Genomic DNA, 144,179 nt, shown 5'->3' with positions numbered 1-144,179 from the left:
ATTGTCCAAAATGCAAAATCAGCTTATAAAGTTGAAAATTAACGCGGTAAAAAAACCCACAGCATCGGAGTTCAAACGATTCACTAATTTCACCCCAGTACTGCGGTGAAAAATTGTAGTAATACAATGGGGTTTCTATTACACGGCCATGCGAAAAAGATCATAGGACTACTCCACTAGATACTACGCACCACCTACAAAGAGTATACCGAAGCAAACAAAATGTATGCGACCCTTCTGGAATTCCTTTGTAACTAACGTGGATTTGTCGAACAAGGCAGTGTTGTGGAAGCCATCGAAAGAGGAATACACACTATCCTGGACAACACCCAAGCGATCGGTAACCATGTTTACACGTGGATAGAGACAACGAAGTCCGGCAAAAAGATTCGCACAAGCTGTATAACAAAGACGTTTGCAACTTCGAAGCTGGAGAAGTCCAAGAACCGATTGACTGTCCAAACGAGCATCTCCGCAAAACCTTTCTCCACCCAGACGGACAACAAAGAGGCTGTACTCGCATAGAAGCTTCCCAATACGCCTGCCGAGACGGCGATATGTCCAACAGAGCAGAAAACATTTTGCAAGAGGTATTGGAGCTGGTTTCTCCGACAGGTGATGACCTATTTGTAGTACAGCCACCAGCAACGCAGAAAAGATAGACTGCTGTTTGGTCCAAGCCGAACGTCCACAGCAAACAATCTTCATCGCGTGGTATGCACAATCAATGACGAGCCGCATATCTAGAGTACACATTCATCCAACCAGAACTGACACAGCATCCTGGAAAAAAAACATCAATTAGGCCATGGGAGACTTTGGTTTTCGAGGGTTCCAATATACCGCGCGGATATCCAATCGGTGAAAGGAGATACAGTAGAACTAGGCCCACTCCGATGCACGTCAAAGGCGAGGACCTATTTGTAGTACAGTGCTAGCTGCGAACAGGAAGCCAACTGCTCTACATCTGTCAGGCATGTTTCCTGATGTATTTGTTCCAGCAACTGCACCCATCAAATGGCAGTGGAGACAGAACACATCAAATGGCAGTGGATAAGACGGATAGAATTGTCACACTGTCGTTTACACCAGACACATACATTTACAACAGTGGAGTTTCCAAAATGAGGCTACTGCTATTTAACACCAGCGCGCAAGGTGGTTTATTGGGGATTATCCATAAAATACGTAATAAAAATCCTTTCCATTGTTTTTACATTGACGAAGAACTTTGTGTGAATTGATAAACACAACATGAAACCGTATGGCCAGCAGCATCAGGGGTGTGCACATTGTATCGCAAAGGAGTCTAGACTAAAATTAAGTGATAGAATTGAGCACATAAGCACATTTTATCAGCATCTGGGAGCAAATGATACCCACCGTGTTATGTTTCTACAATGTTTTCTAATGTGTCTCCATTTACCATTACAATTTTTACGAAGTTTATGACTAAGTAAATTCAGAAGTAAAATACAAGATGGTGGAAAAGCCAATCTAGATAGCAAAAGGGGTTAAACATGTTTAAAGCAGGAATAATATCAAGCACTGAAATTTTTTATTATAGTTCAAGGAAACAGATGTTTTCGTTTTTGTCGTGGGTCAGCCGTCGCTACACCCGTCGCTATGCGTATATGCATGTGGGTTTAAAAATCCCGTGCGTTTCGTGGTTATAGTGAGTGACAGCGTTAATGAGTTGAACACTGCCAGTTGATTAGACATCTTGTTGAGGGACAAAGAAGTCCTGACAGAGTACCAGCCAGGGGGGTAAAAGGTATTATTCAGAAATAGCTTCCGTCATCAGGAAGACATTTCTACAGACGTCTTAGCATTCACGTTATATTTATCGGTGAATGTGTGGTGAAGGGATTTTTCATTGTTTTTTGTTTCAGTTTGCATTAAATGATCAGAGATAATTCTTTTGACTTTTCGGTTATTTTATACATGGGGAATAAGAACTGCCTCACTTCCATATGGTAGCAGAGCGTGGCTTCAAGCTGTAAGTCCATTAACCAAGCGGTAAGTCAATTAATCAAGCGGTAAGTCAATTAACCAAGCGGTATGTCAATTAATTGGTCATGTCTTACATACAGGAGAAAGGCTCTGTAAAGAATGGCAAGTTAAAACCCCCAAGAATCGAACAGGTCTCAAAACTTGAGAATATTTTGAAACTAAAAATAAAAGCCAATGCAAAGTCAGCCTTCACCAAAGCTAAAAACAAGTTGTACAGTCTAGAATCACCAAATCAACCATCTGGTACAGACATAAGAGATGGCATGAATAAAGTGAACAAAAGTCAGGCGAAAGCAATTAATGTTATGACAAAACTCACTTTAGCTTATGCAAAGACTCAATAGCACGCAAATGTTACTAAAACGGAACAAGAGATTACTCATCTTGAAGATGACGCTAACACTGTAATTGAACAGGCACGAGCTCACTTAGAAAAAAGCGCAGATGCAACGTCTACGCCAAGAAGGGGACTTTCTAGATTGTTAAACCTGATCAACTATCTGCAGGAGGTGAACCAAGCGTTCACAACAAAGCCACAAATAAACATTGTGTTCAAAACAAACCATAGGAAAACACACCTTGTTATGAAGCTGAGTCGCACAGGAGCTGAGTTTCTATCCCAGTATTTTCTGGCGATGTGAAATCTTACGAAAGTTGGAATGCTGCGGGTTTTTTGCATAGACACGACCAAGCACCATCGACTGCTGAACACAAGCTATTGAAACTGAGGCAATATCTGACTGGGGACGCTTTGAAAGCATTTCAAGGTTTGGGACCTAGTGCTGTGGCCTATGATACTGTGTTAGAACGACTAGATATTAAGTATGGTGGTATAAGGCGTCAAGCAGCGTTACGGTAAGAGGATGTGGCAAATCTGAAGCCTATTCGCCCAGACTCTGTCGGAGATGTTTGATAAACAACCAATTATGGTGGTCTGGACCTATGTTTGTGCTATTACCAGAATCTGAATGGCCATCAAGCAAAATATTGTCGCTTGACATGTTACAGGATGACAAGGAAGAAAAAACAGTAAAAAGCATGTTGTTCTAGTTCAATACAGAAACCTGATCTTGAACCTTCGAAATTCCCCAGCTGGAGAAAACACACACGCATCAATGCGTGGGTATACAGAACAGATAACTGTTCAAATTCAGGTCAATACAGAATAAATGGTGAACTTACAGCAGAAGAAATAGAGCAGCCTGAACACAGAATCATTGCCCATGCACATCAGGAGTCATTTTCAGTAGAATATGCTGCTCTGCAATCAGGAAAGACGCCGCCTTCCAGTTCTAAACTCCTTTCACTCCAGCCACGACTAAATGAACATGGAGTCATGAGAATGAGAGTTCGCCTTGGTGATGTTGAATGTTTGCCTCATGGAACAGGATTTCTCACAATTCTCCCTCGCAAAAGTTGGGTGACAAACAGTATCACGAAGGTAAACATGTTCTGGGACAAACCAAACGTTGGCTGCAGTGTCGGGTTTATACTGGATTTTTTCATACTGGATGAGAAGCTATACGAGAATGGGAGAAGGAATATGCTAGATGTCATAGGACCAAAGCAAGACCTGCATGTCCATTGATGGCGCCGTTACCGAAAATGAGACTGCAAAAGTCATTCCGTGCATTCAGCCACACGGGAGCGGATTACGCTGGACCATTTATCACAATACAAGGCAGAGAAAAGGCACGTCAAAAACGTTATTTGTGTCTATTTACATATTTAACTACACGAGCCGTCCACTTGGAGATCGCATACAGCTTGGACACAAGTGCATTTCTAAAATCTTTGTACAGAATGGTAAGTCGACGAGGTCTACCACAAGAGGTAATATCGGACAACGCAACCAACTTTGTTGGTGCCGTTAAAGAAGTCAAGGAACTTTTTCACAAGCTGGATCAGGATGCTGTTAAACCTAAAAGATGAGTGAAATGGCTTTTCAACCCTCCGTACTCGCTGCGCTATTCGAGATATTCGAGACGGCTAAACGTGCCATCTTTGCTATCCAGGGGAGTGGCGATGTCACAGACGAGGAGCTGGAAACTGCATTTAATGGAGCTGAGTCGCTGACCAACTCGCATTCTCTCACCTATCAGTCGACTCATCCCCAAGATTCTTTTGACACCGAACCACTTCTGCACGGCCAGATCGGAGGGCTATTTGCTCTAGAATCCGCAGACACTACATATTACCATCCACGAAAGTGTATTCAAGAACTGATGAGACACTTTCGGAAGCGCTGGATGAAGGAATGGCTCTCATGTTTGAACCCAAGACGGAAATGGAGAACTCCCAGCAGAGATCTGTGTGCACTCCATGAAGACAGTGGCACCTTGGCAGGATTGTGAAGACATATGCAGGATGAAATGGACATGTCCGCGTGGTGGATGTACGAATGGGACAATACCAGGTCAGCAAACAAGATTTGTCCACTGGAGTGGTCACCTGACAATTGATACAGATTTGTGACTTCAGATACATCGGATACAGCAACTTGGATTCTGCGACACGAATTTTTTTTTTATTCTGTAACATCGGATTGCGACACAGATTCTGTGGATTCTGTGACATCAAGGTTGACACTGAACTGTGAACTTAGTTTTGAACTGTGACTGTGAAATGTTACATGAACTGTTTGTGGCATTTTATAACTTGTCATAAACATTTGTGGGATATTCGAGGATTGGTGGATTATGTTCATCTCATCTTGTAAGTATGGAAAGTATTCAATTTCAGGTTATTGTAGATAGTCGAGGAATTAACATTGTGTTGGAATTAATCACACTTGGCCATTTATCACAGTGCAAGGCAGAGGTTGAAATGGCACGTCAAAACGTTATTTGTGTCTATTCACATGTTTAACTACACGAGCCGTCCACTTGGAGATGGCATACAGCTTCGACACAAATGTGTTTCTAATAGGGGTTTGTGCGGAGGGGGAGGATGATACTCCGTGATGGGTGGGGAACTCGGGTGATGAAATCTAAAACACAAACCATGGCTTATAAAACCCTAAACAAAATAGTAAACGTCATCTTGAAAATGACCTTGTTGACGACGACCTCAGACTGTCCAAACCAATTGATTACTGGCCGCGATTTATTGTCATGGAGACAAATGATTTGACCTCATTAAAACTTAACCATTTTGCTGTGTCTAAGGGTATCCAAGGCATTGCCAGCGATGTGAAGAACATTAGAAGATTGCGTTCTGGTGCACTGTTGATTGAGTGTGCCAAAAGATAGCAAACCCTTTGAACACCAAAACTTTTGTTGGTATTTCTGTTACCGTCTCAGCTCACAAGGCCCTCAATACGAGCAAGGGAACTGTTAGCGATCGTGAGCGATTGCTGTCTAACATGTCGGAACAAGATATCGGTCTCCGAGTTGAAGGATCAGGGTATACTTTATGTTAAACGTTTCTCAACCTGTAGAAATGGCACAACCATTCGAACTAACACCCATCTGGTTTCCTTTTCTCTACCTAATGCAGCAAAATCACTGAAGGCAGGTTCTTGTAACCTCAGTGTTGAGACATACATTCCTAATCCTCTTAGATGTTTCAAAAGTCAAAAGTTTGTGCACGGTGTAAATACTTCCACATTTTCTGTTGTGTGTGCTCACTGCAGTGAAAAGACACACACCACAGAAGATTGTGACAGTAAAGTCAATAAAAGTACTAACACCCATCATTCTCAAAAGACTGTCCTGTTTGGAAAGAGCAAATGGCTATCCACAGAGTAACATTTACACACAATGTTGGTTTTGCAGACGCAAAGAAACTGTTTCAAAACAAACACGAAGCTATGCTTCCATGGCCAGAACGTCAGCAGCCACCTCTACAGTCACCAAATTATCTGTAAGTTGTCAGACCAACTTGACATGGATGACAACAGATACTCCTCAACTTATCTCACCGGCCATATCTACTCAAAGAGCAGAACCACGTCCCAGTACATCCCAAATCCAAGCACAGGCATCCTCTGACCATGGCCCATCTTCTCAGTCAACAGTGAAGTCTCAACAAATTTCTAACACCAAAGATAAAAAGCCAGATTCCCCGAAAAGGCTCAGTGGCTGAACCCCAACAGGATCAGAAAAAAAAAATTCAGTTGTGTAACAGATATGGATCTCTTGAGGATATGGACGTGTCTCAATACGTCCGTTCTAGGACACACAGTTTGTGTGACAGCCGTGTCTGCATCGCCTGTGACGTGCACGTGCATCATGCTACCCTCGAGGATCACAAAAAGCAGTATGGACCAAGTGAATTTGTGGGTATTTAAGGTGGTGCCAACTGGGTATATTTTTTCATAATCATTGAACATGGCACGGAGACGATTGTCGTTGGAGATCAGAAATCCGATTATTGGCATGCATTCGGTCAGTAATGTCCTTTAAGGCGATAGGACGAAATCTGGGCTATCATTACACTGTTGCTAGCCGCTTAGTCGGGAAGCATGCACAGACCGGAAGCGCAGTGGACCGTCCAAGGTCGGGACGACCTCCTGTCACAACACCACGAGAAGACAAGCACCTGTTGTGACTTGTTCGACGAGAACCCTTCAGTACAAGTCCTCAGTTGAAAAGAATGTGGTTACCAAACCGACCAATCAGCACCAGGACAGTTCGAAACTGTCTCAAAGCAGCAGGGTCAAAGGCCAGAAGAGTCGTTAAGCGTCCCTTGTTAAGAGACCACCATAAACGTGATCGTTGGGCATGGTGTTTGGCCAGACGTAACTGGAATCTGAGGACCTGGAGGAAGATTTATTGAAAGTCGATTTTTACTTCACGTTACTGATGGACGTACACGTGTTTGGAGACAGAAGAACACTGCCTATACCCCAGGAACATTCAGCCGACTGTAACGTATGGAGGTGGCTCTGTTATGGTGTGGGGTTACCTGTCCCATGATTGTAAGCTGGGTTTGGTCACCATCAGGGGCGACGTAACTGGAGCTCAGTACATCTGCGACGTTCTGCAGCCAGTTGTTGTTCCACATTTTGACAACCATCCACTTGCTACTCGTCCTCAATTCATGGACGACAACGCCAGACCTCACCGATCACATGACGTATTGGCTTTCTTGAGGGCCAATGCAGTGACAACTCTACTCTGGCTAGCACTAAGCCTAGACCTGAACCCTTTGGAGCATGTGTGGGACATTATAGGGCGACGAATCCAGGCACGGAACCCCCAAGTACAGAATTTACTCCAGTTGGAAGCAGCTCTGCACGACGAGTGGAGGTCATTGACCCGAGAACAGATCAGACGCCTGACTGGAGGCAGGAGACGTAGGGTGGAGAGTGTCATCCGGGTACGTGGCGGCTCCACCCGGTACTGATCATTCATTCCGTAAGACATACCCTAGTGTCTTCTGGGAACATTTTTAAGTGACAATGACAATGTTGACGTCTTTTCTGTGACCTGTATCCCCATACTTTGGAGAGCTTTGTTCCATGGTAAAAGCAGTACTCGGAATAACATGATGTAGTCTTTATTAAATAACAATCACAGCTAGCCATTGTTATGTTTTCGTCTTACCAGATGATTGTTCTTGCAGATGACATCAGCATTTTCGGGGATTTCATGGCCATTGTGGATAATAAGTGCTTTTCTCATTCGACAATGTGAAAATATCAGAGGGTGCTTAACTTTTTTCTTTGTGTATATTATTCAGTGGAATGTGGAGGATTAAGGACTAATTTGAATGAATTGCAGCTTTTAATCCGGGATTTTACAACGTCGGCAATCTGTCTACAGGAAACATTTTAAACCACACAGATACTCTTGACCTCCGTCATTTCAACACATATCATTATTTTTCACCTCCAGGTGATAGGGCAAGTGGAGGATCATCAATCTTGGCACGGCAAAATGTTATACATAGCTCAATAGCGCTTAAAACAAATCTCCAAGCCGCTGCAGTGCGACTTACTTTACAAGTTGCATTTACACTTTGTTCATTGTATATTCCACCTTCATCCACTGTGTAGTTACCTGATCTACAAGCTCTTTACAATCAGTGACCTAAACCCTGTATAATCATGGGCGATCTAAATGGCCACAACCCACCCTGGGGTGGTACTACTACGAACTTAAAAGATAAAGAACTGGAGGATTTTATTTCAAATAATGATCTTTGTAATAGCCAAATGGCTTGTTTCTTTAATGTTTTATTTGTGTCATTGCACAAATTTCATTTGGAATTGTTTTGAATTTTGGCCTTGGCACTACTATTGATCTGTAACTTTTTGGATTGTGAATTATAATATGATCTTTGCCTAGAGTCTTTTGCCAGAAGGCGATGTCTCATGGTCCAGTCTGGTGGATTAGTTATACATAATTCTTCCGCTAGAGTATATTATCTGAGTATCCTTGGTGCTGCAAGTCGGAGACCCACTTGCGTTTAGCATTGTCCTTGTGATACTCCGTGGTGGGTGGGGAGCTCAGATGATGAAATCTAACTTACCAAACATGCTTACGAAACCCCTCCAAAAAAGAGCAAGCGTCCACTTAATATTGACCCTGTTGATACTGACCACAGACTGTCTGCATTGATTGAGTATTGGCCACATTTCGTTGTGATAAAGCTGAACCCCTTTGCTGTATCCAAGGGTATTCAAGGTATTGCTAGGAATGTGAAAAACATTAGACGCTTACGTTCGGATGCGCTGCTAGTTGAATGCGGAAAAAGGCAACAATCATCCAACCTGATGAACGGTCACGGTCTCTCCGCACAAAACCTTGAACACCAGTAAAGGTATAATACCGTTAGAGATCGGGATCAATTGTTTGCTCATACGTCGGACCTAGATATAGCATCAGAAATGAAGGATCAAGGTGTGCTCTATGTTAAGCGCTTTTCAACTCGGAGAAACAACTAAACCATCAAAACAAATACGTATCTGTTTACTTTTTTGTCTCCAAATGCACCCAAATCAGTGAAGGCAGGTTACTGTAACATTCAAGTTGATACCTACATCCCCAACCCGCTGAGGTGTTTTAAATGCCAAAACTATGGACACGGTGTAAATACTTGCACATTGTATGTTGTGTGTGCTCACTGTGGTGAGAAAACACAGACAACAGAAGACTGTGACAGTGATTTTAAAAAATGGACCAACTGCTCAGGCGACCATTCTTCATTTTCTAAACAGTGTCCTATTTGGAAAGAGCAAATGGAGATCAACAAAATAAAGTTTACCCAAAATATCACTTTTTCTGAGGCAAAAAAACCCAACAAACTGGTAAAAAGATCTGATCTTCCAGAAAGTTATGCTACAGTAGCAAAGGCATCATCTAAGTCTAGCTCTACAATAACAACATCAACCACAGGCAGCCAAACCACTTTGACTTGGGTAAATTGCGACTCTCCACGGCTTTTGTACCCTGCTATATCATCCCAGACTGAGGAATCACTTCCTAGTACATCAAAGTCTTCTTCTTATCACAAATCATCATCATCTCAGTCTCTCTCAAAGTCTCAATCGACAGCTGATAGTCAACAAACTGTGAAAAGTAAACCTAAGCCTAAGCCTGGTGCTTCAAAACAACAAAGTGGCAGAGCGCCAAAAGGGTCACAAAACAGAATTCAGTTGTTTAACAAATATGGGTCTCTCGAGGCCATGGACGTTTCTGAAAACGTCCTTTCTAGGACACATAGCTTGTCGCCCTCCAAAAGAGTGCGGGGTAGATCCCCAATAAATCCCCCCAAAAGGTAGTTTATTTCAATGATATTGTACAGTGGAACTGCAGAGGACTGAGGACTATTTACATGAATTACAGCTATTAGTCCAAGATTTTACACCTTCAGCGATATGTCTCCAAGAGATATATTTAAAACAAACAGATACATTTGACCTTCGTCATTTTAATGCATATCATTGTTTTTCACCTCCGGGTGATAGGGGCACTGGTGGATCATCCATTCTAGTCCGAGAAAACGTTATTCAAAGCCCTGTTTCACTTATCATTAATATGCAGGCTATTGCAATGAGAATTACTTTACATGTAGCGCTTACACTGTGCTCTCTTTACATTTACAAAATTGATCTTCAAGCTCTATATGACCAACTCCCGAAGCCTTCTATTATAATGGAAGATTTAAATGCACACAAAACACTCTGGGATAGTGTAGCTACAAATGCTAAAGGTAAATTGTTAGGGGACTTTTGTTCTGACAATGATTTATGTATTTACAATGATGGTTCCAGCACATATTTACACCCTGGTACAGGGACCTTTTCTGCTCTCGACTTGTCACTCACAAATTCAGAACTGCTCAATGAATTTGAATGGTCAGTCCACGATGACCTCTGTGGAAGTGACCATTTCCCTACTTTATTAAAAGCTGTAACTCCATCTGATGTGCCTCCATCCTAATTGGGCTTTATATGAAACACTGTGTGCTGAAAAACTTAAACCTGAACGTTTTATTGACGTTCCTGATGCTATTAAATGCTTTTCCGATGAATTGAATTCCATAGCTGATGAGTGTATACCAAATTCCTCTGCAGTTCCACATATTCGAAAACCTTGGTTTAACGATGACAGCAAGCTAGGAAGGCGAGGACAAAAGCAGAACATTATTTCCGTCGCCATCCTATGGTGCATAATTTGAATAAATTTAAAATTTTAAATGCTAAAGCACGGCGTACTTTTAAACAGAACAAACGACAATCTTGGCAAAATTATGCATCCAAAATAAATTCTCGGACACCCTCTAACTTCCTCTTCTAACTATGTACCTTAATTCCAGCAGTATCAAAAACAACAAGAAAAGAAAACTATTAATTTCAACTCAGATAATGGGGAAGATTATAATGAAACTTTTTCTATTCATGAGCTCCATACTGCTCTTGATCAAGCTCATGATACTGCTACAGGAGCGGATAACATACATTATCAACTCCTGAAGCATTTACCAGAATCGTGGCTAGAAACACTTCTAAATATTTTGATATTTGGACATTGGATAACTTTCCTCGCTCATGGCGTGACGCCATAGTAATACCAATACCTAAACCTGGACGTGATCATACGGACTCGTCCAATTATCGACCATGGAACGCATGATAAATAATCGACTTGTTTGGTACTTGGAAACTTATAACCTCATCACAGATATACAATGTGGTTTCCGTAAAAACAGAAGTACAGTCGATCACCTCGTGTGTTTGGAATCATTTGTGAAATAGCCAACTTTTTAAATAACAGACAATTTCAAGTCCACGTGGGTTCTACCCTGTCTGATCATTACAATCAGGGTCAGGGTGTTCCACAAGGCAGTATTTTGTCTGTCACACTTTTTAGTATAAAGATAAATAGTTTATCGAAAGTTTTAAACGATTCAATTGATGGATCGTTATTTGTGGATGATTTTAATATTTCTTGTCGCGGTAAAAATATGCATACCATTGAACGGCAATTGCAGTTGTGTTTAAACAAAATAAACAAATGGTGTCTTGAAAACGGCTTTAAAGGACAAGCTATGATAGAGACCCTTATTGGCCCACAACATGTCATGATTATCAAAATCTTACAACATGACAATTTTAGCACAAAAGGGCTAAATTAATTGTTGAAGTTACCTCCAGTTGCTTTTTAATGTTTTTAGTGTTGTTATTTTTCCTCTTTGAAGACCTCATATTTTACAATGTCTTCTAGAAACCTACATTTTCTAATTTTCAGAGTGATAGAAAGGTGTGAGCAAAAGCATGACAATCCCAATTCTTTCACCACATATGAAGAGAGTAAATTAGAATGCACATCTAAAATATTGTGGTGGGTCACGCTTTTTCTCACATAAAAAAGTACATTTTTAGGTTTATGAAATTTCCCCATACAGCATATCAAAAAATAAACATTGACATAAAATAACAACTATCCATCACATTTACACATCTGTGCCAATCATACATTATATTTTGAATAGTTTTGTGCTCTAGAATAGACATGTCGAACATCTTTATTACAATTTTCAGTATCATAAGGCACTCGCAAGGCTGATTTATGTGAGGTAAACATTGATTTTGGTTGTTGGTTTCTGCTAGAAAAGTAAGAAGATGTCTGAAGATTTTCAAAATATGAGCACTGTAACGGCGAGAACCTTTGTTATTGTTATTATGTCAGAAACTGATCATAGCTGTTCTATCATCTGTTTATCAAACACCTTAAGCTTGTCACTTGTCACTGTCAAAATAACGCTGTCATTCAATAGGATCGCCATGCATGAACATTAGTCCAGGGGAGAACCTCAAAAGGGGCCTAGAAATAAGATTTCGTAGCCTCCCCAGTACTGATTTGGTTTGACACTATTTCCTGTTAGTATGATGTCTTGGGCTCACGAAAAGGCCTGTAATACTCTCAGATTGTGGAATCAATTTTTTTTCACAGGCCATTTTAGGTGGTGGGAGTCTGTGAGCATTTTCATGACATTTGGTTTGCTGCCGGACAACACCTCAAAGTTAATGATGGATAGTTTTACTACTATCAATCTGATCACTTTCATTTTGACTCTTGTGTATTGCTAAAGGATGTAGAATTTGTTTGACATATTTTTGGTTTTGAAAATAATCAAAATGGCCGCCATTTTGGCCGCCATCTTGAATTGTCGAGTGTTGCCTTCTCAGCAGTTAAATTTACATAAAAATTTACACCGAATGTGTCCATGTACATCCAGTGTTGATACTTTTGATGTTTTTGACACTTGTCTCTTCTAGTGGTGGCTTGGGCACATAACAAGTAATTTTGTATGGTCATGTGGTGGTAATATAATGTCTTACAGCTTATTCTTTGAGACGGGGATTTTAGCGATTCTCCGACTTTTCATGGAAATGTGTGGTGGTGATTTATTTACTGAAAGTTTACATTATTTTTGTAACTTTTTGTTTCCTGTATACTTCTAGAGTGTTATATGGAAATATTTCATATTACCCAGAATTCAAAATAGCTGCCAAGATGGCCGCCATTGCAGTTTTACTACTGATACAGCAGAGGACTAAGTTTGTAAACGAGTAAGTATGTAAACAAACAATTCATTTGATGACAAATGTTTAATACAGTATCGGAAAAAACTGAATTTCAATGACATGGTTGACAAGTTGACCATCATAAATGCTCCAACCATGACCACCTGGTGAAGGAATCTTCATGATAGTTAACTCGCTCAATGACACGTTTTAGACTGTTGGATGTTGGTGGGAGTTTTTGTCAATACTTCATCTACAAGCATCATTATTATGTGTTAGATACATAGCATTAGAAACCTGTCCACAAGATGTAAAGACTGTTTCGTGAACATTAAGATTGTGACCCATTTGTTGTGTTGAGCTTCTCAACCCTGGGCTTTACAGATTTTTGGGGAATCAATGTAGAAGAGGAGATTTTCAGTTTCAGGTTCAATCGATGTAAAGGTGACTAAAAGTTGGTCTTGGAAGAGTTCAGCTGACTGCATATGATATTAATGCTTTTGCTTTGTTCAACATGCAATAAGCTGTGAATTATATCCCTTGGAACAGCAACTCCACTTGCAATGTCCATCAATCCTGATTAGCACATTGACATTTCTGGTGTTCCTTTCACAATGGCTCATTCAGATGGAACATCAAGAAAAAACATCAAATGTGGTTTGTAAGAGGAACTTTAAACGGGAGTGTATGGTCCTTCATTGCATGCTGGCAGATCGCGCAGTATTTTCACTTGAACCCTCACCTCCCTTATGTTACGTTACAAGTTATGTCATGCAAACTCCTTTTGGTCATGATACAAATACATATTTAACTACTAGTAGAAAGTAGTTTTGATTTTCTAACTTTATGAAAACAAACCATAATCTCATTAATTCAAATGGACTTTAGTCCGTGACTTCACGATTCTCAAAAATGACGGCGTCCTGTCTGAGAATGAGTGCTATTTCAGTTTGTTTTCACCGACTTACAAAATCAAAATTACTTTCTACTGGTAGTAAAATATGTATTTTATTGATGGACAATAGGATTTTGCGTGTCATTTCTTATAACATTACAATTTCACTCTTGGAAGCGAGGTGGAGGGCAATATAATATTACTAGCAATATTAATGTCACTTCGACCCCTAACTTGCTTCTGTGGAAGAAGTCGTTAAGTTACAAGTTGTGTCATGCATAATCCTTTTGGCCATTATTCAAATACACATTTAACTACTGGTAAACAGTAGTTTTGATTTTCTAACTTGATAAAAACAAACCATTATCTCAATAATTCTAACGGTCTTTTAGCCCGTGACTTCACCATTTTCAAAAATGGCGGTGCCCTGTATGAAGATAAATGCTATTTAAGTTTCTTTTCACCGACTTACAAAATCAAAATTACCTTTCACTGGTAGTAAAATATGTATTTTATTGATCGACATTAGGATTTTACATGACATTTCTTATAACATTACAATTTCACTCTTGGACTCGAGGCGGGGACCGATATAATTACTGGTATTACTTATGATAATATCGGCACTTCGACCACAACATCGCGTCCGAGGAAGAAAGCGTTATATTCATGCAAAATCCTTTTGGTCAGCAAGCAGTATTTATTTTAGAAACTCGATGAAACTTGAACTCCATTTTCTATCCTGGAAGCGTGGTAGGGGGCGAAGCATCCGATTTAGTATATACCACAGGCTTCCACAATGCTCGCTTTCGCACACACAACCACCCAGTTTAAGAACAAACTACGGGGTCCGATGGAAATCTGAGCATAGTGACACCATCACCCGACCCCAAGGAGCAATTGACGGCAACACAACAATTCGGCATGTCTCTGGTGACATCGAGAAATCAGCAAAATGAAGAGCTTGCTACACATTTTATATACATTTAATTGGAAATCGTTCCTTCTATGACGCCACTTCCGGTTCTCTGGCGACAGTGTTACATAACCGTGTCTGTGGTTTCGTTTGCATGCGAAAGAGAAGCAGAAGGCAGTTTAGCAACTTGGTATTAGTTAACCACAAGTTGTTGTTGCTTTTTTAAAAAACGGTGTTCCGTTTATGACTAACCAGAAGTCTTCCATATGCAGTGATAAAAGAGTACCAAAAATTGAGTTTAGTTGTTCTTTAAACCAATCTACATCCGAGAGAAATGTGATTCCCAATGCTTATGCATGACTCATTTCTTTCAGACGCAGGAACCCTGGCACATTCTGGATTTGGTGTTGAGTCCCACTAAACCCTTCCACTTGGACATTAGTACGCTGGCCTTACGAGGGACCGATGGGATGAGCTTTTGTCTCATGGTGGCTCCATAGTACGTCCGCTCTCCGCGTAGCCCCCTGCCGACTGTACATGGAGTAGGTTCGGTGCTGGGGTCTGATTGTACAGTCAGGATGGTTGTTACAGCAACCCAGCTAGTTTAGGGTTGGCACACTCTGTGGCCCCAGTCTTTTCAGCATCCTCAGTGGGCCCAATACTGACTGCACTTGACTGGTAGATTTAGGTGGTAGTGTAGATAGGGCCCCTTCGTGCATGCCCTGTACGATGCTATCTATAGATGGCATAACTTAGTGTTAACCCACCATTCCGTCTTTCAGTAGGTAGTTCGAGGCAAAGCAAGTCCCAGATCGTCACTTTGAGAGTCAGTGTACTGGTCGACTGCGCGGCCACCTGCTGGTAAAGTATTTCAATATCCCTAATTCGATTTCCCATATGGGAATGACATGTGAAGCATATATTTGTTGTTTCTCACTGTGATATAGCTGATATATTGCCAAAAGCGGTGTAAAATGTACACTCACGCAGTCATAATCTGTGTGGGAAGCATAAATTATGTAAAGTGTTCTTTGCCTAGTTTAGTAGAACCGTCGCTTACACAAGCAACTGTTTCTTTCAAACAATCTTTTGAAGAAAACATAAAATGCAATGCATCCTTGTTTACCATGACGTCTACTGCAAAGTTCCAACTTGAGTTTCATGTTCACGTGTAGACATATAACTTCCATTGGTAAACACAGTAAGTATCAATGATGTAAAATATATTCACTTTACTATTAGGAACGTTGATACCATCATCCTGGGGACAGAATTGGACCCTGAAGTCCCCCAGAGGCAGGACGACTGCCAAGAAGATATTCCATGGACAGAAATGGATCAAGGACTCTTCTGGCGCAGGACAGCGGCCACAATGCCAGACTACCAGGAAGGCAAGTTCTCCAAACTATCTTCTGAAGACAACATACAATATGTTCTTGTTGACAAAGACATCATGAGCAAGTTACAACTTGTGTTTCAGGTTACAGCGTTTTTCTCACGAAAAAGCATATACATTGTTTACAATGACGTCTACTGTAAAGTCACAACTTGAGTTTCATGTTTGAGCTGTTTTCTCGTGAAGGCATATATTTTGCATTAATACACACAGTACCAATGATGTAAAATATCTTTACCTTTGTTATCAGGAGCGTGGATGCCATCGTCGTGGGGGCGGAAATGGACACTGAAGTCCTCCAGAGGCAGGACGACTGCCAAGAAGACATTCCATGGATAGAAGAGTCTTCTGTAACGGGGTGTGGATGTTTTACTGTTCGTACATTTTGTGAGAATGAACTATGCGTGTCTACTACTGTAAACCCTCCAGCAGAATAGGTAGTGTTGCATACGTTGAGGGAACACTGGTTTTACGTGTCGGGCTTCAGTTACCTTTGGTCTAGTTCAAATCTCAAATTTGAACAAGGTCAATTTAGACACGCATTCTGCGGCAACAATGCTAGTGTTCGAGGATTTGGTACTGTTCCATGTTAGGATTGATGACATTAAAAAACGTAATCCACCCAGCTGGTCGAATTGTACTTGTTTGCTTTGTTGTTTTGTTTTTGAAAGTTGTGAGCTCGAGAAGAACGGTTTTTGTCCATGGAAATCGGATGTGCCCTACTATATCGCCGTGTAGGAGTGCTTGTTTTTGCCATACACTACCACACACTGCCAACACAGAAACACATCATGAAACAAGTCCAACAAAAATGCATCACTACACGGGCGTATTATAATATCAACAAACCAGAACTTACAATACAAAAGCCTATGAACATTACCGGATCGCACACAATTTCAGTTCAATGTATCTACCAAACAATCCAGTGATGAGACAAGACATTAAATGAAAAGCTCCCACCAACATCCAGCAGTCTAGAATATCACATTGAGCAAGTAAACTACCAAGTGCATGTTTGGAAGCAGTATCTGCAGCCAATCATATTCCTTCACCAGATGACCATGGTTTGGAGCATTTGTGATGGCCATCTTATCCCTTTTCTGGTGTTCTGATGTCAAGAGATTCTGCTCCCCGTTGAGTGGTTGAACTGCCAGCAGAGAGATCTATGTCAATGCAGATGAACTGATTTATTGTGCACAGAGACATGTTTTGTTGTATGACAGGTGATTGTTGCCCGAACAGCTTTGCCTTGTAGATGACTCCAGTTCTGACATGATGTAACATATGATATGAAAGAAAGTGAAGATGAGAGTTAATTGTAAGCTTCTGAATGTATCAAAAGTGATTAAGAGTCATCTGACAGACCACTTTGAATAGCTACAACAAGAGCTTAGACGCAGTTATCTACCGTGAAGCATAGTTTTCTAATACTTTGGATATTGTTATTTCATCAAATATTTTAGAAAGGTGAAGCGTTTATTAACCATATGAGTGAAATTTGGGTTTTGTTTCTATACTGTGTTAAACATGTGACAAGAAATGAATTATTTGTTTACATATCAGTACAAACATAGTCCTCTGCTATGTATAAGTAGTAAAACTACAATGGCGGCCATTTGAATTCTGGAATATGAAATATTTCCATATAACATGCTGTCACTCTAGAAGTAAATAGGAAAGAAAAACAGCTGGTTCTAGTTACAAGAATGATTTAAACTTTCAATAAATAAATCACCACCACACATTTCCATGAAAAGTCGTAGAAAAATCCCCCGTGTCAAAGAATAAGCTGTAAGACATTATATTACCACGACATGGCCATACAAAATTACTTGTTTTGTGCCCAAGCCACCACTAGAAGAGACAAGTGTCAAAAACATCAAAAGTATCAACACTGGATGTAAATTTAACTGCTGAGAAGGCAACACTCGACAATTCAAGATGGCGGCCAAAATCAGAAACCGAGATTGATGACTGTGTGAATGAAGAGTAATAGTGGATGTTTTGTATCTTTAAAGTGGATAAGTTGTGAGTAATTACTCTGTGACGTCTTTTGAATACTGACTTTAACACTTGCATGGTGTTAACATAAACCTGTGCCGACAATGTAATTTCACCTAAAATGGACTCCTTTGAGGTCAAGACCTGTGATTTTTAGTGCAACATGATTGCTATAGTTGCTATAGCTGGTTGTAAATATTGACTTGTAACACTTACTAGTTAAAATGAAGCTGTGCCCAAAATGTACTTTTACCCAAAAACCGGCCCCTGTGATTTTTAGTACAACATGATTGGTTATCATGCTTACATGTTGTAAAATTTGCCCATGGATTACATTTGCAAAGAATGTTGTGTTGAGTTTGGGGACACAATTTGGGCAGTTAACAATGTTTTGCAACCCCAACTGGGCCCCTTGCGGTTAAAACATTGTGATTGATATTGACAAATTTTTCAGCATGAGTACCTATTGTAAAACTGCTGTAATTTGTATGTAAATAAAATGACAGTTGTCATTATGGCACACTCATATTTCAGACTTCTTGTCATTTTTCATTGGAACTGATAGAACCCATTTCGGACCCCTCTGCAGTGAAATTACACCTCAGATCATACCAAATATGGTATTTTTATGCAAAGCTAACTTGTCTCTAAACAAATAACATGTTTTCAGCCAATTCTGTTGGTGGGCCAAAAACCACCCTTGTCATATCTTGTCCTTTTCTAAATTGAAGACTAATTGCATACATTTTGCCTTAAATACAAACCACGTAAAGACCCTGAACTATCTCTTGATGTCACTCCCATCAACGTTGTCAAGGAGGTCAAGTTCTTGGGATTAATGCTTGACTCACACTTAACATTTCTGCTACATATTAAATGGTGAGGTGATCAAGCTACCCTCCTCCATCTATATCGTTCCAAACTTGACTATGGCTCCATCGTTTATGGTGGGACCTTCAAGAGCAACCTAAAATTATTTGATTCTGTTCACCATCAGGGTCTCAGACTATGTCTTGGGTCCTTTAGAGCCTCTCCTTTTGACAGTCTCAGTCTCTTACACAACGCCTATAAAATTGCCTTTACAATTCATTACCAAATTATACTCCAATGAATCTAACCCTGCCTATAGCTGTGTTTTCAATCCCCTTTATGATGATCTATACAACAACAAATCTTCTCTTGTTCCGCCTCTAGGGCACAACCATTTATTTATTCTGCCGGCATTGCCCTGGAAAATATAGCTCCTTCCCATCTTCTTTCTTCTCCTACCTGACAAATAGCTAGGCCGCAGGTTAACCTAACATTAACCACATTTACAAAATCAGAAACTAACGAATTACAATATAAACAGGAATATAATCAATTAAAAAGTGCATATAGCAATTACAAATCCTTATTTACAGATGGGTCCAAGGAGGGTGGCGCAGTAGTTTGTGTCACTGTCATTGGATCCAGAACAATATCTTTAAGATTGCCATATAACAGCTCTATTTTCACAGCTGAAGCAAAATCCATATTAACAGCTCTTAAATCTATTCAAAGACACCCTAAACACAAACAATATATAATCTATTCAGACTCTCTTTCCTGTCTTCAGGCGATTAAAAATTCAGCATGTAAACATCCACTATTAATAGAAATTATTGAATTATTTAATGATTTTGCTACTGGCCAATACGACATCGCCTTTTGTTGGTTACCCACGTTGGTATTTCTGGGAACACAATGGCCGATCTGGCTGCTAAACAAATCTGTGACACCACTTCTTATTCCATACTCAGATCACAAAGCTGTCATCAGATTTTATATCCGTCATCTAATGCAGAAGAACTGAGATACCCAAGTGAGCATCAATAAATTACATGCCCTAAAACCGTATATTGGCTACACCCACTTGGGTTGTCAGTCCAGATTTGAAGAGGTCATTATACGACGATCATTTTTAGTATTGGTAGTTTAGATTAGTAACTGAGATTGTTAGTGTCTGTACCCTCAAAGGAGGTTGAAGTACAGTAAAATTATTGTTCTCCTGAAAGGGTATGTAAGTCCTAAAACATTCGATGTAAATTTAAATCTACCATGTTTTTCGTCGTAGTATTCATGCTATTTTAATCTTGGCTAGCATTTCGTACACTCTCCAGCGGCTGAAGGGATGATGTAAATCCGGCTGGGGTCCATGCAAGTAGCAAAGGTACTGTAAGTCCCCAAGGTGCCTAGTATGATGGTTTACCATCAGTTGTTGGCGATCTGTGGCCTGTATTTGTATTGTATTGTCCAAATAGTGATATCAGTTTTAAGTTTCCACACTACTTTCAATTCAAATTGTGATATTCTACTTGTTTTGTACTGTCAGTCGTTGACGGGTTTTATACATATAGTCCATTTCATTGTTAACTGTTCTCGTCACGATATGGCGGCAATATTGCCGAGGTGACGTGACGTTAAATGTTACCTCGCTGACTAGTCGTCCCATGACGATTTCCTCTCTCCAGACACCAACGAATGACGACAAAACACAACGTTTGCCTTTCATAGCCTTTCAGCTTACTTCCACCTGAAGTTTTCTTTGCATATTTTCTTTTTGACGTTTTGGCGAATATTTCCTCAAACGCTTCTTACAAAAGGGAAATGGTTAAAACTGCCGCGTTTTGGTGGTAAAGCTGTTTACAATAACACAAAAGAACACGTTTTGGAAAGAAATAGCATATTTGTATTGTTCTGCCGCAGCTACACGAGTCCAGTATTCTCAGAGTCACTTATACTTTTCTTTTCGTAGCTATTGGATAACTCATGTCCCCAAACTAAGCGATATGGGGAACCCCCCCCAAAAAAAACAAAAAACAAAACAAAACAAAAAAACCCCAAACAAACAAAAACTACAACTTATTTTAATAAAATTAAAGTGGTATTATCTCTGCTGCTATATATATTATAGCTAATATAGCTGCTGGACTCAAACTGATATCCACTATGGAATATTATATAATACACTGACCCAAAAAAGAAACGCATAGCTGAAATCTCATTTTTAAAGTAGATTTTTTCGGAAAATATGGAATGGAATGACAATTAATGTAAATATTAAGTGTTTTTATAGTCAATACAACCAAAACAGACAAACAAACACAACCTCTGGTGATTATTCGCCACACCACAGCACCTTGAAAACGCTTTGTATAATCTGCACGTGGGAAAATCTGAAAGCATTATGCACGTGCAAATGCAGGATCTCAATCTTGATTATGATGGCTATAAAAGGGGACAGGTCCTGTTGCGATTCATTCTTCGAATTTCTTTCTATGCGACGCGAAAAATGCCATGGTTAAATGAAGAAAACAGAAATAGAGCCATTGGACGTCTGGAAGCTGGGGAAAGTCAGTCATCAGTTGCCAGACGTCTGAATGTGAGGCAGAGCACGATTTCCCGTCTCTGGCAACGATACACGCAACACAACTCGACCAGAGACCGTCCAAGGAGTGGGAGACCAAGGGTGACAACTCCAGCACAAGACCGCTACATCCGGGTGCTTCATCTGCGTAATCGGGCCGTCACTGCTACGTATACCGCTGATCACGTTCCTGGGCTGCGTAGAGTCTCTCCACAAACCATCAGGAATCGCCTAAGAGAGCATGGAATTCGACCTATGCGACCTCATGCAGGACCTGTTCTGCATCCCCATCGCCGTCGTGCACGTCTTCAGTGGTGCAGGAACGTTCGGGCATGGAACCTCTTGAATTGGAGGAGGATCTGGTTCAGCGATGAGTCACGTTTTCTGCTGTACAGACATGATGGAAGGATGCGTGTTTACAGACGTCGAAATGAGAGATATGCTCGACAGTGCGTTCGTGAGGTCAACAGACACGGTGGTGGAGGTGTAATGATGTGGGGAGGCATATCTATGAACGGCAGGACACAGTTGGTGCATGTGCAAGGGAATCTCAATGCTGTACGCTACCGGGATGAAATTCTGAACCGTCATGTTGTTCCTACAATTGACGCTAGAAGGGAAATTTTCCAGCACGACAATGCAAGACCGCACACAGCACGCATTACCACGGATTTCCTTGCCAACAACAACATTACAGTTCTTCCATGGCCCTCAAAATCGCCGGATTTGAACCCAATTGAACATTTATGGGACCAATTGGGTAAACGGTTACGACGTCGACAGCCGCAGCCACAGACACGTCTACAGTTGGTGAATGCGTTGCGAGATGAGTGGAGAAGAATCCCACAAAGGCGGATACGACGTCTTATACAATCAATGCCCAGGCGATGCAGAGCAGTGATTGATGCCCGTGGTGGTCACACCAGATACTGACTTTCTCACTATGCCATGGAAAATAGAGACGCTTAATACCACTGTGAATGATTGTATATGTCTTGACACACATTTGTTAATACCCGTGTGAATTATCATTGCTCAAGTTCCATTACTTTTTGTGCAATTTAAGTTAATAAATCATCTCTCATAACATTGGATTTTCACCTATGCGTTTCTTTTTGGGGCCAGTGTACAATACTGGAGTATGGTCAACTTTATATGGGAACATACATACATACATACATACATACATACATACATACATACATACATACATACATACATACATACATACAGTACTAAAAACTAGATCATATAAATTAGAAGAGGGTGCAAAGTCAATTACAAAATCAAACGAATTCCTGTTTAAACATGGAAATGAATAAAGTAGCTCACGAAAGTGCCAAAGTGTATACATAGTCTTTACAAAGGTACGTGTCATGCTTTATATTGCATTGTTGGTGAACATCTGGAAATAAATACAGGAACACTTGCCCTTTCGAATATTCCCCTATTCATTTCCGTGAATATATGTTCAAACAAACGGGATTTTTTCTTGTGAAATGAACGTGAGCAGAATCTTTGCCTATATTCTCCGAGTCCTACTGGCGCAGACTACTCTACTCACAAAGCTCCGCGCGACTAGGAGAAATTAATTTCCTTCTTATTCAGCCTTCAAACGAAAGAAATTACATCGGAATCTTTGCCGATATCCTCCGAGTTAAGTCGGATATTTTACGTGCGTTTCGATTGTGTGAGTGTGTTGACTGAAGTCGCAAATGCATTCTGCCTATTCCTTGCTGTTCCTTATATTTTTTCCTAGAGAACATAAAATGTCTGTTGTGCTCTGGACCATGCAAGTGTTGTATCTCACTGCCAAAATTGCAACAGCTGATGCAACAGGTAAGATCAGTTAGGTCTCGTCAGTAAGGTGGAAACTAATTTGCTACTGGAACAATTAGGATCAATTAGGCACTGAGGATGTTTGTAAAAGTAAAGAGATTAGAAAATGAAGGATGTTTTATTTAGAAAACTAATTTCTGGAGTAGCTGAAAGAGGGAAATTCATCTCACATACTGGAAAAGAATGATGTTTTATTAGATAATTAATTTCCGGAGTAGATGAAAGACATTTAGCTTGTTATTCTGTTCTCTTTTTCACTCTACATAGGAGTTGATCAAATCAATTAAATCAATTCTTAACTATAAAGAAATTGGTCAACAAGTAATTCTTTTAATTGTAATTGCTGCTGAAAGGAAGTTAACGCAGCTACATGTATGATTTCCCATTTCATACATATGACAAATTGAAGTGAAACTAGCCTACATCAAGTCCTCCATGAACCCACCCATACTGTTTATATACTTTAACTTCTTTAAACAGCAAAGAATGTTGAATTTCAAATAATGTAAAGAGTCTGAGCTACTCTGCACATCTGTATTACTCAACAATCATTTATTTGAAGTCACAATCATGTGACATGATCTTGAATTGTACATATTAATGATTTGTGCACCTGAGTCTTTGAGCAAAAGCATTATTATCGTGACCTATTTCATGACGTTGGGAACACTTTCTCATGAAGAAAAGATTTAAAAAATCTAATTCAACTGTTGATAAGTACGAAAGTACGAAAGGTATATTTATCATATTAGTCAAATACAAATTTAACTTAAATAAGGTTATTTCTGATAAAAATACAAGTTAACACATTTCTGATGCCCACATAAACAGCGTAGGAGACGAAACCTCCAGCTATTTTAATCCATTTGTAAGATGCTATAATATCCTCTTACCTATTTTTCATATTTTCATTTTATCTAATCAGGAAATTATAATATGATTTGATGGTGGATATCGTTCGAAAGCTCTAATCATCAATAACAATACAATAACCTTATCAGAAGTATTTATTTCAATTTGGGTTTCTAATGACGCTTTTCGCCACAGTCAGCTGTAAATTTCATGACTGGTAAAAATCCTGCACGTAACCTGAGAAAGCCAATCATATTACAGTAATAGATACCGTCCTCATAAACGAAAACGTTTAGACAAAAGTTTTGGGTTTACATCTCTGAATTTTCGGTTATGCTTTGCAGAGAAATCAAATAATTAGTAGAACACAAATAAAACCTCCGAGAACAGAGTTACCATTACCGTGAGCAGGTGAATTAGCTTCTGCTTGTATTATCATCCCACTTACATCATTTAGAGGGAACGTCTTATATTTAACATAAATCTTCCTACTGCACCCAAGTAAATCGCAATGGCAACCGGCAACATGATGATGATGATGATGATGATGATGATGGTGGTGGTGGTGATGGTGATGATGATGATGATGATGATGATGATGATGATGATGATGAAGATATTTGCTCGACAAAGGAATTCGTTTTACAACAGTGAGGCATACAGCATAGTTAAAAACAAATTAAGCAAAGAAGCACGATGACCTTAAACACACAAATAAACGTGATGAAATGATTAACCAGCATATACTGTAGGAGACTAAAAAACATTATACATTTAAAATTGTGGCATGGTTTAACATCCATTTAAAAGTTTAATGCTAACACGTATAAAAGATGTTTTGGGCCTTTTTGTGCCGACTTGAGAGACGAGGAGTCTAAGTCCACATGCTAAAAGTTTGAAACAAGAATGTAAATCATGAGACGGGTCGAATGAAATCTTGTTCGCCGGCATTATCACACGGTCTCATACATATAACAAAAGGAGTCCAAATTCATGTCGAATATTTTTGAACAGGTGATGACAACATTTTGCAGTTTGTTTTTGTTTTGTATACATGTATGAGCGATCGAGGTGCTGTCGGGTACTTCCACTAACATGAAAGGGCATAATAACACCATTAAACACTTAAACAACATAATCTTGTCCCAACATACACACTTTCTCAAAAAGGACAAAAGTACTGCCCAGGTTCCTTGACCAGTGATGAAAAAGCAAGAGGACAACATCAAATACACAACAGGAATCCACATAAAGAATTGACTTAAGTTTAAACCAATTATTCAGGTTTGTCTGTAACGGGGATGGCTCAACAACGCAAGACCAAGGTCCGTTGAGGCTGTAGTTCTCGTTTATTTACTGTAATTTTGACTGTTAAATACAAATCTGAAACAATGTATATGAATATATAATGGTCCATCAAAATTACCTATTTTGTCACATTCAATGTATTGTACATTGTTCAGATAACAATTGCTGTACTACTACTGAACATATAAAAAGAACTCAAAATGAATGGACATACAAAAACTAATGGTTCAGTTACATAATCAGATGCGTAGAAGTGCAGTTGGCATCTTCCAAACACATTATGAAATATCAGCTTGTCTTACCATCTAAGAGACAACTGGCATCAAACTGACCACATGTTGTGAGGCACCAGCAATATACACCACCCTAAGGACCTAAAGCATGTATGCCTTAATTAGCATGGAAATGCTAATTCTCACCAGTAAAGTAAACGTACAATCTGTTTGGACTCACTCATTAATTTGAATCAATTGTAAGTGAAATTATTAACACCAACAATGTCAAAATATGCCGGGGCCAAATGCATAAATTCAGCTACAATAAATACTGAATGTACCTTTCAACAATTAAACTCATTTATGTAGTTTACTCCTTTTATATGAAATCAGTTATAACTAACCTGAATTAAAATAGTTTATTTTTCTATAACACTTTAGAGCATTGTATATTTTGTACTTGTTACATGTCTGAAACCGCGACATTTAAAGCTTGCAATAAGAGTTCTTAAGATTAGTGCTTGTGTTCATGGAGACGCGCCCGTTCTGCTCGGCTTTCAGAACATCGTTAACCTGCAAGCGTGATTTAGAAAAACTTCACACACTATATTTAAAGTCTGAAACTTGATTATGTCGAAAACAATATGCTCGCGTCCCTATGTATCTTCTAAACGCTTGTATTTTAGACATATTATCGCATATACCGTCATATCCCTTTCTTACAGGAACTATTTTACCATGGGAACACAATGCGTTGGGCATTCCGAGTACCTTGACAGTACCGCATACCGTTATACCGTTGCATTTTTTCAGCTGCAAACGCTACCGAGACAAATGTAGTTGATCTGATTAGATGGCATAGTGCTTAGTGCTTATTTTCTGTCCGTAATCATCAGATTTTATTTTATTTTATTTTATTTTGTTTTTTTGGTGGGGGAAGAGGGGGGTGTTGTTGTTTTTTGGTTTGTTTGTTTGGTCTTTCTTGTCTTCTGAAACTTCTATATTAGTACACTGTAAGTTGGCCGGTGTCATTATTGGTTAAAAATCCCTTATCCTGAAACTCGTCTATAGTAAGCCTTGTCATTAAGCGTTTATCTACTGTTATTATGTCAGAAGGCATGCCGTGAGGTCATGTATGGGGATGCCCACAGCTGAGAAGACAATAATCCGACCCTGGTTGGTGCCCGGCTGGTCTTCAGGGTATGAACGTGTATTCTTATGCCTATACATATCCATAACGTTTTATCATTTTACTGTTGAAATGGCAATCTGGATGTTGGGGAGTATACAGGAATACATCCAACACATATTGCATATAGTGTAGTTTTCAATGACTGCAGTTAAGCTTTATGTTTTCTTGTTTTAATGTAATCGTGAGTTTGACCACATGACGTGCGACATTCTTCATGAATGGCGACAGTCATTATGACTAGGTTACATCACAGCGGGTAGGCCACCAGCAGGACTGAGGTAAACCTGCGGGAGGATGTCACACACACGCAAACTTAAGCCCCTTGATTCAGGGAGAGTAGTCGCAGCGGGCACCATGACATGGCAGATGGACACCACCTACACATTCGGATATGACATGCAGATAAAAGATCTGCTGGTGTCTTGGACAGACCTAGCTGGATTACACGGAACGCCAACAGAAAGGCTGACCAATTGTAAGTATAATGTAGTGTGCGATCAACGTGTGAACAGACATACAACCAGTAGAAGCACTCGCGCACATATGTGTTTATACGCCATCGTCGTTGTGAACTGGAATCATATTTAGCGACTTCATTCACAATTGTGTCAATTTAATTTGACATGTCTACGATCAAGTATCTGTGTCACAGTGTCCACGACTGAATGCCAACACGACTGAATGCCATTGATACCTACAGATATCCCAGTCTTCTATGAATATATTATGTCCCAGTCACTATGAATACCTGTATGCAATTGAAACCTACAGATACCCAGGTCTCCCAGTCTCTCGTAATACTTGTACGTCACTACCGCCTACAGACAACCTGGTGTCCCGGTCTCTCGGAATACCTTGTTGCTGTACATTCTGTCTTCATTTATTCAGTATCACATTCTGATGTGATGTGGTGTAATGTGCGTTGTGACACAACGGTAGGATTAACTGTTCGCACATGTCTCTACACTGAAACGCATGTAGAAGTTGTAACAGTCATGTGTTTATGACCATCTACTTTCTAATGAAATTAGTAGTGATCGTGAAACGTCAACACGTTAATTAATGTAAGTAGAACGGACCAGGGATAAACTGTCTACTGGACCACTGTGCAGTTAAAGCTGTAATTTTAGCAGATAGCTGACACTTTTTCAGTATGTCGGGTTCAAACTCAAAGCACATATGTGTGTCATACATCATATACTGTCACATATCGACAACCGTCCGTCAGAGACCACTGAATTTCTATAAGAGCGAGTGAAGGCGGGCGACGCCCTTTGATGGTACACAGCTCTGTCGTGATTCGGCAATGTGAGGGGTAGGGCGTAGCCTCAGAACAGACCAACAAAAGGGCGGGTGGATTGCAGTACTACCCAAGGACGAATCAGTATCCCAGTACTACTTAGGGACTCCTGAGTATCCCAGGACTACCCAGGGACACCTGAGTATTCCTGTACTACCTAGGGACACCTAAGTATGCCAGAACTATCCGGGTTTAGTGCTACCCAGTGACCCACGGGTGTCCCGTTACTACCCAGGGACACATGAGTATCCCAGTACTAACTTGGAACACAAGGGTTTCCCACAACTACCAAGCAAGACATGTATATCCCACTACTACCCACTGACATCTGAGTATTTCAGTACTACCCATGGACACCTGCATATCCCAGTAGTACCCATGAACTCATGAATATGCCGGTTCTACCCATGCAGGGACACCTGAGTATCCCTGTACTACGCAAAAGGACACTTGCATATCCCAGTGCTACCAATGGACACTTGAATACTGACTGTGAACATGATCTGCTCGGGGATTGGGGATACTCCTGATAAATGAGCTGTTTGGGGACCAGTATTGATTGTACACATGATTTAGCCGGGAGTTAGGAATACGCCGGACAAATGAGCTGCTCGGGGACCAATACTGACTGTAAGCATGATCAGTTCAGTGACGTCAACTAACTTACTGATATAACTTTAAACTAGCCGATGACTTGGTACGTTAATTGGTAACGTACTTAAAGGCACGTCATGTACATATCCGCCAACCGTGATCTCTAAGACCGTAATTGTAAGCAAACTGTCTGTTAACGTGAATCCGTATATGTACCCAAGGTTAGTTTCTGTATACAGAAATGTACCCAAAAGAAAGTGTAAACACATAAACGCACCCAGTACCCTAAACAACAGCTAAAGGAGTCCATATTTCCCAACCCAAAACTGAAAATGGATCATGTTATGGTTACAGCTTTCATCTTATGTTATGGCTACAGGTTTCACCTGATGTTATTGTTACAGCTTTCATCTTATTTTATGGCTACTGGTTTCACCTGATGTTATTGTTACAGCTTTCATCTTATGTTATGGTTACAGGTTTCACCTGATGTTATTGCTACAGCTTTCATCTTCTGTTATGGCTACAGGTTTCACCTGGTGTTATTGCTACAGCTTTCATCTGATGTTTTGGCTTCAGTTTTCATCTGATGTTTTGGCTACAGCTAGCTTTCATCTCATTTCATTTCTCTCTCTCTCTCTCTCTCTCTCTCTCTCTTTCTCTCTCTCTCTCATGAGCACATTACTGTGAATGCAAGAATCGGCAAGAGTAATACTCAATTCACATTGTGGCTCAATATACAACCTAATTCGTCCCCCTACATGCGTATCTCTAAAAGCCGACTATAATTTTAAAAATACACATTTTATTGTTTGAAATGGGCGTATCCTACGGATGTGTACTAGACGCGTTCACCTGATCGCTATTATTGCTACAGCTTTCATCTGAAGTTATGGCTACAGCCTTCACCTGATGTTATGGCTACAGCTAGCTTTCATCTCATTTCATCTCTATCTCCCTCTCTCTCTCTCTCTCTCTCTCTCTCTCTCTCTCTCTCTCTCATGAGCACATTACTGTGAATACAAGGATCGGCTAGAGTAATATACAATGCACAGTGTGGCTCAATATACAACCCAATTCGCCCCCTTACATGCGTATCTCTAAAAGCCGACTATAATTTGAAAAATACACATTTTATTATTTGAAATGGGCGTATCCTACGGCTGTACACTAGACGCGTTGTTTGATGACAGGGTGTTACTAACACACACTATAAAACATACGTCTTAGGAGAATGCACTTCGAGTGATTCATATCCTATATTCGCTTCATCGAATTTCTGGGTCAACCTAACTATGTATGCTAGGTGTAGATGATACAGGGAGTACTTTCATGAATAGGTGCAGAGGAAATATAGCTCCCTTCATCACATATTCCATGGACAACAGCGACAGATATAGTATCGATACACGTTAACAGTCTATGTTTCATGACTCGAATTATTGTAACAATAACTTAAGATCATAATATTATCAGAACTTGTGTTTTCTGTTCCCTCGAAATACGCGAGCACAGGCGTGCTTAACAACGTGACGTCATACTGAAGTATTGCGAAGTATGAGCTAAAGCACAAACATTGTGACAATATAGAAAGTATCACCTTGTGGTTAGGTGTTGCCATATGTTAAATAAATTGTGTGTAGTTTCCACATAGCTTTCTAAAAAAATAACAGTTACATTGTTTGTTGGGAAACGTAGATATATACATCACAACATCATTCAAACATTTCAAACATAGAAGTTTTCAGAACCATTAACGGGAGAGGGACCATATACAGTAATCTCCATTTTCGTACCATTATTTCTAAAATAGAGTAGTTTCTTATTGAGAAACCAGGCAGCCCAGTTCACGAGTTTCGTGAATACTGGTTCTTTGTTCTGGCTTTGAGAAACTTGTATTCATTTACATTAATTCAAGTTTACAGCGAGCAGATGTGTTTAAAGCTCTAGGCGGGGGAACATACTCTCATTCATAGTGGGGCGATATTCGGTACAGTGCCAGCGTAGTACACAACCTTTGAAATGACTAACTGGGGACATCGAAATCAATCAGTCTATACTTTACCCTATAGTTCGCCTAGAATTTGATTTTGATAGTTTCCTTATGGCGTCAAATCCTTCGTGGTACCCCAAGTCCCCACCTGCAAGTTTTCCGACCTGTCTTACGCTGCCAAACGTAAAACAAAACAAAAATCACCATCATTATTCTTTTTCTGATTAACAATAAAATGCCCAGAATGTAATTGAATTAAAAAGGGTAAGCAGTTGGGGATGGGGGGATTTCTGAATGCGAAAGACGATATATTTGGAGCACGAATAATTAGACACGACACAATCTCACGTGATAGAGTAACTTTGGTGCACCCACTGATCTGCAAGATCCGAAAGAGTTACGACATTAATTCGTTTTGATTTTACGTATATCTATCACTAATTTTCGCTCTCGTACAGATTTTGAAGGGTTTGTTAAAATGACGGTGATACACATTATTTAGTTCAAAACACCTTTATTATTCACATGCCGCTCCAACACGTTTAACACGTCCCACGAGCAAACACGGTTCCTATTAGCTGAGGTAACACTTGTACTATTCAGGGCGGTAGGGACAAAATTTGTCGATATGTGTGAACATTTTTCACAGTTGCTCAGTTCATCTACCCATCATTTCATTTTCATAACATTGATAACAACGTATTTATTTTCACCAGCTTCAGAACAATCACGTGCGAATGCCTAACATGCACCAATGTCTAGAATAAATAATATAGGAAACAAATGTAGAGTTCACCGTTTCGTCACTGCCCGCCATTCACATGTGACGTCATTCATTATCATTTTGTTCAACATGTGGGGCTAGGCGGAGATCTAAAACTGGGACACTCTCCTTCACGACAAATGGCTAAAGGGTAATAACTATGAGTGACAAGTAAGTCTGTTACTTGGCTGTTTACTTAGTTTGTACATGTTTGACATTTTCATGTTACGATTGTTTCACGGATGTGAATACTTTTAGAGACTATGAAATATTATTTTGTTTGGTCCGTATAGAGTGCGGTGTAAGGAACTTGAGCAGCAGGCCGTCGGTGACGGTTTTATTTTTATGTGCATAGGGTTAGGCTACAATCCTAACTCAGGAACCCTTATGACTTTTATGGCTGATTCCTAACGCTGGAATATTGCTTAATTTTACATACTCTGCTAAGCCACAATGTGCCAGAATGATAATCAGCAGTATTGATGGGATATGACATTCAGCTATGCCCACAACACGGGATGTTTATCGTGAGTTCGCAAGACAGCTTGTGCTAAAAATAGAACGAGTAAATATTGGACTTCGTTTCGTATAGCCTTCCTGTGAACCCTTGTCCGTCCATGGAAATGGTTTCATTCTGGATGAAGATACATTGATATTATAGTATTTGTCATTGTTAGTGGTTATTGGTATTGAGTCTGATGGACAAATCCAGTTGTCAGATACGAATCTAAGTGAAATGTCGGCAGGACATGGTTATGATGGTATGTGTGTTATGAGTTATGGTTGGCCATCTGACATAATTAGTATGATATATAACCCAACATTGTGATGCGTGTATCTTCCTTAAGTTAGAAGAGGTTTATTCATGATGGGAAATTCTTATATGACCTGGAATGTTTCTATGTACACAGTTTGTGTTCACAGTTGCCATCCAGGAAGACATCCTTATTTAGCTTTATTATTGTCATGTGCTTGGGAGTTGCCACAATTTCTGACACTTGTAAACATTTTTTTTAGTTTCATAAGTTTTTTTTCAATTAGTTTTGCTTGAAAAACATGACTGCAAATTAGTTGCAAATATCGGCTGCCAATGAAATGTTTAGTCAACATCAAAGAGGCAAGAATTCTTTATTCATAGACAGTGTCTGCAAAAAAATACTAAAATAACATCTTTGTGATCAGATTTCCAAAGCAGAACAAAATTTGGGTGCATGGCCTAAAAGCTACTGGCAATGCTGTTCTTGGCAAATATTTTCACTGGCTGGTAAGTTGACCTGTTTGTTGTATTTATTAGTCTTGTGATTCCTAGGCATTAACTTGTCACACACCGAAGACTGGGGGTCAATTCCCCTGATGGGTAGAATGTATGAAGCTCATTTCTGGTGTCCACTGCCGTGATATTGTAGGAATATTGCTGAAAGGAGTGTAAAAGTGAACTCAGTCATTTAACCATAGAACTAATAGAACATGCTTGTCCACATTTCAATCAGAAGATCCATGGCATATATTTGTCAACATTTCCATTCATGAGAGATTAGTGAAGCAGTAGTGAAGAATCCTCGAGATTTGATTATTTCTTATAGTATTGTTTATTGCATGAAGAATGTATTCTATGATTGCAGTGTAACCTCTGTACGCTTAGTGTGTACATGGTTTTGTTTTATCTGTATTCATTGTTGTAAGACCAAAATGTTTGATCTTGCTTAAGTTCAAGGTCACATGCAACATAAAACACAACTTTGCAGATTTAGATACCTTTCGGTATGCACTTTGCGAAGCAAATCATCAAAAATATCAATTCAACCTATAAAGCTGAAAAAAACTGTGATAAAAAAGCCTGCGAAATCGGAGTTCAAAGGTTTCACTAATTTTCCCTCAGTGCAGGCGGTAGGTTCGCGGAGCTTGAAACAGAATGCCTGCCCAGAGTTTGGGGTTGTGAGCAGTGGTCTAAACTGGGTTGTGTACATAAACAAGTAAATAATCTACTTGTTACATATAAAAACCCATGTTGATTGTGATAAGCAGACTTTGTCTCAGAGAAAACTGAATGTCTGGTTTATTGACACTTATATGCCTGCCAGCTTGTCTGCTGATGACAATACACAATGCACAACTTCCATTACTGACCATTTGCAATTTGAAGTTAACACCTATCGGGTTTACAAGCCGTAAACAAAGAACCAGCTAAGAAAATGAGTGCACATCCACCTGCCCTGACTGGGTTCGGTATAGAGACTGTTTCGTTTCAAGTGAGGTAGACCTAAGTACAAAATATAATTTTGTTTATTTGTTTTTTCACAATCACTAATACATTTTGTATATCATGAACAAGTGATAACTGTGTTCTAATTATGTTTGACTTTTTGGTTGCATATGACCTTTAACAATGTAAAATATGTAACAAGCTTTTTATGCCAATCATCCTGTTTGTATACTATTAACCATCTGCTGTTGTCAGTCCTTTTCCTCACCATGGATGCCTATCAGTATCAAGTGAGGTTTAGTCCTAACATTTCATGTGGTACCAGTAAGGGTGACACGGTAAAGGTGACATGGTAAAGGTAACACTGTAAGGGGACACTGTAAGGGAGACACGGTAAAAGTGACACAGTAAGGGTGACACGGTAAAGGTGACGTGGTGAAGGTGACACGGTAAAGGTGACACGGTAAGGGTGACACAGTAAAGGTATTACAGGGAATATAATAATCAAAGCTGTTTGCAGCAGCATTTTCCAGATAAGGAAGTGACAGAATATTTTCTGATCATTAAACATGAAAAATGTTAATACCTAGTATTCTAGAAGACAGACAGTCTGAGTAAACTTAGTCTCAGTACTTTTCGTTACACTCCACTATTGAGTCTAACAAAACCTTATAGGATGTCGCGTCAGGTAACTTTTGTGATTGACCAGTCAGAACACAGCTTACCAAATGGCAAAAGTGGACATTCGCACATACCCTTTGAACTTTTTATCTTGAAAAAGTTTGTACCTGAATGATTCTGAATGCTATTTAGCTTATGCTCGCTTCCGGTGTGATGCACATGGCTTACATAGAACCATGATAACGGTGAGTAAACAGTCGCTGAAAATTGTGTTTTGGGCAATATTCAAGGATGTCATCTTGCGGAAATATTAGCTAATGGTAACCATGTCAACAGAAACCCCAAAGCGTATATACTGCAGGTCAAATAACTGTGTTATATGCAGATTTTTGTTTGTCGAGAGATCGGTGTCAGTGACCTGAATATTTTGAAAGTCCCTCCGATCCCTAAATAGTAGCCGCTGTCTGATTGGTGAATTTTATTTAACCGTCTGGCGTTTGATATGATGGTCATTGGTCGCTCAAAGGTTACCTGACGTGACCTTCTACTAGGTTTTGTTAGACTCAGTGGTGGAGTGTAATGAAATACACTGAGATAAGTTTACTTAGACTGAGAAGACAGTTACAGTCTGTGTGACTGGTCCTTGTCATTGACCCATGAAGATCTAGGGTAGAACAGGACACAAAAGGTGACTATGCTTCTTGTAGGAGGTGACTAATGAGATTGGATTGGTTGACATGTCATTGATTCCCAATTGTGCAGAGTGATGCTCAAGTTGTTATTGTTAATTATTGGATTGTCTGATCCAGACTCAATTCTTTACAGACCGCCACCATATAGCAGGAATATTGCTGAGTGTGGCCATAAAACTAAACTAACTCACTCATTGCCATTGTTCTAAATCATTGTCTATCTCGTTTCAGTTGGTAAAACATATACATACTTTCCACAGTCCTTGGGAAGTTCTGCTTGTGCTATTCAATCTTGTCTCATTTCAGAATTTACTATTTACTTTAGTTTTTGTTCAAAACATCTGTCAGAGTTAACTATAACAAACAATGAGACCTGCTTGGCACACTCAGCAAAATCAGCCAACAGCACTTATTTAGGTAAAACTTGCTGATATACTTGGCTTGACCTATCCTGTAGATGCAGTCAGCGATCTTGCTATTGGGTAAGAATCAGTTTTAGAAACAGTGCTCATACCTTTCATGTCTGTACATCATCGGTGACTATCACCTATCTTCAACACAGAAATCCAAGGTTAATTTGTGTCACTATGATATGGGTCAATAATGTCATTGTCAAGCATGGACTGAACCTCCTTCAAGGCTTCAAGCTTCATTGAATGGTGAGGATATAGTTATCAGGTTCAGTGCCTTTCATATCATGACAAATCAAGTCTGTACTACCACATACATCCAGAAGCATTTGTGCAGACTGTGATTACTCTTGAACCTTTCACTCCCATATCAAGTTTCTAACCTTAACAGCAGTGTTGGTAAAAAAGTCAGAATTATTTAACTGATGTTTGACATAATCAGCATTAATGGCAAAACTTCACTGTTTACAAAATAACATATCTCCTCACTCTTAAGATTAAAATCTGACATAATATCTCCCGGAGACAGAGGCAGTATGTTCAATACCAGTTACAGTGGCACTAAAGAAATAATTCAGTTTAGACAATGTGCCTGATTGTAGAGCTAATGATAAATGTACAAGCCACAGATGGGACTGAGATTTTATGCCAGTATTGACAACTTGCCGGATTAAACTGATGCTGGTTTTGACAGATTCCACAGTAGTAGGTACATTGACATTTCTTTCCTGATACAGCTTGTCCAATTCTGACTGCCTGGTCTTAGCAAAACAGTGTTACTGATCACTGTCATTCTTGTCAATAACATACAAGGGGTGTCCCAAACGTTTCCAGCCTCCTTAACTAATATGCCATCTATATGAATATTGTTGTACTTATTTTTCAATATGATCCCCCTTCATTTCAGTGCTCTTGTTCCACTGTTTCTCAAGCATATATAACCCATCTGAAAAACACTGTCATGTGACCCTGAAAACTCTCAACAGTGATGACCTCATCCATCTCAAATTTGCATCCCCGAGGATCGATTTGAGTTGAGGAAAGAGGAGGAAGTCAGAATGGACAAGATCTGGAGAATAGTCTGGGTGAAGGAGGATCTTGAAGCCATGTTTCTGAGCAACTTATCTGCAACTTGTCATGTGAACTGAAGCATTGACCTGGAGGAGCCATACACCTTGGTGAATGTTACCTCAACGCTTTTCTCTGATCTGATCTGATCATGCAACCTACACACTTAACGAGAGTAAATGCACCATTCATTGTGGAACCCTGGGCTAAACAGTCTATCATGTTTACCTCAGAGTCACAGAAAATGGAGGTCATGACTTTGGCACTGGAAGATGTTCATTTAAACTGTTAGCATGTTTGCGAAGTCACATGCTTCCATTGCATACTTTGACTTATTTTCTCTGGGTGATGAACCTAGGTTTCATCCTGAGCAACAGTATGATCCATCACAGCATGTTGATCTCTCCTATAGTCTTGGAGAAGCTGACGACAAACCATTACTGTCCAATGTTATGTTTTTTCGGATAACATTCTGAGCACCCAGTGGACAGACAACTTGTTCAAGTGCAGTGTTTATGGATTAGTCGTTCCACTGATGCTTTGCTAATGTCATGTGCAGGAACTAATTGTCTGACATTTACTCACCTGTTCTGCTTCGTATTGTTGAGAACAGCATCATTTTTGTCTATGGTTGTTGCATTACCATGACGACTTCACATGTATTTGTCATCTGTGCTGCTCCTGTCCCTTGTAAATTCAGCACACCACTATTTGATCATACTATGTAAAGGAGCACTGTCACCTCATTGTGACAGGTTTATGTCATACTATCATAAATTTGCTTTGGCATAAACTTTTTAAAGCTGTCCTGTGGGACAGAACCGAAACCCTGGCAAACAACCTGAAAGACTTTCAGCTTAGGAAACTCCAAGAGGCCATCCATCCACATCAAAAGACTCCTGCCATCAATCAACCATGACCAAGGTTATTTCATACCTCCTGCGTACTGTCAAAACTCATTAAAGATCCTCATTACTGACAATCCCCTGCTTATGCATACCACAGGCTTCACTAGTACCCCTTTTTGTATTTTGCAGGTTTTATTTGTTGCGCTCCTATCAAAGCTCATGGGTTGTTATTGTGTATGGCTTTCTATCCCAGTGAAACTGTACAAACATAATTATCCTCTAAATTGTATATGATTATATGCTCCCCTTTCTCATACTTTTCACCACTTACTTGATAACGGTGTTAGAACCTACACCGAAATGTCGCTTTCATAGCCAGCGTTCACGAATAGTGTCTGACCCTCTGACAAATCTGGCAGATTTGCCAATGGTCAGACAGAAGTCCCCAACCTGCTGGCCCCAGTGTCTGACTGAATATATTACAATGACTTTATCTGAAGTTGTTATTTGTGGCATGTGACACTTGTTCACTGTTTATAAATTTATGTTTATAATGTTTGTCATCATATAATGCTAATAATTTCAATGCCAATTATGAGAAATGTTAAATCTGAAATGTGTGTTCAATTTTATTCTGTGGGTCCTGTGAATTTTCAGTGGGTCAGACAGACATCTGAAACTTAAAGGATCCAATGTCCTGTTACTTTGAAACACCATTCGTAAACACTGCATAGCACTAATGAAGATGCTTATCCATATATTGTCATCTTTCCTTACTAATCCAACTTCTAAAAGAAGTTACCTAACATAGTGTCTGACTTCCTAAAAGTGATTAGCAGAAACATGTAAAATTATCACCAATACTGAAGTTGTCTCTGAAGATGTCCTTATCCCAATCCTTTCCTGTTTCAAATCAGTATGTCCTTTTCATATTCTTAACTAATGCTTAATCGATAATATCTCCCGGAGAGAAACTCAGGTTTGAAGCATTGCCATTGTAATCCACGTGGTTGCAAGATCAGTCATGGCTGGACCAGATTTTAGTTGACAGCTCTGTTCTTGGGGAGGCTTGTCACTGTGAGCACCCCATGAACCTTTGAAAGGGAAATCAACAGCATTAATATTCAGTGTTCCTTGTTAACAATATAGAAGCATCAATTATTGAATAAAACCATGTTACTCAAATAAAACCACTTTATTATTTGCTTTACATATTGTTATAACTTTTTATGTCATATGTGATTTTTTCTCGTGTTTTCTGATTTTCCTCTTGAAGATACACTCAAACTTCACTCAGAATCAGACAGTTTACTCAAGGACCCATGTCAGGTACATATTTTATTAGTTTCAGTCTCCATTAAGGGAATTAACTCCAAATGTATCTGAATCAGGTACCAGTCCAGAATTCCTACTTGTCCCAGCTCTTAACTTGAAGCCAGTCACCTAGAGACAGGTTCTACAAGTGTTTGTGCATGGCCAGCATGTAGTTAAGACTACGTATAGAATTATCCAGTTGCAGGTGCAAGCACAAGAAAAATAGGCCACTAACATAAAATGTTGTAGTTCTGAATAGGATTAGTATGTGTTTCAATTATTTGTATTTATTGAAGTCAAATTATTTTTCCTTATCCTGACTAGCATTATTTGCTTCTCTCTCCTTTCTGCCCAAGGTAGAGTGGAAACCACTGTTTCTCAGTTAAGTAAAAGAGTGAAAAAATCTCTCCGTAATACACCTTTCATAGGAAAGGATGCTTCTTCGACATCAGTGACCACTGGGTTCATGAACAGAGACCTGTATACCGGTATCTCAGTAGACTACTACTCTCTACGTTGGCAAAGACACAACAATATTCATGAAGATGCAATGATTGAAAATGAAGAATACAAGAATTACAGTAGGACGCTGGGGCCAGTTGGTTATAGACTTCCACCGGACCGTCAGTGAGTCTGCCAGATTTTTCAGAGGGTCAGACGCTTTTCATGAATAGTGTGAAGCTACCAGCAACAATGAGAACTAGGTTGAAGAACATTTTTTTCTTTGAAAATAGTCAACATTAACACCAGTTTACTGATATCCCTGAAAACTATCACAGTTTCTGTGGGGTAGGAGATCCTCCCAAGTAGAAGCAATGAGTGAAGTTGAAGAATAGAAGTGACTTTTCATGAAGCTGTCGACAGTTGTCTGGACTGTCATGAACCCATCTTGACTTGAAGACCACCACAACATGTTACGTAAGACAGCAGTGTGCAGCAATCAGCACATAGCCTCTGTCCTTCAGATAACTTCAGACCTAGCGTAACACCTATCAAAACATATTGCGTAGATGCAAGCTGGCACGCCTCTTTCCTGTAGATCATCATGGATCTACATACCTCCACACAGCTTCAGGATACAGCTTCAGCTTTAGCTGTTTGCATTGTAAATCTTCATACATTCATCTGTCTTTGCAGAACCCCATTTGCCACTGAAAGGTCAGCTTGTGAGTCGAACACAGATATTATGAGTGACAATTAGAATGGTGTAGATGCCTTCGAGACGATGATCTCATAAAAACAGAAGGATTAAATGTCAACATTAAGCTAAGATCCTTGCTTAACAGCAATGTGGCAAGGGTACATTTCAGATAATAGTGGAAATGGCATAAAGTCATCTAAACCGTTTCAGTCAACCAACTATTACACCATTTATCATAGAGGTCATCCTGATAGTGCACCGATGATCTCATACATTTAACAGGAAGTTGACTTGGGTACACCATTAGTTCTTGGGAACTTGGTAGATGGCAGTATTGTACAGTTTGTCTGTTATAACACATGGTTGGGTGGGGGGAGAACATTAAAATTTTCGTGTCTGTTAAGTTTGAAGTCTCTGAAGACTATTTAATGGACAGAATGCAGTACCCATGCAGAGACCTGATTTGCAGATCACAAATTCCCAGGGTTTTAATCATAGGGATTGTGAGGTAGCCTAGTGGTTAAACTCTTCGCTCGTCACACCGAAGACCCAGGTTTGATTTCCCACATGAGTACTAAGTGTGACATTTCTGGTGTCTCCCGCGGTGATATTACTGGAGTGTTGCCAAAATGTATTGTCAAACCACACTCACTCTCCAACTGAACTTCCACATCACAAAGAGACCAAACCAAAGGCCTTGTACCACAAAACGTGTTGTACCGTGGTACCGTATCTGTTCACTGTTTCTGTTACTATTTACACCATCAATGTCGTCATTATCTTCTCTTACAACTCGCTGTAGTATCATTTTTGTGCAGACTGGAATGTACTTCAGTTTGATGTTGTCCACAAACTGTCTACACATATCAGAAGTTGGAAAACTTGCTCCACTACACAGTATCATGGTTTTTGAATGGAACATTTGGAACATTCACAGATGAACAGTGTGTTGTTATTGGGGAAACTGATGGCAGTTGAAACAGCAGGCAAATGTAAATTAATTAATAATGAAAATATGTCAGCCACAGAAAAATTTTCCAGGGCTGGTCTGGTATTCAGATTGTTATGTTTTTTGGTAGGCATTTAAGTACGTATTTTGGGTGATTTTAACATGACATGGAATTCATTTACCAAATTCTCACATAATTTTCATTTATAAACATGCAACCTAATTTTCTATGTTCTAGTGGTAGTACATCTAAGTCATTTTCTATTTGTAGGGACAGGATGAAGAAAATCTTGTCTGGTAAACTGTTCATGTAACCAACAGCTAATATTTCTAAATTTCACTTGTCACTGATTTTTAGCCTGTATGTAGTGTCTGTAGGTTTAGATACTGTCGAATACTGTATTGTCACAGATACTCACACTCAAACGCGCACGCATATGCGTGCGTGCTCATACACACACAGACTTTGAAAGAAATTAGGTAACACTTGAAGGTAAAAGTGTTCCTTTATTCTTTTCCAGGTTATTCACAAGGTATCTGTATGACTGTGAGTGAAGTTCTTGAAAAAGGAAGACTTGTACTTTCTTTTGTTGCCATATTCGTTTCTATGGCTGGAATAATGCTGAGAGCAATGTAATATTCTGGTTGCTTTTGTAATGTATTTCCTCAACAGGTTTTTATGTTCTTGGTGTGTCAAAGTGTCAGTGAATGTATATCTTTTTTTGCTCTCTATGAGTGAAATACAGCAAATGTGATTAGACCTTTTAACTAACTCACTCTTTGACATGTTTCTACATTGTAACAATAAAAAGTTTCATTAATCTCTGTTGCAGAATCAGCACTGCAGTCTATATATGATGTATATGTGAGAAGCTCTATTTCGTATCGGTGGAAGTAACCATGTGTACAATGAAGTGAAAGAAGATGAAATCCAACAACAATTTCCGTGAGCAGGTGACCTTAGTGACGGGTTGGTTTAAGACTTGGAGTGAATGTGAGCAAACTGTGGCCCTTTACTCCTTGTTGAAGAAGCTGACACCGTCACAAGCCAAATTCCTGGTGCAGGTGCTTCAGCAATCTCTTGCAGAGTGTACAGAGGCCAAGCTGTTGCAGGAGAAGGCCAATGATCCAGGTAGTTAACTGGTACTCATGGTACTGATTTCAAAATAAGCAACGATTTTACAGTGTAGGATATACCTTTATTTTCCCCCGTTCGTGTAATGCGGTATAGTCAACTCTTCGTCCCTCCGTCTGTAATCATTTTGTTTCCGAAGCATAACTCAGAAACCGTTCACTATTTTTAGACCAAACTTGATAGATATAATAATTTGAACCAATGGTTGTGCCTTTTGCTATTTACAGATTTTTGGCATTTTTGTTTTTCCATTGAACATTTTGGTGTTAGTCTAATGGTGGGGTGGGGTGGGCTTTGTTTCTGGAGCAGAAACTTGGTAGATATTGCAGTCAGAACCTACAGCGGTGCCTTTTGCTATTTACAGCTATTTGTGATTTATCATTTTCTCGGTTTCCATGGAAACGTTTCGGACTTAATCTCAGAATGGAGGGATGGGCTTCATTTCAGGAGCACAACTCAAAAACTTCTAAATATCTTTCTGCAAAACTTGGCAGATATGTAGGGGAGAGCCTAAAGTGGTGCCTTTTGCTATTTACAGATTTTTGTGATTTATCATTTTCCCAAGTTTCCATGGAAACAATTCTGACTTAGTCTCAAACTGGAGGTATGGGCTTCATTTCCACAGCACAGCATAGTCGAAAACTATTCAATATCTTACAGCAAAACTTGGCAGATGTTTGAGGCAGACCACAAAGTGGTGCCTTTTGCTATTTACACTGTCTTGGCATTTGTATTTTTCCTGGTTTCTATTGAAACAATTCTGACTAAGTCAGAGGGATGGGCTTCGTTTCCACATCACAACTCGAAAACCATTTCATATCTTTAAACAGATCTTGTCAGATATGTGAGACAGATCTTGAAGTGGTGCCTTTTGCTGTTTACAAATATATGGCATTTAAAATTTTCATGACTTCCATGGAAACGATTCACACTTAATCTAAGAAAACATCAAGTAACTGTCAGATGATTTCCCGGGGGGATATGTCATCTTCTGATGACTCATGTTAAGTATCCTTTAAGTTCTTAATTATTCATTTTGTCCTCTGCATGCAGTTATTATTTTAAGTCTATATAAGTGATGACAGGCCCACAGTGACATCCTTTACAGGGAATCACATAGTCCTTGTATACAGAAAAATAAAAGTACTGGAAATAATGTGCTGATATGTTAACATTTCAGGGAAGGTATTCTTCTCCCAAGAAAAACAAAACCCGTCACCATGACAGACATTTTATTAAAAATGTTTAGCATGTGTCAGTAAAGTGGTGTTTCCCAAAAATGGAACACCAGGGATCAACTGGCTTTTTTGCACAGATAACAAAATAAATTTGTGAAAATTATCTCAGTCAGAGCATGTCCAGAGCAATATTTTCCACGAAAATCTAAATAGAAGGGGAGACAGTGTTTTCGTAGACTACTAAGTATGTAAGTATAGTGTTGAATCGATACACGACAATCGTATTGATGTATCATATCGTGCAGCTCTTGAATCGTGATAACTTGCGTATTGATTAATCGTCACAACTCTAATCCCTAATGTTACAAATGTAAGTCCTTGTGTTCCCCTCTGTGATTTTACTGGATATTTTTGGTGTTTCCATGGCAACAAGTTTGAATTTTAGCTGATATTGGTGGTAGTGCTCTCTTCTGGTGCAAAACTTTTAAACCATTGAATATTTCTTTACCAAACTTGGCACATAGATCGGTCTGGTGGTGAACTGATGCCTTTTGGTAGTTTTGAATTTCTGAATAAAATATTGTTTTAGTTTCCATGGCAACAAGTCTGGCTTCAACTGAGATTCGTAGTAGTGCTCCTTTCTGGAGTAGAACTTTAAAACATTTCAGTACTCTCCTTTGACTTCGCTATGTGCATGCTATATCATATTCATGAAGAGTATTTTGCCATTGTAGGGTATGTTGATGACTTTGTTACTTATTTTTGGTCCTGTTAATGATTTGTCAGCTAATGAAGTGTGCTTTCATTGTGTTTTTTCATTGCAGCTTTCATCAGCAAAGTGTGTTCGGAATCCAAGGAGAAAGCTATCGCCCACTTGCTCAAATATTTACCTCTTTTGCAGTCAGGCAATGCTGCTGCAAAAAAGGAATACTTACGGATCATTCCAGAGGTGCTCTCTCATGCCATTGAAAATGGAGTGAACATTGAGGAAAGTAGACAACTCCTGTCCTACTCCCTCATCCACCCTGCAATCAGTGGGGAGGAACGTCTACAGTTCCGGATGTGGTTGGGATATCTGGAGGAAAGGTTTACATACAGCATCAGTCCTGCACGTGGACCGAGTCAGTCCCCACCCCTGGCTGTGACAGACCAGTCCGTTACACTGGCCAATGGACCCAACAATGGTCAATGGAACACCTCAACCAATCAAGATATTACAAGCATTGTGAATGGTTCAGATAATGGGGATAATGCTAGTAACAATGGATTTATTGGGAATAGTTTCGGCAGCCATCAGTCATTACGAATCAGCAACAGTCATGTTGGAGTTGTGTCGTCACCCAACAATGGTCATACACCTCTCCATGCCACTTGCTCTGCACCGCCTAACTTCAGCACACCACCAGCTAGTAACCAGGGTGAGCAGAACATCATCACAATAATTCACTCAAAATTTGAAACTTCAAAACTAATTGTGGTAGCTATTCTTGACTGGCCACATACTAAATGTATCAAACAACAGTAAACACCATCACACTTACATACCATTGGTACACTAGGAATGGCCATAACAGCAAATGTGACAAGTTTGAAAAAATTGAAAACACATCTAAATAGTCACGTACAGCTTGCTGACTGTTTGGCTCTTCGGTTATATGTACCAGGCATCTGACTTTGGATCAAAAAGGTCAGTGATTCTAATCCAATCACAGGACTTACGACAGCTAATACGATACATGAAGTTGGTGACTTCTTTTTGGATTCATTATATTTGTTCTTTCTTTCATTGTGGAGTTGTTTATCATTAGGGCAACGAAACATATTTTTTGCAAAGAAACTACAGTATTCAGTTGAAAGTTTTTCTGATACATATGCTTTATTCTTTTTTTTTTAGATAGTTACTCAGTTTTATGAGTCAATATAGATTGTTTAAGAAATATAGTAATAAGGCATTAACAAAGTTTCTTGTTTCTATGTCACTGTTTTACCCCATTTGCAGGTAACAACAATCAGCACAACAATTTGCATGCGCCACTGCGCAGGACATATTCTGTTACTCCACCTGTGGGCGTTCCAAACCCAGAAAAAACTGTTACTGATTGGTTGCGCACCAATGACAACCACCTGTCTCGGGGCAACTCCAACAACTCTACCTGTGAACATGCTCCACTGTCTCCCCAGAGCAGCATCACATCCTCCGGCAGTGGCAGTGACACCCACCCTGACGATGGAGGTCCTCAACCAGTGAGGAACAGCTTTCTGGAAGATGGCAGTGGTATGCGAGGTGCGTCACATGATATGCACATAATACAGATGATGCTGTGGTTTAATATAGCTAACAGTCATGAATAATGTCAATTTTCAGTAAATATTACAGAAGTAATTTTGAAGCAAAAGAGTTAAGAGTCTGAGAAAAAGTTACCTTATGTGACTTGAGACAAGAAAAGCCTTTGAAAATTGGATATTGGAGGCACCTGAGTAAATTAAGAAGTTTAGTGAGCAGTGTTCATGCCTGCAACCCACTGGCCCTATTGTCTAACTGTATATTTAACATTCAGTGACTTTGACAGTATATGACGCGTGACACTTGGTTGTTGTTTATAAATTTTACATTAGGTGATAATTTCAATGCACATCATAAGAAAGGTTAAATTGGAAGTGTGTGTTTAATTTCTATTCTATGGTTCCTGTGAATTTTCAGTGGGTCAGACAGACATCTGAACTTACATCATACAATGTCCAGTTATTTTGAATCACTATTCATGAACACTGAATGAGAAGGACAGGAGGGGATAGGGGAGTGAAGCTGATTTCTATTAGTGAGGAGTTATTTTTCCCTATCCTGACTCATGCATGTTTCCTTGTCTTCCTCTTTTCTCTGAAGTTTTAGTGGAACTCTTGAAATCCCATGAAGTTTACTTCTTAAAAAGAGGACATAGAATCATACTCACCCACAAGTCCCCTCCCTTTCCTCCATATTTTGGTACCAATTTTAGTCACATGACTGGCCATATTTGTCACACTCTCCTTCAGCCAACAGGAAGGTTATGTGAGTGACTGCTCTTTTCTCTTGTTTAGTTTGGACTTTTATCTAAATTTTGCTGCATGTGGTTTTCGGTCTGTATAATTCATTGTATGATTTGTGTATAATTTACGTATTTTATACGTTACAACTTGTAATCATGTGTCATGTGCTTCGTTTCCGGAGCAGAACTCAAAAACTGTCCAGTATTTTTCTGCAAAACTTGGTAGATATACCAGTCAGAAGCTGCAATGGTGCCTTTTGCTAGTTACAGTTTTTTGTCATTTCTTAGTTTCTCGGTTTCCATGGAAACGATTCAGACTTTGTATCAAAAGTGAGAGGTGTGTTTTGTTTCCGGAGCAGAACTCAAAAACTTCTAAATATCTTTCAGCAAAACTTGGTAGATATGTGTGGCAGACCCCAGAGTGGTGCCTTTTACTATTTACAGGTTTTTGTGATTTATCCTTTTCTTGGTTTCCATGGAAACATTTTGGACTTAGTCTCAAAATGGAGGTATGGGCTTTGTTTCCGGAGCAGAACTCAAAAACTTGGTAGATATATGTGGCAGACCCCAAAGTGGTGCCGTTGGCTATTTCCTTTTTTTTGTTGTATTATTTTCTCGGTTCCATGAACAGGTTGCTGACTTCGTTTCCGGAGCACAGCTCGAAAACCATTTCATATCTTTCAAAAGATCTTGGCAGATATACGAGACAGATCTTGAAATGGTGACTTTGTCTGATTACAGATATATGGCATTTATACTTTTCATGAATTCCATGGAAACAATTCTGACTTGGTCTAAGAACACAATAAGTAACTGTTGGATGATTTGTCCTTTCAAATATGTGGGGACCGGGGGGATATGTCATCTTCTGATGACTCTTGTTTACATTTTGATGGAAATTTGTTTGAGTTGTAGATACCGTTTTTCAGTGTCTGATTACTCCAATTACATCCGTCTTGCACTACAATCTGTGCTTCTAACGTCTGCTGTGATCTTTGTTGTCATTTTTATCCCCCCGGCATGTAATGCGGGGGTATATAGTTGACGCCTCGTCTGTCTGTCAGTCTGTCTGTCATCATTTTGTTTCTGGAGCATAACTCAGAAACCGTTCAATATTTTTAGACCAAACTTGGTAGATGTAATAATCTGAACCTATGGTTTTGCCATTTTGCTATTTACAGAGTTTTGGCATTTTTATTTTTTTTGTTTTTCCATGGAACAGTTTGGTGTTAGTCTAATGGTGGGGTGGGCTTTGTTTCCGGAGCAGAACTCAAAAACCATTCAATATTTTTGTGCAGAACTTGGTAGATATGTGTAGCAGACCCCAAAGTGGTGCCTTTTGCTATTTACATTTTTTATGTGATTTATAATTTTCTGAGTTTCCGTGGAAACGTTTTGGACTTACTCTCAAAAGTGAGAGGTGTGTGGGCGGTCAATCAGTTTCGGGCCAGTGGTCACAGAACGAAACGCGCCTGCACATCAGTGTGCTAGAACTGGGAGCAGTCCGATTAGTGTTCCAACACTTTCGGGAGATGGTGTGTGTCTGTGTGGTGCGTCTAGAAATGGACAACCAGAGCAGATGCGCTCTCTCGACATGTCCTGGCCTTGCACGAGTGGATGCTGCATCGGGAGATCTCCCGGCTGTTCGGGTTTTTCCAGCTGGATCTGTTTGCCTCAGGGGAAACGAACCTGATTTCGGTGATTTGCTCTCGGATACCGAATCTGAGAGCCATCGCCCAGGACGCTTTACAACTCGATTGAACGGACAGGGTATTGTGGGCGTTCCTGGGCGTATTATCTCAAAGCTGGTGTCCAGTAATTCTCAGGTTTCTGGCTCTGCCTCCTGTCCTGTTACCCTTTCGACGGGACTTACTATCCCAGAATCCCAGGATTCAGTGGTTGGCTTGGCCACTGTCAGGAATCGCCTCCAAGCGAGCGGAATTCCTGCACCAGTTGCAAACACAATTCTGGCAAACGTTCAGTATGAGGATAGATGGGCCTGTTACTCGCGCTGGTGTGTCGACAGGCGGATTCTTGATCCCTTTTCTTCAACTTTCGTTGAAGTATTGGAATTTTTAGTCTCGGTTAGAGACCGGTTTAGCTGCGTCTACTACCCGAGGCTATTCCACGGCTATTTCAGCATTTCTTATTCCTGTCGACGGTGCTCTCTTTGGGCAGCATCCTCTTGTGCAGCGCTTTCTAGCAGGTGTGGATGGGATCCGTCTGACTGTCCGGCGGATTAGTCCCCCGTGGGACTTGTCAGTCGTTCTTCACTGGCTGTCCGGTCCTCTTTTTCACGAGCTGTTGTCTCTTTCTCTCCAGCTGTTAACATGGAAGGCTGGCAGGCGGGTCAGCGGATCCAGCTCTGACTGTCTTTCTCAAAGACAGGGTCAGTATTAGACTGACGAATCTTACCGTCCTAAGATCGAGCTACCTACCTACATGCAGCCTCCCTGGTCCGGTACCTTTCTTCGATGTGCTCACATCTTAGATATCCGTAAAACTCTCAGAGCTTACATCAAACGAACTGCTGATACCCAGAAGGATAAACAGTTGTTCTGCTGTTCTGGAGGATGGAGAGCTGGTTTGCTTGTTCGCAATAGGTGGCTTGTCTCTGCCATTTGTATGACTTACATTCATGGTGCGGCCAACCACCTCCCCACATTCTGTCTGACTAGTTCAGCATGAAAAGGGAGGTATGAGGTACACGGCAAGAGTTACCTGCTCTTGGCTGTTGTGGGCCCAAGAAGGGGCCCTATAGGGGTGGTCTCACAAGACAAAAACAAGTTTTTTGTTTTGTAAAATATTTATTGAAGTATTGTTACAACTGTCGTAGTCATTTTAAAATGGACATTTAAATGCCTTATATGTACCCCAAGGAGGACATTCTTCAAATAATTCATAACCTCTACAGGTTGGTATAAATATTTGTTTGTCACTCTTAGACGGACAAGGTAAGGCAGTATCCATCAGTCATGTCGGGTAAGAAAAGGATTGCGCTAAGAACTGAATGCTGATTACTACAACTGGTATTTGTAATTCTAGTGAGATGTCGGGCTCAGGAGCATGACTTTGTTTTGGTGACGGACGCTGCATCGACTAAGAAGAGATCTACATCGAGGGAATCATTTGTATCACGGAGGAAGCGATCTAAAACGTCTTCATCGCTGAAGAAGACCTCATCATCATCTACGATGAAGGCTTGTTCCTTCACACAGGATATTGTGTGCCAGGTGAAGTGGAAATGATGTGGTTTTATGAACCTCCTATACTTCTGCCAGAAGAACCTGTCACCAACAGATCGCAACCTGCCACAAAGGGAAGAGCAACATTTACACAACATAAAAGTCACCGGATGATTTACCTTCGGCACAGACATCTTCAAAGAAGGATGGCAGCTCAGCCAATACAGTGCACCTACATCATACGTCAAAGGAGGCATCAGTATTCTCAGAAGAATACTGACCTTCATGAAGATCAAGATCTAAGCAGGATTTTGAACCCAGCCACTTCATGGAACAGTTAAAGCAACGCATGATGTCCTTAATGGATCAATGCTTCTTGGAAGAGAGCTGACACGAGGATACCTGCAGGAACTGCCTTCGTGCATGAAGACGCGTCTTATTCTCAAACCCACGTTGAATGTTGGAGAGGACATGCACAAATGTTTACGCTTTCATAGATCATCCCTATTGTAAACCTCAGCGTCATGGATACATTCATGAATGTCGGCTCAACAGTAGTTCTCCAAGGAGGAGATTCCCCTTTCAACATCACAGTAGAAAGGGTTTTGCAGAAGATCTCCTTGTCATCAATGACAATATTATGTATCATCTTCACCATCTGCTTTGGAAACACGCACACTTGCTCACTTGCTCACAGGTACCCTGTGGTCGCTGCAGGAAGATTTTCTAACACAGGGATCTTTGCGCAGACATAGGAACCCTTCGCTGAATGCATGCAAAGATTACCAACTTGAAGATTCACGCAGGAAAGATTAGTGACGAAGTGAAGTGCATGTAGAAGATGAATGTAATGAATTATGTGCTGAGGGTTCTCGTTTGGAGGATTCACGTAAGGAATCGCATATGGAGGTTGCACAAATTGATGTTAATTACAATTATATACCTCTGCACAGGGAGTCCCGCATAGATGCTTGTTGGATAGATTTTCGGATGAAGGAACGGAGAATGTTTTTTTCAATGCAAAAGTAACTTGGTGGATTGCTGATGGATTAGATTTAAATTCTCTGTCAAAGGAATCTAATGAAGTGATCACCTATAGGATGACCAATGAGGACTTTGATACACTTACAGTTCCTCCCAAAATCTTATTTCTAAGGTTCCGGACAGTTTCAGTGCAGCTTTAGATAAAGAAATGAGATATCGACATATGTCAACATATATCATCCTTCAATGCGAAAAGATTTCCTTTACATCACGAAGCCTCAGGACATGATGAGGACGCATGTATTAAATCTTACAAAGTGGATGACAAGAAGCTTACTCAACTTGACACCACTTCTTGTCGTACCTTTTATGGTCTAGCCAGATCTAGAGCTATTGATGAAACTTGAGACAAGGAATATTCCATTAAAAGAGGAAGTCGTGGCTCTTTTCGTTGTTTTAGAGGGAGCATTAGGACCTCCGGTTGAAGTCGCGCCCCTAGGAGCGGCAGACAGTCTCGTCGCAGAAGGTAAATCTTGGAACGACTAGAGCGTTCCAATCCCAGTTATCGTCTACAATCGTATACTGTTGGTGTAAGACTAAAGAGATATTGGGAAAATTGGGGAATACTATAGGATTACTTCATGTCCCAGATGCTTCGTGCAGGATACAAGATACAACTAAAGGCTACTCCACCAGTTACCAGCACACCAACGTTCAACAATGTGGCAGATCACTCCCAGAAATTGGAAGAAGTTATTATGTCTCTGCTATACAAAAACGCAGTCGAAGAAATAAAGTCGAACCAACTCACAGCAGGAGTTTTTCCCCCCAATCTTCAAGAACTCCAAGGAAAAGTTCAAACTCATTTACAACATGACGAGATAAGTCAAGAGTATCTACTCAAACTTAAACATTTAAAAATGATTCACCTTCCATAACTTTGGCACCTCGTTCGTCCACACGATTACATAGCCAGTGTAGACCTGCAGGACGTGCATCTCCATATTGTTATACATCCACAGAAATACCTAAGATTCCTATTCAAGGGTTGTTGTTTCAATGGAATGTACTACCATTTGGAATTTCGTCAACCCCTTGGTCATCTACATCATCGAGGGCTACACAATGCCTTTTATCTGGATGAGGGGATTCAAGTGCAGGAAGAAGTCAGTCAATTCAGACTACAACTCGACTTCACAAACTACTAACTCAGGTAATATGGTAAGTCAATCTACTAAAATCGGACTTACAACCGAAACAGATCTACAGTTTCTGGGGATAAGGTATATCACACCTCTCAACCGTATTTTGATTGCGAACGATTGGTGGAGCAAAATTCAAGCCGGAATATCTCATTCCACTGTCTATAGAGACTTTTACAGAATTCTCACAAATGACAGAGTGAGTCTGGATGACAACTGTTATTTTACGTGCATATAAAGCAACAGGACTTGAGTTACCATGAGCTTCCAATCCGCATGAAGTGAGAGCTCTGGCATCTATGCTTGCTGTGCATGGAAATTGTTCAATTACAACAATCATGGAGTGTTTTGGTAAATCAGTCACAGTGTTTGCAAATCACTACCTCAGAGACATTGCCATGGAGGACATCTCAGGCATTCACCAATGCATCCCACTTGTAGCACAGCAGTTACTCAAGGCGTTAAAAATAGCTCACCCTAATCGATACGTAATTTTCTGAATAAAAATGATATTTTATACTTATCCTAACTTATGAGGTCAGCCCTCCCAACCTCCCTTCATGTCACTTGGATTTCCCTGGAAGTCATTGTGTTACGCTATGAAAATTATGGAGAGAGTGTCAAATATGGGCGGTCATGTGACCAATTTTGGCACCTAAATAAATCACTCATGGGTGAGTATGATTTTATGTCTTTTTTTGATAAGGTAAACTTCAAGGGTTTTCAAGTATTCCACTAAAACTTTGGATAGAAGAGGAAGACAAGCAAATAAGCATGAGTCAGCACAAGTATAAAATATCAATTTTTGTACAGAAAATTACATGCATCTATTATTGGAAATACTGTACTCCCATCTCCAGTATATGATGATTATTCTTGTCATAAGATGCCACTAACAGTATCAGGTGGTCAGACTCGCTAAATTGACTGACACATGTCATCAGTTCCCAACTGTGCAGATCGATGGTCAAGCTGTTGATCACTGAATTGTCTGCTCCAGACTCAATTATTTACAGATTGCCACTGTATGGCAAGAATATTGCTGAGTGCAGCGTAAAACTTAACTCACTCACTCACTCCAGTATATTACATTTCATGTCAAACCTTTTTTTTCATGTCTGCCCATGTCTTAACTAAGATGCAGTCACATACATGAATGCTATAAAGCGACTCTATAGTATACAGTGGAGGAAATCCTTTTGTGCATTTTCGAGCAATTATTGCGCATGAGTTGCATTTTATGAATGACTCCTTTGTAGTAAATTGTAATTGTACTCACAAGTTTGCCCAATTTTCTATATAAAAAGATCCAGAGGTTAATATTTGTAAGCCATCAAACATCTCCGACAATCTCTCGCATGTCAAAGTCATCATTTTGAATCATATGACGATCACATGGATTCCCTCCTTAACTTAGCAACAGGTGAGCACTATGAGGATTTTCAAATTTTACAATTCGAAATTATGCACGGAACTAGAACAAGTTTGCACAATTATATGTAAAATTGTTTTGAATTGAAAGTGTATCAATTTATTAACATTTTTTATCAGTAAAAACACAGAAAACTTGATTTTCGTATTAAAGCTGGCAATTGTTTTGGATTACCCACATGATCATGAGTTTCATAATTTCCTACATCTGTGTTCATTGGTCATTTGAAATTGCCTGTTACAATCCAAAGAGACTAAGTATCATTGGGTGAAAGTTATGATAAATATTCCAAGTCTAGATATAGAGGAAAAATTCACCTTAGAACAGTTCAGCCTGATCATAGGATTGGAGGTGTTTGCGCCTCCACCAGTGAAGTGAAGGTACTAACTTGATCTTCAAAATCTGTACCAAAATAGTATGTCTAGTACCTCAATGGGACCACAACCTATGTACTTCTTCTAATCATTATCAGTCATTGGAAATGGAATAACAGCAATTTTGTACTGAATTATGCAAGTTAATCATTTTCTTACACTATCTTTTTTCAAGATGTACAATTTAAGTCTTGACTTCAGTTTGTAATTTAGTTAATGAGTTTACACAAAATTTCTTGCAATGTCACTATTAATTGTAGCAAAGTCATGTGCCCCAGTACCTACAATTTCCATTCATATTATTCACAACCTCAGATCTTTATGTTGTTGTCTGCATCTGTCGCTTCAGGGTTCATGAAATCTTCAGTTTGCATTAGTTTGTCTCAATATGATGATGCTATGAAAATATACTCCTCTCCTAAGAATTCATCAATCGAAACATGAATGTTGAAGAGATGCGACACTATGAGCATGATTAGCTGATAGAGCTGCCTATTTCTCTAAATACATTTCAGAATTATGAAAATATTTGTATGATATTAATTCCCCTGTTTTCATCAATTCAAGGCTTAATATATACACCAAATATTACATCAACCTGACAATGCTCTCGTGACGTCATACATTTTATAGGGAGTTGGTTGTTGGTACACTGTTAGTCCCTTGAGACTCGGCACATTTCTTTCTTTCACTATTTTGGTGTGTAAATGGATTTTATGAGTGGAGTGTTGACTGTGTACTTGGCAGAATGCAGTTAACACATGAAGATCGGATTTACATAACATATGTCCACAAACAAACCCATTAATGCTGATATGACAGCTAATACCACCAGCTAATGTGATTTGATTGATGCACTAGTATTTTTACCTATCCCTGTAGCCATGAAACTATTACTGTTACTGTTCAGATCATTCATTGCCCTAGACATGAAAATTTAGGAGTCTTCATGGCGTCATGAGAGGGAGTCATGGACATGTTTTTGGGAGTCAACATCAGTATAGAACTTTGATCTGGACATCACCTGTGATTCTTTAAAGGTCACATGCAACATAAAACACAACTTTGCAGATTCTGATACCTTTCAGTATGCATTTACCAAAACAAATCATCAAAAATGCCAATTCAGCATATGAAGTTGAAAAAAAAACACGAAAAAAAGCCAGAGATTTAACAAGTCACTAATTTTCCCCCAGCACTTGGAAAGTAAGATTTCGATATGGATTCATATACTGTTTTCAAGCAACAGTGACGACGGTATGAGAATAAATACAGAAACGCAGCATCATATACAACAGAAGTTGTTATCCATAAAGAATGTATAGAGAGATGTTGGGTTTTGTAAATACATGCTCTCTGCATTTGCATTTGATCCAATCAACTGAGATGGTGAACTTCTGCATGACTGGAAACTGTTGTTCATCCAAGTACAAAACAGAACTTGTGCTGCAACATTCGTTATAGATTCTTATAGACAACAGATTGTTTTTCACATATGGATCGTTTTAAGATGAGTAAGAATTGTATTCTATGCAGGCCTTACAAATGCTTGACATCTGTTAGATTTACTTCTTTTGTTTTTGGTGGTACCTCTTTTTTTATCAACGTTCATGAAGACTCTGCTGATGGATTCAAACAAATAGTCTGAGTATGGATAGGAATAACATGTATTCTTTAGGATAAAAATATTATTTTATGCTTCTCTAAAACTTTGTTCCCAATTATCCCTATTCTCCAGTAATTTTTACTGTTAATACATGAATGACTACTAGGAGGCAGTATTCTGAACATGGAAATAGACAGTATGTTTTGTATGCAAAAGAAACATTATATTTCATCACAGCAGTCTGTGTAAGGTATTACTAATTGCACAACAATTTTCATACTGAATTCTTCCTGTCTGCAATATTTCTGATGCTGCAAAGTTACTGCTAGTAAGCCAGGTGGTCTGGCTGGCTGGTATTATTCAGGGGTGAGTTAAGTAAATCTGTAATTACCAGTAGTCATTTGTGTCAGGAGTTTCTCCAGTTTGGTTTAACTGACAGTATTTGTTACAGAGGTTCCTGTTTGGCTGAAGAATCTTCGTCTGCACAAGTATTCCTATCTATTTCGCCAGATGACTTATGAAGAAATGATGAATCTATCCGAGGAATGGCTGGAATCTCAGGTAGACTAAATTCATAAATTCTGTTGATACGTATGTAGTTGATTTCTTTGATAAATGCATGATTTATTGTTTGGATGCAGACCTGGAGCTTCATTGAGTTTGTTTTAACGGTTTACTTGAACTTTTTTTTAGCTTGTTTCTATTTCATATAAAGTGTACATTCATTTGGGAAATAACTTCACATGAGACAAATCAAGAATAGGAAAAACAAAACAAGAAGAAAAACAAGTGCAGTATTACAGTACTACAATATTCGCTATCGCAATAGTTGTTTCGCCCTCAATAGTCACCCTGAATATTTGTCCCAGTTTGCATACAATTTTTATATTCTGTGCTGCAACACGGGACAGAGGGTCCATGGGTATGGCAGTGTCCGTATGTACATCTTGATTCTTGTTAACACAAGATCTCATGAACTGCAGTAACCAATGTCTTCAAATTTGGTGACAACAGAGACGCCAGTAGTGTCAGGGTGACCTTTTCCTCATTTTCAAGGTCATGTGACACTTTCCAAAATTTCACCTGTCTCAATGCCTGCATCTGTTATAATCTAGTTACTAATAGATTAAAACAATATAGTATGTTATTTTTTCATAATTAAAAGGCTGTATTGACCTTGAAGATTTAGACATAATTTACAGTCACCTGAAAATAATTTATGATTAATATATTAAATTTTTGAAAAAAGCTCCAAGCCTCCAAGCTGAAGAATACATTGCCATTTCTTACACATTTGATGTCATGAATTAACGAAATAGTTATCAAGGTAGGGTAATAGGGGTGGGGTTTCTGGGTAGAAAATTTGGACCTGTCCCTCCCCCAAAAAACGCTGATAGTGACAGAGGATATGTGCATCTGCATCTATACATTCAAATCTATTATATTGTATATGGTGTGATATGGCATGGCTCGAGTCATGTGGGCAGACTTCTAATTGTTCTTAGGAACAAAGGGCCAATTCTACCCGTCAACAGGGATGGGAGGTAAGCAGTTATAGCATGAGTCAGGAGAATTATAAAGTGTCAGTTTTATCATTAAAGTTATATTTTTTGCATTATGTTAAATTCCATGTTGCCTGTTTTTTCAGAATGTGACTAAGGGTGCGCGTCATAAGATCATCCTGAGCATTGCCAAGCTGAGAGAGAGACAGGATCTGCTACGAACACTGGAAAAGGTAGACACTGAATTAGTAAGCCTCACATCTGGGCCTTTATTATTGAAACTTTCATAACCCTAAGAATTCTTAACTTTTATAGTTGCCAATGTGTTAAGAATAAGTCTAAGAAGTTTGTAAGAAGTTCCAAGGGAAACGTTTCAAGAATAGCTAGCCAGGTTATATTCCAGAGGGTGCCTAGGTTTCTTGACCAGGGCCCATTTCTGCAAAGTAATCTTTGCGGTATGATGATGATTCATGGCCGGAAAGGCTAAAATCGTAATGTTTCTTGGTTCAATGAGCATAGCCTTCGCAGTACTTGTAATGCAGTGCTATGTTTGAATGAACATGGTGCGCCTCACTCAGAGGCTCTGACAAATTGCAAAGAAATCATAATTAACGTTGATGCTCTTTAATTTGGGCTCATATAAAAGTATAAATTAAATTATTTACACATTTTCATGTTTATTCTTCGCTATACATTTTCTTTAATTCAACATGAAATTGTCATTTTCCATAGTAAAACACATTTCTGTCATTCTGCTTTGAGTGTAATTCAGTTTGAGCAGTTCAGACACCTAGTCTGTGTAGGCGATGTTGTTCACAAGATTGTCTTTCATGGTTAGGAGTTGAGAGTGAATGTTCCTGTATGTTTGTAATAATTTTTCAATAGATAAATTCATCTCAGTTATGACAACCACTCACTTTGAAACTAGCCAGTTACATCAAGGAAGGTTTACCTTTGTACAAGTCATGTGCATATTGTAATTTTGTTCTTATTGTCCCCTTGTATAAATTCATACGATTCACACTGTAAATAATCTGTTTGTTCTCTGTCACTACAAATGATTTATGAGAATAAACTACTTCTGTAAAGCATCTTTATGAGAGCCTCATGTCAATTGCCCTGCAGCTGTTGTAGCTTCATTTCTGTCACTGACTGGTTTCTCTTCAGAGGATGGACAACTTCGTAGATGTTTGGATGTTTCTTCAGTGTCACCTAGTTGGTCTTTTGGTGACACCCTTCCTTTCCTTCAAAAGCCTATAATATCGCACAAATATTTATGTTCAAGTGGAATTGCATAAACATTATTTTCAAGTCGGACACATTTCTGCAGTGAGACATGCTTATCAGGAAATATTCACTTCAAAATGTTTCAATAACAATTCACCAAGTTTTGATGTGGTTTAAGCCAAACTTTAGGGAGACCTTTGCTACTATATCAGTAACATTTAAAAAATAATGGCATGTAGAATTTTGGGTTTGATGACATGTTGATAATGTTTCAAAATAGGGTTTGAAAAAAACATATTAAAAGTATTATAAAAACATTTCCCTGAGGAAGCACGAGAAAATGATTTATAAATGTTTTGTGTTAGCTTGGAAACAATGTTTTGAAGAGAAATTTATCTATTCCTGACATGGATTATGCGTTTTCGCACCGTGTCCTTGTACACCTATGGAAACAAGGTCCTCTGGGTAACTCAAACTATACATTTTAGCCTTCCTGCGATGACACCATGATTGTGATTCTCACAGTCTAACATAGACTTATAAGATTGCAGTAACGCTAAGATCATTTTGGGCAGATGGGGCCAGATCTGACGTTTGCTTGCTGGATTAACTTGTACTGATATCAGATCAGTGGGGTTGTTACAATTCACTGGTACATACAGTGTAATCAGTATATAGGTGCAGGTTATAATTGAATGGTCAGTTAGTGAGATTGTGATGTACAGTCTTCTCTTGCCATAACAATTACCCACTGCGCTCGCCATACATAGCATGGAATACAGGTTAAGTAAGTTCATATTTTCCGTGTGCATAGCAAACCTGCTATTACATGTATTGTGTCCACTCATGTGGCTGACCATTGTATTATGGTCAAATTTTGCTGCTGGAGGTAGTCGTGAGCAATATTGCCCGTAAAGATGAAACAATGACGTGTATAGAAAGTTAATGGCATAACTATTGTCATCTTGTCTTCGGAATACTTTCAAGTAATGCTTCCATAGAGACCATGCAGTGGTATTCTGGCAGTCTTTGTGATCCCCTCCCATAGCTGTTGTTGTATATCACACTGTAGAATGCAGCATGTAGAAAGACGTGTCACTTAAGCTTGAAGTGACATATTGTTTCTTGTCATCATGGAAATAATGAACATACTAAATGTCCAGCTGAGACCTGCTGTCATGTTTGAGTGCAGATAATATAGAAGGACATAAAATGCATTTCCATGACTATTGTGTTTGCATGTTGAAGCCATTGTTTTAAAGGAACAAAACATATATTTGATATAAAAAGATCCATTTAAAGTCCAGTGCTAATTTTTGTTTGGACCTGAACAGTGATCATAACCAGGACACCCTAACCATATGCTGAGACAGTTATTGTTGGACAGAGGGAAGACTCACCCTGTACACATTTCATAGGAAAACAGGTTAAGTCTATGGATAGTTATTAGGTAACATTGAAGTGAAATACTGTTTTAAGCAACCTAAAATCCTTGCACTCCTTTCATCCAACAAATATGAGAGATAGTTAGACTGACTGACCTAGTTTTGTGTGTCACGTTTGTATGAAGATGGGGTGATGTCACTTTTCAGGACATAATGGAGAAGGGTTCCATAAAGCAGGCCATTACAGAGATGAGGAATATGTTGAACACCCCAATAAAGGGCCATGTACCTGCTACAGCCATTTTATCAGCAGTATCTCCACCTGCATCCCCTTCTACCACTCCCAGTGACAGTGACGGCAACAAGATTGCAGAAGGAGACATTACTGGCCAGTTCACAAGACTGATGGGCAAAGGTAAGAAATGTTCAAAGAATACTGTGTAATCAAATGCTGATGTTGTCAAGCACTTCAGTTTGTCTGATCCATGCTGCAGTTGGCTTTTACAACCACATGTTTATGGCATGTTTGTCTGTTCATAGTTATGTACCTCCTGCAGACCCTTTGGTAATTTTATTGGAGGATCTTGAACAGGGCATAAAGGCTTCTGTATCCGATAACTTGAGTTGTCGGTTTTTGCATTCCACATTCATACTGAGTGTGATTTGGTTTTTCAAATGCCAATTCATATTCATGAGTTTTATAAAATTACTTCCAGCGATGCACCATTTTGTGGCATCTGTCACAGATTGGCATGAAGCTGACAAGTATTTTATTATAACTGTTCTCTCGTTCAATGCTGCATTTTACTTGCCTGTGTACTTGAAGCACAGTTTTTCACTTATCTGGGATGTTTTTGGTAGATGGGCTTAGGCATGAAACATTTAAAGAGAAATTGTAAGTGAGACTGAAGGTTTTGTATAGCTGTTGAATGTGTTTCAGTGTGCACCCAACTGTTGGTTGCCAGCCGCCCAGATGATGACTGCTTCACAACATACCTACAGCTCATAGACAAGTGTCTCAATCATGAGGTGAACTGCACTTGTCTAATGCATGTGTTTCCAATGAACTGTTGACAGGCACAAACTGGGAAATCAATAGAACATTCCTGAACTATCCTGAAAGGTTATGTGTATGTCAACAGAAGTGATCCATTAGTAGAGTTCATGAAATATTTACAGTTCTTAAATATTTACAGTTCTTCACTTCTTTTCATGATTCATTGTTTAGGATTGCACTTTTGTGAAAGATAATAATTATAGTTAATTTTTACTAAATTTTGGTACTTGGCCAATACAGTGAAAACAAATGTCTCCGAAATTGCTTCTTCAAAACTGTGTTACTTTACATGAATGGTATTAATCCTTATTCTGATTCATGATTACTATGCTTGTCTCCTCTCTCCATGCCAAGATAGTGGAACACCTGAAATCTAGTGAAGTGCCCTTATAATTGAAATGGATGTACAATGCACTCACCCACCGGAAACCTCCCTTTCCCACCAATATGGTCACATGACCACCTATGCTTGTCACTCTTTCCATCATCACCCGAAAAGGATGGTTGGAGTCACTTTGTGTCCCAATACGGCGATAAGTTTTGCTTATATTTTGGTCCTGTAAGCTAAATTTTGTCATATTCAGGTTTTGGACTGTAATTATTATCGGCTTGATGTAAAACTGTTGTTGAAATATTTTAAATTTTCTTCAATTAAGACGGTTGTAGTTGATGAAATTGTGCTCCTAATGTAAGTTACAGCTGTCAGTGGTTGGGCCGTCATGTAAACCTATTTGTTCTTCCACTGTTTCTTGTGAACTTTGTAAAAAATATATCTGATTCAGAATTTGCATTGTATTTATTTACTCTACGACTTCTACGAAGTCCTTCAGCGATGAGATTGTCCCTTGTCCCTCCCGATAAATGACACGTCTACCCCGAACCTCCACTACTTCTTCCTGAGGTAGAGATCATCAGCACTTCTGATAAACATTCAGCGTCTACTGGACCATTCATTAACTACATCTACAGAGTCTACACTCAACTGAGTGCTCGCACGCATGGATCCCTTTATGCACTCGTGGATCTGTTCACTGTCTGCTTCCCTCCAGTTCGCCGGAGAAGCCATCATCGGTCATCTTCTTCATGAGATGCGGATTCACACAGACATGCATTAAAGCATTCAAGGAATGACAGTCGTTCCAGGGACACACACAGATAGGAGGATTAAAATGATGTTCACTGCATGTTCATGAACATGTTCCCCACTTGTGCATGCATTCAAGGACAGAGAGGATTCCGTGGACAGAGATAGATGTCTCTTATCTCTATCACTGGAGGAAGCCCTCTCCTCTGACACAGAGATTACATCATGGATTACAAAACGGTTGGACCTTGTCTGTCTGTTGAACCACTCCAACTAAGCTTACACTTATAAGATGAGTAACGAGGACAAGGATAATTATCAGTGTCACCTTGTAGCGGACAGCTATACTAAGCGCTTGTTTCATGCTTACTGGACATCTACGCCACTACTGGAAGAATAAGGGATTTCTCAACAATGATTATGTCATAAGCATCCTACGAGACATCTACAAGATCCCGCTACAGGCAGCACCACCGCTCACAAGACACGCAGCACTACTCTTTGTGTACACCACAGATCAATGAGACAAGCTAGCGGATGCCATATCGTATCTACTAGAGAAAGGCACAGTCGAAAAACTACACCTGGATTGACTAACACCAGGATTCTCTTCCCCAATATCTTTGTACGCAAGGAAAACTCCAGAATCGTTCAAAATGATCGATCTGCCACAGCAGCGGCATCTCATCTGTCAAGCAGATTATCAAGGAGCATCAGTCTACAAGATGCCTACCTGCACCTCCAGTACATCCAGACTCCAGGAAGTATCTGTGCTTCCTATTCAACAGTCAGCACCACCAATGGACAGTTCTACCGTTTGGAATATCTTCAGCCCTGTGGCTATTTACTCTGGTCACCAAGCCCATCGCCACCTACGTACATCAGCAGGGTCTTCGCAGCGCCTTTTACCTGGAAAAACAGCATTCTAGCTCATCGCGAGACAAGTCGACTCCGACTACAGTTAGACTTCACCATCAGACTGCTAACTCAATTTGTGTGTGTGTTGATTACAGCTTTCACCTCCAGGTGGTTGATATGCTGAATGTGTTCTGTTGCTCATCCAAATTCCAGTAACCATCGAGGAACAAGGACAACCAACACTGCAGCTACCAGAGTGGAAGAACCTACTCATCCATCTGCACACCAAATATGTACACAGCAATCCGACAACATTCCAGCTTCACATCTGGATCATATCAAAGCCTTCTTAAAACATCGAGGATATTCTACTACAGTGGCAAAGTCACCATAACTCTACGTAGGTATGCTGCACCTTATATGACGATAAATAGATTCAGTCTGATTGATATGCAAGGAAGCGAGGCTTCATTGCAGTAAAATCCGCACATCCTTGAATAGTGGATTACTTATGTCATCTATGACATACCACTACCAGAGGACTGAAAGGTTCTACACTCTCGACATACTTGGAGGCACTCAGCTCTGTTATCACCATGAAGACTAACAACGCAGATTTAAGGCTGCAGCTTGTTACTTGAATGTTGTACTGCAACACTTCACAAGAGGTGTCTGTGAGACACTAGACCCGACATCACTTGAATTATTGACATAGAAAACGCTGTTTTTACTCGCCCTAGCAACAGCAGCACAGATATCATAAATAGATGCTATGGACTTCAACAGCACATGGTTTGACTCCAGTCATTGTGAGATTGTATATCTAGGTCTGAGATGGGATTAATCGCCAGTATCAAATGCCTGGACAACCAGACAGACAATTCCACATCCTGGCATTATCTACAGTTCTGGGGCCACATGATACACAGGATTTATCACCGAATTAAAACAAGGAGACTTTTCAAGCGCCTATTCATCGCATTATCTACTGAGACACCTACAGAAGTATCCGACAACACTATCTCAATATGGATGAGAGCCGTTATACTGAGGGCCTACAAAGTGTCAACCTAATGGAGGACTGATTTTGGAAATCAAATGCAGTGTTTGCCAACCACCAGCTATGGGACATCGCCACAGATAACGTCACTGGCATTCACCAGTTTGTGTCACATGTTGCACAACAGCTAACGGTTCCACAAAGGCACTGAGTTAGACTCACGCTTTTATTGGGCTTGTTAAGAGCATGATGATATACGGAGTATAATGGTTGAGAGTCCATGTGCACGTCCAAAGCAGACTACTAGCATGAAGGATTATGACCCAATATTCGTATTGAAGATACTTTTACATGAAGAAGAGTCATGACTGGTATTGATAGAAGTCTTGACATACAGTTGCAGCAGGACGCTAGCTGATATATGTATCATCACGTCCCAGTGATCCCCCCCATCTTACAGATGAATATTGGAAGAACAGGACCGAACTACCGTTGTTATAGTTCAAGCAGGTGGGGAGTACTGAACGTACTTACATGGCAGTCAACAGAATCCAGCGTGGATGGGAACTTTAAGGGATTTCAAGTGCTCCTATTTCCGCATGGAGGCAGGAGATAAGCATAATAAGCATGAGTCAGGATAAGTATGAAATGTCAGTTTTATTCAGAAAAGTACGTTTTTCTCTTTCAGTATTTTTCAAACAATACATGCAATGTTGAAATCAGCCCTCATATAGAAATATCTGCATTACAGACCCAGCTGGCACAACCTCCTCACTATGAAGGGGTCATAGTATATGTCTGCTTCGAATGCTAAAGCAGTAAGGAATTGAGGTCCCTAAAACCCAACTTATGCTGAAACTACATTGAACACTGCTTGTTGATGAACAACAGTGACTTAGCTGTTACCTCAGAAACTGACAGAAAGTCAAAACCTTGAAACAGTTTTGCTTGGTTACTTTGTGTTCCCTTGTATCTTGACAAGGCCATTTTGTAGTGTTATTATTCTGTTCTACTTGCAGGCATTCACACAGAAGCAGAAGAACCTCCTTGCCACTTGGAAACAACAGGCACATAAAATATGGCAGCCACCCCCTTACAAATATGGCACAGACAAACCGAGAAAAGTGTAAGATGCTCCTAAGAGTTGTTAGTACCTGTGTGTTTGATCATCATGTAATGTGGTAAATAGGAATGACTGCAGTTTGAGGCCAATTCTATGTCCATGGATCATGGAGTTTTAATGGTTCTTATGATAACTGTAACAAAGACATTTGATCAAGTTGTTCACCATGGCCTCAGAAATCCCACTTTTGTAATGTCATGTCAAGTAGGACAGACTCTGTTTGAAACTGAATTGTCAATTGTTGGATTGTTGCAGATGGGGTAATACCTTCCCACTTATTGGAACCTCTTTTAACAATCGTATCAGCACCAAACAAATTAGGATCCCCCCTAAACATGGCATACAGCAGTGGAGCTTCGGTTCCAAGCGGTCTGTTGTAGGAGCGCAGCCTGCTGGACATGTTCCCCTACAGAAGAACAACTCCCTCAACACAACATTTCTCAACAAGCCTGGGCTGCTAGAGGCATGTATACACCACTGTTTTATTCATGATCATCTCTAAATGATATTCCCTCAGACATCGAATCTTATCTTGAAGTAGTTTGACCACAATGTCGATCATATTGTTTTCAACATATCAATATCATTGTTAAACGAAGGCACTGGAGAGACAAATGCATAATTATCAACATACTTTCTTGTGTTGGATACATTTATATTCATAACAAATGCTTTACGCTATTTCCCTACAGTGTTTTACATTCTGCCAAACTTTGTCCGAAATTATTTTTCACAAAAACTCAACTACCAGCCTACGTTTGAAAACCTTGTTTTGAGTGATTATTCCAAAAGGGTTTATTTTTTACCCTGTGGTGCACAAAAACACACTATAGCATCAGCTTAACTGGTCACAGGGTTAGAACTAGAAGTGTAAATTATAGGAAGACCATGGGAAGCCGCAAATGGTTATCATCTTAGGGTTTATTGAACTTGAGTTGTTTTTTTTTCAACCAAGTATTTCCTCTGTTGTGCTTTTAGGGTAAACAGCAGGTGATCAGAACCAACTCAGCTCCAATCAGATCAGGACAACTCTCACTATCCGTGCCTGGTAAGATCACTGTCCTTTTCTTTATCTTGTCGATGAAGCATCTTGTAGACAGATATTAAAGCTCACAGTATACGATGTCAGAATGGATTTTCCTTGTTTGACTGCAACATGCACACACATGCACACGCATGCATGCACGCACTCACACGCACTCACTCACACTCACTCACACAAACACACATGCACGTGCACCCACCCACACACCACATGAAGATGTAGTAGCAATGCCACATGTAGCAGAGGATATGACATCATCACGTGATCAGCGGGCAAGGAAACGTTGCCAAGAAACATTAAATAAAGAAGTTAATGTCTATAACATTTTTCATAGACTTTGAAGACTTCCCTTGAATTTTTTTCAATAAGCAATTTCTTTAATACCATTTTTGCATATTTCATGCACTGTGACATTCATGTCAAGGTCAAAGTCAGTCTTGAAAATATTTGTGTGTTTGAAGAACTATAGAGCAAGGTATCAAGAGAGGTTGACTGGTTAAAGCTGTTGTAGACATCTAACGTCATCTTAAACTTTCATTACTTTTTAGGTTGATAAGATTATTTATTATGTCATGTGACAATGGTTGTTGAGATATGTTGTTTGTCAATCTTCTGAGCTTTACTGTTGTGTTTACTTTCAGTGAATGATGATGGTAGCACTGACACCGAGATCAACGCCCGACTGGATTCCCTCTGTATCAGCATGACAGAACATGCTTTAGGAAGCTTAAGTAAGTTTCTGTAGTAGTACATACTGCAGAAGTGACTTATCATGATAAATTTACATCTTTGTATTTGTCAGCACCTTTGTCATTCTTTATGTGTCAGAAGCCTCACTCATTTTAATCATGATTGTGTTGATTTCATTGCCCCATTACACTGAATCCTGTGTGTTAGGTTTCTGAAACTCATGGGTTTCCATTGTATTGTGAAATGGATGGATGTTGGCTTGTCAGGGGCATTAACCCACACAGTGACGTTCTTTGTCTGTATGAAGTTCTGTGAGATGGGAAATCTCTCATGCTTGTATATGCCATGAACAACACTGGCATGCCAAAGTGAAAGCACATGCTCATGAGATGTTTTTAGCATTCAGTTTAAATTTGAATAATGTTGAGTACACCTGACTCGTAGTTTTGTGTTTGGTTTCTTTCATTTCCTGAAAGCTGCCATTTCTTGTCATGAATGACAGAAATAGAAACATAAGCCAGTCAGGATCTTGTAACTTTATATTGTCATTGTCATCAGAAATGCATTTCCAGAAATCTCTAGTGGTTTGATCGAGGAACATTAGAATGAACACCAAATATAGAAAGTGACAGTATATGTTGTGACTTACCATTAGTATTTGGAAGGCAGTTGTATTACTTTTGTATATTTCAACTTAAAAAGCTTAATTTTTATGATGAAAGTGATGAAAGTATCAGTAGATCATGCTGAAAACAAAACTGTTCACTATCGATAACTGTTTAATATGGAAATGGTCCAATTAATGTGTATTGCTTAAAAGTATTATATATGCCTTTAAAACACAAGATGTGTTTATGTAATAATTTGTCATGTATCTCTATAAGTCATAAAAGATAAACTATTACTGGAATATGAGCAAATTTGAAGGACTCAAATACTGAGTATTAATGTATTGCTAGGATCAACTGAATGTTGTGAATACCGGTGTAATCCTTGGAATAGCTGTAAGAGTGGGTGGAGTACCATACTACAAAATGTTATTTAACTTTTTAAAATTAATGTCAGGGTGAAAGTAGTTTGTTCAAACTAATAAAATATGTGTTCACACTGGAGATTGAATAAAGAATATAGTTAACACTCATATGTACAACTGCTAAGCATTTTAGCTGGAGAATTTGTGTTCAGACTGGAATAAGCCTTCAATAAGGTACACCATTTCACCTTTGAATTTGAAAAGACATTGAGATTATAAACTATACTTCCTCAATAACATTCATGTATTTCTCATTTATCTGTTTTGGGGAAGGGGACCCTTTTTCAAAAAGATTTTGTAAATATGGTTGATGTGTCATTGTTTTGATGTTTGTGAAACTCTGTTAATGTGATGGCAGTTGTCTTTCTTTGCAAATACTTTCACATCACATTTCACTTGCATTATGTCAAATGTCAAGGTCCCAGTTTTTATGCAAGTTGTGTATGATTGTAAGTATAAGATGAAGGTAAAGTATTTTCAAATGGGTTTTAAACTTGCATGTATCTTTAATACTTTTCCTGTGTTACATTTTCATTCCATGTCTACCAAAGGTCAAGATGTTCATCATTCATGGCCAGTTTCTGTTGCATTTGTATTCTTGTTGAGATAATTAGAGAACCTAGTGCGCTTGTACATGTATTCAGGATAGTAACTCTGCTCTGATCAGAGTAAGACCTGCTATGCAGATACAGAAGGGAGTGTTACTGTTGTACAGGTATGGAAAATAGTAGTTCTGTTGTGCAGGTGTGGAAGGTAGTGTTTCTGTTGTATAGGCATGGAAGATAGTGTTCCTGTTGTACAGGTATGTAAAGCATTGGTCCTGTTGTGCAGGTGTGGAAGATAGTGTTCCTGTTGTACAGGTATGTAAGGTAGTGTTTCTGGTGTACAGGTAAGGAAAGAAGTAGTCCTGTTGTGCAGGTGTGGAAGGTTGTGGTCTTGTTTGACAGGTATGGAAGGTAGTGTTCCTGTTGTGCACTCGTGGAAGGTAGTGGTCCTGTTTAAAGGTGTGAAAGGTAATGGGCATGTTCTACGGGCATGGAAGGTAGTGGTCCTGTGTACAGATGTGGAAGGTAATGGTCTTGTTTGACAGGTGTGGAAGGTAGTGGTCCTGTTGTGCAGGTTTGGAAGGTAGTGGTCTTGTTTGACAGGTGTGGGGGGAAGTGGTCCTGTTGTACAGGTGTGGAAGGTAGTGGTTCTGTTTTACAGGCACGTAAGGTAGTGGTCTTGTTATACAAGTGTGGAATGAAGTGGTCCTATTTTTTCAGCTATGGAAGGTAGTGGTCCTGTTTTTCAGCCAAGGAAGGTAGTGTTACTGCTGTACAGGTGTGGAAGGTAATGGTCTTGAGTGCAGGTGTGGAAGGTAGTAGTCCAGTAGGGAAGGTAGTGTTCCCGTTGTACAGGTATGGAAAGCAGTGGCCCTGTTTTACCAGTATGGAAGGTAATGATACTGTTGTACAGGCATGGAAGGTAGCATTCCTGTTGTGTAGGTATGGAAGGTAGTAGTACTGTTGTACGGGTATGGAAGGTATTGTTCCTGTTGTACAGGTATGGAAGGTAGTGGTCTTGTTATTCAAGTGTGGAAGGTAGTGTTCCTGTTTTTCAGCTATGGAAGGTAGTGTTCCTGTTTTCAGCTATGGAAGGTAGTGTTTATGTTGTACAGGTATGGAAGGTAGTGGTCCTGTTGTACAAGTATGGAAGGTAGTGGTCCTATTTACAAGTGTGGAAGGTAGTGGTCCTGTTGTACAGGTGTGGAAGGTAATGGTCCTGTACAGGTATGGAAGGGAAGGTAATGGTCCTGTTGTTCAGCTATGGAAGGTAGTGGTCGTGTTTACAGATGTGGAAGGTAGTGGTCATGTTGTACAGATATGGAAGGTAGTGGTCCTGTTGTACAAGTATGGAAGGTAGTGGTCCTATTTACAAGTGTGGAAGGTAATGGTCATGTTGTACAGATATGGAAAGTAGTGGTCCTGTTGTACAAGTATGGAAGGTAGTGGTCCTATTTACAAGTGTGGAAGGTAGTGGTCCTGTTGTACAGGTGTGGAAGGTAATGGTCCTGTTGCACGGGTGTGGAAGGTTGTGGTCCTATTTTCAGATGTGGAAGGCAATGGTCCTGTTGTACAGGTATGGAAGGGAAGGTACTGGTCTTGTTGTTCAGGTATGGAAGGTAGTGATCCTGTTTACAGGTGTGGAAGGTAGTGGTCCTGTTTACAGGTGTGGAAGGTAGTTGTTATGTTGTACAGATATGGAAAGTAGTGGTCCTATTTACAAGTGTGGAAGGTAGTGGTTCTGTTGTGCATGCTTGGAAGGTAATGGTCCTGTTGCACGGGTGTGGAAGGTAGTGGTCCTATTTACAGATGTGGAAGGTAATGGTCCTGTTGTACAGGTATGGAAGGTAGTGGTCCTACTGTTACAGGTGTGGAAGGTACTGGTCCTGTTGTACAGGTATGGAAGGTACTGGTCATGTGCTACAAGTGTGGAAGGTAGTGATCTGTTTTTCATGTTTAACAAGGTAGTGGTTTTATAGTCATGGAAGGTAGTGGTGTTGTAAAGGAACTGGACAAGTAGAGATATTAGTCTCCTTGTTATATTTGATGGAGGATGAACAATATATGTGTTAAGTTATTAGTAACTGAATGTTGTGTTTGTATTACAGGTTAATAGTCTGTCTGCCAGCAGTGTTCTGGTAAGTTTGTGGAAATGTTATCAGTGAAAATCGTACTGCATTTACAACATGTCAAACTTATGAGGAAGTGAAAAACAGGGTCCATACCCCCTGTCATCTGTTTTTGGGGGGTTGTTTTCACTGACTTGTTTTGTTTGTGTATTCAAACCATTTGTAGTTAGTGATGTTAATTGGAAGCAATATTTTGTTTGTTTTTTTGTCTGTTTTGTTCTGAGGAAGCAATGGTGAAGTGAAGTCTGTAGTTTGGTATGGCTTGGTTGCATTTTATATCACCTGTGGTATGAAATACAGTATCTCCAAAGCTTAAAGATGTTATTTCATGGAACACACATAGTTCAGGTTGTCATCTGGTGGCTTTTGCCATTTTAGGATTTTAGAATTTCATCTGCACCAAATTTTAGCTGGCCTGTTTGTATTGGTGTGTTTGTCTGCACCATAGCTACTTCTTATTCATTTATGAAACAGTTTACACACAGACATTAGTTTGGCAACTGGCTCCTTTTGACATTTCAGGATAACTTTGACTGACTTGTCTTTTTCCAAAGCATATGACTCCACTACACGTACTTCTACAAAAATAGGACCTGACATACCAATACAGAGTTCTGAATCTCAGTCCTCTGTCTTGTTTTGATAGCTCTCCGACTACTCTTGTGAACAGACAGACAGACTAGATAGGAATGCTCTTATGTAGTTGGGCAGATCACACTTGTTGGTAGGAATGCTCTTAGGTAGTTGGGCAGATCACACTTGTTGGTAGGAATGCTCTTTTGTAGTTGGGCAGATCACACTTGTTGGTAGGAATGCTCTTATGTAGTTGGGCAGATCACACTTGTTGGTAGGAATGCTCTTTTGTAGTTGGGCAGATCACACTTGTTGGTAGGAATGCTCTTATGTAGTTGGGCAGATCACACTTGTTGGTAGGAATGCTCTTATGTAGTTGGGCAGATCACACATGTAGGACTTGTAATGATCAGAGGACTTAGTGTTTAGAATTTCTGTAGGTGTGGAGCATTTGTTGTCATGTGATGACTCTTGTTAAATGTTGAAATAATGCAATGAGTATGTTTTTACTGAGTAACTTGAAGTGGCCAGCTTCATTGTTTACATGTCAACTTGCAGATGCTTCCAGTTATCAAAATCTCTGACTGCTTTTTTGGATATTTGCACTTTAACTGATACAGTTGCTATAAATTGGAAAAAGACATGTGATTACTTCAGGTGCATAGTAATCAACTATTTAAAGAATCAAAAGAATTTTTAAATATTTTGTGCTTGTTGAAACTGTTTTATGTACCCAAAGATCTTTCACCAGTATCAACAGGACTTGCACATACTCATACACACATAATATTATTCTATATTATAAGCGTGGTACTCCCTGTTTTGAACTCCTGGTTGAGAGTTTATTGAAAGTTGACTTAAAACATTTTGTTTCTCATCAAGTAAGCTTGAGACTGTATTATGTTGCAAATGTTAGAGTGTTGCAAAATATCCTTGTTACAGTGATGTGGAATATTTCTAAGAGGATTAGTGTTTTAGCATCATTGTGGAATCAAGTTGGACATGAATCTATTCAAAGTTTTCAACTCATCCTATCTCAAGTATTGTACTCTCTCTCTTTAATTTGACGCATAAGTGGAAACAAAAAATCTTCTGAACGTACCATTGCCTCTGGTCCTAGCACCCACCCTCAGTGTTGTCTTCCTTCCTGGACATCATGCTTTCCCTTGCAAGAGGCATGCCTCATGCTATAATGCTGAGTCACATGACCATTTCTTAGTGTGTGAATTTGTGTGGGTTGTTCCAGGAACAGGTCAAAAGTGCTGCATGACAAAAGGTCTGTAAGAAAGTCAAAAGGTCCTCAGACTCCTAGTCAAAAGGGCCACATATAAATAAAATAATAATAGCATCTTTTTTCATAGTTATCATAGTAAAATATTTTACATCTACTCAGTATATATTTTGTGCATACTAGTCCTTTTCTTAATAGATATCTTTTTCAGTATTAGAAAGAAAATAATGACAAACAGTAGATTGTGTAATGGTTATATATTTCATTTCAGTATCAAAACACTTCGCATTTATGATTATGATGTATGTAATGTTTGTGAAAATGGCACCACAATGCACCAGTGAGGTGTTACAGAAAAACACATATACACAATGTAACAATTTCATAGCATATTTGTGTTGAAAGATCCCATTTCGGATACATAGATGCATCATCAGAGAAAAATTATTCATTATTTTTAAAACTTACATTTTGTGAAGTTTCTATTTTGACTCATTATTTGTCCCATTACATGTTAAAGGTTTCACACTTTATTGTGAGCTTTCCATCTCCAAATATCATGCTTAGTACACTAAGCATTTCGGAAGATTAACCTATCACAAGCATAGGCGTTATACAGTAACAGGCCTCTCGTGCGCATACAACCTATGTCGATAGTTGACAGTATGAGACTTTGCTGTCTGCACTGTGACATGGAGTAATCTGCTGCCCACCATCCTGCAATGGGATAAGTATAATATGTGTGGCAGTCAACTTTGTACATAGTATTTGTGTAAGTATAGTAGACATCTGAAGCTTTTGAAGTATTGTATGAAATGTACAATCTCATTAAATTGTCTAAATCTAACCACTTTAAACAACAGTCCAGGCTCAATGTAATCTGTTTCAACGATACTCATTTGCACTGCATGCTTTTCTCCTTTCAATCCCTTTAAAAGCATGTTTCTTGCTAAGACTAGTTTGTAGGTTCTATTGTTCTTAGTTCATCCAACTGTATATGATAGGATAAGTATTAAAAAATTCAAAATTTTAAGCATAAATTGTATATTTCTATACTTATCGTATCTTGCATGATGGATGCCCACCAAGCCTCCCCACTACCTCCATATACATTTACTCCAGCAGTGAGAATGATCACTATGGAATGGTCATATGTCTAGGCAGTGGACCATGATGCATGATTCTCTGCAGAAGGGCGGGTGCACATAGGTTTAGCCTGAGATAAGGCCGAGATAAGTTTTCCACTCATCTGTCAAATTAAAGAGAGAGTATATGTGAGACAGGGTAAGTATATAAATATGCAATTCGTGGTTAAAATTTTCAATTTTGATCTTATTTCAAAACCATTACAAATTTTTACAAAACAATGATTGACACTTGATTTTTTCTTCATTCGCACAGTATATTTCATTATCTGATCTGTGAAAAGCTAGCTTTCTTTCAGTATTACAAAACTGAAGCTGCATGAAAACCAAGGAGTCCAAGACTGTTGGGGCGGGGGGATATTGAAGATATTTGATCTGAAAAACCTCTACTGCTCCCATTTCGCCCAGGCATGCTGTATTTTTGTGTAAAGAAGTATTTTGTCTTTGTTTTCCCACAGCTGAACAGAGTTTTACATGATGGCACGCCCGTTACTTGTGGAACTTGGTCTGCTGCTGAGGCAGATACTAGCTGAGGTCTACTGCTGACATTACAGTTACACTGCCCTGGAATGTCCTGTGTTAAATTATAAACACTTCCTAGGTAGATGCGAACTCAAGGGAATGGAGACTCTAGGAGCAACCAATCCAATGTGTAGAGTGGTCACCACAAGCCCTTGGATACATGTAGTAAGCACAGTATAGTCTTAAAGACTGTGACATGTAGTCACCCCCAAGACAAGATCTGAAGATTTCACAGTGTTCACAGGCAGATGTGTAATTGCTGACCCGAGACAAACTGCTGCCTGTATGTATTTGTGTATAGCGTGCTGTATGGGAAGTGTGTGCTAGGTAGCTTTCACTGCCTCTGACAGAACCTCCTGCCAGTGCATGACAGCCAGCATCGTGGCTTCTCCACACAACTGGCCCACACTGTAGTGCTACTCATTTCGTCTTTCGTAAGCCTTGGTGTTGAGGGCTGTCATGTGACCTGCCATATTGTGCCTTCTGGAGGTGTGACAGATTGTGTGTTGTTTTCTTGGCCCAAAATATATTTTCATGTTTGTAGCACATCACACTGTGGAGCCATAGTAAATGTTTCAATGGATATTTTCCTATTGTGTTATTGTCAATGGCTATAGCGGTGCTGAAATATTGCTGAGGATCCCATCCTTTTCTTCCTTATAGGAAACGTTTATGTTGGGAATCTAATTGACAAATTCAAATGAATGCATCTGTGAATGGAAATCTGTGTGATATGTGTTGTAGATAGCTATTTAAGTTAAGCTACTGTTCCTTACAGTCCTTCCAAAGTAGTGTGGATGTGTAACATGTCCAGAGAGGAAAACTGCCAAATCAACATCATCAACAGCCAAGTTTTCCATGTTGAAGCTTTTTCTGTGCTTGTTATACAAATGATAATCAAACAGGTACAATTTGGTTGTGTGTATGACATTATGTTGTGTGGGCTGGCAGTAGGATGACATGGCTAATATGGCTTCTTGGACAACAGACAACTGACTCTATATGTTTGTATTTTGCTATAGTGCAGAATGCAAGTTAAACAGGGCCTCCAACTAGATTTTATAGATACACCATTTGCATTCCAGAGTATCTGCTTACAAAGATCTGATTTCACAGAGGAACATTATAGGGTTGTCAACTTGGGTGTAGTCGCAGACCTCTCGTTTACTTAATAATCACCATATAACATTATTACTTAGGAGAACTTATAACCTATGGAAGCCTTGTATTCACAAATGTGTTTTGTTTGCAATGATGCACCTTAATTTATTCCAGCTGTTATGTCGTTGCATTAAACTTAATGTATAAAGTAGTGAGATTATTATGAAAGCATCTGATCAGTGTGCAATGAGGGTGGGTGTGTTGTAGGTTTGTGTATGTATATGTAGCTGTGTGCTGGTGTGGATATGGCCTGCAGGCCCAGTGTCATAGCTCCAGCCGCTACTCACAAACTCTTTACAAGAAAAAAGTTATTCATCAGTTTGAAAATTTATTAAGCATCAATTAGACATCATGTGTAGTTGTTCTTTGTAGTAGTTTTTCCAGCCCTGTTGAATGAAATGTTACACAGAGCACTTTATTGCCAGTGTTAGTGATGTGGATTTTTGTATCTAATTACCGGGAATTCCCTATACGTATCACTGTTCCACTGATGAAATATTTAACCAGGGCTTAAGTTAAAATATGCACATTATTTTTGATGAAAATGAAAATCAGGATTTTTGTAAAAACTCTTTAATAAGGAAACTGGTGTGTAAATTTAAAATTGAGAATTATGTAAATCTTTACTTGAGTGAGTAAATGTGAACATGAATGATAAAGTTGACAGTCTAAAGCAAAGCACGTGCTATTATGAGAGGACTGATGTCTCTACAGGGAGTATTTAATTTGTCAAAGTGTCTGCATTTAGAAAGGGACATCACTCTAAACACCCAAGAATAAAATTTTGATTTAAGCTCATGGGGTTAAATACAGAAACAAATCCCATATTTTAGACCATGTGTTACCTCAGCAATGTTTGTATCAAGCCTAGCACCAGGGCTGATACAGATGAGCTCAATATCACTGCTGAAACCAACATGTCAATTCTTGCTTAATGGACACTTTTGATGACATGTTAGAACATGCAGTGAAGCAAGTGATTCAATATTTGTTGAGTGTGAGTGAAATGAAACATTGTCAAAAAAAAGGGGTGCTGAAACACACCAGCACCATGTTTCATTCAAAAGCCCAAACACTACAACCTAGTGCAGGTGGAGGATAGACTTGCCATGCAGCTTGTGGCAACTGGGTATTGGTTTTGAAGTGCTTAAAGCACAAAATATCAGTCATTGCCCTTGGTGTCTTTCTGGGTCTTCCAGAACGATGTGTGTCCTGTACTCTACCAGTGGAATACCAGTCTCTGAATGACAGAGGGAGACACCTAAAGACAGCAAGCAACACTTCAAGATTTACCTTCTTGTAACTGTTCAGTGGCCATGCTTCTGTTGTGGGCACTTAAGGGGTTGTGCTGTGGCTTGGTGAAGTTGTGAGGCTTCAATACTATCTGTAACCTCTTTCAAAGGAGCTTCGTGGAAAGTCTTTCTTTTCCACATGCACTTGGCTGTTGTGTTGGGGCTTTTGAATCAAACATTTAAACTCAACAAATATTGAATCAGTTGTTTCATTGCATGTTCTAACATGTTGTTTAAAGTGCCCATTAAGCACTCCAAAAGTTTCACTTACCTTACAGTATCAATGACCTCACCATGTTTAAGTTTATACATGACTATCAAATTTTAGAATGCTCCCTTACTTTTTGTTTGTGGTATATTTACTAAACCGAATTTGGGTCCATTATGCAGGTGAAACCAAAATAAATGAAATGTTGACAAAAGATCAGATGCAAAAACAGTGAAGTGCCCATAAATCAGTAGGGCCGTTGTCTGGTTTCTTAGAAAGAGGAAAGGTTTGAATGCCTTACCTCTTATGAGGTAGATTTACTGGCCATTAGCCATAGGTTTGTAATAAATTCTCACCTTTCTTTTGAGGACTTTTTTCATTTAAAGTGGTATATAGAACATCGAACAAGCTATTTGTTATAAGTATGTACTAGATACTACAACACTTGGCTGCCAGGTGATTTCGACATAGCTTTTGTCTGATGGTGTACACTGTACTTCAAATTGATTGATTCTGTCCTTATCAGATAAAACAGTTTTAACATACTTCAGTCTTAAAGCCTTTGAATGAAATAGTCATAGAGGCTGGCAGATAGGTTTTAATGCTAATGTCCTTATGGAAGGACTTTTCCATCATGTTAAGTTAAATGGCATCGTCTACCACTGATTGGTAGAAGAGGGTTATATAATCCCACACCATCGATTACCATGCATAGTTTGTATACATAAACTGTAAGGTAGCAAATGTTGATTGTTTCAAGGAAACTGAGTGATTTCTAAAATCTAACCAAGATGACAGTGTGATTTTGTTGATTCCTGCCTGTTGCTGGACTTTGTGCTGTGTTAATATTGTGCTGGTTCACAAAATGTTAGTACTACTTTGGGCATAATGCCAGTAATGATGTGATGCTGTGGATGTGATCCCAGTAATGGTGTGCTACAGTTGACATCCCAGTAATGATGTGATACTGTTGATGTATCCCAGTAATGATGTGATACTGTGGGCATGATCCCACTAATGATGTGCTACTGTTGATATCTCAGTTAGATGTGCTGTTCTCGACATCCCAGTAATGACGTGCAACTGTTAACATCCTAGTAATCATGTGCTGCTGTTGATATACCAATAATGACATTATGCTGTGAACGTGATCCCTGTAATGACATGGTGCTGGGGATGTGGTGGTCCCAGTAGTGATGTTATGCTATGGACGTGATCCCAGTTATGATGTCATGCTGTGGATGCGAGGCCTGTAATGACATCATGCTTTGGACTTGATCCCTGTAATGACATGATGCTGTGGATGTGAGCGCATTAGTGGCGTTATGCTGTGGACGTGATCCCTGTTATGATGTCATGCTGTGGACTTGATCCCTGTAATGAGATTTTGCTGTGGATGTGGTCCCTGTAATGACATCATGCTGTGAACGTGATCCTTGTCGTGCTGTAGATGTGAGACCTGTAATGACATCATGCTGTGGACATGATCCCTGTAATGACATCATGCTGTAGGCATGATCCCAGTAATGACATCATCCTGTGGATGTGAGCCTAGTAGTGACGTTACTGCAGTCATCCCAGTGATGTGCTACTGCTGAACATTTCATAATCATGTCCACAAAAACTTTTCTGCATCTTAAACTAAATTTGTCTAGTGTGTTTGAATCAGGTCTTAATGACAGTAAATGATAAAATGCTATAAATTTTATACATAATTTTTCTGTTGTGTGGAATATTATCTTGTTCGATCTGCAAGTGGGCACGTCTCTGAATATCTTGTCTAACAAGAATTACATGTATTTTTGCTGGCCATATGTTATTTAGGCTAGCTTAGGGGAACTGTGACAGTCTTACTTGAAACTGATGTGTTATTGATCTACTAGTTCATCCCTTTTATCATGAAATTTCCTCATCACTTCTGATGACCTAAGATGTTTGTGAGAAAATCACAGCACACAATGAGCATAATTGCAATATATTCTGTGTCTCTGATTATTATGTGTGTGTTCAACTGTAGATCCTCCTGTAGTTGGAGACACAATAAAGTACACACTGCAATGTGCTAGCTAAGCATGCATTTGGCCATTTGCTTTTGTTCTACATCCAGTACCACATTTCATACATATTCCTGTTGCACTGCACACCACTCTTTTCACCACACCAAGTTCTTTCTATTCATTCATCAATAAATTGACACCGGAAGAACAACAAGAAAAAGCTTGAAATCTTTGTAATTGTTATTGCCAGCGTCAGGTACTGTTGAGGCTCTTACAGTATTTTCAGTTTTTAAGAGAGACCTGGTGTTATGACCTTAAATTGATACAGGTCATCATTACCTTTGAAATCAACCTTGCGTGTACTTATGCCAACATCATTTATATGTGTGTAGGGGAGCAGTTTGTGCATGTTACAGATGGAAGAACATATTGAAGAAAAGGAAGACAATAATTGTCACGGTGGGTTCACATGTTTAGTTGTAACGGAATGAGGTTGTAACAGAAGGATATCAGTCTACAGGGAGAAGTCTTCCATAGTACATTCTCTCAGCACACCTGTTAAAACTTGTGTAAGATCACTAACAGTATATGAAACAATGCCAACGCCTTATGAATATGAATAATTAATACCATCCCAAATGAATTGTAAAACTGAAGTATGTTAAGAGCTCACTTGCAGTTTGAACTGTCTGTGTAACCGTGGATGTTAACTTGAAGCTGCATGAGTACCCGCAATCATCTTGTAATAATTGTGTAAACTCATACAGGGAAGCATGATATAGGAACGTCATGTATCATGAAATGTAAATTTGTTGGTTAAAGTTCATTCCAATGTTGTGCGATCCTTGGTGAACTGCTTGTTTCTGTTTTCAGTTAGGAATGAGCTAGTCACATGGTTCTGAGAATGACTATTACACAAGAATGGTCTTTATGTTTGATGATTGAGCTGTTAATGTTCATTTGTTTCTAAAGGGGACACTAAAAATGTCAGCTGATTCCCTGCCATGACATGTATGCATGACCATATATATATATATATATATATATATATATATATATATATAAATAACAGTGTCCTACAGTGCCATCCTACATCACTATGGTCAGTATCTATACTGTGGAGTAGTCGCCATCAGGTACATTGTTGTATTCAAATATGTTCAAAGTTTTATAGGATTTGTCATGTGAGACCCGCTTCTGGTATTTTTGTTGTCTTCAATTGAAGGAATTTACGTGTTCTAAAAGAAATGCTGTTATTACAGTTTCAAATTGTTAATTTAATTTGTTAAAGAGTTTTAAAAAGAGTTAAATTTTAAAATGTTGATCTTCCATATATAATTTTGATGTTGAACAAATGAGCTGACTACCCTTCCTCTTAGGCTCTGTAACAAGCATCTTGCTTTGTACCATCAGATAAAAGGTATAGACATATTCATTATAAATATATATATATACACACACACAAACATATATATTTTTGTAAGCCGTTCTTGATGTGATTGTACCACAATGCAGAACAACAGAGTTAATGCCAATTGTGTGGGAAATGGTTATTTGTTCTTGAGCTAGCACTGGTTGTTAAGTCAGTGAAGAAGGAAGTCAGGGTTCACTAGGCACCATTTGGTTCTCATTGTAAAAATGTTTGTATTGTGTTCACCCTTTTCAGTGGACAAGTTCTTGGTTGTCACTTAACATGCAATGATGTTTGAGGGATATTTGGAGAAATAAATATTTTAATCTCTCTTTTCAGAGTTTGTTTTCTATGCTGTGGATGTCTCTTGACAGCATGAGGCACTGCTAGTATTTGTACTTCTAACCATGGGAGGCTTACCAGTCATGATTATATATGAATTGTGGATGTATAGCACAGTTTCAGAGCAAACTGTCGAGACAGTCAGCTGGTGTGGAGTTAAAGTTAGTTTAAACTGGAAAATAGATGTATTTTTCAAGGATACAGTTCTTATAATATGCATCCTGAATTCTCAGTGCCTTACCTGGTAGGACATTGAGCAGGCTTTTGTTGGGTCATATTATTAGGGCTGACCTATGTAGTGCTCTTAACCACAATAACAATGATACTGATACTATTACTAATAATAATAGGTCGGGTTTGATAAATGTGCAGGCTCTTCACAACAGAATTTTGTGTACTGTTGCACATATTTATTAATCAGATGACCCTCTGGTGATGTATGTCAAGATGATGAAAGCAAGAAATTCTACAGCTATTTTAAGTATGCCAAGCCAGGTTGTTGGACAGAATCTGAAATCTTATGTTGATTTTGTAGATGCTGATGTACTGATGGACGTTTAAGTGATGGCAGTTAACCAAGTGAAGTCATTCACCAAGTCTGCTCAGAGTCGGTCCTTTGAGGGGAAGCTCACTGAGAAGCCATTGCATAGTGTATACATGAGTGTGTGTGGAACAGAATAGCAATCCAACCGACTCCTGTGTCTGGATTACATCGGCTGGTCTTAAGTGTGAAACTGTGGGCTTCCTTTTTGCTGCCTAAGACCAGTCACTTTCCAATCTCAGTCACCAAAATGTGATTCTTATTCAAAATGTTAAGATGAAATGTTAACTATGCAATGTATTTACAGAGACTGTCCAACACCTTGTCAGTAGATGCCCTTCATTGGCACAAACAGCATATCTTAAAAGACATGATGGCATGGCTCGCTACTTCTACTACCGTCTTTGTCAAGCCTGTAGCTTTGACTCCAAGGTCCATCCATGGTACCACCCTGAACAAGATTCAGGAAAAATATGCTAAGTGTGCAGAGCTGCCTTTGAAATGTCTCACGTGCATCCCAAGTACATTGTTGTCAGACACCTTATTGTTCTCTGGAGTCTGGGTTTTCCACCAGGATCACAGCCCTTCTGACACTCTGGGCAATGGCGAAGCCTGCAGTTTAGGGGAGTCTACATGTTCTCCAGGAAGTTCTTCGTGGGTTTGATTAGGCAGCGCTTCTTGGGAGAAGTCCCATTTGCTGTCTGGGCAACGTATAGAGGAGGCAAGAGCCCTGAGCTGATGAACCTTACCAGCCTCACTGTGCCAGGATCCCCAGAACCCTCTTGACTGCATGTTTATTTTAATCTGTGTAACACAATTCCTTCATATAGCACCTGGTATCCATCTGGCTAGTTGCTCAGTAGATGCTGTAATCAGATTGAGATTATTATTACCCTATATAACCCGAGCTGCCTGTGGGGCGCTGGAAGGTTATAGTCACATGACTTATCTGACCAGGTACCCTTTTTCCCGCTAGGTGAACAGAGCCTCACAAACTCACTTGCCTCAGTTGAGACCACTGTAAATTCAGTTATATAATGACTCACTGGCATAATACATCCCATCTTAGTCACTGCCTGAAGTCAGCTACCAGTGCCTTCAATCTGTCAAGTCTGTCAAGTCCAACCTGGTGCTGTCCAAACCAAACAGTATCCGTGCCTATCTATTGTCTTTCTACCACAGTCCAGGGGCTCCTTTCACGATGCAACCTTTACTAAGGTTAACCTTAACTCCCGTTCTTTAACACTGAAATAGGGTAACCTTAGACTTAAGTAACCTTAGTGTAGTTAGGTTAACCTTAGTAAAGTTTGCTTTGTGAAAGGAGCCCCAGGTGTCATCAGGTCAGCTGTACTCTAATAACCTTATCATCAAACCTTACTTGCATCAACCACATGTATCATGTGCTTCGTTGTGGGACAGGACTGAAGTGCTACAAACTCTCAGGAATCAAACTGCCAAACACAGTTACCAATTCAAGGACTATCCACACTCGATGTTGCATAACTTCAACTGATTTGTAACCTGAGCTCTACACACTCACCACTCCTGATCACGTTAGATGCAGCTTCTTCACAAGACCATGTTAGATGCAACTTCTTCTCATGATCACATTAGATGCAGCTTCATCACAAGACCATGTTAGATGCAGCTTCTTCACATGATCACATCAGATGCAGCTTCACATGATCACGTCAGATGCAGCTTCTTCACAAGATCACGTTAGATGCAGCTTGTTCACAAGACCACACTAGATGCAGCTTATTCACATGATCACGTTAGATACAGCTTCCTGACAGGATCATGTTAGATGCAGCTTCTTCACAGGGTCATCTTACATGCAGCTTCTTCACATGATCATGTCAGATACAGCTTCCTCACAGGATCACATTAGATGCAGCTTCTTCACATAATCATATTAGATGCAGTGTCTTCACATGATCACGTTAGATGCAGCTTCTTCACATGCTCATGTTAGATGCAGCTTCTTCACATCACATTAGATGCAGCTTCTTCACATGATCACGTTAGATGCAGTTTCCTCACAGGATGACGTTAGCTTCAGCTTCTTCACATGATCACGTTAGATGCAGCTTCCTAACAAGATCATGTTAGATGCAGCTTCTTCTCATGATCACGTTAGATGCAGCCTCTTCACAAGATGATGTTAGATGCAGTTTCTCCACATGATCATGTTAGATGCAGCTTCTTCACATGATCACATTAGATGCAGCTTCTTCATATGATTACATTAGATGCAGCTTCTTCACATGATCATGTTAGATGCAGCTTCTTCACATGATCATGTTAAATGCAGCTTCTTCACATGATCATGTTAGATGCAGCTTCTTCACATGCTCATGTTAGATGCAGCTTCTTCACATCACATTAGATGCAGCTTCTTCACATGATCATGTTAGATGCACCTTCTCCACATGATGACATTAGATGCAGCTTCTCCACATGATGACATTAGATGCACCTTCTTCACATCACATTAGATGCAGCTTCTTCACATGATCATTTTAGATGCAGCTTCTCCACATGATGACATTAGATGCAGCTTCTCCACATGATGACATTAGATGCAGCTTCTTCACATGATCACATTAGATGCAGCTTCTTCACAAGATCACATTAGATGCAGCTTCTGCACATGATGTTAGATATAGCTTCCTCACATGATCACATTATAAGCAGCTTCTTCACATGATCACGTTAGATACAGCTTCTTCACATGATCATGTTAGATGCAGCTTCTTCACATGATCATGTTAGATACAGCTTCTTCACATGATCATGTTAGATGCAGCTTCTTCACATGATCACGTTAGATACAGCTTCTTCTCATGATCATGTTAGATGCAGCTTCTCCACATGATCATGTCAGATGCAGTTTGTTTTTTTTGGGGTTTTTTTATTATCCATTCAACTCAGTAGACAGTTACACAAATAAATGATGCAACAGCACAAGTACACAATAAGACAAAAGTTCATATGGATAAAAGTTATACATACTGGATATATGGCAGCAGTGGTGACCATTTTCTGTCAAATGGTAACATTTTATTATTCTTAGTAGCAATAAACTTTTCAGTTTTGAAAATATCACTCAGTATTTTTAGAAATGCATCCAGTGATAACTTGGTGTTTTTAATACTTGATACATGAATGTATTTTTTACCAGCAAGAAGTATATGGTTCATTAAGTCAGTATTATTTCCACCAATTAAGACTGTATATTTTGTCAGGGTAAATGTTTCTGTTGTTTTATTGTCAATATATTCTTTCAGTTTCAACCAGAATGTTTTCACACATTCACATTCCCAATAAATATGTATCAAATTTTCAGACACTAAGTTACAAAAAGAGCAAAGTTCATCATCAACTAATTTCATTTTCAGTAATTCTTTTTTTGTGTATATAATATTATGAATAAATTTAAATTGAAAGTCAATCAATTTAGTATCTTTTATGCATCTTCTATAATCTTTAAAAATATATTCCCATGGGATTACAGTGTCAAAGAGTTGTTGCCATTTTTCACATGTAGACAGGAAATTTTCAGTACTTATAAGCTTATCATAGAAATATCTTGACCTCTTTGGTGCTGAAAGTAAACATATCAGTGGTGTGCTGAGATAGTGATTATGAACAATCAGTAGATTATTTCTAATAGTATCTTTCCATTTTCTTGGTATATTTGAAAGAACCTGGTAGTAATCAAGAACTGTGCCTTTGATTTTGTAAGTTTTCTTAAGTTCATTAAATGACAAAATACCTTGATCATTACACAAGTCTCTTATTGAGTGAATACCCTTAAAATACCAATGTCTTAAAATAAAATTACTATTTTGGAACTGATGGTTGAACCAAAGGGGTTCAGATAAGATTTGATTAATATCTGTAAAATCAGTTTTATGTGTTCTATAAAATATTCCCCATGCTGCCAACACATCTTTCCAATAGGGATTAATTATTTTCACATAATTTTCAATGTTGGCTCCAAGCAGAAATATATCCTTGAATGGAAAGGTACTAGGACTAGTGTTTTTATTTTGGAGAAATTTATTTAATACTGACAGTTTTAATGAGTTAATGAATACCTCTACATTAACCATTCTTAGTCCCCCTTCTTCATATTTTCTAATAACATTGTAATAAGTATTGTTCGCTTTATCTTATCACGCTTATTCCAGATGAATTTATAAAATATATTGTTTAATTTATCATTGAATTCCTTTGGAGGATTTGGGAGTGAAGTGAATATATGCACTAATGATGAGAGTGCTAAAGTTTTAATAACCGTTATTTTCCCTATTAATGTCAAATTTCTTTTTCTCCAATTCCCAAGAGTTCTATTAATAATTTCTAGTCTTTTTTTTGTATTAATTACCTAAAGGTTATTCAACTTAGGATTAAGTTTTATTCCTAGTACATCAAAATCCCCACTGTGCCAATCAAGCTTAAGATCCTGACATAACATCCTGTTACTACCTGCCATTGAGCCTATCCATATTGCTTTAGTCTTCTCTACGTTTATTCTTAAACCCGACATTTTGTAGAAATTATTTAGGGTGTCAATTGCTATGCTTAAGCTTTCTTCACATCCATCAAGAAATAATTCAGTATCATCTGCATATTGTCCAATTTTATGTTCAGTATTATTCAACGTCATTCCTTTTATTGCACTGTTGTTACGGATCATTGTTCCTAAAATTTCTGCCACTAAAAGGAATATGTAGGGAGAGACCGGGTCGCCTTGTCTACAGCCCCTTTCATTGTGAAAAGACTGAGATAGATGACCATTTTGTATAACACAAGATGTAGGATCATTGATTAATATTTTGATCCATTTTTCCATATTAGGTCCAAAGCCAAATTTTCCTATTGTTAGAATTATAAATTCTTTAGAGACAGTGTCAAAAGCTTTTTCAAAGTCAATAAGTAACAACAGTCCCTTTTTACCCTGTAATTTTGCTTCAAACATATCATATACTAGTCTAATGTTCTCACTAATACATCTTCCAGGGATAAACCCTGTCTGAGTTTCATGAATTAGTGTATTCAAAGTTTTTTTAATTCTATTGGCTATACATGTACTGAGTATTTTATACACAGAATTTAGTAGGGAAATTGGGCACCAGTTTTTTAACAACTGTCTATTTTTGTTAGCTTTTGGAATGCATGTGATGACGTCTCTTTTGATTGTTGGACTTAACATATTTTGCCTGAATGTTTCTGATATATATCTACAAACCCAAATATGGAGATCTTTCCAGAAAAATTTAAAGAATTCTATTGGGAAACCATCTATTCCTGGGCTTTTGTTATTTTTCATTGATTTAACAGCTTGTGTTATCTCATCTATTGTAATGTCACCCTCAAGAGTTTCAGCTTCAACAGTTGTTAGTTTTGGTGTAATAATATCATTGAATATCTCAATATATTGACTTGCTATTGTACCACCTGATGCATATAGATTTTCATAAAATTTTCTCTGCTCATATAAAATAGCCTTACCATCTGATATTACTTCTCCTTTATCATTTATGACACTATTCATAAGCTTACTGGTATAATTTCTGTTTTCGAGATGACAGAAATATTTGGTTGTTTTTTCTCCTTCCTCATACCACTGAATTCTATTTCTTATTTGTATACCTCTTATTTCAGCTTCTTTTAATTTTTCAAATTCTAGTTTACATTTGGATAGTTCAGATGCAGTTTCACCACATGATCATGTTAGATGCAGCTTCTTCATAACATGCTACATAAACTGTGGCACTATAGGCAGTTAGGATTTGAATAGGATGTGTTCTTAGCCAATTGTAAAGGTCAATGCCTTCAGAAAAACTGTATATGCACATTAAGGAAGCTACACTGGACAGCTTTGAGAGAACACTTAGGTGTATCATGGTGCCATTTTACTGGAGCTACAATAACAATATCTTCTCCACTGTATTTTCCATCTTAATCTGTAAAGCATAATAAATAAATTTCTACTTGGAACCTAAGAACTCTCAGGAATCAAGCTGCCTAAGTCACCCATCCAAGGATTCTCCGTGCTCTATGTTGCATAACTTCATATTTTTGTTTGCCTTTGCAATGTCAACTCTCACAGCTCCAAGGAGGGGCAAGTGGGAGTCTTAGTCTGCTTGTCCAGACTTTTGTAAACATCACCTCTGAACCATTTCATTAGTAATTCCACATGTACCAGTAATTTCAAATCCATGTGTTATGTTACTGAGCATATATATAAACCCACAGGTTTCATTACCTATGTGACTACGTCGTCAAAGATATAACCTTCACCAAATTATCCCGATAATTGTCAGTACTGATGACATCTATAAGTATTACCTCATGATAAAGGGTTAAAGATGTGATATTTTGTAGACAAGAACAGATGTTCTATACTGACAATGTATTTTATGTACTCAAACTGAAGTTTAAGGAGGGATGCCCCTTTACTAATTCACTCACCCAAGAAATATATACATTTCTCACTTACAATACTAAACAAACAAAGACAGCAAGCAGCAATCAGTATTTGCAAGATTTAATTCATCCAAGTAGATGCCATGCAGAATGAAATGTTTGTCTCATGTGCTCAAACACTTCATAACGTCTAGTTCTCTAACATGGCAGTCACTCTTTCATTCACTGATTACTGAAACTGGGATCACTTCTTGTCCTTTTTGACATGTGTCAGGTCATACTTTCCTCGGACGCACTTGAGTTTAACTCCTGGGAGATCCTGCACCCTTCCACCTCGAACAAGCACGATACTGTGCTCCTGCAGGTTGTGGCCCTCTCCAGGAACGTAAGCTGTCACTTCTTTACCATTGCTTAATCGGACTCGGACACACTTCCGATTTGCAGAGTTTGGTTTCTTTGGTTTCTTAATGAGAGTTCTCAAGACAACACCACGAAGAAATGGCCGGCAATCAAGTGGACCAGGCTTAGGCGGTGGTCTCTTGAAAGCCCCTCGCCTGTGCATCTGATTCAGAGTTGACATGCTTCTGACTTGGTTAAAAATACATCCTGCAAAAATAACCATTATGTACAAGTAATTCATGGTAATAGCAGCATTAGATATATCTTTTTCAGTTTTGACTGAATCTGAAGGACCAGGGCATGTCACAGACTGACCTGAGCATGCACAAGGACCAGGGCATGTCACAGACTGACTGAAGCATGCTCAAGGACCAGGGCATGTCAAAGACTGTCCTTAGCATGCTCAAGTTATCTCCCTTTTATCAATCAGCATTTGCAAAACGTTGATAATTCTGTGCATAATACATAATTCAATGATATTCAAGATAAAGAATGACTTCCATGAAGTACCAGATGAGTTCTGCATTCCCAGCCGGGTACATAGAAATGTTACTCACTTGTAAGTAGGGTACATTAAAAATGATAGAAGAGCGCTCAGCCTGTCAGGAAAAGACATTTATGTGTGGGATAAGATAATACAGTGTTCACGAATAGTGTCTGACCCTCTGACAAATCTGGCAGATTTGCCAATGGTCAGACAGAAGTCCCCAACTTGCTGGCCCCAGCGTCAGACTGAATAAATAACAATGTTGTCTGAAGTTGTTATTTGTGGCATGTAACACTTGTGTTTATAAGTTCATGTTTATAATGTTTGTCATTATATAATGTTAATCATTTCAATGCCAATATTAAGAAATGTTAAATCTGAAATGTTTGTTGAACTTTATTCTGTGGGTCCTGTGAATTTTCAGTAGGTCAGACAGACATCTGAAACTTACAGGACCCAATGTTATGTTAGTTTGAAACATCATCGTAAACACTGTTATACTTCATCTGCTACTTAGGGCAGAGTTTTGATTCATGTTATGGTATTTTTCACTTGGAAAAACACAACATTGTTAAGAAGTTAACAATCAACAATCAAAAGGATGTTTATAATCTGTTTGTAATGTAACACTCTTCTCAAGAGTAAAGTGATAGTAATCACTGAGTTTGTGGGTTTTCCACTATTTGAAGCTGGGTTCACAGTGCACATACCTGTGTGTTGGTGGGTACGCTGTAGCAGGTACTGAGAGAAGCTTGATACTACAGCAGTGCACAGTGCTCGACATGCTCCAAGAAGCTGAGTCATAGCAGTAACTGAAACAAACATATTTCATATGGGAGAGGTGAAGACTGGAGACTATCAGTTACTTTGTTATGTTGAACAGACTGAACTTTGTCATTTGTGGTGAGCAAAGTTCATTACTAGCAAAGATTTGGAAGAACTATTTATTCACGTCGATTGTTCAGTTACTTTATGCATACTTTCATTTGCTGCTGTTGTTAGCATTTGTTCAACTATCAAATAGTAGAGTAGGTCATACACAAATCACCAACACCTGGCCATTGCTGGACAATGTTTTCAATAACTGTTAAATAACAACACCAATGTGTAAATTCCATCGACGTGCCGTACATATTCCACAAAGATATTACTGGGTAATTGCACTACATTGTGGAGTTGTTTTTCACCACATGTGAAAGGTAATGTTAATTCCAGTCATAACATACACGTTCAGATGACTTTGCTAATCAATTGCAATGTTTAGAAATAAATATGCGTGTGTTTTCTAGTCATAAACATAATCAATGAATTAAAAACAGTGATCACTAACAAACAAATGACATCAAAATGAAATTATAGGACTGCATGAACCTTAACTTGCCCTACTAGATGTCAGTGAGTGAGTTCAGTTTTGCACTACACTCAGCAATATTCCAGCTATATGGCACCAGTATGTAAATAATTGAGTCTGGACCAGATAGTCCAGTAATCTACACCATGAGCATTGATCTGCACAATTGGGAACCGATGAACTGTTCCAACTAAGACAGCCAACTGGATCCTGTTAGTCTCCTCTTACGAAAAAAACATAGTCACCTTTTGTAGAAAGCATGAGTTGCGGAAGACCTATTCCACCATGGCTCTTCATGCATTACTAGGCGTTAGTGACTGTACTAGGTGTCCATGACAGGTGAGTGATGATACATCCGATATTTTAACTTCGTTATTATCAAACAAGTCCAGTCAGCTGATCAGTATACATGTAAACCCATTAACAAGATACATTTTGAATGACTCAAGTCCAACATGCTAACACAGAGTTTGGACAAGCCTGGTTCATCTATAAAAGCTCAACAAAAAAGTTAAGGACCCCTCAATTTTCAGTATTTGAGCATTTGATACTTCATATTATGAACTAAATAATGATATTGTGATGATCCATTAATACTTTCTGTTGAGAAAATATCCAACTACTGTCCAACCAAGATTAGAATGAGGTGCGTGGAAGACGTGTTTGTGAAAGGTTGGGAGGGAGCGTGCCATGAACTGATCCACTACCTACTCGAAGGGGGAACAGGTGTGAAAACTTCGCACATATGACGCTTGTGATCCTTGCAGTAATCATTTTCTATGCAAGGATTTGGAAGCTTCGTGTTGCTGCTCGATCATGTGTATACTTGTATCTTGTAAAGTGGATTGTGCAAAGCGTATTAAATTTGGTGGGTATTTCAAAATTTAAACTTACTGTGCCGCACTCTAAGACAGCACAAATGTATCATCCATAAAATATTCACGCACACGAAACCTAGGCTAGGACAGAAATTTAACCTTTTGGTATTTTTTTTCATCTTTAAACATAAAAACATCTGAGTGTTGCATTGGGTTGTGTATGGAAATAGTCAACCGCAAAATCGAAACAGAACCCGATCTAATACATCAAGAGTAGACTGAAACGCTTCACAGCAGTTTATTGCTTTACATACATACCCTCTGCCGCTTAATGGTAAAGTGGACTGCACAGTTATTCAGATTCACAGGTTCAAACGACCCGATTCACGACAGAAGTGACTACTTAAACTAATTACTTTCTAAATATAATTTTCAAAACAACTGTTTACCCGAATCACCAAAACGGTTATGCAATATTATTCCTACTCAAATCTCTTGGAGAACTACTCCCCGTCTCCAAATCATGGTCATTATTTCGGACGTTTCTCTGAAGGGCATCCACGTTGTGGCGTACAGTCTCTCGCAATATTTTGTATGAGGATAAGACATTTTCCTTCGACCTCGGAAATTTCGATGTGCACTGTGAACCTTTCACCAAAGAAGCATGTACTACAACGCATTGTCTTTGTGGGCTAAGTACCAATCAATTTTGGAGACAAACCGTTATTTCGTACATGGTAAATGAACCAGGACTGGAGTATCCAGAAACTTCTCTTCTGTGTAGGCACGCTAGCAGTAGCAGTAACGGGGACCAGAAAACATCCAACTGACAATCAAAAATTGAACATGGGCCACGTATTTTGGATGGAACATGGAACCGTAGAATAACCTGAGATCTTATTCAGTGCGTTACTCCTTGCAAAAACAAACAACTATAAACATATTCCGTATATTACTTGACACATATTTTACTTTTAACCGGAAGTATTCCCGCAGAGAATGGGGTTTAACGAAATTGCGGACTGTTCACGCTTATCTCAGTTGCATCCCACACCTCATTCATGCCTAAAGTAGTCAAGTGATCACCGTGGTCTGTCACCGTCATTGTACAAAGTAAAATGGCTTCGACACAAATATCTGACAAGCACAGTGCATTGACACTCATGACGATGCAGTTTGCGGCTGGTGGATGTGCAGGTAATGTCACATGATGTGTGTAGGGGAGGTGGGTGGAGTTGTAGGAGAGGACCTCAATACTCTTAAACACTGTTCCCTGATAATTGTCTCCTCACCAAAAATGTACCAGGGGCATGTTCCCCACATCCCTCCAACATTTCGAAATAATTTCTGATTAATGTGGACACCCTCCCCCACCCCTCGCCCCTCCAAAATCCTGATTTTGTGCATTGCATTAAGGCAGGATGGAGGCTTGGGGTATGGTGTCACTGTTACTTTGTATATTGATTTAGTAATCTGGAGTGATTGTTCTCCCCAAACCTGGTATGTTTTGAATCATCCTATGCCCAGGAATAGGGGCCTGTGTGGTTTTATGAGAAACCTAAACATAACCATAAACCCTATGCTAACCATAAGCCTTACTGTAAATGGATTAAAGGTCACAGGCAACCAAAAATTCAAACATAATTAAAATACAATTATCAATTATTCATGACATATAATATACATTGCTGCTCGAAAAAAATAAATAAACAAAATTATAATTATAATTATATTATACAGTCACAATTCAAAAGTGCAGTATTTTGTACTTGGGCTTATTTGCCTCGAAACAAGCCATCGGAAGACCAAACCCAGTCATAGCAGGTGGGGGTGCACTCAAGTGTAATGTCGCTTCCGATTGGCCGGTTCATTTGCTGATATGCTGAGGGCTCATTGTGTGTACAGAAAAATGATCTGTTTGATGAGCATTTAAGAAGTATGGCGAGTCACAAGAACATTCTTTATGGATAACAACTTCTTTTATTGTATTTGCAGCGTCGTTTCTGTATGGATTCATACATTGTTGTCAAACAAAATCATATGCACTAGAAGAAGTTGTTTATCCATAAAGAATGTATATAGAGGTGTTGAGTTTTGTAGATACATGTTCTCTGAATTTGTGTTCGATTCAATAGAAAGTCATCTCTGTAGAGATGGTGAACTACGGTGCGGTTGGAAACTGTCGTTCGTGTAAGTACAAAGCAGGACTTGAAACTGACAAGAGTTTCCATCAGATCCAGTCATCCAAGAAAAATGGATGTACACATAGTTTGTTTGCAACACACAGACATAAAAACATGTCATGTGTACAAGTATCACACCTATCTAATTACATAATGTGGCAGAGACAGGACTCAGATGCACGAGTCATAAATCAGATTATTTTATTTATGGCGTATAGCTGATGTTAAGTTCAAATTGTGTGTGGTCAATGATTGAAGCTGTGTATTGCATATTGTCGTTAGCAGACAGACAGACAGACATATAGGTGTCAATAAACCAGACATTGAGCTTATTCTGTGACAGAGGCTGCTTACCACAATCAGCAAGTTTTTTTATATAACGAGTAGATTATTTACTTGTTTGTGTACACAACCAAGACTAGACTATTGCTCACGGCCTCATACTCCGGGCAGGCATACTGTTTCAAGCTCTGTGAACCTATTCACTAGGCATGCGTTATGTGCGCAGCGCGGCACAACTGTTGAAACCACTTTCTCCACCAGCGCTGGGGGAAATTTAGTGAATCGTTTGAACTCCGATTTCGCGGGCTTTTTTTCATCGTTTTTTTTTTCAACTTTATCAGTTGAATTGGCATTTTTGATGATTTGTTTTAGTAAGTGCATACCGAAAGGTATCAGAATCTGCAAAGTTGTATTTTACGTTGCATGTGACCTTTAAGTCAATGTTGTTTCAAAATACACAAGCAGATCAATACCCTGTGGTGTCAGCTGTTTGATGTACATAACTTCAAAGACATTGCCAGTGAATGAGCTCAGTAATGTTGAGAATATTCTATATTTGTCTTTTAAATGTCGCACATTTGATGAGCTGGCAGAAACAATTGGCCTTTATGAAAATTTCATGATATGGCAAGAAAATTTATACATGTTGCAGTGTTACTTTCAGAAAGCATCTTACAGGAAGCAGATGTATTGTGTGACTGCTGATGTCAGTGTCCTTATTCAAACAAACAGCAGAATGTAAAAATGTTCAGTAATAGTTTGCCGTTTAATGCATATTATCTTGCAGATATAACTGGAATGTGTAGAACAATGCACTGGTTTCAATGGCCAGTTCACCCATGTACTTGAATCAGTACTGTGTCTGCATCTCCACTCAAAATCAGTATGGTCATTGTAACACCAATTTATCTTGGCTGAAACATACTCAAAAGATATTGTGACATGCAGATAACACACAAAATCAGTGTCAAAACATTTACTGCAGCGAAGGAAATGTTATTACATGGAATACGCAGAGGGTTCGAAGTGTTGGAACAATCAAGTGCCCAAACACAAGTGATGGTTCACAAGCAGGTTCTCATGTTCAGTAGCAAGTATGTCCACCTTTAGCACAGATGCAAGCTTGGTGCCTTTGAATTACTGATGTCTCTAAATGTTGATACATGTCCTGGGGAATATTACTCCATATTCAAGGAGGGACTTGGCAGAGTTTGTGCAAAATTGTTGAAAGATTCAGATGTTGTATTCATCCTAGACATATTCAATGGGTGAGAAATCCGAGGGTCTTGTTTGAAAGGCTAACATAACAACATTGTTCTGATTAAATTACTGCTTTACAACACAAGCAATATGTAGTCTGGTGTGAAAGTCATGTCAGAATGTCTCTCTTGGGTCCCCAAACAGTAAAACATTAATTTACAAAGTCTCATCTTTTACCTCACAGCATTGAAGTTCAATCACAACAAACACTGGAATCCTTGCAGCTGCTTTTATCGCATCTAACATTATAATGCCAGTCTCTAGAAATGAACAAATGGCTATATGTAACATTCACCAGCAGATTCTTAATCTGCTGTCAGTTTGGTGAAGGAGGAAAACCTGATTATAGGTGAACAGAAGACTCTGCTTCTCAAATATTTCCCCTCGCTAATGTGCAGTGTTCGCGGTAGGTTTTGTATGAGTGCCTACAGAAATAAAATTATAAATATGCAGTCCAAATGATTTGCACATGAAATTTTTTTAACAATCCTGAATCATGTTATAATGTCTTGTTTGTCTATATGTTGCAGTTTTAAGGAACTTTTTAAAATTACGTAAATCAGAATCTCTGTGTCCTAAACACGCACCCAAAATATTTTTTGTGTGGTTTTATTATTTTTTTGCGTGAAAAACTCAGTTTTCAGCGTTAACGTGAACACTGTAAATTGTAATGTGGTCTGACTTTACTAAATGCTGGCATCATAAATGGCCATTAGGCATAGCATCTTTGGGCATTTCAAATAACCGCGTGGTTGTTTTTCTTCAACCATTGTTTCTCTAGTTCAAATCAAAACATCCATGCCAAAGGATCCATGCTGCTGTAAGATCCATGCCTCTGAGTATATCCTATATATTGAGGAAATCACAGTGACATTGTGTACTTTGTTTGTTGAGGTTTTGTGGAAGTGTCGATCATGCACCCCCTTGACCTCATCAAGACCAGGATCCAGATTCAGGGTGGACTAGATGACGTCCAAAGATACAATTCTATTGCTGACTGTGTCAAGAAGATGTACAGGAATGAAGGGTAACTATTTCGTTATTTTAACTCATAGTCATAATATACTGATAAGGTTCTCAGCCGAGAACTGAAGTGATGATACCCTGTACAGAGTAGATTGTGTGTAGTAGAAAATTAAGTGTGTGGAACCTAAGATGATATCCCGTACAGTGTAGATTGTGTATGGTAGAAGATTAAGTGTGTGGACCCTAAGATGATATCCTGTACAGTGTAGATTGTGTATGGTGGAAGATTAAGTGTGTGGACCCTAAGATGATACCCTGTACAGAGTAGATTGTGTATGGTAGAAGATTAAGTGTGTGTACCCTAAGATGATATCCTGTACAGTGTAGAATGTGTATGGTAGAAGATTAAGTGTGTGGACCCTAAGATAATACCCTGTACAGTGTAGATTGTGTATGGTGGTAGGTTAGGTGTGTGGATGCTAAAATATTACCCTGTACAGTGTAGATTGTGTATGGTAGTAGATTAGGTGTGTGGATGCTAAAATATTACCCTGTACAGTGTAGATTGTGTATGGTGGTAGAGTGGGTGTGTGGACCCTAAGGTAATACCCTGTACAGTGTAGATTGTGTGTGGTGGTTGGTGGTAGGGTCTTTGTGTGGATCCAAAGATGATACCTTGTACAGTGTAGATTACATTTTCAGGGCACTGTCTTTCTACAAGGGGATCCTGCCACCTTTAATGGCAGAAACACCAAAAAGAGCTGTAAAATTCTTCACATTTGAGCGCTACAAGAATGTGTTTTCCTATGGCAACTACCTCAGCCAGCCTGTGGTGAGTGCTCAGAAGTACAATCTCAACTGTGTGACTTAACGTTCCATTATATGGCCAATAAATCTGTAAAAATTAAGTCAACACTGATTGCATGAAAATAACATGAAGGAAACTATGTTGTGTGATTATTCTTGCTGTGATGCAATTTTGCCCAGTAGTGTTTGGTATATGTTCTCAGCAATTCAGCAAGAGCCATGTTTATTAACCTGGTAAACACTACTCCATTGTTCCTGCCACCAGCAGTTTGGGTGCTCTGTTCCTCATTCAAAGTATTTCATCAAGAATTATTGTTTTGGACTTTCTGTCTTTGTACTTTTGGAGGCTCTCAATCTCGAGATATTTTGCTTGTCGTCCTGAAATGCTAAAGTACTTTTAAAAGATGTATATATGTTTCATTCATTTGTGTGACAGTCAACAGAGAGTCAGTCATATTTGAGTCGTGAATTTTATATTAGTGTCATATAGATGTGTGTGTGTGTATTATATATGACTTTTCCTCTGGATGAAAGGTTTGTCACTATAAACATATCTTATCTTTGAGTACTTCTTGTCTGAGGAATGAGTACATGCAGAAGCATTATTTCTGATTATTTACACGCTTTATTCATGTTATTCCTGTTGTTAGTACATACAACCGACTTCAGTGTTTGATTCATGCTGTGATTGAATATTCATGCTATGCTACTTCCAATGACTTTTTCTCACAAGACATTGCAATACTCATACAATGACAAGGAATTGTAAATTCTCTTACATCAGCACCCCAAATCCTCTATTTCAACAGAAGGTTTCTTCACTGTCAACTATCCATAATTAGTTGAGGCACTAATATTACCTATCTCCCTTCCAAACCTTTTATGCACATGCAATGAAGGAACACCTGTGTGTGCTAAAGTTAACATAAAGAAATCCTGTGTTGTTTCATCTTATAGCATAAGCTAAAGTGTATGGCCTTTTGAAGATGGTCAGAGATGCTTTTGGAAGTGCCAATCAACCCCATTTACAGAGCTTCACCAAGTGTATTTCTTTCCCACAGGATGGATGATTTTTCAGAAGGGGAGGTAAAAAAGATGTTTAATTCAGTCAGTGAGAAGTACCATTCCAGGCCACAGGAAAGCAAGTAGCACGATCTGGTGAGTTGGATCAGCTGCACAGCATGGGGTGGGATGAGGGTGAGGGACATGACTGCAGGCTGGGATCACGAAGTGGACGATGGTCATGGTAGGCTTGAGGTTATCGCTGCCTCACAAAGATTAATCTGTGTTGTTACATTGTGGCACCCACAGACAAAAACTAGGTTTTGTTGGGGAATACAATCCTCTCAAGCATGGTAGCTTAGCTGTGCAGACAGGTATGAGGTTGAAGGACAAAGCCAAGAGCCAGTTTCCACAACATCTATGGAACCTCTGACAATTATTGATATGGAACAGAAAATGCTGCAGGAACACAAAGACACACCCTGCTAGTGCCACAGTAGCCAGTATAGTTTCCAGGACTTGAACCATGTCCTTTCAGTGTGGGAACTGAGCCAGTGAATTGTCAAGAAGAAGCCAAAGGCCAAATATTGACAGCTTAAAGAACAGCAGAGGAGGGAGAAGTTGTACCATTGGGGGCTTACCATCATGGGTTCTGGTTCCTTGTGGACAGGTTGGCTGGACGACTTGTTGGCAGCACTTTGACCAAGAGAGTGCATGGAGAGGATAAACGTAACAGGTAACCAGGGATGATGGCCATCTCAGGCTCTACATTCCAGCTTGGACTCTTTTTACATGGAAAATGAATGTGAGTTCCTTTACTATTAATGCCCTTACAAAAGTTGGCAGAAATGAGACTACAGCTTGTTGATGACTGCTAAATCCTCAATACATGATACTTGCCCTTAGTGTGACATGGTTCATCTTACTGCATACATCAAATGGTCTGATATCATAAGCTCACATTGTGTTTTTAATCATATAAACCATAATAATAAGTACATTTATAAGTACTCATATAATGCACCAAATGAAGACACAAAGTGTATGCTTGTGATACATGAGAGATGCAGTTCATCAGTATGGGCGCGATGTGCACAGATTTCTTTGATCATGTGACTATCCTTGCAGCAGAATTGTGAATGTACTGAAGCATGTACATCTGTTCTGTGATGTTACATTAAAGGCTATTACAGTAGTTCAACTTGGATAGCACTAAACTCCTGACAAGCACCTGGGCAGTAGCAGTAGACAACTGTTGCCAGATGCTGCCGATGTTCCTGAGATGATAGTGACAAGCTCTGGAAGTCCTAGTGATGCGCTGATCCATTGACAGGTGGTTGTCCAGGATAACTCCACGATTTCTAACACTATCAGTCAGAAGAACCTGAGACTGTCCAACACTGACAGATGAAACTGCTTGTCATGTGTACCAATCAACAAGGCTTCTATCTTGTCTGTGTTTCAACATGTTTGTGTTCATCCAATACTGAATGTTGCTGGTACAGATACCCATATGAGAGACAACAGTCTGGGCATTCTGAGGTAGGAAGGAATCAAGTCGTCAGCATAGAAATGGGGACCAGTTTTGATGGATGAAATGAGTTTTCCCAGATCAGAGTGTAGATAGTATATTGAACTGGTCCTAGAACAGATCCTTGAGGAGCACCACATTTGAAGATGCTTGCTGTAGGAAACCCCATGGATAATAACAGATGGAAACCTCTCAGTAAGGAAGATGTGAACCAGTCTAAAGCAACTCCGACAATGCCAATAGAATTCTTCAAAGGTCCTATATGTCTCTTGTGATTGATTGTGTTGAAGGCAGAAGAGAAGTCCAACAACGCCAATAGGCCGACACTACCACGGTCACGTGTGGTAAATAACTCACTGGAAACTTTCAGAAGTGTTGTTTCAGTCCTGTATCCTGGTTGATAAGCTGATTGAAACTTGTCAAGAAGGGTGTATCTTGAAAGGTGTGATGAAAGCCTCATCTTCACAGCCTTCTCAGTTAATTTTGACAGAAATGTGAGGTTTCAAATGGGATGATAATTCTTGAGTACTGAGTCATCCAGTCCTTGTTTTTTAATGAGTGGACGTTTCTGGTTTAGTTTTGGATGACAATGGATTGAGTGATCAAAGTTCACACACCTTGAACAAGGGATGTCATTGCGTTGACCATGGCTACAAAAAAGAATGGGAATCCTTTAACCATACTTGATATATATATGTATATAATATTCAAACTGTTCACTTATGTCATAACCTACTGTATTAGGTTTATTTAAATATTTCATTCAGTATTGTTATACAGTAATAATTACATTTATACAATTACATAATGGTAACTATTTTCCAAATATATGTGTATATAAATATATAGTAAATGTTGCTGCCAAAATAAGATCATATTGGAATATATTGTTCCTGATTTAATGGTTTTGGATGCGTTATGTTCTGACCACTGCTTAAAAATTCTGTGTGTTGTATATTCTTAACTGGTAGCAGGTTTAAAAGGAATACACAGGTGCCCTGTATAGTAAATGTCGACAATCTAATGCGCAAACTGCGGTCTTTTGATGTTTCCCTGTCTGTTGTGATGTTATTTTACACCACTTTCACTTAGAGTATACTCACTTTTTCCTCGTAGTGCTGGTTCGAATCTCTATAGTGAATACTAAATCCAACTTAACTAACTTGTAAATGTAACTAGTGAAATAGCCAGGGTCACTGTCTATAATCTTCCATGTCTCTATGAGCAGCATGTACTTTCAACATAAGAAAAACATTTGGGAAAATTGCCATCCTTGCAGTATACTACAAGACAAAATAAGACAATACTTGATTACCTTAAATGGAATTTGTTTTGTATCACAGAGCTTGAGAAAAGTACAACATAAAATATTAAATTACTAAAAACATAAAAAAAGGAAAATGGGTGCTTAAATAATAACTTAAAGAATAAGATGATAACCCAACATTCAACATTTGTCTAACATTGCAATACTTTGAAGTACAAAAGACGTTCAAGCTTCTTTATTCTTGGTGATTACAACTGTTTGTTTTGGCAGGTAACATTAGTGGTGTTACACTGTGATGGGTAACAACTGTATTGCTTGCAGAGTGTCATCTATATTTGTAAGGGCAGGTAACATTTAAACATTTGGAGAGTAAGGATTCCCTTAAGATGACCTAGGAGTTTATTCCAGAGAGTGTTGGCATTGTAAGTAAATGTTCTCGGACCAAATCATCTCAGACATGGGGTTGGACATTCTCTTCCCACAGAGGTTACTCCTGTCAGATCTTCCTACATAACCTCTGTTCTAATACAGCCCTTTCATGGTGCAAGTGTTCAAGACTCGCGATTGGATGCGTTCAGATTTAGTTGTGCAATCAGAGACGTTTCAAGAGTGATCATTCGCAAGATTGGTAATTTCCGAATGCATCGGGAAAACTTGCCACTACCAGTTTTTGTTTCTACAAACATCATGGCGATTGATCCCAGCACTCTCTATTGCCAGTTTCTGATTTTCAGTTAAACATGAAATACGGAATCTTTCCTTTACAGGTTGATGAACCAACACTTTCTGGGCCGTCATATTGGAGCTAAGTCTATGTAACGCGTGTTCTGAGTGGAAAGTAACAAGGGAGATGAGATAATTCCTGCTGCAAGTTTTTGCCAGAAGGGGATTTCTCGATGTGTGGGAAATATGGCCGTATTAGAACAGAGGTTACATAGGAAGATATGACAGGAGTAGCCTCTGTGGGAAGAGAATGGGGGTTGGAACAGAGACAGAGTTATTGGGCAAATCGAATGACTCTAGATTGTTGGTAGATGTGTGTGAGTTCTGACAGGTAGGAAGGTACTGACTGGTAATATCACTGATAGGCCAGGGCAAACACTTTATTCTGAACACATGCTTCAACAGGTAGCCATATGCAGTTTGTCAGTATGGGCGTGATGTGCACAGATTTCTTTGATCATGTGACTATCCTTGCAGCAGAATTGTGAATGCGCTGAAGCATGTCCATCTGTTCTTTGGTGATGTTATATCAAATACTATTACAGTAGTTCAACTTGGATAGCACTAAATTCCAGGCAGATAACATTAGTGGTGTATACTGTGATGGGCTACAACTGTGCTGCTTTGACGAGCAACAACTGTACTGCTTTCTGAGTGTTATCTATGTTTGTAAGAGCAGGTAATATTTGTGGTGTTTCACTGTGATGGGAAACAACTGTACTGCTTTCTGAGTGTCATCTATGTTTGTAAGAGCAGGTAATATTTGTGGTGTTACACTGTGACGGGCTACGACTGTACTGCTTGCTGAGTGTCATCTATGTTTGTAAGGGCAGGTAATATTTGTGGTGTTACAACACTGTGATGGGCAAGAACTGTACTTCTTGCAGAGTGTCATGTATGTTTGTAAGGGCAGGTAACATTAGTTGTGTTACACTGTAACGAGCTACAACTGTACTGCTGTGATGGGCTACGACTGTACTGCTTGCTGAGTGTAATCTATGTTTGTAAGGGCAGGTAATATTTGTGGTGTTACATTGTCTCAGAATTGTTCATATTTTTAAAGAATAAGAGAAAAAAGTGGTGAAAGCCATTATGAATTGTTTAGAAAGTGTAAGATCTAGGAATCTGAGACATTGATAAGTGTTTTGCAGCAGTACAATTCAGTGTTATGTAACAATACGTAAGGTGACATTAAAAGTGACATTGAACCCAATGCACTCAATCACTGATTGGTTTACTAAGTAGCTTACATTGTCATCTGTTAATACTGACCCAACTAGACCATAGAAGCAGATTAACAGATACTAAGGATTTCAGTTTATTTATCAAATTTAGCTCACTTTGAAACTTTCTTTTGAAGGATAGTACTTTGGTAAAAATAGGAAATTATATACATATGCTTTATTTCTGCTGAAACATTCCTGCCAAGTGAAAGTTTGGTTGAAAATGGCCATAGGGTGTCTGGATACCAAATGTCTGTTTTAATCAAGTTCACTGTGTCTCGCTGATGAGACCCGTGAAGGTCTGGTGTAGAATAGGCCTTCAGCAACCCATGCTTGCCATAAAAAGACAACTATGTTTGTTGTAGAGGTGACTAATGGGATTGGATGGTCAGGCATCGGTTCCCAATTGCACAGATCGATGCTCATATTGTTGATCACTGGATTGTCTGGTCCAGACTCTATTATTTACAGACCGCTGCCATATAGCTGGAATATTGCTGAGTGCAGCGTAAAACTAAACTCACTCACTCACTCACTGCTACTCAGTCTCTAGTTGAGACAACATAACATTATAACTGGGGTTTCTGGTTCATTTGCCATAGTATCACTGAAGGCAGAGCTTAGTATTACATGGATGTTTTTCACGTATGAACCTTTCTGTTATAAGGAGTTGGGATTTGAATGAGGAAAAAATGTTTGTGAAAGGTCTCAATGAAATGCAGCCAACCATATTTTGCTGGTATTGCATATGTTGAGCTGGAAGTAATGAAGAATCAGAAGGAGGCATGTTTCCTTCTTGGTGTGAATTTCCCACCTGACCTGCATGACCCTGATCTGCCACCAGTAACCATGTAATTTAAACTCTTGCCTTTACATGCCTTTTTACAATGATGAATGAACAAGAAGCTGTTTATGTAACATTAAACAAACTAATGAATGAACAGTGATGAGTCAAGAACAGTATGTCTGATAGAAGCTCTTCTCCAGGTGTTGACACTGTCTGGACTTTGTTCAGGACTAACAGAGGCAGTGGTCATCAATCCCTTTGAAGTTGTCAAAGTGAAGCTTCAGGCCGAGAGGAACTCTTTGCCCAAGGTGAGGATACTAGTTCCACCTCCATTTTAACAAGAATGCCAGTATGAGTAAATATGCAGAAACACAGTGTGATAACTGTTGAAGATCATGAATATGCATAGGAGTAGCGTCATTTCTAATATGGTCTGTTTTTCATTGTGCATTGTCATTTTCTTGTTCACTGTCATTTCTTGACATGTATGATTTCTGGATCTGCTGGTGTAATGTGATCTATAGTGCATGTTATGCTGGGCATATACATGAAGTATGCCTAGCCACTGTTCAAGAATGTTGTCAGCTATAGGCTATTGTCTGTAGTTGATTAGTAACTTGTCTAAATTGCTTAGATCGTGATTAAGTTTAACTTAATAACATACTTCATATATGTTCATAAGTATTATGCACATTCATGTTTGCGTAATCGATTAAGTTGTACCTCTAATATCCTTGCTTGTCTGTGTATGCAAACAGTTTAAGTCTGTCATTTGAAGAGTATTTCTAGGGTATTGGCACCCTTACACAGTGATTTCTAAAGTTTCTTGTTTATTTTCATGTGTCCTTTTTAAAAATGAACATTTGTTTTCGCAGAGCAGCACTTTTGCAACAGCTCGTGAGATTTTAGCAAAGGATGGCTTTGGTCTGAAAGGTTTAAACAAAGGCTTATCTGCCACTCTTGGGAGGCATGGTGTCTTCAACATGGTCTACTTTAGTTTCTACCATAACATCAAGGCCATTGTCCCAGAGATGAATGTGAGTTAATTGTTTGATAAGCTTTGTAGAAGTTGGTGACTCAAAAATGAACATACAACTTTATGGATTACAACTTCTTATTAAATAAGAGTAACATTACAGTACCTGACAACATTAGTATGCAGAGGAACATTACAGTAGTAACATTAGTGTGCAGAGGAATATTACAGTACCTGACAACATTAGTGTGCAGAGGAACATTACAGTACCTGACAACATTAGTGTGCAGAGGAACATTACAGTAGCAACAATAGTGTGCAGAGGAACATTACAGTACCTGACAACATTAGTGTGCAGAGGAACATTACAGTACCTGACAACATTAGTATGCAGAGGAACATTACAGTACCTGACAACATTAGTATGCAGAGGAACATTACAGTAGTAACATTGGTGTGCAGAGGAATATTACAGTACCTGACAACATTAGTGTGCAGAGGAACATTACAGTACCTGACAACATTAGTGTGCAGAGGAACACTACAGTATCTGACAAACTTACAATTCTTGGTTCTTTATTATAAAGATAAAAAAAAGCACTTACCCTCACATTTCAGGATCCAAAGCATGATTTGGCGCGACGGTTTGTGATTGGTTTATGTGCTGGCATCCTAGCTTCGTGTGTCAACATTCCGTATGATGTAGCGAAAAGTCGTATACAGGGTCCTCAACCTGTTCCTGGCCAGATAAAGTATCGAACATGTAATGCAACAATCAGAACTGTGTACAGGGAAGAAGGGTGAGTGGCAGTAGAAAACAGATGGGTGGAGTGTGACAACAGAAAGTGCATAGAGACAGTAGAAAATAGATGGGTGGAGAGTGACAACAGAAAGTGCATAGAGACAGTAGGAAATAGATGGCTACAGTGACAACAGAAAGTGCATTTAGACAGTAGAAAATAGATGGGTGGAGAGTGACAACGGAAGGTGCATAGAGACAGTAGAAAATAGATGGGTGGAGAGTGACAACAGTGCATACAGACAGTAGAAAATAGATGGGTGGAGAGTGACAACAGAAAGTGCATTTAGACAATAGAAAATTCACTGTCACTGTCACTGTCACTGTCACTGACAGTAGAAATTGTAGACTGACAGCAGAAAGTGGGGAGTGAGTGACAGTAGAAAATAGATGAGTGGGGAGTGATAGTAGAAAGTGAAGATTGACAGCAGACAGAAGAGGAGGTGAGTGAGAGAAGAGTGATAGTAAACTGTAGAGAAGGTCTTTTTTCAAGTTTATATCTATCACATGCCGCTTATTATGTGTGGTTTACTATTTTCTTGCCAGCTTCCTCGCCTTGTATAAGGGTCTGCTTCCAAAAGTATTGAGACTCGGTCCAGGTATGTCCCACCAACACACAACAGACTTCATGTCATTTCAAGACCGTTCAACTGAATCCTCTTCTTCTATTTCACCACTGTCATAGAGTAATTTCTAAATTAGTGTAATAGTAGGACATAGTGTGAAAGTATTTTGTTGCAAAGATTAGATTTCGTTTCATCTATACGGTTTTAAGCCAATAGTGTTCACATGTTTTATGCTTACTATTCAATGTAGGTGGTGCAATCATGCTGCTGGTATATGAGGCAGCATTTACTTGGATGCAGAAAAATCTGTAACAAACAAATGATTTCATGTAAGTAACTTTCTCTTCAAACAGTACCAATTTACCAGATACCACTGCACTTGACTTATCATTCCCTCTTGACTATCACAGTGCAACTGTCTGTACCTTGTCACTGTGAGCCCCTCCCACCCCTTTACTATCACAGTGCAACTGTGATCCCTTCCCACCCCTTCACTCTCACAGTGCAACTGTCTGTACTTTTTCATTGTGAGCCCTTCCCACCCCTTCACTATCACAGTGCAACTGTCTGTACCTTTTCACTGTGAGCCCTTCCCACCCCTTTACTCTCACAGTGCAACTGTCTGTACCTTTTCACTGTGAGCCCTTCCCACCCCTTTACTCTCACAGTGCAACTGTCTGTACCTTTTCACTGTGAGCCCCTCCCACCCCTTTACTATCACAGTGCAACTATGAGCCCTTCCCACCCCTTCACTCTCACAGTGCAACTGTCTGTACCTTGTCACTGTGAGCCCCTCCCACCCCTTTACTATCACAGTGCAACTGTGAGCCCTTCCCACCCCTTCACTCTCACAGTTGCAACTGTCTGTGCCTTGTCACTGTGAGCCCCTCCCACCCCTTTACTATCACAGTGCAACTGTGAGCCCTTCCCACCCCTTCACTCTCACAGTTGCAACTGTCTGTACCTTGTCACTGTGAGCCCCTCCCACCCCTTTACTATCACAGTGTAACTGTGGGCCCTTCCCACCCCTTCACTCTCACAGTGCAACTGTCTGTACCTTTTCATTGTGATCCCTTCCCACCCCTTTACTATCACAGTGCAACTGTCTGTACCTTTTCATTGTGAGCCACCAAAGTGGTGTTCACCAAGAACAGAATGAACATCTCACCCGAACTAACTTTGACAGCAATTTAAATATAGTTGACTTGTCACTTAACACAGTACAGTTTACAAATTGTTTGGTGATTGAATTAAAATTTTTAAACTTATCCTATCTCACGTTATGCATCTCTCTTCCTCTCTTCTACCCAGCATGGAAACGTGCTGTCAACATAAGTTGAATCAAATCTTCTTGGCCTCTGACCACCCGACCTCTGCCCCTGCAGTAGACACCTGTCAATCATCCTGCACACGCAGCTGAAGTCCTCTACTTGTCACGTGACATCCTCTACTTGTCATTCTCTTTCTTGTCGCACCACAGTGTGGACGTGTGTTGTCTCTATGAGTGAGTGAGTGAGTGAGTTTAGTTTTACGCCGCACTCAGCAATATTCCAGCTATATGGCGGCGGTCTGTAAATAATCGAGTCTGGACCAGACAATCCAGTGACCAACAACATGAACATCGATCTGCGCAATTGGGAACCGATGACATGTGTCAGCCAAGTCAGCGAGCCTGACCACCCGATCCCGTTAGTCGCCTCTTACGACAAGCATAGTCACCTTTTATGGCAAGCATGGGTTGCTGAAGGCCTATTCTACCCCGGGACCTTCACAGGTATGTTGTCTCTATGAAAATATAAGTTGGAATTGTGAATAAGCATGGGTGGATCTAAAGAGAAGGTATCTAAGAAGCGTAACGTTGCAGTCAATGTAATAGAAACTAGACGTCAGACGAGGAGTTTCTCTGTATCGGCAGGTAGCTAATAGACGGTCGTCTGATAGAGAACGTCGGTGAACAGAAGAGGGTCAGTCTGCTCCTAATAAGCCGAGGAAAGAACGACACAAATTAGTTGCTAGATGGTCATCTTCGAAATCAGGAGATGAAGCTTATTATCCCCCCTGTAATGCGGGGAGATATAGTTGACGCCTCGTCTGTCCGCCTGTCCGTTCGTAATCATTTTGTTTCCGGAGCATAACTCAGAAACCGTTCAAATTTTTCCTTATCCTGACTCATGCTAATTGCTTATCTTCTCTTCCCTGGTGAAGGTAGTGGAACACCTGAAAATCCCTTGAAGTTCCCTTCTAGAAAGAAGCGAACTTAAATTACACTCACCCATGTGTAGCCTCCCGTTTCCCACGCCCTAGGCCACGTGTCTGTGTCCTTATCGCTCGACGTGGGCGGCTGGAAGTACCTGAGGGTCCCGATACAGCAAAAAGTTCTTTCTTTGTTTTGTTTTCTTTAAACTAAATTCTGCTCGTATACGTTTTTTTGAGATGGATATGCATTGTATATTAACAAATTTGTCGTAATTATGTCAATATTAAGCATGTATTTCTGCAATTGAGACTTAGTCCCAATTGATGAAATCCTGTCTACTATGTAGATTGTGACTGTCGGCGGTTGATCCTCATTTAATTTGCCCGACGTGCAAACCCATATGTTCTTCTAATAATCGTTGTAAACTTTGTATAGAATTGTCTGATTCAGAACTTACTCTATACACGGTCTGTTTACAGACGTGCTAGAGACAAGCAATGGCAGCTTGCATTAGGCATGTCTAAAACAAGTGATTTAAATTAGGATAATTTGTTAACTACGTCTACTGAGATTCATTGCAGTGAAATGTCTGGTATTTCTCCGGGGCTGTGTCTGGGGTCTGACGTATTGTTCCCTGTATCTCAGAAGCAGGGCCGTTTAGGTCGAAGAAGTCTAGGTCATTGAGTGTACTCGCGGCTTCACTCGTAAACGCAGAAGGTCTTCGTCACTCTCCCAGTTCATCGAAGGCGCTGTCAACAATCATCACCCTCCATAGCCGTGGACTCTTATAGGAGGGATCATCAACACGGAATGAATGTTTCACTCATGGAGGCATGAAGATAGACATTATCGAGCGTCGTCATCGTCGTCGGAAGCCCTATTTTCGGACTCTGAAGTTACATCATGGATCACAAATCGGATCTTAGCTTCACCATCCAAGGACTCTAATGAAGATAATACTTACATGATGAAGGACATTGATGCACTTCTCTCCGTTACCTCCGATATCTAGGATTCCTGAGATGTTATCTCCGACATTTAAGTCGGCAACCAAGTTTCAACAACATCAATATCATTCAACGTTTGTCGCTTTCCTCTGCACCATATGGAGCCCTTCGTCAGAGCACCAGACGTCAATGAAGTTTATACATCATCAGTCTCGCCCGCAACATATCTTACAAAGTAGACGACCAGAGACTTGCTCGGCTCGACCCAAATATGCCGTGAATTTTCTTTTTCGAATTAGAGCGAGACTCTCATCACAAAGTTCAGCAAACCTGCCACCGAGGAAAAGAGAGTGATCCTGTCAGCATTTGTCACTCAGATGATTGATCAGCAGTTCATGTCTGAACACCTCGCCTCAACTAGTGCGGAACTGAATCTACTTTGTTGACAAGATTAATGACGTAGCAAGGATGGTCACCCAAGACTCCAGAGAAGTCATGATGATCAAGTCCATCGACACCTTGACAACAGTGCTCAAGCAGACAAGTCAGCGTTACACTAACAAGTCCCAGTTCTCCAGAGTCCAGAGAGAGGAGGTAAACATTGTAGATTAGGGTCTGAACAACTGAAGTCTCCTATACCTTCAGCCATTCCCATACAACCGTCTCAAGTGGGTGGATGTCTCAATTGGGGAATTCTCAACGACGAATACGTCACGAAGATTCTTTGAGACGACTACAAGATACCACTGCAAACTACACCTTCGATCACAAGAGATGAAGGTATTATTTTCAGGGGAAAGAATTCCGACACATCTACCTTGATGACAGTCTGTCTACATCAGCTTCAAGCGACGGAAGTTTTTTTTCGCGCGCTTTACTTATCTTATGTGACTTATATGACACGTGCTTGCCAAACTGAAGGGTTACGGACAAGCCTGAGTGCTAGAAAGGGTATCACCTCATTATTACCTCCGCGAGCCTCCAACCCACATGAAGTCAGAGCCTTGGCTGCTTTTGGAGGTCAAACACAGTGTTTGCCAACCGCTACCTACGAGACATAGCCACGGAGGACGTCTCTGGCATTCATCATTGTTGCTCAGCAACTAACAGCTCTACAATGGCGCTGAGTTCAGTCACCCATTTTATCACATGACTTGTGGAAACCAGATGCTCTGCGGAGTATAATGGTGGAAAGTCCATGCACACGTCTTAAACAGACTAGCATGAGTGATTATGACCCTGGACTTGTAATGAAGATACTTGTACATGAAGAAGGGTCGCAACTAGTCTCGACAATTAGTCGCATCGGAAACTAGCAGGATGTTAGTTACTTTCAGTGTCACACATTCCAGTCAGCGAAACCTTCGGCTGAAGATAAGTTCGACTGGATGTGATCCCCCCAGAATCTACAATGAATATTTGAAGAACAGGACCATATTATCTCCAATGCAAGTTCCCTTTTAGAGGGTGGGGGGCGGAGGAATTATTGGACGTAATTCTGAAAGCCAGCGTGGCCTGACCCACCTCTGCTTCCGTCGGATTCTGTAAGCAATTAGCATTAGTCAGGATAAGGAAAAATATATCATTTTCTGAATAAAATTGATATTTTATGCTTATCCTGACTCATGACAAAAGCCCTCCCAGCCGCCCTGCACAGGAACGCTGAATTACTATATTCGCGTGTCGAGCAATATACAAGGAGTGAGTAACAAGCATGGCCTGTCATGTGGCCTAGGGCGAGGGAAAAGGGAGGCTACACATGGGTGAGTATATTTTACGTCCGCTTCTTTCTAGAAGGGAACTTCAAGGGATTTTCAGGTGTTCCACTACCTTCGCCAGGGAAGAGGGGATAAGCAATTAGCATGAGTCAGGATAAGTATAAAATATCAATTTTATTCAGAAAATTACATTATTTTTAGACCAAACTGGTAGATATAATAATCTCAAACTATAGTTGTGCCTTTTGCTATTAACAGAGTTTGGGCATTTTATTTTTTTGTTTTTCCATGGAACATGTTGCTGTTAGTCTAATGGTGGAGTGGGCTTCGTTTTCGGAGCAGAACTCAAAAACTGTTCGATATTTTTGTGCAAAACTTGGTAGATATATCGATCAGAACCTGAGGTGATGCCTTTTGCTATTTACAGGTTTTTGTGATTTCTTATTTTCTGGGTTTCCATGGAAACGTTTCGGACATAGTCTCAAGTGTGCGAGGTGTGTTTCGTTTAGCGAGCAAAACTCAAAAACCATTCTATATTTTTTTGCAAAACTTGGTACATATATCATTCAGAACCTGAAGTGGAGCCTTTCGGTATTTACAGGTTTTTGTGATTTCTTATTTTCTGGGTTTCCATGGAAACGTTTCGGACATAGTCTCAAAAGAGAGAGGTGTGTTTCGTTTCCGGAGCAGTACTCAAAAGCTTCTTAATATCTGTCAGTAAAACTTGGTAGATATGTATGGCAGACCCCAAAGTGGTGCCTTTTGCAATTTACAGGTTTTTGTGATTTATTATTTTCTCGGTTCCATGGAGGGATGGAATTCATTTCCAGAGCACAACTCAAAAACCATTTGTTATCTTTCAAAAGATCTTGGCAGATATATGAGACAGATCTTGAAATGGTGACTTTTACTGATTACAGATATATGGCATTTATATTTTTCATGAATTCCATGGAAACAATTCAAAGTTAGTCTAAAAAAACATCAAGTAACTGTCAGATGATTTGTCTTTTCAAACATGTTGGGACCGGGGGGATATGTCATCTTTTGATGACTCTTGTTTATAATGGTAGCTATGCCCCTGACACCTCCTGAAGTAGCAGATTACTGGTGTCACATTAGCTCTCTATATGGCAACAGTCAGTGCAGTCTTGACTGTGGTCAGAGGGGAAAAACTCAAAGGATGACAGAATCATAGTTCTTTTGAGATCATATGGACTGGAAGAGCAACAGAGGAAATATAAAAACCTGCTTTAGGATCTTAATATATAGTTATCTAACATCTCGCCAGTGATGTTTGAGAAGCTACACAACTGGTTTTATCTGACAATAGCTGTAGCAACCAGATTATCAGGATATATATTTCAGCTTCAGTAAAGCTGGAACTGTGATGGCAATGACCATACATTGACCCACCTCTTGAGATAAGACTTAACGGCAAAGAACATGTTTCAAGGACTATGGAATCATGTCCGCACATGGATACAATGAGTGAAGCCCATTTCTGATATTGCTTGAATGTTGCTGAAAGCAGTATAACACCATGTTCACTCACTCACTCAAGGCTACATGAAATCAGAGCAATAGCTTTGACTTAAGCTCTTCAAGTCATTCCACTATATTTCTGAAGGCTGTGTCTAGAGATACAGTATTGGTTGTGCCAACCACTATCTCAGTTTGGTCCTTTGTTGTTGCAGGAACAACTAACTGCTCCAAATAGTTCCTAATTGTGTCCATGCAATTTCACAAGGGTATATTTGGTGCAATGTTTTTCTGACCTTGAGGAACTTAACACAGGGTGCTGCCACTATATTTTGAACGCTTGAAAACCCAGGTTAGAATTGGTCTTCAGCAACTCATACTTGTCGTAAAAATGAGGTTTGTTGGTCAGACTCATTTATACTTCATTTACACATGTCATTGTATCCTAGTTCTGTAGACTGATGCTCATGCTGTTACTCACTGGATTATCTGGTTGAGACTAGATTATTTACAGGCCAGTGCCATATGACTTGAATATAGCTGAGTGCGACATTAAACCACACACCAACTAACCAACTAACTACTACATTTTGGAAAAATTAAAGATAAGCCATTAATATGAGTCAGGATAGATATGAAATAGCATTTTTTTTCTGAAAAACGTGTTTAGTTTACTTTCAGTTGAAAGATGAACTTTTTGCACTAAGAGATACCGCCTTCAGTATTCATGCCATGATTGTGATTGTCTTTGCATTTGAGGAATCAGAATTTCAAGAATTGTGATTTTGTTTCAGAAACGACTTTCCCCAAATCCAGAGTCCAGAGGTGAAAATTGTTTTCAAGGCAGAGATGCATTACAGTGGCACTATGGAAAGGTTGCATTTTGAGGATCATATAGTTTTCATCATTATTTGCCATTTCCTCAGAGTGGACATGACCTTTGACATGTATACATAAGTTGATGAAGTGTATACATGTAAGATTCATTTGGTATGTGGTAGACCATGCGAGTCACTAGCATGGTGGTGTTGTCTGCTGTCTAGCCAGTTTGTCACCATCTGTTATCAGTTGTTTGGAGACAACTTTTCTGATCTTGCTGACGAGCTATGTACTGGGCACAAATTAGCCTGGGGTTAAATTTTGTGATGTTTATTTGGAATACAAAGTGAAGTAAAATCTCTGTGAATCTTCTGAGAAATATGAACCATTGATATAATCAGGGATAATCTTCAACAACTGTTAGAATTTCCCCCAATATGATGTGTACTTGTAGAAACAGGAAATAGAAATCAGAATGGTACATGCGAAAACTATAATAAAACTAATGCATTGAATAGATTCAAATAGAATTCTCAGAAACCTAATGGTGCAGGAGAGGAGGATGTCTATTGAGTTGAGACCAAAAGCTAGAGAAGTGAGTAATGGTACAATGTGTAGAATTGTGGATGTGTTGCAGTTGTTTGTCTCCTGACATTATTGTTGATAGCATGCTATAGTGTCAATTAGAACAAAAGCATACATGTTTCTTACATCGAACAAGCTGGGTGCAAGGATGGGGGTCAAATTGATGTAAGAGTTACTTCCCTTTGACTTGAATAGTAACAGGAACATACACTTTTATTCATTACACTTATTATCCCCCCGGCATGTAAAGCAGGTATATAGTCGATGCCTCATCTGTCAGTCCCTCTGATCATCTGTAATTATTTGTTTCCGGAGCATAACTCAAAAACCACTCGACAGTTTTAAACCCAAATTGATAGATATAGTAATTTGAACCTATGCTTGTGTCATCTGCTATATACAGATTTTTGGCACTCTTGTTTTTTAGTTTTTCCATGGAATGTTTTGGTCTTAGTCTAATAGTGGGGTGGGCTTTGTTTCTACAGCTGAACTAAAAAAAAACATGCAATATTTTTCTGCAAAACTTGATAGATATATCAATCAGAACCTAAAGTGGTTCCTTTACAGTACAGTATATGAATGAAAATAACCCAACATTCACAAGGATTATATGGTGTCTGGTAAAACGTGGTGTAGAATTCACATAACAATAATGGGATCAACATGACCAATTGAGATTTAATGGTAGTACCATTGGATTCACATGTATATGTTCAAAGTCTCAAGCATTGTTCCTTCCCTGACTCACTGACTGACTGACTGACTGAGGTGCATTTTAATCCCCCCCGGCATGTAATGCGGGGGGATATGGTCGACGCCTCGTCTGTCCGCCTGTCCGTCCGTAATCATTTTGTTTCCAGGGCATAACTCAAAACATGTTCAATATTTTTAGATCAAACTTGATAGATGTAATAATATGAACCTACAGATTTGGGGCATTTTTATTTTTTTGTTTTTCCATGGTGCCTTAGTCTCGATGTGGAGGGATGGGCTTCGTTTCTGGAGCAGAAGTCAAAAACCGTTCAATATTTTTCTTCAAACATTTTCAGATATACCAGTCAGAACCTAGAGTGGTGCCTTTTGCTATTTACAAGTTTTTGTAATCTATCATTTTGTCAGTTTCCATGGAAACCTTTTGGACTTAGTCTCAAAACTGGGAGGTGTGTTTTGTTTGTGCTCTTTGCTATTTAGTTTTGGCATTTTTATTTTTTCCAGGTTCCATGGAAACAATTCGGACTTAGTATGAAAAGGGAGGGATGGGCCTCATTTCCTGACCACAAGTCGAAAACCATTTCATACCTTTCAACAGATCTTGGCAGATATATGAGACAGATCTTGAAGTGGTGCCTTTGCTGTTTACAGATATATGGCATTTATGGTTTTCATGATTTCTATGGAAACAATTGAAACTTAGTCTCAAAAAACATCAAGTAACTGTCAGATGATTTGTCCTTTCCAAAATGTGGGGACCAGGGGGGATATGTCATCTTGTGATGAGTCTTAGAACTACTGTCAACGGGGCAATACAGTTAGCTGGTAAGGGAGTTTGTGAGGGTAGTGATAATCTGTTATTATGAGGTAGCCACCGGTGGAAAGTCAGTTGAATAGGTTGTCTCCCTTGGACTAACAATTTCACACCCTGTAATACACTCCAGCGAAAAGATGTTTGCTAGTGGCTGTTACCGTTTGCTATGTGCACATGTCTTCTTGCCAAACAAATTGTGTAAGTAAATCCAAATACTATGCTTTTTAGGATCAAATTTATCATATTTTCATAACTTAGTACTTATGCAATAACTTGATCTAAAAATCAGACCAGATTTTACAAGAATTGTGTTAAATTCAATGTTAATTATGTTTTGGTATCAAATGGAGATAATGTTGTGTATTTGGATGTGGGTAATTTCAATTAAATAGTGAAGTTACAGATGCATTTCTAATTTGAGAGGCTATGACCTGCTACAGGTGGAGAGACACGTTTGGTTGTGGCAAATTGTTGGGTTTTTTTTATACGCTTTGGTAGCTTTGATTTTGTTGATATGATTTGCTTTTATTGAGTGTTCTTTACAGGCCCATTAAGTACAAGTGACACGAATTCACTGCAAATAGTGACCAAATAAAGAAAACTATCCAAAATGTTTGTAGTCCCCATCCGAAAAATGAACTAAATATTAGAGTACTATGTTTGTTGCCAGTGGCGGGCGAATTGCAGTATGTGTCCAAAAATCTCAAACTTGCCCCTATATAAATTCGAAACAAAAGACAAATTCGAAATGATATTTCCACAATCATTCATTTATTACCATCACTGTAGATTGTTTGAGAGGTATTTAAAATGGAACTGACAGGAGCGACAGTGAGTGGCTGTGCAATGAAAGAGTCTGTATGTTTACTCAAGGTTTTCGTAGGATTTTATCCGAAACATTTATTGGAAAATATATTTTATCAGAGACTTTTTTTAAATAAAGGTATTATATTTCATATTTGTTCCGTGCTGAGTATTATGAACATGGAAGGGAACGCTTTATTTCTTACTCATCATATGAGAATTTCATAGCTGCATGCCCCAAGTACGCTATTATCTGCACATCGTATAACACGTTGTTGGTGCCGGCAGCCAAATCTTGTTTGTGCAATTTTGTTTTGGGGTGAATCAAGTTTACTTTGACAGTCATTACCTAGTGTCACGTAAACTGAATGAGCGCAATCATTCTGTTAAAACGGTCGTTTTAGGGGTGGATCCGTAATGGTTGGGGGTGGGCTCACAATGACCTGCATGCTATTCACTGACGTGGTATTGGGCAGTTCTACCGTGACATAAGGAGGCACACGTGGTGCCGTTTGCGCGTCGTCACGGACGTCACTGTGTAGCAGGATGGCAAAGCAAAAACACACAGGCTCATACTGGTACTGAATACGTCCAACGGGAGAACATAACTAATCACATTGCATGGTTAACTCTCAGTACAAACGTGTCACCCACAAGACACGTCTGGAATGTATCTTTGGTCAACAACCACTGACACTCTCAACGAACTTGGCTTTCCCCTGCAGGAAGAACTGAATGGAGTGAACCAAGCTGACACTGGACATTTGGTTAGGGGTAAGACTCGTCGAATCCGGGAATGTCTGTAGGCGGATTCAATCGATATTAATGGGCCTGACGTTTCATGGTAAATAACTTCGTTACAGTGCTTTGGTCAATTATCTTGCAAAATCTATGCACATCTAAAGTTCAACGACTAAAACAATTCGCAGTCCGATGTTCTGTTACACGCTTAACCTTAGCTAATTTATAGATTTAATATGTCTATAATTTATAAGAAGTTGAATCTCTTCACTCGCACACAACTGATGTAATTTAAAATTTACATATTGATATTTTGATTCACTGAATGTGCACCGTAAAGAGTAAAGCTATTCGTAAGACGGCACATGTTTATGCTAATCGTGTAGGTGGTGGGCGCTTCCAACTAGGGATGGACATCCTACCCGTCGTGAGCACCTGGTAACGTCACTTTAGTGATCCATTCACACAATTTTAACTGTGAATTTTAATCTGCTTCGGCCTGTAATCGAGACTGGTTATTGTGTGGCACTGATGTTTCACATTATATCAGAAAAAATCGCTCCACACATAACAAAACGTAATTTGCAACTTAAATCTCGACAAAGCCATGGAAAGGACGTTGTTTACTTTTGCATCAGAAGAACATCAAGAATATGGATTTGACTCTTCTGCTGATAATGTATACATGTTGTACATACAGGAAAGTCAGTTCTTTTTCTGCTCGATTCCCCACATAGGTACAATGTGTGAAGCCCTTTTTCTGGTGTCCCCCGCCGTGATATTGCTGGAATATTGCAAAAAGCGGCGTAAAACTAAACTCACTCAATCACTCAATCACTCTTTTTCTGCTTTCGTTCGACTTATAAAAGCCTACGATTTGATGGGGAACATGACATTGTATTTCTTGCTTATGAATAAGGTTCACTTTGGGGAAATGTTTAATGTTAGCAAAACATGTAATTATCAGTCAAAGTTGGTAAAGAGACTAGTGTAAAACAGTTTCTCAATTTACAGAGGCGTAAGGTGAAGATGTATTTTGAGCCCGGTTCTAATCTTTTTCTCCATCAATGAACTTGTTTGTCAGATGTGTTTGTTTTTCAAATTCCTAACTAATTTGTCAGATGTGTTTGTTTTTCAAATTCCTAACTAATTATGGCGTTTGTATTTGAAAATATTGATATTAGAATAGCGTGCTCGTGCTGGTTATGTCCAGCGGTTTACAATCGGTGTTTCGGTTTTAAATGTGGCTTGGAAGTAAAATTAGAAATACCAAACATAATCGTATTTATACATGTTATGCTATGTTGTTGCCACGCAGAAAAGATGGCCAAAGTTGTAGTTTAATGTAATTAGTTTGCTATATGTCTTCAAAAGTGATGTAGTCAGTGGTTTGTTTTATCTATTCAAGCTTCACCAGCTTATATATTGTAAAAATTGTTCAAAGAAAATAAGTGTATATCTTTTGCGATACTTTATGTATAAGAATCAAAAGTGCAGCTATATTTCTATATATTGTTTTAACCAGTGAATGCAAATATTCTCTTCGCCCTTCTGATACATCCAAACAGTAAATAATCAACGTGAACCCTTTAGTTGTTGTGGTCACGTTTAACAAGCGAAGGAAAGATAAATTTGGACAAAACGTTCATGAAACTGTTTCGTCCTCACACCCTCAACCTGAAATGTATTTCTCTGTCTTACCAATGACATCTTGATGAAGATGTTTTTTGTACATTTTGAACTGAATGTCATTGTATAGTTTCTAAATACGTTATTGCCTTCTTACACAGCAAACCAAATGTCTCCGTCCCAGTCATGAATTCTGTGCATGTCAATACCGCCGGCGGCCTCGTGTTGCACACAGTGAATACTGAGGCAGGTAGTGCAAGAGAGAAAAGCATCAGCATTATGTGAATGATATCACACTGGAACCTGACGGGCACATATCTTATGTCGGACCAGCCACTCGTGTTTCTCAACAAATGCATGGGGACCATCAAAAAGATCGATCTTTAAGCATGCAAAATACTTGTCGGTAATGGTTTCGTAATCACATTAATCATTCGAGGCCACATTCCTGTCCCAGTGACTCGGGTCAACACTGTCCACAAACGACCGCCATCTTGCTTGTTCCTGTCTGCCTCTGGAGCACTGGCTGTTATGGTTACTTCCCATCTCCGCCTTCCCCACCTGTCAGGACTATAACCAGCGACATGGCCAACATTCCACACCACCCCTCGTCTACCCGGCTGCCTACGCCGAGCGTGGCATCATAATCGCGGCAAAGGGATTTCCTGGGATTTGACGAGCTCACTGCTTTCTTGACTTGCTTTTAACGACCCTTGCTGGTGACAGCGACAAGCACACATATCTGGTGAGGTGACGGGTGGGGACAAGATGGCGAAGGACGCACGGGACCCCCACTCTGGCTGTCTGTGATCATAGGACGGGGGTCACAAGTAACGCAAGTTCCCCGCTAAAGGGCAAGTGTGGTACTACACATGGACTGGCTGACTATGACGCCCAGCACGTAGCGGCTTGAAGTACTGGAGACCGTCCCGGCTCTACACACTTGACAGTTGATCGACATTCTTCTAAGCACAAATAATATGCGGAATACATCTTCACGATGTGGGTGAACAAAAACAAAAAGCACAGTAAAACTCTTGTTAGAGACAGCGATACAGTATTTCATTGTTCTACTGAACATAACCATCTTATGTCATACTATATACGAATGTCAACTAATTAATGATCACGCGTGACAAGCGCCCCACAAACACAGTCTAAAGTCCACCAGTGACAGAGACCCACAAATACAGTCTCACGACCACCGGTAACAGAGTCCCACAAGTACAGTCACATGACCACCAGTAACAGAGACCCACAAGTACATCTCACAACACCAGTAACAGAGCCCCACAAATACCGTCTAATGACTACCAGTGACAGAACCCCACATGTACCGTCTATTTGACCACCAGTACCAGAGCCCCACAAATACCGTCTCACGACCATCAGCAACAGAGCCCCGAAAGCGTAGTCTCATATCTACCAGCAACAGAGACCCACAAATGCCGTCTAATGACCACCAGTAACAGGGCCCAACAAGCATAGTCTCATGGCCACCAGTAACAGAATCCCACAAGCACAGTTTCGTGACCACCAGTGACAGAACCTCACAAGTACAGTCTCATGACCACCAGTAACAGAGCCCCACAAGTACAGTCTCACAACACCAGTAACAGAGCCCCACAAATACCGTCTAATGATTACCAGTGACAGAACCCCACATGTACCGTCTATTTGACCACCAGTACCAGAGCCCCAGAAGCGTAGTCTCATATCTACCAGCAACAGAGACCAACAAATGCCGTCTAATGACTACCAGTAACAGGGCCCAACAAGCACAGTCTCACGACCATCGGTAACAGAGCCTCACACGTACAGTCTCATGACCACCAGTGACAGAACCTCACAAGTACAGTCTCATGACCACCAGTAACAGAACCTCACAAGTACAGTCTCATGACCACCAGTAACAGAGCCCCACAAATACCGTCTCACAACACCAGTAACAGAGCCCCACAAATACCGTCTAATGACTACCAGTGACAAGCGCCCCACATGTACCGTCTATATGACCACCAGTAACAGAACCTCACAAGTACCGTCTCATGACCACCAGTAACAGAGCCCCACATGTACAGTCTCACGACCATCAGTAACAGAGACCCACATGTGCAGTCTCACGGCCAGCAGTAACAGAGCCCCACAAGCATAGTCTCATGACCACCAGTGACAAGTCCCCAAGTATTGTCTCAAGTCCACCAGTGGCAAGTACCCCTACGTCTATAGTCTCTTGGCCACCGGTCGTGCTGTTCTATATCGTCAAGTGACACTTGATTTCACTGGTATGGTCTCGTGACAGTAAATGAATTCATGATCATTTCGTTCAAATATTGTGGGATACGGGTTATTAAGACCAAAGCACTAGCAACACAGACATTGCAAACAGCATGTTTTCCATTCATCAAGAGATGTAGCTACATCGATTAATGCTGACTACCATAGCAAATACACTATTGTTCGCATCAGTAAATTGTAATTATACAAAGGGCTGATGTCAAACTGGTGTGTTTGTACAGACTGAGTGTTGAAGATTGAGAGTGATCTTGCCACGCCACTGCTGTCTGTGTGTTTATATGTCATTATATGCCCTCCTATTAGAGTCTCAATGCATCAGTTTCTTGTTATCACCAGTATCACTTGTTGGAAAATGTGTGTACTTTTCACGCATGGTCTACTCTATATTGTTTAAGGCCACCTGAACACAGGTTCACGTGGACTGTCATGGCAATGCCTATGTCCTCCGTCCGGCCCAGGGCTTTCACCACATCTTACGTGAAGACGGATGTAGCTGAAACTTTGTACTGATAATCCAAGTAATGGTGTTTCAACTTCATCTTGTAGAAAAACCGCATAAACCATTTTCAGAAGAATTTATTGTCTCTCTCTCTCTCTCTCTCTCTCTCTGTGTGTGTGTGTGTGTGTGTGTGTTTGTTTGTTTGTTTGACTGAGAAATATCCTCATTCACTGGTTTCATCTGCTTTAGCTCCCTTTCGGTGTAGATTATGTGTAGATTATGCGATGTGAGAATTTAAACTGGAATTCTAATAGTTTTACATCCTTGGTGCAATGCCTATACTAAATCTCTATTGTCACTTGAATAGTATTTGTATGCTATCCCAGAAAGAGAATACAGAAGGCTTTTATGTCTATTACGTATATGTGAGCTCCCTTTAATGGTCAATATTGGTAGACGGTGCGGCATCGTCCGCTGTAATAGATTATGTACATCTTGTGCGCTAGGTTGTATAGAAGATGAATACCACCTCCTTCTAAAATGTTCATTGTATGACCATCTCAGATCAAAATACATACCAAGATATTACTGTAACCCACCGACGATGTTCAAGTTTAAAACTCTTTTAACATGCAAGATATATTAAGGAAGCTCTTTTACTCAGGAATTCCCATCTGTCATTATGATGATATTTTTTGTATTATGCTGTACATGAGCCGTTGGCCTTTATACCGAATAAACTGAATCTCTATACTGAAGAAATATATCTCTTTGGGGGAAGAACCACATTGAATTTTTGAACCTGTTTGTTACACACAAGAGGAAACTCGTCACAAACAATAATGATATCGCAGAAATGTCTAGAACCCTTACCAGGTTTGAGAATGTCTGTTATTTTATTACTAATCACCACATCTGAATTCTTGACACATGTTTGGTCATTAATACAATTTATCTAACTAGGAGTAATGCAGCAAAGTAACTTATGACAATCTAAAAACGTGCCGTTAATATCAAAAACATTCTTCATTTCATTAAGTCATTAAACCGCTATTGCTACATATGTTTTTTACAAAATAAATTCCTTTAGTATGTCATTGCTTAATCAGAAAGAGTTTATGTTTCGAATGATGGTTGAGCCAGAATGGCTGGGACAAAATATCAATGACATTGATATTAAGAGAAAGTTCTTTTTCCCATTTTTATATATTTTGCCCAAGCCTTCAAAGCACTTTGTCAATATGGGGTCCTTCAGTGAATAGAAGTATCAACACTGGCACCCAGTGTGAATATTTCATCGGCAAGAAAGTAACTTGGGTGCTTGAAATTATGACTTTGAATGCATCTTCTTAAATGTGATAACTTCAGGGCTTGAATAAAGCCATTAATGTCAGTCATTCTGACACCACCTTCTTCATATTCCCTCCCTCCCCTACATGTTCTCTTTACCTTACCTGGTTTCCCGTTCCTTTACAAACCCGAAAAAGGTACAATTTTGGTTATTAATAAGTTGAGGGGGATTCGGCAGAGAAGAGAAACTATGCAATAAGGTAGAGAGGGCTGAAGTATTACATGTAATCACAGTTACTTTTCCAATTGGTGTTAGCGATCAATGTTTCCATTCGCTGTTTGCGTTTATCAGCCAAAGGTCGTGCAAATTTGGATTTATTTTTAATGCCAAGGATCTCGAAGTTGCCACAGTGCCAATCAAGGTCAAGGTTTTGACATAATTTATTTCTTGTGTTAGTTTAAGACGAATTATTTCGTATAATTTCGATAGCAAAAGGTGAAACTTCAGACGTCTGTAGACAAAAGGTTCACCAACACAACTGCAGCCGTTGTTGTTGTTATTGTTGAGTCAACAAGATGGCGTCAAAGTCACTACTTAATTTGTATGACCACCAATGACAGCAATTTACTCCTTGGCACCGTCTCGACGGTCGCTCTTCTTCTCCACTCTTCTGCAATATGATGGCTGCTAGTTTTGATGCTAGTTATCCATGTAACTAGTGCTTGCTTAAGGCGTTGGCAAGACACTGACGTAAGAATTGACACGGTTGCGGGCCGTGACAGGTGCTGTCTGTGATGTAGCGTTGTCATGCTGGAACAATTCCCTCTGTTGGTATGTGACGTGCAAGGACTTCGTTGTACCGATTTGCTGTGAAATTGCCTTGAAAGACTCAAGACTCACTCAACTATATGTGTGTTGGATAGCACACCCCACGCCATAACACTGTCAACGCGTTCATATGTACAGTTGATGACAGACAATATAGATAGGCGACCAATAAAGGCCGATAAGGTCATAAGCAGTTATTAATGGAGGAAACCAAGAGGAACAGGGTGGCTGATAGGGCAATGTATGCTGCGGTAGTGATAAAGAGTAAGAATGCAGATTAAATAATAAGAAATAAGTCTCATATGGCGTGGCTACATAGTGTTTGGTTTTTAGAAATATTTGGACGATGGCTGTCCTGGCGTAGACTATCACCACCGAATCTCGACCTGTCGAATCCAATTAGTGGCAAAATTGTGATTTGTCACTGAACCAGACTTGCCTGAGAACAGTCCCGACAACTAAGCTTTTTGTTCGAATCCCCACATCACGTATCCGATTCCTGACAGTTTGGTCAGAAATCCTTCTCAAACCAGGGATGTTTTTCAATCTCCAAGGCTGTGGCAAGACGATGACACAAGTGAGCAGTTTGGATGGAGCGGTCCGGTGTTTGGGTAGTTAGTCAGGTGGACCACAGCTTCCCAGACGATCCAAGGCGGAATAGATCTGCAGGAAAAGGTGCTCTGGTGCTCTGGTGAACGTTCAAATGTCGGATAACTGCAGACAGTGACTCCCCAACTTCCAGGCGTCCTATGGCGATTTTTCGATTAGCAGCATTCAGTCATGGCATGATGATCGTGGCGTCCTTTCCAGCAAAAGCAAATAACAAGATTAAACACAACGTTTGCCTTTTTATAGCGATCGATACCCTATGCTCTTCCGCTTACTTGAACATGCATTTTGCTTTGTGTATTTTCTTGATTACGTTTTGGCGAATGTTTCTTCAAACGCTTCTGGAAAGAGAGGAAACGTTATCTTAAGGCATTTTAGCGCTGAAGCTGTTTACAGTCACTGAAAGATGACGTTTAGGAAAGAAATTGTATATTTATATTGTTTTCGCCGAATCTATATGATTCCAATATTCTCAAAATCACCTATGCATTTCATTTTTTGAAGAGAATATATATGAGAAACACTTTTAATGCCTTCAGCCATATCGACGTGTCATCAGTAGCAGTGAAGCGTGTCTGCTTAAAGGGATTCTTCACTCCAGCCAATACCGGAATTTATTTCAATGCTTTATCAGATTAGAACAGGACTTAAGAAAAATATTCTTGCATGATTTAACTCTTCTATATGTCCAAAGGGAAGCCTCCACTCCGTATATATCAGAGGTGAAGTAGACGGTTGGAAGTACAACATGAGACAGGAAAAAAACGTCGACTGACTTTCAATGCCAGGCGACGGTCACCATCATCAGATGGCGGTGCTGAGGAAATATCGGTGACGTTTTTTGGTTTTAAAAATCTGTACTGAGCAAATCTGAGTGCGCCATTATGAAATTTGGTGTGCAGTTTATGGTATATGGATTAACAGAACCCATGGAAAGAAATATGGCAGTTTCGTTTTCTATTTTGAAAAAAACAGTTCCCACCAGCAGGTTTAAAGACATTTACAAGGATCTGATATCAGTCATATTCGTCTTATGCAAGTAAAAAGTATTTGAGGAAAACCCACGTGTACCCCGTGCATGTGATGTAAGAGGGAAATCACTTCTTTGTAACAGTGGTTATTTGGAGGAACAGCACATGGCAGTGACGCACTCCTGGCAAGTCTTGGTATCATGACTCTGGAGCTGTTTTCAGCATGAACCTTACGATGTCAACAAAGTAGATAGTATAATTTCCTCATTGTTGCACTGAGGAAATGGCGGTACCTGTTACAAACGCAGATCGCAAAGACAGTCAGTAAAAGAATCACAATTTAACACCCATATTCAGAAATTGGCGTTTTGCAATTTCACAATGAAAATCGTTTCCGAAGATTGAAAAATATGTGTTGTACATTTCAACACGTGCATGTCTAAGATTGTCAAGACGAGTTGTATAGATGAGACTGGATATTCTCGAAAGTGTTCTTTACAGGGTTTTCAGGGTCCACTTGATTTATTCAAATTTCATATTCTTTCGACTTCATTCTTCGCAAAACATTCATATGTTTTTTATGCTAGATGTAAACTGCAATGTGTGTCCGGCACAGAAAAAGGCCAGAGTCAACCAGATGAACATGGGTGTTAATAAATCAATGCAATTTCTGAACAATTTACTCTAACGGTGGGCCAAGAGATAATCCGACCGCGTCTCTTAAAGCCACATTTTGCTTTGAATGTTGTAGAGGCAGTTAGGTATAATTGTACATATTTTTTTCTTGAATGTCTGATGATCATAACTGGGAAATAGTACATGTGCAGTCATAAGCTGTTGCAGTGACGTGGTCGTCATATCGGCTGTTTCACTCAGGGGTGGTGCGTATGGCTTTAAAGTCGAATTAACCAATCAGAATCGAGTAGTTTTCAAGAAACAGAATCTGTTTGTATCAGCTACCTGTACTGCCATCTTAATATGCCATACACTAATGCTGCGAACATTCACTAACATTTCAGTCATGTGGCTCTATTCTTGTTCACATATTCTTGTTCAATTAACTCAGGTCCGGGTAAGAATGTATTATCAGTAACCCATGCTCATCTTAAGAGGGATCGGGTGGTCAAGCTCGTTGACTTGGTTCACACATGTCATCGCTTCCCAATCGCGCAGATCGATGCTCATGGTGTTGATCACTGGATTGCCTGACTCAGAGTCGATCATCTACAAACATGCCGCCATATAGCTGGAATATTGCGACGTAAATCGAAACTCACCCACTCATGTTCACTCAAGCAGCAACATATTTGTCCCGGGAACTTCATTCTATGTCAGATCTACTTCATAGTCACAGTACAGTGCCCGTCTCTGTGAGGTTGGATCATAATCAGAGAGTTGGTGGAATAATAAATAGCAGTCTTGCTTTGACAAACTGTCACTCCCCGCAAGAGAGAACAGTCTTTTTAGTCTTTGAAGGCAGCAGGATATCTCTCACTAAACTGCTATTTGGATAGCACTTACAGTGTGTTAAATTTGTACAGAGTAGAGCGTATGCCAAACTGCATATCTGCACATGAATAAACAGATACTGACAGATCCACACAGAGTAGATCGTGCACCTAACTATATATGTAGACATGGACAAACGGATGTACTAACATATCCTCACAGAGTAGAGCGTGCACCTAACTATATATGTAGACATGGACAAACGGATGTACTAACATATCCTCACAGAGTACAGCGTACACCTAACTATATATGTAGACATGGACAAACGGATGTACTAACATATCCACACAGAGTACAGCGTACACCTAACTATATATGTAGACATGGACAAACGGATGTACTAACATATCCACACAGAGTACAGCGTGCACCTAACTATATATGTAGACATGGACAAACGGATGTACTAACATATCCACACAGAGTACAGCGTGCACCTAACTATATATGTAGACATGGACAAACGGATGTACTAACATATCCACACAGAGTACAGCGTACACCTAACTATATATGTAGACATGGACAAACGGATGTAGTAACATATCCACACAGAGTACAGCGTACACCTAACTATATATGTAGACATGGACAAACGGATGTACTAACATATCCACACAGAGTACAGCGTACACCTAACTATATATGTAGACATGGACAAACGGATGTACTAACATATCCACACAGAGTACAGCGTACACCTAACTATATATGTAGACATGGACAAACGGATGTACTAACATATCCACACAGAGTACAGCGTACACCTAACTATATATGTAGACATGGACAAACGGATGTACTAACATATCCACACAGAGTACAGCGTACACCTAACTGTACATCTAGACAAAGACAAAGATATCCACACATAGTAGAGGGTGCGTCAAACTGCATATCTAGATGTGGACAAATAGAAATATACATAAATGTGAACCCCTCCTCTGAACCGCCTTACCCCCAACTATCACAGCTCCACCTCCACCCCGCCCTCCACACATATACAAACCTAACCCTCCTTCCCCGGGATGATAACAGCAATAAAAGAGTGGAATGAGGCGGCACTAATATGATTTCGACGTTGCGCATACTCTATCGGAAATGTAACCTCGTCTACTTTTACGATCAAAGTTTATTTCTGCGTAATATTTTTCTGTTTGATGTTGATATATTTGCGGCACGTGTATGTTCTGTTTGACACGTGAAGAGCTGTAGTCCGGCTTGAGAAAATACTGGAAGCCCCTATATCAGTTTATATCACCGTTCACAACGTTCACTTACGTAAAGTCACAATTGCAGAAATGACTTGACCTACTTGTATTGTCTTCAAAAACTTACGGTATTTGAATCGTTGACTGTCATCCATTCACGCATATTTTGACAGCTCATGCAGCCTAATGTCGGTCATTTAACAAAGCACAGACGTTTATGTAAGTACGATGTGTGTCGTCGAAGAACCGTGTCCAATCTTCACTTTCCACGTAATGACAGACATCTTTCATATTTATAAAACACTATAAAACAATAAAAGGTTATTCTGTAATCCAAAGTAAGAGAACTTTTGCATTGTTATGATTTCATTTTCGTCTTGCTCTTTTATTTGATGAATAACATGGATCCGTGCTACAGTGGACAATATGGTATGCAGGCAGTCAAGGCTCCGAGTCTCATGACCCGATCCCTTCAGTTGCCTCTGAGGCTAAGCATGAGTTGGTAGGATCCTACATCCTTACCCGGAACTCGTCTATGCACATCTTCTATGCACTCGTCTATAACATCTAATAATGGTCGACACAAGAACAATGGGTGGAGATAACTTTGTTGACAGTAGAAATGAGAGTGGGAATTGATGTACATTTCTGAGGGAGGATTCAAAGGGTTGTGATGATGTCTTGTGTAGTCTCGGCATATCTCACGGTTACTAAGCGTCACCGGAACCCTCGGCACGCGTCATTCCCGTGCACCTGTCGGACATTTCTCATCACTCAGCTTGCTGCAAACTCAGTCAGTTATGCTATGTCCGTCGTGTGTGCTCCACAATCTCCGTCACAAAGACCTTTTGACCATCTGGAAACTGACTCTAATACTTAGCGGAAAGGCTGACAATGTGACTTGTCGAGGGATCATGTGATAAAGCAGTGAGTTAGTGGGATCATGCGCGTAATGATATTTGAAGATAATCTACAAAGTAACATATATAGTTGATGTCTACAGGGCTTCCACTGTATTTGCTTTGAGGAAAATCACGAACACCAGAATTGTGTCGACTGACCTTGGATTGATCACAGGAGCTCACTCAAAGTGAGTCCATCGATACGCGACTGCAGGACACATTCGCAGGGCAACACATCACTGGGCCCCTGTGATATTGTAGAGCAAAAAGGCTGCAATTCATTCCTACACTCTGGCATGAAGAACAGTTAAGCTACGAAATAGCGTCAGTGTGTATGTGATTTGCTGTCTGGACTGGTGTGTGAAAACGACGGCATGTGCAATAACAAAAACACGTCTTAATATGTATGACACTATGTACCTATCTGAGGGTGATACTTTCAGTAGGATTCAGTCTAACAATGTTTATATCTGCCACAGCATACCCATCTAACAATGTTTATATCTGCTACAGAATACCCATCTAACAATGTTTATATCTGCTACAGAATATCCATTTAACAATGTTTATATCTGCCACAGCATATCCGTCTAGCAATGTTTATATCTGCTACAGAATACCCGTCTAACCCTGTTTATATCTGCTACAGCATACCCGTCTAGCAATGTTTATATCCGCTACAGCATACGCATCTAACAATGTTTATATCTGCTACAACATACCCATCTAACAATGTTTATATCTGCTACACCATACCCGTCTAACACTGTCTATATCTGCTACAGAATCCCCATCTAACAATGTTTATATCTGCTACAGAATATCCATTTAACAATGTTTATATCTGCTAAAGCATACCCGTCTAGCAGTGTTTATATCTGCTACAGCATACCCATCTAACAATGTTTATATCTGCTACAGAATACCCATCTAGCAATGTTTATATCTGCTAAAGCATACCCGTCTAGCAGTGTTTATATCTGCTACAACATACCCGTCTCACCCTGTTTATATCTGCTACAGCATACCCATCTAACAATGTTTATATCTGCTACAGAATATCCATTTAACAATGTTTATATCTGCTAAAGCATACCCGTCTAGCAGTGTTTATATCTGCTACAGCATACCCATCTAACACTGTTTATATCTGCTACAGCATACCCATCTAACAATGTTTATATCTGCTACAGAATATCCATTTAACAATGTTTATATCTGCTACAGCATACCCGTCTAGCAGTGTTTATATCTGCTACAGCATACCCATCTAACACTGTTTATATCTGCTACAGCATACCCATCTAACAATGTTTATATCTGCTACAGAATATCCATTTAACAATGTTTATATCTGCTAAAGCATACCCGTCTAGCAGTGTTTATATCTGCTACAGCATACCCATCTAACAATGTTTATATCTGCTACAGCATACCCATCTAACACTGTTTATATCTGCTACAGCATACCCATCTAACAATGTTTATATCTGCTACAGAATATCCATTTAACAATGTTTATATCTGCTAAAGCATACCCGTTTAGCAGTGTTTATATCTGCTACAGCATACCCATCTAACAATGTTTATATCTGCTACAGAATACCCATCTAACAATGTTTATATCTGCTACAACATACCCGTCTAGCAGTGTTTATATCTGCTACAGCATACCCATCTAGCAATGTTTATATCTGCTACAGCATACTCACAATATCACTATCAGCACCCTCTTATTCTCTTAAGACGACCCTGGTGTCTACTGAAGAGATATTTTTCCTGAACAGCCAATGAGACTGCAACAAAACGAGTATAAATCCCTCTAACATCGTGTACAAAAGATTATCAGTGTAGAAAGTAATGAGTTGACAGTAAATCATTTTGATGTCTAATGGTGACGTCTTTCTATGTGACGCCCAGAACATACATTGTACCAGTCCCCTTTGTATGGTGCAATATAGAGAAAAAACCACTCGTGTCTAAAAAGAGTCTCGAGGAGTATAATTCGGGTGAATGATGTTTGTACCACCCTGCCCCACATGTGATAACGACGCGGTTAAAGTTATGGCCACAGTTGTCAGTTGTGGTTCACGATATATAGTTGTGAACCGTCATGGAAGTGTACAGCGGAATTCCATACATTACACAGGACTCCCTATTTGACATTATGTTGTTCTATGGTACTGTGAACCAGTTGCACTCATATAACATTATCGTTTCCCACTGTATCATGTTATGGGATTTAGAAGACAAAATGTACAGTTGTCGTGCCATATGTAAATAAATAGCTAGTCATCATCTTTGCAACACTCAAATTGCTGAGAAAGAGAATAATGATAAATAACGCCTAAAACGCCAGTGGAATCCGCCATTTTTCATTACACCAGGGTGCCGCTGTAGAAAGCGATCTTAGCGTTAGGTTCACTCTAACTATTCCCATACCTTGACACAGACTTAAGGTAGTCTTAGCACGAAGGTTGTTTTGTACAACAGAGGTAGATACCCAGCTTATCAATGCAAGGTCGACAGCGGTAAGAGAATGGCCACGGCACTGTTTAAAATCGATCTAATGGACAATCAGACCTAATGTGCCCACGACACATTGCTTCAGTTGTAACAGGGTAAGTGTGGGGGTTCAAGATGGAAAAGTCCGGGGAAAAGGACATGGACAGGACAACATCTGGTCACTGGGACACCCATAATAACACCCACAACACTTGGCAGAGATGTCACATGAACTGTCACTGCAACACCCTCACCACTGCATGCTGGTCTTCTTTACCGAACAAACGGCGATGTTAACGCAACAATAACTCCTGTCTTAAACCACAATGAACCAAGGAAATATATTCAAACGCCAAAATAAACTAAGCACTAAATTCAAGACTCACAGTGATCCAAGCACAGCATTAACGCACGTCAAAAACCAAAACCAAAACTACATTCGCACTCCATAATAAACCAAGCACATCATGTATGCGTATTAATGAACCAAGCACATCATTCAAGTTCCACAGCAAATAATGAACGACGTACATGTCAGTTTCTCGCTGCAGTGAACCTAACCTCACTTGTTCGATACGCTGAATCTGCAACGAGACTCACGCTCACGTTATAGTGAACCAAAGACTACAGTCAGCCCAGCTGTCCACCACAGTGAACCAAAGACTACAGTCACCCCAGCTGTCCACAGTGAACCAAAGACTGCAGTCACTCCAGCTGTCCACCACAGTGAACCAAAGACTGCAGTCACTCCAGATGTCCACCACAGTGAACCAAAGACCACAGTCACTCCAGCTGCCCACCACAGTGAACCAAAGACTACAGTCACCCCAGCTGTCCACAGTGAACCAAAGACTGCAGTCACTCCAGATGTCCACCACAGTGAACCAAAGACTGCAGTCACTCCAGCTGCCCACCACAGTGAACCAAAGACCACAGTCACTCCAGCTGTCCACCACAGTGAACCAAAGACCACAGTCACTCCAGCTGCCCACCACAGTGAACCAAAGACTGCAGTCACCCCAGCTGTCCACCACAGTGAACCAAAGAACACAGTTACGCCAGATGTCCACAGTGAACCAAAGACTGCAGTCACTCCAGCTGTCCACCACAGTGAACCAAAGACCACAGTTACGCCAGATGTCCACTGTGAACCAAAGACTGCAGTCACTCCAGATGTCCACCACAGTGAACCAAAGACCACAGTCACTCCAGCTGCCCACCACAGTGAACCAAAGACTGCAGTCACTCCAGATGTCCACCAAAGTGAACCAAAGACTACAGTCACCCCAGCTGTCCACAGGAACCAAAGACTACACTCACCCCAGATGTCCACCACAGTGAACCAAAGACTGCAGTCACTCCAACTGTCCACCACAGTGAACCAAAGACCACAGTTACGCCAGATGTCCACCACAGAACCAAAGACCACAGTCACTCAAGCTGCCCACCACAGTGAACCAAAGACTACAGTCACCCCAGATGTCCACCACAGTGAACCAAAGATCACAGTCACCCCAGCTATCCACCGCAGTGGACAAAAGACCACAGTTACGCCAGATGTCCACAGTGAACCAAAGACTGCAGTCACTCCAGATGTCCACCACAGTGAACCAAAGACCACAGTTACGCCAGATGTCCACAGTGAACCAAAGACTACAGTCACCCCAGATGTCCACCACAGTGAACCAAAGATCACAGTCACCCCAGCTATCCACCACAGTGAACCAAAGACCACAGTCACCCCAGCTGTCCACAGTGAACCAAAGACTGCAGTCACTCCAGCTGTCCACCACAGTGAACCAAAGACCACAGTTACGCCAGATGTCCACAGTGAACCAAAGACTACAGTCACGCCAGCTGTCCACCACAGTGAACCAAAGACCACAGTCACTCCAGATGTCCACCACAGTGAACCAAAGATCACAGTCACCCCAGCTATCCACCGCAGTGGACAAAAGACCACAGTTACGCCAGATGTCCACAGTGAACCAAAGACTGCAGTCACTCCAGATGTCCACCACAGTGAACCAAAGACCACAGTTACGCCAGATGTCCACAGTGAACCAAAGACTACAGTCACCCCAGATGTCCACCACAGTGAACCAAAGACCACAGTCACCCCAGATGTCCACAGTGAACCAAAGACTGCAGTCACTCCAGCTGTCCACCACAGTGAACCAAAGACCACAGTCACTCCAGCTGCCCACCACAGTGAACCAAAGACTACAGTCACCCCAGCTGTCCACAGGAACCAAAGACTACAGTCACCCCAGCTGTCCACCACAGTGAACCAAAGACTGCAGTCACTCCAACTGTCCACCACAGTGAACCAAAGACCACAGTTACGCCAGATGTCCACCACAGAACCAAAGACCACAGTCACTCCAGCTGCCCACCACAGTGAACCAAAGACTACAGTCACCCCAGATGTCCACCACAGTGAACCAAAGATCACAGTCACCCCAGCTATCCACCGCAGTGGACAAAAGACCACAGTTACGCCAGATGTCCACAGTGAACCAAAGACTGCAGTCACTCCAGATGTCCACCACAGTGAACCAAAGACCACAGTTACGCCAGATGTCCACAGTGAACCAAAGACTACAGTCACGCCAGATGTCCACCACAGTGAACCAAAGATCACAGTCACCCCAGCTATCCACCACAGTGAACCAAAGACCACAGTCACCCCAGCTGTCCACAGTGAACCAAAGACTGCAGTCACTCCAGCTGTCCACCACAGTGAACCAAAGACCACAGTTACGCCAGATGTCCACAGTGAACCAAAGACTGCAGTCACTCCAGATGTCCACCACAGTGAACCAAAGACCACAGTTGCGCCAGATGTCCACAGTGAACCAAAGACTACAGTCACGCCAGCTGTCCACCACAGTGAACCAAAGACCACAGTCACTCCAGATGTCCACCACAGTGAACCAAAGATCACAGTCACCCCAGCTATCCACCGCAGTGGACAAAAGACCACAGTTACGCCAGATGTCCACAGTGAACCAAAGACTGCAGTCACTCCAGATGTCCACCACAGTGAACCAAAGACCACAGTTACGCCAGATGTCCACAGTGAACCAAAGACTACAGTCACGCCAGCTGTCCACCACAGTGAACCAAAGACCACAGTCACTCCAGATGTCCACCACAGTGAACCAAAGATCACAGTCACCCCAGCTATCCACCGCAGTGGACAAAAGACCACAGTTACGCCAGATGTCCACAGTGAACCAAAGACTACAGTCACCCCAGATGTCCACCACAGTGAACCAAAGACCACAGTCACCCCAGATGTCCACAGTGAACCAAAGACTGCAGTCACTCCAGCTGTCCACCACAGTGAACCAAAGACCACAGTCACTCCAGCTGCCCACCACAGTGAACCAAAGACTACAGTCACCCCAGCTGTCCACAGGAACCAAAGACTACAGTCACCCCAGCTGTCCACCACAGTGAACCAAAGACTGCAGTCACTCCAACTGTCCACCACAGTGAACCAAAGACCACAGTTACGCCAGATGTCCACCACAGAACCAAAGACCACAGTCACTCCAGCTGCCCACCACAGTGAACCAAAGACTACAGTCACCCCAGATGTCCACCACAGTGAACCAAAGATCACAGTCACCCCAGCTATCCACCGCAGTGGACAAAAGACCACAGTTACGCCAGATGTCCACAGTGAACCAAAGACTGCAGTCACTCCAGATGTCCACCACAGTGAACCAAAGACCACAGTTACGCCAGATGTCCACAGTGAACCAAAGACTACAGTCACGCCAGATGTCCACCACAGTGAACCAAAGATCACAGTCACCCCAGCTATCCACCACAGTGAACCAAAGACCACAGTCACCCCAGCTGTCCACAGTGAACCAAAGACTGCAGTCACTCCAGCTGTCCACCACAGTGAACCAAAGACCACAGTTACGCCAGATGTCCACAGTGAACCAAAGACTGCAGTCACTCCAGATGTCCACCACAGTGAACCAAAGACCACAGTTGCGCCAGATGTCCACAGTGAACCAAAGACTACAGTCACCCCAGATGTCCACCACAGTGAACCAAAGACCACAGTCACCCCAGATGTCCACAGTGAACCAAAGACTGCAGTCACTCCAGCTGTCCACCACAGTGAACCAAAGACCACAGTCACTCCAGCTGCCCACCACAGTGAACCAAAGACTACAGTCACCCCAGCTGTCCACAGGAACCAAAGACTACAGTCACCCCAGCTGTCCACCACAGTGAACCAAAGACTGCAGTCACTCCAGCTGTCCACCACAGTGAACCAAAGACCACAGTTACGCCAGATGTCCACCACAGAACCAAAGACCACAGTCACTCCAGCTGCCCACCACAGTGAACCAAAGACCACAGTCACCCCAGATGTCCACCACAGTGAACCAAAGATCACAGTCACCCCAGCTATCCACCGCAGTGGACAAAAGACCACAGTTACGCCAGATGTCCACAGTGAACCAAAGACTGCAGTCACTCCAGATGTCCACCACAGTGAACCAAAGACCACAGTTACGCCAGATGTCCACAGTGAACCAAAGACTACAGTCACGCCAGCTGTCCACCACAGTGAACCAAAGACCACAGTCACTCCAGCTGCCCACCACACTGAACCAAAGACTACAGTCACCCCAGCTGTCCACCACAGTGAACCAAAGACTACAGTAACCCCAGCTGTGCACAATGAACCAAAGACTGCAGTCACCCCAGCTGTCCACCACAGTGAACCAAAGACTACAGTCACTCCAGCTGCCCACCACAGTGAACCAAAGACTACAGTCACCCCAGCTGTCCACCACAGTGAACCAAAGATCACAGTTACGCCAGATGTCCACCACAGTGAACCAAAGATCACAGTTACGCCAGCTGTCCACCGCAGTGAACCAAAGACCACAGTTACGCCAGATGTCCACAGTGAACCAAAGACTACAGTCACGCCAGCTGTCCACCACAGTGAACCAAAGACCACAGTCACTCCAGATGTCCACCACAGTGAACCAAAGATCACAGTCACCCCAGCTATCCACCGCAGTGGACAAAAGACCACAGTTACGCCAGATGTCCACAGTGAACCAAAGACTGCAGTCACTCCAGATGTCCACCACAGTGAACCAAAGACCACAGTTACGCCAGATGTCCACAGTGAACCAAAGACTACAGTCACCCCAGATGTCCACCACAGTGAACCAAAGACCACAGTCACCCCAGATGTCCACAGTGAACCAAAGACTGCAGTCACTCCAGCTGTCCACCACAGTGAACCAAAGACCACAGTCACTCCAGCTGCCCACCACAGTGAACCAAAGACTACAGTCACCCCAGCTGTCCACAGGAACCAAAGACTACAGTCACCCCAGCTGTCCACCACAGTGAACCAAAGACTGCAGTCACTCCAACTGTCCACCACAGTGAACCAAAGACCACAGTTACGCCAGATGTCCACCACAGAACCAAAGACCACAGTCACTCCAGCTGCCCACCACAGTGAACCAAAGACTACAGTCACCCCAGATGTCCACCACAGTGAACCAAAGATCACAGTCACCCCAGCTATCCACCGCAGTGGACAAAAGACCACAGTTACGCCAGATGTCCACAGTGAACCAAAGACTGCAGTCACTCCAGATGTCCACCACAGTGAACCAAAGACCACAGTTACGCCAGATGTCCACAGTGAACCAAAGACTACAGTCACGCCAGATGTCCACCACAGTGAACCAAAGATCACAGTCACCCCAGCTATCCACCACAGTGAACCAAAGACCACAGTCACCCCAGCTGTCCACAGTGAACCAAAGACTGCAGTCACTCCAGCTGTCCACCACAGTGAACCAAAGACCACAGTTACGCCAGATGTCCACAGTGAACCAAAGACTGCAGTCACTCCAGATGTCCACCACAGTGAACCAAAGACCACAGTTGCGCCAGATGTCCACAGTGAACCAAAGACTACAGTCACCCCAGATGTCCACCACAGTGAACCAAAGACCACAGTCACCCCAGATGTCCACAGTGAACCAAAGACTGCAGTCACTCCAGCTGTCCACCACAGTGAACCAAAGACCACAGTCACTCCAGCTGCCCACCACAGTGAACCAAAGACTACAGTCACCCCAGCTGTCCACAGGAACCAAAGACTACAGTCACCCCAGCTGTCCACCACAGTGAACCAAAGACTGCAGTCACTCCAGCTGTCCACCACAGTGAACCAAAGACCACAGTTACGCCAGATGTCCACCACAGAACCAAAGACCACAGTCACTCCAGCTGCCCACCACAGTGAACCAAAGACTACAGTCACCCCAGATGTCCACCACAGTGAACCAAAGATCACAGTCACCCCAGCTATCCACCGCAGTGGACAAAAGACCACAGTTACGCCAGATGTCCACAGTGAACCAAAGACTGCAGTCACTCCAGATGTCCACCACAGTGAACCAAAGACCACAGTTACGCCAGATGTCCACAGTGAACCAAAGACTACAGTCACGCCAGCTGTCCACCACAGTGAACCAAAGACCACAGTCACTCCAGCTGCCCACCACACTGAACCAAAGACTACAGTCACCCCAGCTGTCCACCACAGTGAACCAAAGACTACAGTAACCCCAGCTGTGCACAATGAACCAAAGACTGCAGTCACCCCAGCTGTCCACCACAGTGAACCAAAGACTACAGTCACTCCAGCTGCCCACCACAGTGAACCAAAGACTACAGTCACCCCAGCTGTCCACCACAGTGAACCAAAGATCACAGTTACGCCAGATGTCCACCACAGTGAACCAAAGATCACAGTTACGCCAGCTGTCCACCGCAGTGAACCAAAGACCACAGTCACTCCAGCTGCCCATCGCAGTGAACCAAAGACCACAGTCACCCCAGCTATCCACCACAGTGAACCAAAGACCACAGTTACGCCAGATGTCCACCACAGTGAACTAAAGATCACAGTCACCCCAGCTAACCACCACAGTGAACCAAAGACCACAGTTACGCCAGATGTCCACCACAGTGAACCAAAGACTACAGTCACCCCAGCTGTCCACAGTGAACCAAAGACTGCAGTCACCCCAGCTATCCACCACAGTGAACCAAAGACCACAGTCACTCCAGCTGCCCACCGCAGTGAACCAAAGACCACAGTTACGCCAGATGTCCACCACAGTGAACCAAAGATCACAGTCACGCCCGTTGTCCAACACAGTTCACCACAAGACCATATTCACACCAACAGTGCGCCACTGTGGTCCAAAGACCACATTCACGCTTGCCATGCACCACAGTGTACCAAGGGCCACATTCATGCCCGTTGTCCACCACAGTGAACCAAACCACCACATTCACATAAACAGTGTGCCACCACATTCACGAGTGCCGTGCACCACAGTGTACTGAGCACGAGATGAAAGTCATCCGTGTGCATCAGTGCAAAGTAACCTTTTCGTTCAACAGTTAATGTAGTTGACCGTTGCAGATTGAAAGGTAACGTTTTTCAGAGACAGTTTAAACCACCACTACAATAGTATTCATAAACTGATGTTAGACTGGAATGTCTGTTGTTTTTGTCAACGTCCTGCAAGCCAGTAGAGACGATAAGACTATCAACTTGCCGTACCGTGTAACCAGGGCTGTTTTCAGAAGATAAATATGAAGATGTTTTCTTACTTTCGTTTGCATAAACTACCATGCATGAGCGCCTCTTAGATTATATCACAGGGAAAATACAAATCTGTCCTTGTCTCCTTGTTGAAGACATGGCAGTAAGGTCCTGGTGCTGAACATATGGACTTGTATACTGTTACTGACGAGCAGAATATGACATGTATGATTGTGCGTCAGCCGACTGGCGTTGCTCTGTGTGTGAGCTGGGATTTATTCCTTTGTACTTTTTTTTATCGGCCGGGCTAGAGTAAAGCTGTTCTGGAGAGGATAGAACCGACTGTCGTGACTGTGCTGGGGTTCACATAGGTCCCTTTTCGGACGTGTTCTCAGTTAGCTTTTTACAACTCCAAGCAACAGAGTGCTCTCAGTAACCGCGCTACCATAAACGTGTGTCCTTCGGTTCAAGATAATTTCGAAAGATATAAGACATTTAGTGTCACAGGCTACTATATGGCATCACAAGCACAAAGACAGCCTCTCAGCTCCCTGTGACGGCGTTCATATCTGTTGACGTGATACAGGCCACTATGAAGGGAAGGGTCCAAATGTTCATAAAACATTTTCTAGTCTAGTGACTTGATATCATACAAAATATACGTAGAGCGATATTTATTTCCTAGAACTGTTTTTTCGTCAGTGCAACTACTTACAACAGACTGGAATTAAGGGGATGTATGTGGGGTTTAAATAATCTTGAAGCGTGATACTGGAGCCAGTGTTCTTCATAAACTGGCGTTGTTCTGGCGTGTAAGTTGATAACCAGCAAGGTTTTTCTCTCGGTTGTTTAAGTGCTCTATGTCCACGTGACACCATCAGTGTCCTATTCTGTCGGTCAGAAACGAGGTGTACAGGCGAAGTTCCTATTCTACACGTAGGTCCTATACGCTCGTACATACACACGATCAGTACTGTGTTTACTTCTCTCTCTCTCTCTCTCTCTCTCTCTCTCTCTCTCTCTCTCTCTCTCTCTTGTATAAATACAATCCATACAAGACTAACTACTACGTGTATATTAATAAGTTATTATAAATGTTGGTCTGTCAGGCGCTCTGTGTCCTGTACACGATACCAGATTCATCAACTATACACATACAATCAATGACACTTGTGTATGACGGGGTACACTTGTGTCTCGAACACTATTTCTTACATAGATAAGGGCGTGTCTATCTATCTATCTATCTATCTATCTATCTATCTATCTATCTATCTATCTATCTATCTATTTATCAAACTATGTAACTGGTTTAACAGACAATGTATGTAGTGCATGCATGGAAAGGGAACACCAGAAGGTGCATATAACTTCAGCAAGTATAACCTTGAGTGATATGAGTAGGATCATATGAGTGAGTGAGTGAGTGAGTTTAGTTTTTTGCCGCACTCAGCAATATTCCAGTTATATGGCGGCGGTCTGTAAATAATCGAGTCTGGACCAGACAATCCAGTGATCAACAACATGAGCATCGATCTGCGCAGTTGGGAACCGATGACTTGTGTCAACCAAGTCAGCGAGTCTGACCCCCCAATCCCGTTAGTCACCTCTTACGACAAGCATAGTCGCCTTTATGGCAAGCATGGGTTGCTCAAGGCCTATTCTACCCCCGACCTTCACGGGTCGGGATCGTATAAACGTAATAAATGTTTATATACTAACGGAAACGTATGTATAACATACATTGCATAAGTGAAAGTTTGTATACAATTAACTTACTTTTTGCATGGTTTTTGGACACCTTAAGTTCACACTCCTTATATTCAAAAACGAACACTTGAATATTCTTTAGCCTCTTTAATGTCATGACAAACACGTTAATTTAATCATTTCAACCGAAGGGGGCGGACATCATGCTTCAAATGGCTTTCTCCGCCGGAGACTGGAATGGCCCAAAATGAAGTGGCCAGACATTTTTGGTGTCCGCTAAAGAGGATCTCCTCTAAATGAAGACGTTTTCAACATAATGGGAGCACGAAAGATTTGCCTCGGACCGCTCGTCTTATGAGCCTCATGTGCAGTCATTCATTCAAGGATAGAGACGTAACGTCACGCCTCAGCAAGATGATACCCGTTCACCCGATGAACCCGTGCCATTCGTGTTGTGAGAGATTCCTGAGAAAGCAGAATATCCTGGTATTCCCCTGGGGCGCTGCTTCTCCGGACCTGTCCCTATCGAGCACGCCTGTAGCGATGTTTACGTCAAACCCAAAATTAGCCATTGACGTTAGCCGATTTGGGACAAGCGTTGGTTCAGACATGGACATCATTCCCCACACTACCTTTAACCTATTAGTGTCATCTATGCGTCGTAGTTGTGATCAGATAATGCACAGTGACGTTATTCCAGCAACATATGTTTATATCATAATATGTCTGTATAAATACTCCCATATATAATTCCATATATATTTGTTGTATAATTAATGTATATGGACCCGAAAATGTTTATGTATATGATCCCGAAAATAACTGTTTCGATGAAGAAGTGTGAAATTTGTGATGATCCCCCAATACACATTACTAATGACATAGTCAATAGTGTTATCACAGAAAAACAGTTACTTGACAGTATTCAGGATTTAAAACCAGGTAAAGCCGGAAGTGTAGCATCTGAACTTCCAGAGCTTAGTTGTTCATATTTCTTACCTTTTCTACTCTTATTGTTAATAAAGTCTTGGATAGTGTAATGATCTCGATAGCGGGAACATTGGTATAATAATTCCTTTTTTTTAAATTCAGGGTCAAGAAATAACCGAAACAACTACAAAGCATATGTCTCATGAATTGCTGCTGTAAGTATTTGCATCAAATATAGAAAAATGTTTAAGAATCTGGTTAGATGATAATGAAGTAAATAGATGGCTCTCAAGCTGGGTTTCGCTCAGAATATTCCACTTTAAACCAAATATGTCCTTTACAGGCCTTATGTACAAAGTATCTGCGTAACAACAAAGGTAGACTTTACTGTGCCTTTATAGATTTTAGAAAGGCCTTTGACCTCGCTGACAAAACAAAATTGTTACATAGAATGGATGTCATTGTAAAATCTATACTGTCTTAAAAAACATTTATTCCTCCGTAAAAGCTATAACTACATAAAGTTATAATTATTAGACTTCTTTCTGTACATCAGCTGGAGTTAAACAAGGGTGTATTGTAAGCCCTGTTTTATTTATATTCTTTATTAATGAACTTGTACACGAAATTTATAAAGCCTGCAGTTACGATATATTTGTTAACCAGAGTAATGTTGTTGTTATTTGCAGACGATGTTGTTTTATTTTCGCTCTCCACTGCTGACCAAAGGCAATTAGATGTCTTATTTGAGTATAGTTGGAAATGGGGACTGAGTGTAAACACTGACATATACAAAACCATTGTTTTCAGAAAGGGAGGTACACTTTCCAAGCATGAAAAATGGACTTAAGATAACATAAATCTTGAAACAGTAAGGTATTACAACTACCTGGGTATTGTGTATTCATTAAGATTGATATGGACAAACGCCTGGCTATGCAAGCACGTGAAGCAACGGAACTGGTGTTGAATTTGTTGAGTAACAGTAAACATACTGACTTTCAAACTGAAAAATGTGATTAAAAATATCTCCTATTCTCACATATGGGTCAGAAATATGGGGGTAAAACACCACGAAGTTATATATATACATATATGTATATATGTATATGTATATATGTGGTGTTTTATCCCCATATTTCTGACCCATATGTGAGAATATATATATAATACATATAGAAAACAAACTTCTTCAAAAGTTTTCTGGAGATGGGTATAAGACACAGATGGAATGCCTACATTACATGACGAACATGGTTAACTGAATTCCTCACGTTATTTATGTTATTTATCGGTGGTTTTCTATCTGTGCATGGATTATGCAAGATTTCGTGATACCAGTATTTTTATATCTACATTCAGAAGGCGATCGATTGATATATACATTCAATCCTGGCAGCAAAGTACTGAATCATCATCTTATTTGTCACACTATTCTGTAATATTAAAAAACCTATTCCAATGAGAAACATGTATCCATTAACTAAATTCCGTATGATTAAGTTAATCAGCAACGTAAAAGGAGAGTCAATGGTAATTCTGGTATAGAATCTATTTGTTTGCACTGTGATATGAATGTTGTAGAAAATTAATACCCTGTTTTCTTTATCTGTAATAGATATTTCTTTTCCGTTATCGATACTTCTTTTCTGTCAAAAGATATTGTAAAACTAGATTAACATCGCAGCAAATATTAAACACGTGTAAATAAATTTATGTAAATATACTACGCATAACAAGTATCTATTTGTGAAAGGTATTTAGAATAAGATCTTCTTAATATAATTTTGGTTATGTGACATTACACTATAGTTGCAATGTGGGCGATGTGGCCTAAACTACGGAATAAAGGATTGATAGATTGATCTAACATCAATATTGGTGTGCGGCTATATTCTCATAGAAACACAATGTATATTTGGACACGTGGTTTTACGAATTAATGCTGCCGGGCAAGTCTGTGAGAGGAACATGTTCTTAAATCGTGTACATAGTGAAGCGTTTTGTGTTTTTCTTTTTTGTTTCAAATTTTAATTTTATATCTAGGTTTCCCACTTACAACATAAACAATATTGTCATATATATGTTTTTGCTTTCAGCTGACTGGTAAATATAAAGTTGAGACAGGTATTTTAGTTCACACAGATGTACTCATACTTTTAGCAGGTTGATATCAGTAAATCATCTTTGCCATATGTTTAGCAGGCACAATATATTTCCAGATTATAACAAACCACATAGATTGTTCATGTTTAGGAGAAAGTACACAGCAGATCATAGTGCATCTGAATTTCAAACTGACCTGAAGGAGAAAAGCTGATTATCACAGCATGTTGAAAAGGCTGCGTTTTGGATAGCTACATAATATTGTATTTATGTACATGCTTACAATGAATGTTGTCTTTTTCATACATTGGTTTACAATCACTGGTTTTACTTTTACTGTCAAACAGGCAGCACATAGTTGGTTATTATGTTTTCCTCAAATTCCTAACAGTATCTTTTCATTTCTTCACCTTCAGCAACAGTTTTCATCCAACTGGTCAAACTTCTCCAAAGTTTTTTCACATGGCTACATTCATAAAACATGGTAGTTTTAGGTTCTCATCCACGACAAGTACATAGTAAGGAATCATTGCGTCCAATTTTGTAGAAACACCTTGTTCGTATGATTCCATAAATGATCCTGAGTGCATCTATATTAAATTGCAATTGCTTGCACATTTCTGAGCTACCAAATACATATGTTCCAACGTTTTGGGATTATATTGTTTCTCAAATATTTTTTCACGTCTTTTATGTGTGTGCGATTTATTGTAGTCTGCATCAAGCAGTAAAAAAATGTTTCTTTTAATGCGCTTTGCAGGCGAATTATATTTTATGGAATTCTAATAATACCCTGTGTTTATAAATGAAAAAAATGTTCCTCTTAAAGAAGTTCCTCTGATATCTCAAAAAGTCGATTTTATTCTGTAGTTGTTCATGCTAGTAAAAGACCATACTAACAACGTGAAACACATCATGCGCATAGTATGATACCATTTTGAATCAAAACCCGTCGGTTTCCTACTCTGAAGGAAACGTTTTTTCTCCAAATATTTTCTGCATGCATCAACAAGGTTTATGATACGCCTAGGACTAGTTACCCATACTCTATGATTGTCAAATACACAGTTATCAACCAATACCGTCCATTTACATGTAACATTTCCTTCTCACAAGACCGCAAGTTATTTCCTTTATAATAGATGCATGTAGTCTTCCTTCCATACATGGTGGCAGACTTAAAGCATACAAGGATAAGATCACTGGGTCTCATGTGCTGCCGTTCATTCAAGGACAGAAACGTAGTTTCACACTTCAGCAGGACAATGCCCACTTCAGCAGGACAATGCCCACTTCAGCAGGACAATGCCCATCCCCATGGACCTTCACTCACATATTGTGTCGTCTATGTGTCGTCGTTGTCAAACATGAATCAAGGTCAGTGATGGACATATACGATACTGAATCTGTGGGCTAACGTTTGACATGACATCTTCTCAAGTTGGTGTTACGATGCCTAGTGTCAAGTCTTATAGATTTCGATATCATCCTGTCAGCAGTTAAACAGTGATTAAGTTAAATACCACAAATCACCTTATTGTCTTTCTGTATTGAAAATGACATAGTATTAAAATGCACAGTGACTTAATTCCAGTAGCGCATGTTTATGTATTAATATGGTATATAAATAGTCCCATTTATATTCAGCGTTTTGTTATATTGGTTGTATAACTAATACATATTCTCCTCAGTTAACATCACTCTTTTAGTAAGTATATACTGTGATAGAAATGCAGGTCTGTTTGTACACATCCATAGGTTTACGAATAAATGGTGACAGAAATAAACACATAAACGTTCATCGGGTAGGTTTGTGAGACTAACATGTTTAAGTGCTGTTCATAGTAAAGTGTTATTAGAATAGAATTGTCATGGACCACTTCGAAAACCTCTAGAAGAGCGCTTATATTATTTATTATATGCGATTTGCATTATCGTAACAGATAGAAATATTACGGAGAAAGATTTTCTGAAGTTGTACATTATACATTAAATAAATGTCATTGTTGTAACTCAACTCATTCATCCAATATTTTGTACTTTTAGACTGATAGTTGCGAGACAAATTAGTTTCTTCGGAATCGCCGGATTAGCAATAAGATGAATAGGTTCCAGGTTTTAAACGTATGTGGATTTGGTTGTATGCTTTTCTTACTGGCCGGAACTCTTTCAGTCTTTCAGGCTTTACAGACAATATTGCAGCATGTCATTTTCTTAGTTCTTCACTGGTTTCATCTGGTTCTTTCTTAGAAGTAGAAGTTGTAATATCGTTGTTCTCAACAGCTGGAGCTGATCCCTGGTCTGATTGATGTAGGATCTGGATGGATAGCGAAAGTTCAGTGGTTCCCCGACCGAGTCAAACCAAAGATGTTGGTTTATATTTGTTGTCACCGTGCCTGGGGTTTGGTTTAAAACAAATACATGGACTTGTCGGCCTGGTGTCAGTATACTGTGTCTGAGTTGGGTATCCATATTAAACTGTGGCGTGGTAGCTCAGTGGGCTAGCACTCTATAACCTGTATTAAAATCACACATGTACACACGACACATACGTACACGTTAAATCACATTTCAGTTTCTTAATTACTGTATTTTAGTTTGTACAATGTGAAAGAGAGAAGCAGTGTGTTGAATAATCGGATCAATATCACGTATTACTTCCCATTCATAAAACGGCCATTTGATATAAATCTAGGCTTGCTGAACTGAATAACTTTACGAATTTATGAAGGTTTCTGTTCAGTTTCTGTATCGTTATTATACAGACCCATGGAACACATACATAATTAGCAATATTTAGACCAAACTGAAGT

The 144,179-nt window shown here is 39.9% G+C and overlaps 4 protein-coding genes across 6 annotated transcripts; 3 read left to right on the top strand and 1 right to left on the bottom strand.

Moving 5' to 3' along the window:
- Nucleotides 1-31,702: 31,702 nt before the first annotated feature.
- On the top strand, nt 31,703-74,631 carry LOC137293535 (protein Smaug homolog 1-like). 2 transcript variants are annotated; one of them, XM_067824149.1, is made up of 14 exons: nt 31,703-31,817; nt 41,726-42,024; nt 44,030-44,623; nt 45,205-45,489; nt 55,466-55,575; nt 56,663-56,749; nt 59,336-59,543; nt 60,069-60,157; nt 64,147-64,253; nt 64,506-64,713; nt 65,229-65,298; nt 65,937-66,026; nt 69,672-69,701; nt 73,100-74,631. In XM_067824149.1, exons 2-13 carry the CDS (start codon nt 41,817-41,819, stop codon nt 69,674-69,676), a joined length of 2,061 nt encoding a protein of 686 aa, XP_067680250.1. In that variant the 5' UTR covers nt 31,703-31,817; nt 41,726-41,816; the 3' UTR covers nt 69,677-69,701; nt 73,100-74,631. The 2 variants fall into 2 exon arrangements, with proteins under 2 accessions (XP_067680250.1, XP_067680249.1); XM_067824148.1 differs by lacking the exon at nt 69,672-69,701 and having other exon boundaries at nt 31,737-31,817; nt 73,100-73,211.
- Nucleotides 74,632-86,658: 12,027 nt separating this feature from the next.
- On the bottom strand, nt 86,659-90,606 carry LOC137293541 (small ribosomal subunit protein uS12m-like). The gene is made up of 3 exons (XM_067824157.1): nt 89,036-90,606; nt 88,150-88,251; nt 86,659-87,159 (listed from the first exon to the last, which is right to left on the bottom strand). The coding sequence occupies exons 1-3, from the start codon at nt 89,085-89,087 to the stop codon at nt 86,798-86,800; spliced, it is 516 nt and encodes a 171-aa protein (XP_067680258.1). The 5' UTR covers nt 89,088-90,606; the 3' UTR covers nt 86,659-86,797.
- Nucleotides 90,592-114,209, top strand: LOC137293538 (mitochondrial 2-oxodicarboxylate carrier-like). 2 transcript variants are annotated; one of them, XR_010957486.1, is made up of 10 exons: nt 90,634-90,805; nt 94,228-94,360; nt 95,002-95,131; nt 101,840-101,947; nt 102,515-102,676; nt 103,234-103,415; nt 103,961-104,013; nt 104,231-104,309; nt 111,119-111,199; nt 112,944-114,209. XR_010957486.1 is itself a non-coding variant. In XM_067824154.1 (9 exons), the coding sequence occupies exons 1-8, from the start codon at nt 90,727-90,729 to the stop codon at nt 104,290-104,292; spliced, it is 909 nt and encodes a 302-aa protein (XP_067680255.1). In that variant the 5' UTR covers nt 90,592-90,726; the 3' UTR covers nt 104,293-104,309; nt 111,119-114,209. The 2 variants fall into 2 exon arrangements, 1 of the variants encoding a protein (XP_067680255.1); XM_067824154.1 differs by having other exon boundaries at nt 90,592-90,805; nt 111,119-114,209.
- Nucleotides 107,593-136,348, top strand: LOC137295279 (mucin-2-like). The gene is made up of 3 exons (XM_067826594.1): nt 107,593-107,718; nt 108,589-108,668; nt 129,607-136,348. Exons 1-3 carry the CDS (start codon nt 107,593-107,595, stop codon nt 136,346-136,348), a joined length of 6,948 nt encoding a protein of 2,315 aa, XP_067682695.1.
- The last annotated feature ends 7,831 nt before the right edge of the window (nt 136,349-144,179 follow it).

Source organism: Haliotis asinina, chromosome 8, assembly GCF_037392515.1.
Source record: "Haliotis asinina isolate JCU_RB_2024 chromosome 8, JCU_Hal_asi_v2, whole genome shotgun sequence".
Classification (NCBI taxonomy): Eukaryota; Metazoa; Mollusca; class Gastropoda; order Lepetellida; family Haliotidae; genus Haliotis; species Haliotis asinina.
This window is presented reverse-complemented; position numbering and strand designations above follow the sequence as displayed.

Excerpts from the sequence above, each read along its gene's own strand:
- LOC137293535 (XM_067824148.1), top strand. The coding sequence starts at position 41,817 with ATGAAATCCAACAACAATTTCCGTGAGCAGGTGACCTTAGTGACGGGT. Across the intron at positions 60,158-64,146 it reads ACAAGTGTCTCAATCATGAG|GCATTCACACAGAAGCAGAA; the intron begins GTGAACTGCACT and ends TTCTACTTGCAG. Across the intron at positions 65,299-65,936 it reads ACTCTCACTATCCGTGCCTG|TGAATGATGATGGTAGCACT; the intron begins GTAAGATCACTG and ends GTTTACTTTCAG.
- LOC137293541 (XM_067824157.1), bottom strand. The coding sequence starts at position 89,087 with ATGAAGAGCCATGGTGGAATAGGTCTTCCGCAACTCATGCTTTCTACA. Across the intron at positions 88,252-89,035 it reads ACTCATGCTTTCTACAAAAG|TTACTGCTATGACTCAGCTT; the intron begins GTGACTATGTTT and ends TGTTTGTTTCAG. Across the intron at positions 87,160-88,149 it reads GCGTACCCACCAACACACAG|GATGTATTTTTAACCAAGTC; the intron begins GTATGTGCACTG and ends TTATTTTTGCAG.
- LOC137293538 (XM_067824154.1), top strand. The coding sequence starts at position 90,727 with ATGGCTTCGACACAAATATCTGACAAGCACAGTGCATTGACACTCATG. Across the intron at positions 94,361-95,001 it reads AAGATGTACAGGAATGAAGG|GGCACTGTCTTTCTACAAGG; the intron begins GTAACTATTTCG and ends TTACATTTTCAG. Across the intron at positions 101,948-102,514 it reads AGAGGAACTCTTTGCCCAAG|AGCAGCACTTTTGCAACAGC; the intron begins GTGAGGATACTA and ends TTGTTTTCGCAG.
- LOC137295279 (XM_067826594.1), top strand. The coding sequence starts at position 107,593 with ATGGTCACCCAAGACTCCAGAGAAGTCATGATGATCAAGTCCATCGAC. Across the intron at positions 107,719-108,588 it reads CCAGAGTCCAGAGAGAGGAG|AGGGTGGGGGGCGGAGGAAT; the intron begins GTAAACATTGTA and ends GTTCCCTTTTAG. Across the intron at positions 108,669-129,606 it reads CTCTGCTTCCGTCGGATTCT|TGAACCAAAGACTACAGTCA; the intron begins GTAAGCAATTAG and ends CTCACGTTATAG.